At 56.4% G+C, this 128,853-nt stretch overlaps 2 protein-coding genes across 15 annotated transcripts; one reads left to right on the forward strand and one right to left on the reverse strand.

Moving 5' to 3' along the window:
• Positions 1 to 1,628: 1,628 nt before the first annotated feature.
• RAPGEF1 (Rap guanine nucleotide exchange factor 1) lies at positions 1,629 to 112,766 on the forward strand. 14 transcript variants are annotated; one of them, XM_058673001.1, is made up of 27 exons: positions 1,629 to 1,829; positions 62,509 to 62,648; positions 63,127 to 63,240; positions 66,876 to 67,054; positions 69,716 to 69,872; positions 77,353 to 77,441; positions 79,774 to 79,923; positions 80,313 to 80,433; positions 80,772 to 80,955; positions 82,431 to 82,916; positions 86,486 to 86,691; positions 88,542 to 88,697; positions 97,855 to 98,112; positions 98,681 to 98,773; positions 100,222 to 100,310; positions 103,703 to 103,814; positions 105,033 to 105,108; positions 107,045 to 107,129; positions 108,493 to 108,585; positions 109,132 to 109,317; positions 109,727 to 109,811; positions 109,922 to 110,016; positions 110,775 to 110,853; positions 110,931 to 111,032; positions 111,772 to 111,869; positions 112,145 to 112,273; positions 112,489 to 112,766. In XM_058673001.1, the coding sequence occupies exons 1-27, from the start codon at positions 1,769 to 1,771 to the stop codon at positions 112,637 to 112,639; spliced, it is 3,774 nt and encodes a 1,257-aa protein (XP_058528984.1). In that variant the 5' UTR covers positions 1,629 to 1,768; the 3' UTR covers positions 112,640 to 112,766. The 14 variants fall into 14 exon arrangements, with proteins under 14 accessions (XP_058528984.1, XP_058528989.1, XP_058528995.1 ...); XM_058673000.1 differs by lacking the exon at positions 1,629 to 1,829 and adding an exon at positions 23,597 to 23,762; XM_058673006.1 differs by lacking the exon at positions 63,127 to 63,240 and having other exon boundaries at positions 1,630 to 1,829.
• A 7,147-nt stretch (positions 112,767 to 119,913) lies between these two features.
• On the reverse strand, positions 119,914 to 124,792 carry PRRT1B (proline rich transmembrane protein 1B). The gene is made up of 4 exons (XM_058672603.1): positions 124,540 to 124,792; positions 121,424 to 121,923; positions 121,047 to 121,181; positions 119,914 to 120,084 (listed from the first exon to the last, which is right to left on the reverse strand). The coding sequence occupies exons 1-4, from the start codon at positions 124,547 to 124,549 to the stop codon at positions 119,935 to 119,937; spliced, it is 795 nt and encodes a 264-aa protein (XP_058528586.1). The 5' UTR covers positions 124,550 to 124,792; the 3' UTR covers positions 119,914 to 119,934.
• Between the last annotated feature and the right edge of the window lie 4,061 nt (positions 124,793 to 128,853).

The raw sequence follows: 128,853 nt of genomic DNA on the forward strand, positions 1-128,853 counted from the left end.
ACACAGGAACCTCCCGCCATGCCAGCCACTCCGTCCTGCTGCTTGCACTTGCCTCAAGTCCCGCCTCATCACCAGCCTCTTTCCTTCATTCATTGCTGGGGTGGGGGCGGGGGGAAAGGTTGGAAAACCAGCAGGGGGCTTCATTCTATCCCTCTGTGACCCATTTGGGCCGGGAACATTGAGGAGGAGGTAGGCTTCCCCCAAGTTGTGCAAAACACACCCCTTGTGTTACTCAAATGTGTTAATAATTAGTGCTGGCATTATGTGATTTAACTTTGATTTCTTGATCGGTGGCAAATTCTTTGGCGGGAAGAATCAATTGTGCTCACAGTACTGGGTGTGGCCCTCAGCGGTCCTTAGCTCCAGCAGCTCCCTTGAGCTTGACAGTTTTGGGGCTGGTGTCCCATATCGAACAACTGGATTGAATCTTGGCACCCAGTTCAACACTCAACAGAATGTGCCTGGGAAAGCAGAAGATGGTGGTCCAGGAACGTGGGTTCCCCACACCCATTTGGAGTTGCTGGACCCTGGCTTTGGCCTGAAATAGTCCCAGCTATTGCAGCCATTTGGGGAGTGAATCAGCAGATGGAAGATCTCTTTCTTCTTCTCTGTCTTTTTGCTTTTCAAGTAAAACAAATCCTTAAGATCTTCCGACTCCTAGTTCATTCCGCAAGTGCCCCAACAGTCAGGGCTGGTGCAGGCATGAGGAACTCCATGTAGGTCCCGCAAAGGGGTGGTCAGGACCCTAGAGCTTGAGCTATGTCATCTGTGGCCTCCTGGGGTGTATTAGCAAGCAGCTGGAAGTGGGGGTGGAACTGGCACCCTACGCCAGGCACTCCCTCACTGAAACCCTGTTCTTGGCTCTTCCTTGCTTAAATGAATTTTGATGAACTCATCACCATGCCAAAAAAAAAAAAGCCCAGAGCTGGGTCCCAGGGTCCCCACCTGGAGATTCGAGGCACAGGGTAGGGTGGCATTGCTGTGTTCGCAGTGGAACTGTGCTCAGGCCTGGAGACGGAGGCTGTGGGCTGCAGGGGGTGTGCACGTGGGGTCAGCCCCTTGGCTCCGGCTTTGAGCTCCGAGGGCTAGATTGGGGTTGTCCCCTGTTGTGAAGTCACTGAGCTGCTGCAAGGGCTGTGGGAATCACTCCCAGGCCCCGGAGTGGATGACCCAGGGAAGGAGGGTTGTGTGTCCCTGGGTGTGCATGGTGTTGGGGAGACACCAGGACAGGTTGCCAGCTGGCAAAAGATGCGGAGCCTGCTTTGTGTTGGCTTGGCAGGCTCTGGCATGCAGCCTCTGGCCCCCAGAGGAAGGGTGTGGGTGGCCAGCAAGGGCACATGTGGTTCCGAGGAGGAAGCATCCCAGACTCCGGGCAGTGCGAGGCCCTGATTGAGCCCCACGCCTTGGGGGTGTCAGCTCCGTGGGTCTGGCTGTGGAAGGCTCAGAACAGGCTCCCAGGGGAGCGGGCCCTGGCGTGGACACTCCGGGCCGGCAGGGGGCGCTGCGCGCGCGGGGCCGGCTCCGGGCCGGCAGGGGGCGCTGTGGCGGCGCGGCGGGCGCCGGCAGGGGGCGCTGTGCCCGCGGGCGGCTGGCTGGCTGGCTGGCTCGCGGGCCGGGCGGCGGCGGCGGGCGCGCAGGACGCGGCGGCGGGCGGGCTGGAGCGCGGTGGCCGAGCGCACGGGGCCGCGGCCGCGCGGAGCCCGCCATGCCGGCGCGGCGCTGAGGCGCGGCGAGCCAGGGCCGAGGCGAGCGGCCCGGCCGGGGCCCGATGAGCGGCGGCCTCGGCCTCCGGCGCAGCCCGGAAATGTCCGGCAAGCTCGAGAAAGCAGGTGAGGCGCGGGGCCGAGGCGGAGCCGGAGGAGCCGAGCGGGTCGGCCCAGGCCCCGGCCTCGCTGCGCGCCCGGCCCCGGCAGGGCCATCTTGAGCCGGGGCCTGGGCGCGCCGGGACGCCGAGCGGCCGGGGAGGCTCCACGCTGCCCGGGAACCTGGCGGTGGTGCTGGGGAGACGGCCCCAAAGCAAGCCCGGGGCTCCGGGGCCGGGCTGGATGGGAGGCGGGCGGTCCGCGAGCCCTGAAAAGGCGTCCTGGCTCGGGAGTCTCGGGTTGCACAAGTGGAAGCCCGGGCCGGAGATGTCGGGGTGCAGCCGGACCTCCCCCCTCTCCCGGCCCCGGGCTCGGGGTGCGATCCCTGCCGCGGCTCTTTGTGCGCCTCTGCGTTACCTGGGTGTTGCCCGCCCTGGGAATCGGGCCCCGGGCATAATGGAGCGGCGACACCTTGCAGGGTTGCCCCCCTCTCCGCCCCGCACCCTTGGAGCCCGAGGTGCCGGGTGGGTGCCTGCTCAGCTTGGCAGCCGGAGCTTGCTTGCGGGAGCCAGACTGGGAGGCGGCTGCGGAGCGGGGCGGGTGGGTCGATGGCGTTGATTTTTGGAAGCGGCTGCGGTGGCCCGGGCTGACCCGGCTCGGGCGGCTCTGCAGTGCACCCGGAAGGCAGCGTCGCTGGAGGCTTTGCCGTGTGTGTGTGTGTGTGTGTGTGTGTGTGTGTGTGTGTGTGTGTGTGCCTGCACTGTGTTGCCTGCTCCATCCTAGGGGCGCGGTGGTCCCGGTGTTTCAGGCCCAGAGGGGCTTAGGAGTTCTTGCAGCCCAGAGCCTGCTGCGTGGACCCCCTGGCTCCAGGACCTCGGGGCTGGCTTTCGGAGGGGGCTAATCCTCGGGCCTTTTCCTGGCTGCTGCCACCCCAGGGGATCCTGCACTCCAGAAATATGTGTGCACTGGGGGTGACGCTGGCGGTGAACCCGCAGGGCTGGTTGGCGCAGTAACACCACCAGCGGTTGTAAGAGTAGTGTATGTGCTATGTGCGTGTGTGTGCGCGCTAGGGCGTGTTATCAAAAGCTGGGAGATGGCAGGGAGGCAGAAGCGCAGCGCACAGCCTCTTGTGCCCCTAGCTGCTCTCCACAGCTCAAGCCTCCCACCCGGACATGGCCCTACCCCTGGCAGCATCCCCGGCCTCGGGCCCTTTGTGCGTTTCCATGCGGGAGTAGGTGTGAGCCCTCTGCCAGGAGGCTGCCTTGACCGGTGCAGACAGGAGCATGCCTGGGCTGCCAGGCTGCAAGAGTGGCCCTGCTGGGTAGACACAGGCAGAGAGGGCTCTGAGGGGGCAGTGTCTGGGTGAGGCTAGGGTGTCTTGGGTGGAGGAGACCACAGGGGACAGGATGGAGAGGAAGGGGCTGGGTGTGGCTGCTGAAGGGACCAGGGAGGGCAGGCGGGGTGGGAAGTGGCCGCAGCAGGACATTCTGAGGTTGGGAAAGCCAGTGTGGGTGCCTTGCTTGAAGTCAGGGGCATCCCAGCCAGGCCTCCTGCACCTGCTGAGGAAGTGGGGGCACTCCTGCGGCAGGGGCGCCCCTGCCTGGTGGCATCAGCTGCTGGCCACTGAACTCTCTTCCGACGGGATTTTCTATTCCGGTTTCCTTTGTCTTTCTTAGAATCTTTTATAGATTTTTAAAAAATATTCATGAATTTTCCTTTTTTTGAGATTTATTTATTTTTATTGGAAAGTCAGATATACATAGAGGAGAGACAGAGGAAGATCTTCCGTCCGATGATTCACTCCCCAAGTGGCCACAATGGCTGGAGCTGAGCCAATCCGAAGCCAGGAGCCAGAAGCTCTTCCGGGTCTCCCGCATGGGTGCAGGGTCCCAAGGCTTTGGACGGTCCTCGACTGCTTTCCCAGGCCACAGGCAGGGAGCTGGATGGGAAGTGGAGCTTCTGGGATTAGAACTGGCGCCCATATGGGATCCCGGGGTGTGCAAGGCGAGGACTTTAACCACTATGCTATCGCGCCGGGCCCAGAATCTTTTATAGATTTAGAATGCAAATGGAAGAGGCACAGAGAGACTGTCTGTTGGAAGACCCCACCCCAGGTGGCCACAGCAGGAGCAGGGAGCTTCATCTGGGTCTCCCTCCAGGCTGGCAGGAGCTCCAACGCTTGGGCCATCTTCTGCTGCTTTTCCCAGGGAGCTGGACCAGAAGTGGAACGGCTGGGACCATATGGGATGCCAGCTTCTCAGGTGGTGGCTTTATCCACACTACCACAAGGCTGGCCCTATGAGAGTTTTCCACAGACTTGTTAAGTCTGCAAAGGAGTGTTGGGGTCCAAGGAGGGCCTGGGGTGGACCACAGTGACTCCTCGTGGCGGGTGAGCGTGCCTGGGAGGCAGGGCCAGGCCCCCAGCCACCAGCTGGTGCTGGAGTTTTCTGATCCTGGAAGCTGTGGGTGCCGCTTGCACGTGTTTGTAATCGCCTCTCTGACAGGAGGTGGACTTTTCGGGGGGCTCTCTGGCTGCACAGGAAAGCTCCTTTATGCCCTCACACAGGTGCCCTAGTCCTGGTGGTTTGCCACCCCGCCTGGTGGGCGTGCCTGGCTGTGGTGGGTCCTGCCACTCAGATCAGGAGGACATTGTGGGCTGCTGGTGTCGACAGCAGCAGGCGGACAGCTCGCTGGTAGGGTTGCAGGCTACAGGCTCCGCGGGGTGAGGGTGCTCCCCGGGGAGGGGCTCCTTCCAGAACACTTCACCACCCCCCTGCCCGCCAGAGGGGCCTGCAGGGTCCCGTGGCCTCCTTGGGGACACGTGACTGTGGTGATGTTTCTGAAGTGATACGACGGAGTCTCACAGTTGGTGGAGAAGCAGGTGCAGGCTTGGGCCTGGTCTGTCGATGGATCATGTCTGAGCCCCCGCGTGTTCCTAAGGAAGAGGTGACGTGGTGGGGGTCATTCCCCACCTCTCCCACCGGCTGCCGTGGACACTGGTGTTTGAGTTGGCTGCCCCCAGGGTTGTTGGTTGTTGCTCTGGGCGGAGATGTCTGTGCCCCGTGCCGTCACTGTCTGAGCGCTGATGGAGCGGCTGTGTGGCCGGGTTCTGTGGGAGCTCAGGGGTGCTGGCCACGCGAAGGCGGCTGAGGAGACAAGAGGTCGGGCCGTGAGTGTGGGCTGGGGCGGTGAGTGTTCGCACGTACGTTCACGTGACAGGTGAGGTTGAGAGTGGTGTTGCTGGGCACAGCCAGAGGATAGGAGGGGCTTCAGTGGCCGTCAGATGGTCCCCTCCCAGGCCTTACCATCCAGCTGGGGAAGGTGACAACTTGACAACTCAGAAGAAAGCAACTTTTTTTTTTTTTTAAATTTTTAAAAATAGTTCTTTTCCCCTCCAAGCTCCCAGCAAACCACAGTCTTTCTAGAAGTTGGTCTTTCACTGAGCCCTCCGGCCAGGGTGCTAGCTCCCTGCGGCCTCTTCATGGACCTTTGCGGTTGTGGGGGCATGCTGGCACTCCCACCCAGCACTGCCCACAAGCAGAGCCCTGGGGGGAGTTCACACACAGTGAGTGGTCTTGGTCTTGTTCATGTGTGTGCGGTTCCTCTAGAATAGAAAGGAAATTGACGCTTGGGGGCCTAGTAGTAACTTCTTGTCATTTTGTATCTTAGAGTAAATAGTGTTGTTAGCTGCACCTTCACATTTTCTTTATGGCCAAAACATTCTTTTCTCTTGGCAGCTAGGGTATTCTGATCAACTTTAAACTCCAACTTAGTATGCCTCCTCCCCCCTTGGCCACCCCCTTGGGACTTATTGTGGTCAGATTGTTCTCGGTGAAGCCTGTGACCTTGGGACAAAGCCTGCCCGTTGCTCCTGCTGCCTTCTCCGACACTTGCTCGGGCACCTTGGGCTGGGCCCTGGGTACAGGGGTGGCATCCGCCTGACCCTGAGACGGCTACGGCTTCCAGGATACATTCACAGACCGCCAGTCCACCTGGTCCTCAGGGCTGGACAGGGACAGCCTCCCTGTCTGCACCTGATGGTGGCCAGGGCGCCGGCAAGTTGGGTAACTTGTACAAGATTGTAACCCCTGCACTTTGCGCCTCTGACTCCCCTGCACCCCTGTACCCCTGAGACCCTGCGCCCCTGCACCCCTGTGCCCTTGTCGGGTCTGTTCATTGGTAGCCATGTGGTCACTTTCTGTCTTCTGGTTGGCGCTTCCACGTCTTTTGGTGTCAGAGGGGAAAGCTGCTGGCTCAGTGGAGTCGCCCAGCTGAGTCCCCTGGTCACCCAGGTGCCCTGTGTGCGCCTCATGAATGCCATGCAGACATAAGGAGCTGAGACGTCATGTTGACACAGGCCTGAGCGGGTTTTTGTTTGTTTTCACCCTCAAAAATCACACACCCAACACAGCAACTGTCTGTTCCCTGGCCTCTGAGAGCAGCTGTTCGCAGAGGCCGCTTGAATGGGATTTTTTGCAGCCAGGAGACCCGATAGGGGCCTGTGAACATGAGTCACATATGAGCTCGCAGAAAAACCACTTCCCAAATTAGCCTGGACCTCAGATGGCCTCGCAGGCTGGGCTGCGTGTGCCACCTGCTGCCATAATAACATGACACATTGACAACACCGGGCCCTGCCACCGGCACAGGTGTCCTCTCACTGTCCCGCACTGGCACCCAGGGACGTAGCCCACAGGTGCTGGGTAGAGAGCTCTGTCCTGGGCGGCCGTCACCTCCAGCTCCTGGCTGTGTGGTGCTGTGTCCATGGCGACCTGGTGCTTTTTGGAGCCTTGTTTGCTGCATTGGTGCCAGGAAGGGGTGACGCTCCTGTTGCTTTATTACTTGCCTGTTTTCTAAGCAGCAGGTGCCCCCCCAACGCCGTCTCACCAGCAGTCCCCTAGGTAACTGCCAGCAGAGGCCCTGGCGGCTCGTCCTCGCCTTCCGCGGGCAGGGTGCGGCGCACTTCCTGGGGGCTCAGAGCCACCTCTGGCTTTGCGCTTCCTCTTCCTCCAAGGGTTAGTACATTCCAAGGAGAGGTCCCAGACAGGCACATGAGGGGAGGATACTGTTTATCTCATTCAGAAATCAAAGCTGCAGTTTCTTTTCAGCAAGTATGAAAAACAACAAATGGAATCTTCTGCAGTCGGTCGACTCCACGCTCCCTGTAGGAACGCTGCGGGCACTGTGCCTGGCACGCTGCGGGCACTGTGCCTGGCACGCAGGAGGTAATGGCTGTTCTAAAAGGAGTTTAGTCACCGTTCTTATGGAACTCACGTGGCTGTCCGTAGCCTCAGCCGGTTGTAAGTGGTCCGCGAGCCTTACGGGTGAACTGGTAGGAACTTGGAGACACTTGTGAGTTCTGTAGTCGGTGTTTGTAGCCCTCTGAAAACCAACGATGAGACCGAGGTTAGGTTCCTGGAGCGCTGTGCTGAGAGCTGTGGGACACGGGACTGTTGCCGCCACTGGGCCTGGCAGCAGCGCGCCTGAGCTGGCGTGTGCAGTCTGCGTGTGCGCAGTCTGCGTTCGGCCCATGCTGTTGCGCAGGAGCGAGGGACTATGGGCAACGCTCATGCTGCGTGGAGGCTTATAATTGTGCCTCACATTGACTAACCAAAGCACTTTGCCCAGCCTGGGCCCGCCAGGAATCCATGACGGAAGACCCCGTCCTGATCTTTTTTTCCCCTTCTGTTTGGCTTTTGAACGTTCTGACTGCCTTCCCTTCACTGACACCGAGCAGGGCATGCTCTGGGCACGGAGGGGTGCGTTGGCTGGGTGCGTTGGCTGTCTGCGTTCCCGGCCCCCCCTTCGGGTGTTGTCCCCTCCGAGAGCTGAGAAAATGAAGAGGCTTGTGGAGTGGGTTAGAAATTAGGCATCAGGTGGTTACAGTTCCTCTTCTCCCCCACCACTCTCCCTCAGGCTCTGGCTTAACACACACACACACACACACACACACACTCTCTCTCTCTCTCTCTCTCTCTCTCTCTCTCTCTCTCTGACCCAGGTCCTGGACTGCCACTTCCTAACCTGAAACACCTCACAGCGGCTCACCTTAGTCCCTCGGAGGCAATTGTGCCTGCCACAACCAGGGTGGGGCCAGACTGGAGCCAGGAGAGCAGAACTCCAGCTAGGCCCACCTGGGTGATGGGGCCCCAGATGCTGGACCCTCATGCCCTGCCCCCCAGGGTGCCCGCCTCACACCAGCACCCTGCTAGGGGAGCTGGCATCCCAAGTGCGCTAGGGGCCGTGTAACTTGCTGCACCACGGCCCGCCCCTGGCCAGCTCTGGATCCTAGAGGCCTTGGAGCACGGGCCAGGGCACGGTGCTTGCCAGGCTCATGCCAGGCACTCGCTTGATCACCTGTGAAAATTGAAGCTGGTGGGCCCGACAAGTTGGTGCGCAGCCAGAGCAGGAGTGCTCGAGAGCGGGGGTGGGGAGAGCTGTGACCAGAGAGAGGGCAGCTGAAGCCCCGTGGAGCGGACGGCCCCAGCTAGACGGGCAGCCCGACAGACGTGGCCCTTGCTGGGAACACTGGTGGCATTTATTTGCTGGTTGTGGGTCGTGCTGTGTGCCTGGTCTCCTTCAAGTGGCTGTGAGTAAATAGTGGATTGTGAATGAGTCGTGGAGCCGACTGCTCCTGACCCTGTTTCCAATGCTAGATACAAACGCAGTACCAGGCTGGGGCCTGTGCGTGTCACACATGTGGTCTCGCTTGACGCCTGGGCACAAGGGTCCAGTCACTGTCCCCAGTCCCCAGGGAGACAGTGCTGCTCTCTGAGGTCTGGGCTCGCCGAGATTCCTGCGGTCCCGGACCGAGCCGGGGCGAAGCTAGGACCACAGTCCCCATGCCTGCCTTGCTTCTCTTTGCTCCCATTGGTGCTGGTAACATCCTCTTTCTGCTGTGACTTGTGTTAAAAAGCGCCTCCACGTGTCCAGGGCCCAGGCCACTGCGAGGCCACCCAGGGGTGCGGGAGCTCCCCGGAGGCCGTGGTGGGGGAGGGGCACCAGGAGCCTTGCTCCAGGCTAGGTGAGCACATGCAGTCACACGTCACTTACGACTGGGGTGGAGAAAACTCATTTCAGAAATTCTGTCTTTGGTAGTTGGGAACTTGGGCGTGTTGAGGTTTCTTTTTTAAAAATGTTTTTATTTGAAAGGCAGAGTTGGAGAGAGTTATTCTACCCTTTGGCCCACTCCCTAATTGGCTGCAATGGCCCGAGCTGGGTGGATCTGAAGCCAGGAGCCAGGAGCTTGCTCTGGGTCGCCCATGTGGACGTAGGGTCCCAAGCTCTCGGACCATCCTCAGCTGCTCTCCCAGGCCATAAGCAGGGAGCTGGATAGGAAGTGGAGTAGCCAGGACTCGAACCAGGGTCCCTGTGATACTTCAGGCAGTGCTTCCTCCACCACACCGTGGACCAGCTCCTGATGTGTTGATTTTTTGTGTGTGTCTTAAGGATCATCTTATATATTTGAGGCAGGAAAGAACACAAACGAGTAAGAGCAAGCTTCCATTTATCCACTGGTTCCCTCTCAGACGCTGCCAGAGCCGGGGCTGAGCCAGCCACGCCAGGAGCCAGGGCCTTGCATCAGGCCTCCCACGTGGATGGCATGGACCCAGGGACACGAGCCATTGTGGCCAGGCTGTGCGTGAGCAGACACAGTGACACGAGGTGCCGGCGTCCCGGGTGGTCCCAAGCCAGGCACGGTGCTAGGTGTGTCTGGCTGTGCACAGGGTTGAATTCATCCTGTTCCTGTGGTGAGGGGCCTGGCCGGGTGTGCTCGTCTGGTAGCCGGGGGAAGGAGGCGGGGAGGGGGATGGTGACCGGCCACATGGCTCTTGCTGCCCTCCCACTCCGTCTCGGATGCACCACCCCTTATCATCGGGGTTCCCCTGGGGCTTTCCACACGCCCCGTGGGACTGGTACAGTAACCCCACATCTGCCTACAGATTTATGAAGCAGTTTCTGGTTTCTCAATCGTAAAAGCAGCCTAAAAAGCACATTTGCTAAGAAGACTGCATACATATTTGTTCCAGAGAAGCCTCTCGCAGATGGTGCGGAAGTGGGAAGTGGCCCTTGTGAGTTAGGGTAGTTCCACCCAGCCAGCCAGCCCCGCATCGCTGAGTGCCAAGCAGCCTGCCAGGATGGCGCGGGTGCTGGGCAGAAGCTGGCAGCCCGGCCTGGTGCCTGTGCCGCATGTCCTCAGTGGCAGGGGTGTGAGCTGGAAGTCAGGAGACCGCCTCCTGAACTCGGGCCTCACCCATGCCCTGGACCCATGGGTGCCTCTTGGAAGTCCCTGGTCCCTTCTGAACAGCGGCAGTCAGGATGAAGCAGGGACTGCCAGGGTGGGCCCAGGGTCCTCAAGTCGGGTGTGGGCTCCCAGGTGGAGGGCTGAGCAGGATCGTTGAGGGAGTGCCAAGCACGCTTTGGCAGCCTCTACATGGCAGGAATACTCAGCTCGTGTGCTTGCCAAAAACCCTTTTCTGCCTTAGAGTGACCATTTTGTGGGAAGTGTGACCATGCGGCAAGAAACGTTGAGGCCTCGCACTCCTGGAGGAAAGGAGGTCTTTGGCCACCGAGGGCTGTCCTTTGTCAGTCTGCTGCTCTCCGCCTGGGAGCAGGTCGGGTGTCAGGGGCCTTGGGATGTCCACAGGTAAGGCAGAGACCTGTGCAGAGGCCGTGTGCGGGACGAGCAGGTGCCGCTGGCCGACAGCCGCGGGACAGGCCCAGGGTGTGCAGGTGGACCAGGCAACGTCCTGATCTGGCGTCTCTTCAGTCTTCCAGAAGAACTGTGCCTGAGCTGACTGAGCCACCTGCGCATGGAGACCCACCCCGTGACATAGTGTCTGAGGCAACTTTGTCCCCAAAGACGCTGCTTTTCGGACAGTCTCTCCTTACCGGGTGCCTCTCGGGGTCAGCTCAGTCGTTGGCTCCGGGGGTAAAGCCGTCACTGTAAGCGTCACTTTGTTCAGACTGGGGTGGGCGTCTCGGCACAGAAGGTCAAGCCCCCTGGGGATGTCCATGTACTGTGTCAGAGTGACAGTGTCCTGGTACCCTGCTTCCCTCCCAGCTCTGTGCCAGTGAATCCTGCTGGACAGCAGGTGATGGTACGAGTGCTTGGGGCCCGGATGGGGCCTGACCCAGCCCTGCCTGGGCATTTGGGAAGTGGATGAGTTGGGAACTCTGTGTGTGAGAGTGTGTGTGTGTGTGTGTGTGTGTGTGCTCACGAGTGTCTGTCCTCTGTAGCTCTATCTTTCAAATAAATAAGTCAATTAAAAAAAATGCTACAAGCCGTGCAGGCAGGGTGACCTGTGGTCTCGTACCCTTCCTCTTCCGCTCTGATTACCGTTCATAGTTAAGATGAACCCAGACATGCCCGTGTGTTCGTAGCTGTCCTTAGCCCATGCTCTCCTGGGCTTCTGCCGGCCCAGCCGTGAGAGCAGGTGCGTGCAGTTCTGTTTCTCACTTCCCAGAGCAGGGAGCCCGAAGCCCAGGGAGCCCTTCTGCTTTACTTCCTCGGCAGGTCCTGGAGCTGCAGAACCACTCAGGCCGTTAGCATAGCCACCCTGGTTTGTGCCTGTGCCTCAGCTTGTAAGGAACGCCTCAGAGCGCGACTTCTGCAAGCATGCGAGCCTCAGCTTGTCGGGAACGCCTCAGAACGCGCGTCCCCAGGCTGCAGCGTGCTTTTCTGTGTGCCCTGGCCTCGCCATCGAGGATCTGAAATGGGCAGGGTGGCAGATGGGGTTTTTGTGTGCTGACACAGGAAATGGACTGGGGATGTGGCCTCCATTTTAGTCCTGTGTTACAGGGAACCCCAAGTTCCCCAGCCCCAGGTTAGCGGGCGAGACGCACCTGGCCCTGAGGAAGTCGTGTTGGCAAAGGCATCACCGGCAGGGTGAGTCACTGTGCCATCCACGCGTGGAGCTGTGGGTGATGGCCAAGGGTTGCACCTGGCACTGCCCAGGGCTGGCCCTGTGGATCGAGGACCTGGACCTGGAACAGAGGCTCCCCGGCTTCTTCGGACTGCAGGTCTGCTGGGGGTCTGATGTCCCCAGGTTCCTGCCAGCTGCGTGTGTCTGCCGCTGTGTGACAGGCGAGGACCTGCGGGCCCCCTGGGTCTTGGAGAGCCTGGCTGGAGTCCCCAGGGTCTCCAGGCCTGTTTGGCTTGGGAAGGGAAGCGACCGTGCTTTCATGGGGATTTTAGGAGGTGGTGCTTGGTGGCTGCTGGTGTCATGCTTTGTAGATGACATTCGGTCACATGACTGGGGAGGGGCGCAGATGCAGTCCCGTGAGGTGGACGTGCAGACAGCAACTCCACCACCTTGGGGGGAAACTCCTGCTCTTCCTGACAGCCGTGGAGGTGTTCCCCACCTCCACCAGCCCTCCTCTTCCAGATCATCGCAGTGAAGTAGTCAGCTGCGGGTCGGCTGCCTCTGAGAGTCACCAGGCTTTCGTCAGAGCCTGCTTCTTTTGTCGCGGAGTAGTAGTGCATTGTATAGCCATGGTAACGGTTTATCTGGATGAGAATCTGACCTTGGTTTCCTGGAAGTAGAATAACAACGACAACAACACAAAAATAGCAAATGCCAATCCTTAAAAAGGGGCAAGGGACGGAGAGGGACATTTCCTTGGAAGGATCGGTAGAAGGCCAGCAGCCACAGGAAACTGCTCCGTGTCACTGGGCCTTCATGGAGCGCCCACCCCTGGCCCATGGGCGGGGGCCTCCAGCCACACTGCAGCTGGCAGGGACTGCAGGAGGTGTGCAGGAGCCCTGGTGCCCTCACTCTTGCTGGCAGTGTGGAGCGGTGCAGCTGCTGTAGGACAGGGTGGCAGTGTCACACGCAACGTACTGAACGTAACATCCCCACCTGATCCAGCAGTGCATTTCTGGGTGTGTCGGCCAAAAAGAAGTGAAAGTGGCATGCCCGTGAACGTCGGTGCACCTGCGCTCCTAACAGTAAGATCTCAGTGCCCTGGAGTTAGAATCTGGCTGTCCCCCATGGCAGCCCTGGGCAGCAACTTGGGAGGATCCTTGAAGCAGCCAGCACAGTGGGAAATATTAACCTGCTCCTCAACCTTCAAAGGGATGAGGGGAGAGCCCTACCACCTGCTACAGGGCCCCTGAGCCCGGAGGATATTATGTCACCAAGAGCCAGTCTGTGGGATTCCCCGGGAGCCACCCCAAGGAGTCTGGCTGACCAAGGTAGAGGACGGGGCGGGGCTTGCCGGGCTGGGAGAAGAGAGCTGTGGAGTGTTCTTGCGGCGCTGGACAGAGCTGCAGTGGGCGAGGTGGGCCCGTTCTGGATGTGGGTGATTGCGGTAGCACCACAATGTCAATATGACTTCTCGCCGCTGAATGCTATGCCAAGAAATGGTTAGGGTGAGAGAATTGAAGCTATGTGCACTTGAACAGTTTTTAGCATTTCTATGGATACCAGCTATTGGTCAGCATTCTAGACAACCAAGAAACGATATCAAAGCCTTAAAGAGATGGTATGTGGCTGCTGCATTGCTAGGTAACCTGCTGATGGTAAAAATGATCTCTGCTTAATGCCCCACTTTTGAGCTGGGAGGAAGACTGGAGATGAGCCAGGAAGGCTCGCAGGACATCCTCTCCGGGCCTCTGTGGGTGCGCTGCCCCTATACAGCCTGTTGGGGCCGTAGGAAGCTGTTCAGCCAAGGTGATCCCAGAGATGGTTGTGTGACCCGGAGCTTTTCCTCGGGTGGGATCTTCCAGGGACCTCCTGAGGAGCTGCCCACGGCTGCCCGCTGCTGACCCCCAGCCCACTGCGCTTCCACCTGTGCCAAGGCTCCGCTGACGCCCATCCTGGGCCCTTACTGCCTGGTTCAGTCGAGCCTCTGGTGGGTATGGGACCCATAGTGCCCAGTGCAAGCTGGTGTGTCAGGCTCCCGCCCCACGGTTGGCACCTGATCTGATGGCACAGATGGCATTTGCTCCAGCTGCCTGTGACAGGATCCCAGGCCGTGAGCCACATTCTGGAGGGGGGAGGAGAGGAGATTGAGGCCCCTCTGGGCATGTGCTGGCTGGCAGCCCTGTTAGGTGCAGTGGTGTCTGTGTGGGAGATGGCGCACGGAGACGGCCCCAGGAGTGTCTCGGGCCCCACGTAGTATCAGTGTGTGTGATCCCAGCTATAACCAGTGAGTGTGGACTTGGGGCTTTTTTGTTTTGTTTCCTCTTTGATACTAAGACACTGACATTTCTCAAGAAATGAAAAGGAGAACCTACTAGGGTAAAGGCTAAGACAGCACCTTTATTTCAGAGTTTTAACTGCAAAAAAGAACGCGGCCACAAGTGGCTCAGGACAGGGTAGGTTCCACACGTGCCTGCTGCATGATCCTGGCTTCTGCAGTCATCACACAGCAAACTCACATCACTGGGCGGGGCGTCCCCCTCCCCCGCTGTCCGCATGGCCCTTGGCTGGTGGGCGTAGGCAGCCGTGGTGGTCTTGGCTGGAGGAACACAGCCTGCTGCACGCGCATGGGTCACGGTGACAAATGTCTGAGATGCCGAAAGTAAGTCGGGCTCCTGCCGGCCCAGCCCCCGCTGGGAGCAAGGCTCCGCCTCTGATGAAGGCTCGCCTCACACCTCTGTGCTTGGATGTTCCCCTCTGCCCTGGCCTCAGAGCTCATATCTGGACTGAGGAACATCCCTGGGCGGTCGCTTTGCTCCTGTGGTCTGACAGATGGGGTGGTGCTCCCTGTCCCCTCAGCAGTGTCCCAGTGTGGGTTGGTCACGGAGAACTCTTCCCCCAGTGGTGTTGGCAAGGGTCTGGTTTTGCTGTCAGGGACTGTTTCAGAAATGGGTCTAGTTCCAGTGCAGGTTCAAGCCCACGGAGTCCACAGCAGGGCCACGCCAATCTGGTTTTGGTTCCGTTTTCTCTGTGGCATGTGCTGGTTCTCACGATCCCATTCCTCAAGTTGTGGGGAAGTACAGTTTCAGAAGCAAATCACAGGGGCAGGAAGTTGGCCCCGCGGTGGCGGCGTGCTCAGGACACCTCCCTCCCTCTCCAGCGCCAGCGCTGAGGACGGCCAGGTCGCGGGGTTCCTGCACCTGCCTGCAGACCTCGGTTGAGATCATGGAACCTGGCACCAGCCTGGCCCTGCCCCAGCTAGTGCATGCTCTCTATTTCTCAACAAATACATTTAAACATCTTTTTTTTTTTCAGATTTTTTTTTTTTATTGGAAAGCCAGATATACAGAGAGGAGAGAAAAAGATCCATCCACTGGTTCACTTCCCAAGTGGCCGCAATGGCCACAGCTGAGCTGATCTGAAGCCAGGAATCTGGAGTTGCTTCCGGGTCTCCCACGCAGGTGCAGGGTACCAAGGCTTTGGGCCGTCCTCGACTTCTTTCCCAGGCCACAAGCAGGGAGCTGGATGGGAAGTAGAGCTGCCGGGATTAGAACCAGCACCCATATGGAATCCCGGTGTGTGCAAGGCGAGAACCTTAGCCATTAGGCTACCATGCCGGGCCCCACAGTCACTTCTAATAGCATAAACATGAGTAAACAACAAGAAAATTGCCATTTGACACGTCTGCCCTTGGTACAGGATGGGTGTGTGTGTTCAGGGTGTAAGACAGGCAGCAGTGGTCTAGTTAGCACTGATAAGAAGGTGGCCAGACAAAGTGTTCTGAAGCAAGCCCCTGATGAGTCTCACTTGTAATGCGTATTGGGTGATGTGTTAGTCATCATGATAAGGAAGGCATTGGCAAGTTAAGCTTTGGGAACTTGAAGATAATGGGACTGTGGAGTTTACATCCTGTTGAAAGCCACGCAGTCCGTCCCAGTGTGGAAGAGAGGTGGTGTTCTCACACTTCCGGTCTTCCGCGTGGGTCTCTTCCGGGTAGTAGTTGGGATGCCCCCAAGCTGCTCATCCCACACTGCCTTTCTGGGTGTTGAGCTCCCTAGGACTGAGTCTTTGATCTCGTTCTGGGCAGGCTGGTCCCGTGGCACTGAGCCCTCTAAACCGTGGTCCTCCCTGGCAGGCGTACACTGGCCGCACCTGCTTTCCCTGCAGCAGACTGCCAGCTGCCTGCCTGCCTGGTCCTCTCGGTGTTGTCTTGGTCGGCCTGGGCTCCCGGTGGCGGGTCGCAGAGAGGCTCGCGACATCCGGTGTTGCTTCTCCCAGCTCTGGCAGTGGCCTCCTGCCCTGGACTCACAGCATCCTCTCACAAGGGCACTAACGCGTTCAGGAGAGCCTCCCCGTCCCCTCCAGAGGCTCCGCCTCCAGAAGCCCTCCCTGGTTCAGCATGAATGGAAAAAAAAATTACCTGTTTATTAGAAAGGCAGAGTTACAGAGAGGCAGAGAGATCACCATCTGCTAGTTTATTCTCCATAGAGCCTCAGTGGCCAAGGCTGAGCCAGGCCAAAGCCAGGAGCCTAGAACTTCATCCAGGTCTCCCATGCGGGTGCAGGAACCCAGCTCCCTAGGCCATTCCCCCCTGATATCCCAGGCACACTAGCAGGCAGCTGCATATCTGGGAATTGATTTGTTGTCCGTGTCGGATGGTGGCACTGTGGACAGCAGGCGTACGTGCTATGCCACAGCAACTGGCTCCTCAGTGTGAACGTGGAGTGGAGCACAGCAGATCTCTTGGGGTCTCCAGCTTCTCCTCTACTCAGACTCCACAGGTCGCCTGCCCATCACAGTACAGAATTCCACTCTGACCCCTGCTGTTGGTCTTGGCTCATCTTGACTGCTCTCTGCTGACCCATAAGCCCCCTAGGGTTATCACTGGGTCAGTCCCGGCTCTGACCACCCTTAGCGCCTGCTCCGCGGAAGCCACTGCCTCCTCCCCTCCCTGAAGTGTTGGGCTCCCCCGTCTTCTCTGTCTCTGCTCTGGCCTCATTGACGACCGGTCTTCATTCAGCAGTCAAAGTGTAGACAGATTAAGTCGGCCGTGCTTAGAGCTGCCCACTGGCCTCCACCACGTGGGAGTCAAATGCCAAGTCTGTGCCGCAGCCTGTGGCACCTGTCTGCCCGGCCCCTCGCTCATTCTCCAGCCATGGCACCTGTCTGCCCGGCCCCTCGCTCATTCTCCAGCCATGGCACCTGTCTGCCCGGCCCCTCGCTCATTCTCCAGCCATGGCACCTGTCTGCTCGGCCCCTCGCTCATTCTCCAGCCATGGCACCTGTCTGCCTGGCCCCTCGCTCACTCCCCAGCCTCCTCTCCTTGCCGCAGCCTGTGGCACCTGTCTGCCCGGCCCCTCACTCATTCTCCAGCCATGGCACCTGTCTGCCCGGCCCCTCGCTCACTCCCCAGCCTCCTCTCCTTGCCGCAGCCTGTGGCACCTGTCTGCCCGGCCCCTCGCTCATTCTCCAGCCATGGCACCTGTCTGCCCGGCCCCTCGCTCACTCCCCAGCCTCCTCTCCTTGCCGCAGCCTGTGGCACCTGTCTGCCCGGCCCCTCACTCATTCTCCAGCCATGGCACCTGTCTGCCCGGCCCCTCGCTCACTCCCCAGCCTCCTCTCCTTGCCGCAGCCTGTGGCACCTGTCTGCCCGGCCCCTCACTCATTCTCCAGCCATGGCACCTGTCTGCCCGGCCCCTCGCTCATTCTCCAGCCATGGCACCTGTCTGCCCGGCCCCTCGCTCATTCTCCAGCCATGGCACCTGTCTGCCCGGCCCCTCGCTCATTCTCCAGCCATGGCACCTGTCTGCCCGGCCCCTCGCTCATTCTCCAGCCTGTGGCACCTGTCTGCCCGGCCCCTCGCTCATTCTCCAGCCTGTGGCACCTGTCTGCCCGGCCCCTCGCTCATTCTCCAGCCTGTGGCACCTGTCTGCCCGGCCCCTCGCTCATTCTCCAGCCATGGCACCTGTCTGCCCGGCCCCTCGCTCATTCTCCAGCCTGTGGCACCTGTCTGCCCGGCCCCTCGCTCATTCTCCAGCCATGGCACCTGTCTGCCCGGCCCCTCGCTCATTCTCCAGCCATGGCACCTGTCTGCCCGGCCCCTCACTCACTCCCCAGCCTCCTCTCCTTGCCGCAGCCTGTGGCACCTGTCTGCCCGGCCCCTCACTCATTCTCCAGCCATGGCACCTGTCTGCCCGGCCCCTCACTCACTCCCCAGCCTCCTCTCCTTGCCACAGCCTGTGGCACCTGGCCACGCAGCCCCTTGCTCGCTCCCCACCCCCCCGTCTCACCTGGGTTGCGACTCCCGCGCAGACACACAGAGTGCATCTCAAGGCTGCATGGTCGGATGTGGCTCAGCCTTTGCTTTGCTGGCTTTTTGTGGTGTTCCTCCTTACAGTAGGGAAGCTGCTTGTCAGCCACTGTTCCAGCAAAGCCCCAAATAGTGTTTGGGCCATCCTGGAAGCTCACTAATTTTTGTTAATGACTAGGAAGTACACGTTGGAGGTGGGCCAAGGCTCATTCCTGGAGGGGACTGTGCGTCATCACCGCTCGGGAGTGTTGCTTGATCTAATTGTGGAGGTGCACACCATGGTTGGTTCTTCCTCTTTCTGGGGAAGTGACAGGCGTGAAGGGCAGCAGGCAAAGGAGCCTGGGCACCGAGTGTGGGTGGGATGGGGCACTGGTGCGTCTGCGAGGGTGGGTGTTTCCTCTGTAGACACCCCCATCCACATGAGGCCGGGATGGGGGGACCCCTTTTTGCATGCCCACTGGGAGACAGCTAGACGTTCACCGGAAGGTTTCGTTTGAGTCGCGGGAGAGGAAGGCCATGAGAATTATGCCCAGGCCAGCAGACGTCATGCTCCTGGCACTGAGTCTTGGCGGGGAGTGGGAGGAGGGATGGGCGGGTAAGTTGATCCAGCCTCGCCGCAGGTGCCTGGGGCCTAGGCTTGCCTGGCAGGTGTCCGGCACGCACCAGGAGTGTAGGAAGTGGCCTGCACACACTCCTGAGTGTTCCAGATGCCAGGAAGAGAGTGGCATAGAAGTATTTCTGTTCACTCTGTAATGCCAGGGACTTTGTAGCACAAGGGGTTTGGGTTAGCTGGACTTAGTTGCTGGTCCAGTCATAACTTTGAACTGCAATGAGCAACTTCCTCAAAAGGATATGCCCGCGTGCCCCTCGCAGCCCTCTGTGGGGGCTATGGATGTGCAGGAAACCCAGTCGCCTCGAGTGGCTGGGCAGTGGCTCTTCAGAGTCCCGTCCCTGCCCAGCTTGGGGCAACCAAGGACTTGACCATTTCTTGCACGGGTCATTGCTGGGCCTGCCCGTGCAGAGGAACAAAGCGACCTTGTTTGAGATCCAGGGTCAGTGTTCAGTGGGGTTGGCGTTGCTGTTGACACTTGTGTTGCAGATGCAGCCGCTGGCTGGCTGGCTGGCAGTGGGAAATCCTTGCCTGTATGCCGTTGTGGGCTCTGGAACTTGCGGAACGTCTTCCCGGGGCCGCGCTTCAGTTCCCTACCACGTCAGGATGGGTTGGACTGCCTTGGCGCTCGTTGGCCTTCTCAAGCTCTTCAGAACTTTGCTGCAAGCCGTGGCAAAAGGAGCTCACTGGCTTAGCCAGCCCCTCAGGCACCCAGAAGCCAGGGAAACAGCCTGGATCATTTCTAAACAAATGTGTTTGGAAGGCAGAGAGAGAAGAAATTGATTGATTTTCCATCTGCTGGTTCACTCCCCAAATGGCTGCAGCAGAGTTGGGCCAGGCCACAGTCAGAAGCTGGGAGTTCCATCCAGGTCTTCAGCGAGGGCCCGAGCACTTGGGCTGTCTTCCACTGCTTTCCCAGGCATGGCAGCAGAGAGCTGGGTCAGAGGTGGAGTAGCTAAGGCTTAAACGGAGCTTGGGCCCGGCACGATAGTGTAGTGATTAAAGTCCTTGCCTTGAACGTGCCGGGATCCCATATTGGCGCCAGTTTTAATCCCTGCGGTTCTGCCTCCCAGTCAGTTCCCTACTTGTGGTCTGGGAAAGCAGTGGAGGACAGCCAAAAAGCCTTGGGACCCTGCACCCGCACGGGAGACCTGGAAGAAGCTCCCATGTCCTGGCTTCGGATTGGCTAAGCTCCGGCCATTATAGTTAGTTAGGGAGTGGAGCAGCAGACGAAAGATCTTCCTCTCTGTCTCTCCTCCTCTCTGTATATCTGCCTTTCCAATAAAAATAAAAAAAAAATTAAAAAAAAAAAAAGACTTAAACAGAACTCCTACGGGATGTTGATGTTGCCAGCAGCAGCCAAACTTGCAGTGCCTGGACCTTCCAGGGCTTTTGCCTGTGTTGCTCTCAGCCCTTCCACTTGGGCTGTTCCTGCTCGCTCTTCAACTCCGCTGAGCCCAGAGTGGGCTGGCTACCCCTGGGGCTGAACTTCCCTGCACTCCCTGGCACGTGGGCGAGCCTCTGGGTCTTCTCCTGCTCCTGGGAGCTACCAGGACCCCTCCAGTGGTGACATTCCTGAGCAGTCAGTGAGTGAGGCTGTCCTACCAGAGTCCCTGCCTTTCCGGTGGCACACCTCAACAGGACGCCTCTGCCTTCATGAGTTCCGCCAGGGCTGGGCCCAGAGAAGGTGCTCCCCGCATTTCTGGCGCAGTGCTCAGCCAGCCTGCCCTCCCTTGTTTATGTTCTGTGCCGGCCTGGGCCTCCCGCTTGGAGCATTCCCACAGTGCTTGGCGTTTCCTCGTATTGTTGTAGTTTTCTCCAGGAGGGAAGTGACCAGAGTCAGGCTTTCCTCCCAGCAGACCAGTTCCATACACAAAGCTCCTCGTCAGCTCCCGCGCACCCACCCGGCCCACCTCTTTCTGAGCCCCTGAGAGGTGAATGTGCCCTTCCCAGGCCCCCGCACGCCTTCGGTCCTGAGCCTGTTGAGCCTGTCTCAAATCTCCCTCACCAAGGGAGCTGGGCCCTCCAGCATCCCTCCTGAGCCCGCTCTGCATCAGGCAGCGAGCGCATGGTGGGACACAGCCTATGCAAAGTTTCAAGCATTAGCAGCCACAACATTATATCTGGCTTACACTGCTCTCCACAATCAGAATGTGCCTACACTACAAGCGTTTGACTCCCACCGAGGGGACCGGTGCTCTGCACTCTTCTTGGGTGGCCGGCGAGGTCGTGCCGCTTTGTCCTAGCACACAGGACCTGAAGCTGGGAGGTTACAGGCCATCACAGAACACAGCAGTGTAGCCCTTCCTTACTGAGGACTTGCCCATTTGCCAACACTTGGCAATACATCTGATTTGATTTGACCTCTAACTGCTCTGTGAAGTGGTGGCATCATTGTGTACATCTTACCTTTTGAAAAAATAAAATTAATCAAGGTTAAGTTTCTCTTGCAGTTGCCCTCCAGGAAGTTCCAGTGCACAGAGCTGTGCTCCAAAGTGAGCCCCTTCCCACTCTTCTCCTGCCTCCTTGGGTCCCAAGGAGTGGGGCTGAGGCTGGCTCCCTCACTGAACACGTAGACCTTGTGGAATGGGGAAGGGGCTTGTTGGAGATTACCTTGCAAGTGTGCTAGTGTCCTTGGGTCCTTCTGGGGTGTGTGTGGCTGTCTGTAGGCTGAATGGCAACACGTGGTCCAACCTGGTGTGACTGAGAGCAGCCCACACATCCATGGGGCCTGGGAACTGCACCGTCTGAGCTCTGCCGCGAGCCTGCTGGGGGAGCAGCTCACTTCTGCTTTGTCCCATCTGCCTGTGATGGGAACTAGCAAGGATCACCTGCCGGTTTTGGATTACAAGCACATTCACCTTGAGGGATGACTCGGAAAAGACACCTTTCTGAGCTGGCCGGCCATCCCACCCCCACCTCCTGTTGGGAGTCCTGACTTTAGGTGGCTACCTTCCTGAGAAGCTCTTGGACCTAGGCGCCCAGCTCAGTCTGAAAGCTTATTGTGCCTGTAAATTAGTGTTTGGAACTTGGGCTACATTTTCTCATGGGAACACTATTAGGGATGTGGGAGCCTTCAGCTAAGAAATAGCAGCGCCCAGCCAGGGCCAAACTGTGGCCTGTTGTCATGAAGCTCCCACCAGCAGGGGCCCTACAGACTAACGGGGGGAATAAAAGACTCCAGGGCTGGGGGACTCTGGCAAGGGCAGTGGGAGGATAGCAGTGCTGGGTCAGTTGATTTGTGAATGAGGAACTATGGGCAACCCATTCCGGAACCTGGTGACGCTGTGGGTATGGCATGATGGGTTCGAGAATGTGCGTGCGTGTCTGCCTACCTATTAATCACAGACGGTGTTAGGCACCCGTTGTGTACCAGGTGCTCTGTATTGGGCAGTACCTGTGAGAAACCTCTGCTAAGCTGTTTGCTGGTAGTTTAGGAAGTAAAGCTCTGCTTGTATGTAAGGCGGCAGTATCAACAGGTTCATGGTCAGCGCCTTGATCTGTCATGGTTCTGAAAATACAGTAAACTTGCTGTCTTATGGAGAAATGAGGTCACTTCTTATCTGACATTGAAAGTGTGCCTGAAAAAAATTGTTATGGTGCTTAGTTGGAAAAGAGAGAAGGGTCTTGCTGGTTTGAACTGGCTCTTTTTCCACCTGTTAGGGTTCGGAGGACTCCTGGTGTGGGAGGGGTTTGGCCCTTTGTGTTTTCCCAGTTTGTTGTTGCGGTTTGATTTGGGGCGGAGCTCTGGTTCCTGAGGGACACAACCTTAGTGCATTCAATGTGGAATGTCAGGCTGTGATTTTTTGTGAGAGGCTTTCCCTACTGGCAGATCGGATGTGAGGCTTACATCTTGCCGTGATGTGGACTTGGCTCCACTCCTCCGGCACACACAGGCCACATCATTCTTCCTCCTTCCCACTGGGTAGGGCTGTTCCCCCCGGCCCGTGCTCCCAGCGGTGCCTCTTAAACTCAGCCTTCTTGGTTCTGTGTGTCCTTCTCAGAATGTCGTCTTCAAGTGCTACTCCATTTCCGTGCTTGGCTTTGCCCAACTCTGTAGAAAAAATATATGTATACTTACTTGAAAATTGAATTAGTTCTTCTGGGTCTCCCATGTGGGTGCTAAGACCCAAGCACTTGAACCATCTGCTGCTGCTTTTCCTGGGCCATCAGCCCAGGGAGTTGGATAGGAAGTGGAGCAGCCAGGACTCTGCCCCATACAGGCTGTCCCACCACGCCAGCCCCACAGACATTCTTTTTGCTTGGTCTTCATTTCAGCCAAGGAGGTGGTGAATGACAGTTGCGTCCCTTAAACAGGCCACGATGCTTATTGGCCGAGCCAAGTGGCAGAGCCGCAGTGGGTTCTAAACGGGCTTGTCTGATCTCTCCCCAGGGACTGAAATAAAGGAAATCTTTTTTGTCAACCTCAACATTTTCTTGCGTTCTGCCCAAGAGCTTTTAATGGTTTCTTGACATTGTTTTCTTCCAGGAAATCCACGTTCAGAATTGAGACGGTGCAGCGCTTCCTGCTGCAGTGTGAGGCAGAAGGTGGGGGGCCGAGGGAGCGGGGCTGGCCCCAGAGCCTCTTCTTTGGAAACGGAGGCGTAACTTGCCTTTCGCTGTTTGCTTTGGTTCCCCCCTCAACAACGCAGTATCGACAAGATCAGCCTGTTTTACTCTGCCTCTGCTTGTGGCATGATGCGCACTGGGCTGGGAGTGGGACCCTTCGGTAGAAGGCGTGACCCAGGGCCTGTAGGAGCGTTTCCTGAGGCACGCCCAGCATCAGCTCCTAGGACTTCCAGCTTTTGCATGGCCCGACGCCCCACTCCTGTCCCAGGGAGACTGAAAGCGCTTGGAAATATCCACCATTCTTGGGGGCCCGCCTTGGCCGTGACTCGACTCACGGCAGGGCGGGACCTTGCCTTTCCTTCTAGTTTCCTCCCCAGGACTGAGGAGCATTGGAAAGGCCACAGGCAGAGGTCGCCGGGAGGAGAGTTCCTTCGGAATGTGTGAGAGATGAATGCCCCTGCAGGCCAGGGACTGTGTGTTCCTCCACAACTCAGCAGGGACCCTGGGGCTGCCGAGGGGCCTCTGCTGCTTTTGCTGTAGGATGGGCAATGCAATTGAAAAACAGAAGCCCCGGAAACGAAGCCCTCTGTGCCCCTGGAGACCAGGTAAGAGCGCCCTGGGCCTGGCTTCCCTGGAGAGCTGAGGAGCTCCTGTGGCCAGGAGCCTGGACCCTGCTGAGGCCCCTTCCCTGTCCTGCCACCACTCCCTGAGGCCATGCTACTGAGAAACCAGAGGATTGTCTGGTGGCTTGTCTGGGAATTCAAGACAGCTCAGGGGGGTTTACTCAGCAGAGCCTGCCTGTCGGCAGAAACAGACCGAGTCTTGTGATACATTTGATTGAATGTTATTGATAGCTTTAAGTCCATAGGCCCTTTCGTCTAGAGTTCAGAGGACCTTCCATAACAGAAGATCCTGTCCATCCTAGGCTGCCTCAGTTCAGGGCCGCTGCTGCTACTGTCAGCCCCCTGGTCTCTGGGGGCTGCTCTTGGTGGCAGTGTGGGGAGGAAGAAGCCGGTGGGGCTGCCGGAGGAGCCCGGCTGGGGCCTGAGGACCTTGCAGCAGTACCCTGGGCAGTCCGGGCCTTGGCAGCAGGCTCCTCCTGACCCGTACCAGCGGGTGGCCGCCATGTGTGTAAGGGTGTGTGAGGAGGAGGCGTTGATGGTACGGTGGCTGTCTTGAGGGTCTGGCTGTAGAGTTTATTTTTTTCTTTAGACCAGGATAAGTAAGCGAGATGTGGCTCGACCTCGTGTTCCAGCCCTTCTGACTTTCCCTGTCCTGTCGCCTCACGGTTAACTTGGTAAAAGGCTCTCCTTTGTGGTCAGATCTCAGTTTGAACAAAGCACCTATCAAAGATGTTATTGGGGAACAATCAGGAAATATGACCACGAACCCTGTGGTCAGTTCATGGGAGAGTGTATCTGTGAGAAAGACATTTGCATAGCAGAGTTCTGCTGTCTACAATGTACTCAAGTGGTGCAGCGCAGTAATAAAACTGAAGGGACCTACAGTAAACAAAATAGGATTTGGCTTAACAAGTGTTAAAATTCAAGTAATATGGAACGAAATGTTAGCAGCTCGGTGTCACCTGCCACAGTGGGACAGTTCTGAGTCCTTCGGGACGAAGCTGTCCCCTCTGAGTGCCCCGCCCCATGGCTGCTTCCTCCATGGACGCCTGGCAGGTTAGCATCTTTCGTCTAAGACAGGCTGCTTGTGTCATGGTTGCTTAACGCCTTACTTTTAGATCATCTGGGTCTCCTTAGAGAAATGTCAAATTTGTTATAGTTTTCATGGCGGGCAGCTGGGTATACAAACAAGATTGAAGGAAGACTTGATGCCGTGCTGTGTTGGTGAGTTCAGTCATTTAGTCAGGACAGGTGGGGGGAGTCCAGAGTGTCCCTCCGCAAGTCGGGGAAAGTTCAGCTGTCCAGTCTGCCTGTGCCCCTCAGCCCCAGCGGAGACCAAAACCCACCACTGCCACAATCACAAGGGCGTGGAGTCATTCCTCTGCTGCTTTTGTCTTTGTGTGTTGCACGTTGGAAGTCAGGACTCCCAGGCTCCGCCCTGGCCCTGAGCTCGGTGTGTTCCCCACCGCCCGCATGCAGCCCAGTTGTGCAATCCTGGCGGTGGAGTGCTGGCTCCAGGCTCCAGGCAGGGCGAGCAGGTGAGGGGGTCAGCCCTGGTGGCCGGTCACCCTCCTGGAGAAGAGGGAAGTCAAGCCCAGAATCCATTCTTGCAGGTGACTTTGAAGGAAACCACAGTCCACACTTTAGGTCATTGTTGAGGGGGGCAGTGTGAAGAGGCAGAAGCAAGAGCCCGCCCGCCTGCTGTCGCCTGGAGGACGTGCCTGCTGTCCCCTGGACGACGTGCCTGCTGTCAGAGCAGCTTCCTGACTGTTAGCTGCGAGGCAGCCACCTCACACTCTGTTACTGCCCTGGCTGGTAGCGTCTATAGGAAGAAATTGCCTTCAGGACCTGGGACACAAGCCAGTGTTGTTGTTGTTTTCAGTACTGGGTGCTTTCTGTGGTTGACAAATCTGAGTCATGTTTGTCGCAGCCCCCCACCAGATGGGCAATAGCACGAGGCAGCGTCTGCCAGCAGGAGCCTGCTGCGGCAGGGTGCTGTCTCAGGCTCGCTCCGTGACCGTGATGTTAGCTGCTCACCGCCCTTACCTAATGGCCCTCTCCAAAGGACTGCATCTTGGGTTGGTTCTTCCCTTCAAATCTTGGGGGGAGGGGTTGAAAGTTTATCTCTGTGCTCCCTGGTTTGTAAACCGCCTCGGTGCTGACGGCAAGACTTGTCGTTTTGTCCTCAGCACCGGTGCGGAGAGGCATTGGTGCCCTCTGAGTGCCCCGTGGCTCACCGCGTGCTGTGAGCTGTGTGTGCAGGCAGGTGCAGGCAGGTGCAGGCAGGGCAGAGCCTGGTGGTGCCCGGTGCATGGCGCATGTGCAGTTGAACAGTGGCTACCAAGCCCGGTGGTGCTGCGAGTGGGCGAGACTGGGAAACCTGTCTTCCTAGCTTATTTTGTCCAAAAATACAGCTTGAGTAGTGAAAGTAGGTACTCGTTTCTCTGTCGCACAGCCGTGCTAACTTGCAGAGTGGATTTCCCGGCCGTTGTGCGCCGTGCAGGAGATGGCTTTCAGAAGCCTTCCTCCCTCCCCTGCTCTCGCCCCAGAAAGAATCACTCACTCGGATGTTTGAGCAGACTTGGCATCTGGGGTTCAACGGAACTTCTCTGAAATGGACTTCACAATTCTGGCCTCCCAGAAAATAAGCTGGCCGGCTTTTCCTTTTCTTTTCACAAATAATTTGAGGGACTGATTTCAGTGTTTTTAGTGCCTTCTGGGACTCTAACATGGGAAGCAATCTCCTCGGGCATTAAACGTTGCAGTAGTAATTGCAAATTAAATTGTGATCTCCTTCAAAAATCCCAGCAGCTGGAGGCCCTACCAGCCTGGTAAATGATAATTTGCATGTTTGTACACAGCCAACGGAAGGTCCTCAGCTGAGAGCCCTTGGCGCAGGCCTGCCTGCTTGGGGCGGGAACTGTTGGGGGCAAGAGGCAGCCCTGGCCGCCCTGGAGCCCAACATTTGCATTGCTCCCACAGTGGCTCCTCCCTCCCAGGGGCCACTTTCAAAATCTCTGGTCCTGGCCAGCGGAGACGGTCAGACCTGCCTGTGCAAGCCAGGTGGTGAGGAAGCAAGTGGTGCAGCTGGGTACCCATGTGCCAGGGAGTTCAAATTGCTGCGCCTGTTTCAGGTCATGAATATTGATCCAGGGTGCACAAGGCTGGGTCAGTTATTTCACATTTTTCTAGGCCTGTCCCAGATCTTCAAATGAGGTCAGCAAGAGTGCTTGCTTCAGAGGGCTAGTGTGAGCGTTAAGAGGTGGTTCTGGTCGAGGGGTTGTTAGCCCTTAACGCACGGTAGGCATGGAGTGAGTTATAGCAGTTCTTGTCGTAGTGCGTGGCCTGGCAAAAAGGACTCTGTGTGTACAGGCTCCCTGGGCACGGGCCCCAGGCCTGGCTGGGCACGTGGAGCTTGGTGAGCTCCTTGACCGCCTTCCTTTTCCCGTGGGGGTGAGTCGGGGAGCAGCAGCACTCTGTCCCCAGGCAGGAAAGGTGGGTTCAGGTGAGCTCCCAGGGATTGGACCCGCCGTGAGTGAGGACCGGACCCACCAGGAGAGCCCACGGTCCCTCGCAGTGCACCAGCCCTGCAGACCTTCTGTCCTAGTGACGGCGTTAGTGGTTGGGGGAAGACTGCGCAGCTCGGCCGCCAGGGTGGAGTCCTGGTGCTGCCGCCTTCCAGCTGGCTGGCCCGGGCAAGCTTCCTGCCTGCTCCATGAGTAGCACCTGCCTCAGGGGGTGCGTGAGGAGGAGCCGTTGGCACAGGGAAAGTGCTTCCAACAGTGACTTGGGAGCCAGTGCTGACTGATTCTACCTTTAGGTCAAGAGAAGTTACATTTTATTTTCATTGGAATTGGCAAAATGAGAAGAAGGACGCGCACAGAGGGGGCTCTAAGGGGCGTGAGGGAGGGATCGGGTGGCAGCAGGGCTCCCTCCCCAAGCAGCCACACGGGCCTACACACACGCCCTGCCTGTGCAGGGCCGCTGCGGCCCCTTTAGTGTCCTGGCTCTGTGTGGTCTTCATTGCTGCTGTGATGTGGGACAGCCATCTTATTGATGTCCCATGCTGCTGGACGGTGTGCGTCTTTTCCCTCGTTGCATAGGTGAGCTTCCTTAGAGGCTGTGGGATTCTGCCAAGTGACTTCCTTAGGAGAGGACCCCGATCCAGAAATAGCCTTCAAGATCTTGCCATGTTTTCCAAAAGGGATGCACGTGTTGTTCCCTCCATGCCTGATGCCCGAATTCCCCAGTGAGTCATGCTCCCCTCAGCATTGAATATTACCATTTTGATATTGTTCCTCTTGTAAAAGTTAAATCACACTGATAATGCCTGAACGGTGAGTTATCTGATGGCATGGGGCCAGGGGGAGGTTGTGGGAAGTTCAAAGACCTTTATCAGTGCTGAGGATCTATGCCTATTGTAAAATTCTGATTTCCCACACTCCCTTGCTTTGGGACCCAGGCAGTGTGAGCCCAAAAAAGTGACAGCCCCACCCAACGCCCCACCCTGCCTGCTGGCCGCCTTTGTGCTGGGACACCAGCCCTTTTGTTATTAAAATTGACTCCTGTGCCAGGCTCAGAGGCCTAGCAGCTAAAAAGTCCTCGCCCTGCACTCTTAAGGATCCCATATGGGCACTGGTGGCTCCACTTCCCGTCCAGCTCCCTGCCTGTGGCCTGGGAATACAGTTGGATGGCCCCAAGCCTTGGGACCCTGCACCCACATGGGAGACCTGGAGGAGGCTTCTGGCTCCTAGGTTCGGATTGGCTCAACTCCGGCCATTATGGCCGCTTGGGGAGTGATTCAGCAAACGGAAGATCTTTCTCTCTGCTTTCCTGCTCTCTGTATATTTAACTTTCAAATAAAAATAAAATCTTTTTAAAAAATTGACTCCTGGGCCCTGCGCTATATCGTAATGGTTAAGGTCCTCGCCTTGAACGCCCCGGGATCACATATGGGCACCAGTTCTAATCCCAGCAGCTCCACTTCCCATTCAGCTCCCTGCCTGTGGCCTGGGAAAGCAGTCGAGGACAGCTCATAGCATTGGGACCCTGCACCCGCGTGGGAGACCTGGAAAGAAGTTCCTTGCTCCTGGCTTCAAATCAGCTCAACTGCAGCCATTACAGCCACTTGGGGAGTAGACCATCGGACAGATCTTCCCCTCTGTCTCTCCTCTCTGTATATCTGCCTTTCCAATAAAAATAAATAAATCTTTTTTAAAAAAATTGACTCCTGTTAAGCAGCTTATTGTGAAGGAGACTTGAATCCAAACATGGAGACTTAAGGGTGTCACAAAAGGAGTATATTGGCTCCAGACCACATTCACCTGTTCCTTGGTGAGGCTCAGTGCTAGCTTTTTTTTAATACAGAATTTTAGAAGATTTATTTTTTTTAAGATTTTTTTTAATTGTAAAGTCAGACATACAGAGAGGAGGAGAGACAGAGAGGAAGATCATCTGTCCCCTGGTTCACTCCCCAAGTGACCGTAACAGCCGGTGCTGTGCCGATCCGAAGCCAGGAGCCAGGAACTTCCTCCAGGTCTCCCACATGGGTGCAGGGTCCCAAAGCATTGGGCCGTCCTCGACTGCTTTCCCGGCCACAAGCAGGGAGCTGGATGGGAAGTGGGGCTGCCAGTGGGGCTCATTCAAGGCGAGGACTTTAGCCTCTAGGGCACGCCACCGGGCCCAATTTATTTATTTTTATCGGAAAGTTAGATTTACAGAGAGTAGAGACAAGAAGATCTTCCATTCGCTGGATCACTCTCCGAATAGCTGCAACAGCCAGAGCTGAGCCAATCCAAAGCTGGGAGCCAGGAGCTTCTTCCAGGTCTCCCACATGGGTGTAGGCCTTGGATTGTCTACTGCTTTCCCAGGCCACAAGCAGGGAGCTGGATGGGAAGTAGAACAACCGGACACAAAGTGGTGACCATCCGGGATCCCAGCACGTGCAAGGCGAGGACTTTAGCCGCCAGGCTACCACACTGGGCCCTTGGTCAACACTAGGTCTTGATGTAACCATAAATAAGGTTAGGGAAAGCACACTATAGAGGGAAGAGGGGATTTCGCCTGCCTTGGGAATCCTAGATAGCCTGAGCTGGAAGGGCAAACAGGCTCCTGAATGGATGCCCTTCTTTTCCCAGTGCGGAAGCTGAGGCTCAGCAGAGGGAGGTTACTTGTTTGATGTCCTGCAGCTGGTTTGTGACTTCAGGTCTGAATGTTGGGATGAGTGTCAAACAGCGACACCATCATAGCACATGCATGTTACACTATATTGTATGTATTTTATATTGGTACATTCTAGAATATCCATACATTGCATATACATCAGATTCGATATTAAGTCTCATACATGCGATATGTAATGCAGTTACAGCTGTGACAGTGTTGCAGTGGTCACATGTTCCATCTGTGCACCCTCATGTGATTCTCTGTGGAGGCTCTCTAAGCTTCAATGGGATGCTGTGCTAATAGGACATTGTGGTGTTCCTGTGTGCCCGTCACCCGTACTATAAGATCTGTACTCCTCACAGGCTCTGCTTGTGAGTGGCTAACAAGCAACTCAACTCTTCCATCAATTATTTTTTTATGATTATTATTATTATTTTTTAAAGATTTATTTATTTTATTACAAAGTCAGATATACAGAGAGGAGGAGAAACAGAGAGGAAGATCTTCCGTCCGATGATTCACTCCCCAAGTGAGCTGCAACGGGCCGGTGCGCGCCGATCCGATGCCGGGAACCAGGAACCTCTTCCGGGTACCAGGAACCTCTTCCGGGTCTCCCACGCGGGTGCAGTGTCCCAATGCATTGGGCCGTCCTCAACTGCTTTCCCAGGCCACAAGCAGGCAACTGGATGGGAAGTGGAGCTGCCGGGATTAGAACCGGTGCCCATATGGGATCCCGGCACGTTCAAGGTGAGGACTTTAGCCTCTAGGCCACGCCGCCGGGCCCTATGATTATTATTATGAAGTGAAAGAGAGAGAAGTAGAACATGGAAGCTGTAAGTATGAGATAATTTTTCTCATGAGACATGTTGGGTGCATGAGACATGTTTTGGGTGTAGGCAAGAAAAAGGAAGGAAATTTACTCTGTCATCAGATATCTCCAAATTTAGAACAATGTCTGTCCCTAGCCGTTGGCCTCAGCAGGACGTGTGGAGAACACATCGCCCCGTGTGGCTGTTTCTTTCCCAGCTATGTAGAGGGGTCACCATGATCCAAGCTGATAGCAATGACAGTGGCCAGTTCTTATCTAATTACTGGCTAAGTGACTTTGCATTGAATGTACTTGTTTTCAGGAGTCACTTGGCTGAAATGCCATGGCCACCGGTTCACATCACCCAGAAGGGTTTGCCTGGGAACGGTTCATCTGTGTTAGGGTTCAGTAAACATCTCAGATGGCCAGACGGAATGTTCTAGGCTTTACAGGGCCAAGAAACAAAGTCAAGAATATTGTTTAGACACTTACAACCATTTAAAGTAAATCATTTGAAACTGTGAGGGCAGCAGCCTTACAGACAGGTGACCACAGGGATGGGGTAATGGGTGGCTGCTGGCCAGCTGGGCGTGTCCTCAGTGGTCAGCTCTCCTCTGGAACCAGGTCACTGAGTCACAGAAGGTCATAGGTTCTTCTCATTTCCAGACCAGAAGAGTACTTGAATATCATCCTCCAGGTGCCTTACTTAGCAACAACAACAACAAAGTTTGAAAGATTGAGTGACAGAGAGGCAGGTTCAGTTACCCAGTGGCCACAACAGCTGGGGCTGGGCTGGGGTGGAGCCGGGCACCAAGAGTGCCCTCCGGGTCTCCCATGTGGTTGGCAGGGACTCAAGCACTCAGGCCATCTCCTGCTCCTGCAGTGCCAGCCTCACATACGGATGCCAGCTTGAGACCAATCCATCTCCCTGCAGCGGAAGATGGTCCAAGACCCTGGGCAGCCACATAGGAGACCCAGGTGAAGCTCCTGGTTCCTGGCTTCAGCTTGGCCCAGTCCTCGCCGTTGTAACTGTCTGGGAAGTGAACTGGCGGATGGAAGGCCCGCCTATGTCTCTTCTGCTCTCTGTAACTCTGCCTTTCAAGTAAAATAAATCATGAAGACAAGCAAAAGAGTCGGACAGGAAAAGGGAGAGCAGTGACTGGCTTGTTTGAGGAAGCCCCTGAAGCCAGTGTGGTTGGGGCAGAGTGGCTAGGGCACCTAGAAGGTGGCATCTATAAATGGAAGGGTGCCCACAGAACAGATGCAGGGCTGGTCAAGAGCCGAGTTCAAGAAGGCTGTCGGCATCTCCCAGCGGTGACCACCAGACTACTCGGCAGAGGCCTTCCTGAGAAGGTGTTTACAGGATGCTGGGTGAGTTTACCTGGGCAGTGGGTTACAGGATGCTGGGTGAGTTTACCTGGGCAGTGGGTTACAGGATGCTGGGTGAGTTTACCTGGGCAGTGGGTTACAGGATGCTGGGTGAGTTTACCTGGGCAGTGGGTTACAGGATGCTGGGTGAGTTTACCTGGGCAGTGGGTTACAGGATGCTGGGTGAGTTTACCTGGGCAGTGGGTTACAGGATGTTGGGTGAGTTTACCTGGGCAGTGGGTTACAGGATGCTGGGTGAGTTTACCTGGGCAGTGGGTTACAGGATGCTGGGTGAGTTTACCTGGGCAGTGGGGTACAGAAGAACAAAGTCAGGGCCCAGGGAGCCCATGGGTGGCAGGAGGGAGGTCGGACCCTGGCCGCCGCAGACAGGGCTCTGAGGAGAGCAACAAGCGGAGGCGCAGGGTTGGGGGGACAGGAGGAGGACTGAGATTTGACGGGGGCTCAGTAAGAGTGGCCGCTGGGGACCTTCCCAAGGAGTGCCAGCTGAGTGTCAGGGCACAGAAAGCATGAGCGGCGATTAGCCACAGGGTGGAGGGAGGGTGGCGTAGTGCCCCGGGGACTCCAGGTGGTGGCTGTGGAGGCGGAGCTGCAGCGGCCCGAGTGCTGCAGAGGACATCGCTGGCTCCCGCCCCTGCAGTTGGTACTTGAGGCTGGACCGCTGGGCATCTGGACTTGACCGGGCTTCCTCAGACGTTAGAGGGCTGGTGAGCCGGCCGGGGGTTACTCACCTGGCAGCTGGCAGGCTGCCCGGAGAGCAGCCAGCAGCCGGGACTCCTCTGTGGCCTCGGAGCCAACGGGCATCACCTCCACTTCATTGCATCGGGTTGAGGGAGTCCCAGGCCAGCCCTGCTCTTGTTGGAAAGTGTTAAGTCACTGCAGAAAGTTGGGGAGGCGGCTGCGAGCCTGCTGGCCGTTTTTGCAAGCAGTCTACCTGGCTCTCTTGGGAGCATTTGTTCCTCGCGAGAGTTCTGTGTGGTGGGTCATATTATCTTCATTTCCCAGGGAAGAAAACGGCCTCCGCGCTGGGCCCCAAAGCTTGATCTCTCTGTGTCGGAGTCCTTGCTTTGTCCCGTCTTCTTCCAAAACACCCTGGAGGGGCCTCCTCTCCCCCATGTCAGGCTTGGGAATAATGCTTCGGGAGGAGATGATTATGTCATAATTAGAATGGACTGAGAGATGATTATCTTGTTGTAGCTTGCATGTTTACCATGTGGGAGTTGGACAGCTCTATTTATTAGAATCTCACTGAGGTCACAGTGCAGCGTTGAACTAGGGCTTTTATTGAGACAACCATGTCTGCTCTCAGCGGATCCCTCAGCGTCCTCTGACCGTGCGTCCACCTGACCTTGGCCTTCTCCGAGGCGGAGAAGTCTGCATGCGTCCGTCCTCCCTGCCTTCTGACTTCCCGGCGCCCGCCTTCCTGCGTGCCTGCTGTGTTGGTCCTGGCCCGAGAGCACCCTGCCTGTAGCCAAGGTTAGCCCTCTGTGTCCTGGCCCACCTTGCTTCGCGCCTCATTGTCATCTGCCTCAGCCAATCAGGCCTCAAGTTTTTCTGGAGCAGAACCTGCCAATTGAGGAAGTCGAATCCACATCTCCCTGGCCGGAAGCACTTGCACTTGGCCCTGCCGCTGTCAGTAGCCCCGGGCTGTTCATCTCCCCACAGGCTCCTGAATCCCAGCCAAGTGCTGTGGGTCATGCGGGGAGAAGTCTGTGGCCACACTGTCCTGGGGCCTGACCTGTGCGCAGCCAGAGCCCTCTCCCTTCGTCCCTGCGGGGAGAAGCCCTGGAGACACGCAGCTGGTACTGTCTGCTCCACCTTTGCGGAGACACTGCACTGGACAGCTGCCTTGAGGGAGGGTGGGTCATCTCAGCACCCTCGCTTCTGCACGGAGCCTGGGAGCTTTGTCCCTTCTTGCAGCTGCTGGGATGGGGTTCTGCGAGCTGGGCTGCGGGAGGGCAGGCTGGGGAGAGCCTGGGAACCTGCGGATGGCATAAGGTCGTGCATGCAGTGAGAGTAACTAGTCCTGTTACTTATTTATCATAGAACCTTGGAGGCATGACTCGGTATCTATTCACCTCAAAGCTCTTATCAGTAAAACAGTGGCAGCTTGTAGACCTTCTAGAAAGCCGGTAGGAGGAATGAATGAGAGAAGCCAGGCAGTGTGGGCTTAGAGTTAGCTTGACAAACCTCAGCTGTGATTGTTATTATTCTTTAACTCTTGTTGTGCTTATTATAATCGGTATCTCAAGATGTTTTCTTACCTTTGTGGTAGCTCTGTGCCTGGCGGATACGTCCTTGTGTGTGTGTGTGTGTGTGTGTGTGTGTAGTCAGCAGGTACCTCCAAGGCCCAGTGCGTTGTTTTTCTGCCCGGGTTGAGGTGAGCCGCTCCTTTCTTAGTGGAAGCTGGTGGAACAGCATTCGCTGTGGTGGCCTGAGCACCTGTTGACTCAGGATCCTCCGGTCAGGGCTCGGTCAGGGCGGGGAACAGGGCGCAGAATCTAAACGCTGTGAAACCCGCCGAGTCATCAGGGCTGCGGGTTCCCTTCCCAGGTCATGTATGTTCTCTGTCAGGCACGCGGAGGCACTTCAAAGAGTTCTTGGAAAGTGGAGTTAAAAGGGAATGTGTGTTTTTCACAAATTTTTGAAGTGCTCCCCGTTTCATTGCTAAAACCCTTCAGAGGATAAACACTCCGTGTTGGCTCTGGTTCCAAACAGCCACGGTCTCTGAATATTCTGGCGTGAGTGTCTGAGGGGAGCAGCGGCCCACCTGCTGGTGCTGAGACTCAGTGTGGCCCCCCACCCTGGCGTCCGTCCACAGCAAGGGGCAGTGGGAGGCGTGCGTGAGACAGAGAGGCTCGTGTCCTTGTGCCTCCCTTGGGGCCCTTGCTGTGTGGGGACCAGACCCCTCTTCTGCTCTGCTGTGAGGAGGTGAGGAGGCCTGCAGCTAGGGACACGTGAGTGGCCGCTCCAGTTACAGCAAACCTTAGGTGACCACTGCCTGGGGGGAGCACTGAGGGGCACCCTGAGTCAGAAGCACCTGACTTGTGGGAGTGATTCTGCTTTAAGGTGATGGTAGACCCGTAGCCAGTGCAAAGCCACAGTGCAGAACTGTAGAGGATGTCGGACTGCCCACTAAGCTGCGTCTTCATTTTTTCCACAAAAATTTTATTGGACCTTGTGATGTGTGTTTGTGACAGAGTACTTGAGAGATCCAGTGTGTGCCTAGAAAAAACAAGAAGATGAAGGGCAGCGGAAAGGGGGTCTGCGGGCTGGGTTTGTCTGCAGATGTTGCTCACCGGGCTGAGGGCGGGGAGCTGGGATGGCTTCCCCAGGGTTGGGGAAGTTGAACCAGAAGCAGGTCGAGGGCCTGAGTGGGAGTCGGAGACGCCCCGGGCTGCTGCCTGTAAGGGCTGCACACCATCTGCTGGCACAGGAAACATGGGAGGAAACGTGTGTTTATTGGTGTATGTGTAAACAGTGGTTTGTGGTTCTTTTAGGAACTTTTTATTCTTTTATTAGCCACAAGAATCCAAACTGTTAGGTGTTTTGCAGATTCGGAATACCTGACTTCAGTACCTCCTAAATTTTTTTTAAAGATTTATTTATTTTTATTAGGCAGATTTATGGAGAACGAGAAAGTGATCTTCAATTAACTGGTTAATTCCTCAAAAAATGGCCAGAGCTGAGCCAATCTGAAGCCAGGAGCCAGGAGCGTGTTCTGAGTCTCCCACATGGATGCAGGGACCCCAGGACTTGGCTCATCCTCTGCTGCTTTCCCAGGGCATCAGCAGGGAACTGGATGGGAAGCGGTTCAGCAGCCGAGACACAAACTGGCACCCGTGTGCATGCTCGCCTATACCAAGAAGCTGAAATATTTTAACTTGTGGGATTTGAGGACTTTGGAAGGACGTGACTTGAGGGGACAGTGTTCAAGTCTGGAGAGGTGTCGCCGCTGCCTTCAGTGCACCTTGGGGTGGCTGTGCCAGGGAGGCAGCCGCGCATGCGCTCACCTTACAGAGCACCCAGACCCGGCTGCGACTTCTCTTAATTTGTGTGCAGGGACAGTTGGGCTCCCCTTAAGAATGTCCCTCCTCAGGAGTTCCCAGGAAGCCTCCATCCTGGAGTGACTGCCATGGTGACAGCTGTCACACCCGGTGTCCTCGTGTGGGTAAGGAGCACTTGCTCCAGGCACCCTTCAGGGGTTCTTGTCTAACTGAGGGGACATGGTGATGATGGAACTCAAGACTGGCAAGTTAATTTGTTTTTCAGCCCTGCAAGTGGAGGGGCCTGGCATGTGAGGCTTGGAGGGTGAGACGATGGGGTCTGTTGTGTGGCCTGGAGTGTTGGTCAGCTACGTGGAAGCTGCCGTCCGTGCACCAGCCTGGGGCCTAGGCAGGTGCCAGATGCTAAAGGGGTCACAGGAACTGGCTGGACCAAAGGGTCGGAATGTTGTCTGTCTCCTTTGCTTCTGCGTATTAAGAAAAGCCCTACAAATAGCTTGCTTTTGAGATTTTTTTTTTTTGAATTTGAAATATAAAGGAGACATGCTCACTGTAGAACAGGTTTGGTGGAAGAAGTAAAATAGACCCCCTATTCAGGTTACCCCTTGGCCACTCAGAATTCTAGATTGATTTAAAAAAAAAATATTTAGTTACAGAGTTAGGGAGAGAGAAAGCCAGGACGAGAGGAGAGGACCAAGGCGAGAAGAGAGCGCATTCCTCAAATGGCCACGGTGGCCAGGGCTGGCCAGACCGAAGCCAGGAGCCTGGGACTGCATCCGTGCCTCCTGTGCAGGCAGCAGGGGCCCAGGCACTCGAGCCCTCCTCTGCTGCCCTCCCAGGCGCATTAGCAGGTGGCTGGACCAGACGTGGAGTCACTGGGACCCTGACCAGCACTCATGGGACTGTTGCCACCGCAGGCAATGACTGACCTGCACCACCACACGTATCCCTGGATTGGCTTTTTGCGAGGGCAGTGAGAGTGCAGTGTGAAGTGCTTCCGTGAGCTGTGAGAGCAGCCAGAGCCGGAGCAGCCTGAGGCCGGGAGCTGCATCCCGGGCTTCTGCGAGGGGAGAAGGACTCAGGCACTCTGTCTGTCTTCAGGCGTTCCTTCTCGGATTTCCAGCATTGCTGAGAAAGGCTGGAAACCTGCAATGATTGGATTTGGCATAATGTTTAACATAATGGATACTATTCATAATTTTATCATTTTTGCATCGGTTTGTACCCCAACAAGTTTAAATGTTCAGCTTATTTTAGATGTTTCCCTTTTCCCAAATTCTGTTTATAGTCCAAGTAAATTACATTGCGACTATGTGAGTATGTTGAAGTATGCCTGCAGCTGAGGAAGCAGAGAATGGACGCCAAGCTTTTACAGTCACAAATATGTGTGAGAACCGTCTGGGTCTCAGGCGGATGGAGCAAGAAATGATGCAGCCAGGCCCTGGCTGCCGGTGGGGAGGAGGTCGGGAGCTCCACCTGCCAGGCACAGAGGAGTATCTTGGCAGAAGGCATTGTCCAGGCAGAGCAAGCCTGTTGTGGACCGTGTAGACAGCGTGTCTGTGTTGATCTGAGGCCGTTGTGACCACCCTGGGAGTGGATGTCCAGTGGTGTGGTGGACTTGCAGTTCGTACAGGCAGGGGGCTGAGTGCGTTTGGATCACACCCCTTAGACCAGTGAGGGTGTGTAGTCACAGTCATCGTCGGGAGCCCTGTTGGAGACCGTCCAAGCCAGTTGTCCTGTTAGCACTGGAACCAAGTGCTGTTCCTTCATAGCAGGACTCAAGACCACGGGGCAAATCCAGTCAAGCTGTGCCTGTCCTGTTGGAACACACCTACCTCCATTGGTAGGATCTGTGCTGCTTTCTCATTGAAAGAGCGGAGTTGACTGCAGGCCCCACAAAATTAAATATTGGGTCTCTTGCCCTTCAAAGGAGGAGTTTGCTCTCTTCTACCTTATAGCAAATAAAGGAATTTGTTTTACATATGGGCACTGTATTGTGAGAATTGTCAGCGTTAACCACCAGCGACCGATGGACAGGCATGAAGTCACTGAGGAAGCAGTCCTCACGTCTTCCTCCTCCCTCCCGCTGTCAGGTCAGCCCAGGGCACATGACGAAGTCTCCTCGGGCAAGCGTTGTGTCATCTGCTCTGGTGGCCAGGAGGGAGGACAGAGACAGTCCCAGTGTGCACAGGTCGTAGTGTCCTTGCCAAAGGCCGAGTTGATGCCCTAGTGACCCCAGAGGGAACAAGCGGGGAGAACCAGTGGTCGTTCTGACAGCCGAGGCCGGCCTGTTGCACCCAGAATTTGCGGAACGCTCCTGTCCCTTCTCCAGCCGAAGCCTGCTCTGTCGAGAAACGGCACTTGTTCGTGGCACTGTGGGGGTAGGGCTAGTTGTGTTAGCATTTCATTATCCATGTGATTGGGTAGCAGGTGACAGGCAGATTTCATGGTGGCCTCCATGGAGCCCACTCCCCTGGACTGTCCACGGGACTGTGACTGAGATGGTGGAGGCGATGGGAGGGGTTTCCCAGGGTTGGGCTGCGTGGCCAGCCTACTCTCTGGAGGCCGCCAGCCTTCCAGCCAGCAAGCAGCTGGTCCCCCCCTTCTGAGGCTGTGCAGAATAGGAAACCGTCACTACTACCACCCTCCAGGTTCCTCCACTGGCCTGAGAAACCCATGTGGAATTACATATGGATTAAGAAGGGTCAGCTGGTGGACTCTGATGTGACATCTCAAGCTGCAGAAAGACAAAGGGGTGGTCTGGGCTGGTGGGGCTGCCGGGGCTGCCGGGGCTGCTGGGGCTGGTGGCGACACAAGTTTGGGGACGGTAAAAAAGAGCAGTCCACTACTGCACAGACATTCCACCAACGCAGTTTTCCTTGGTCAAAAGCCATGACTTTCGGGCCTAGTGGCTAAGGTTCTCGCCTTGAACATGCTGGGATCCCATATGGGCACCTGTTCTAATCCCAGCAGCTCCACTTCCCATCCAGTTCCCTGCTTGTGGCCTGGGAAAGCAGTCGAGGACGGCCCAAAGCCTTGGGACCCTGCACCCGCGTGGGAGACCCGGAAGAAGCTCCTGGCTCCTGGCTTCAGATCAGCTCGGCTCTGGCCATTGCAGTCCTTTGGGGAGTGAACCAGTAGATGGAAGATCTTCCTCTCTGTCTCTCCTCCTCTCTGTATATCTGACTTTGCAATACAAATAAATAAATCTTAAAAAAAAAAAAAAAAAGCCGTGAATTTTTTTGTCCAAAGGACAGGTTTTCAGATCCACCCGTGTATCTGCAGCTTCCTACAAAAGCTGGCCAAGTGGCGCAGACAGGCCCCGTTCAGATCCTTCCCTAGGCACATGCTCTGCTGCACCTTGCAGGGGACCCAGCTAAGGTCTCCTGAGCGCCTGACCCCCAGAAGCTGTGGGTGAGAAACGGGTGTTGTTTTAAGCTGCTAAGGTTGGGGCTGTTTGCCATGCAGCAGTAGGAAAAAGGCAAGTTGAAGCAGTCTGTGCTGTTGGTCACAGATGCCTGTTTTAACACTGCAGCTCGCTCCCTGGGAACCTGCAGGTGGTCATTGCCCTTTAGAAGGTGTGCTTGGGCCAGTGTGAACATGCAGCAGGCTCCCACTTCAGACGCTAGGCATCCCATACTGGAGTCTTGGTTCAAATCTCGGCTACTCCACTTCTGATCCAGTGTCCCGGAAGGCAGCAGAAGATGGCCCAAGTATTTGGGTGCCTGCCCCCCATGTGGAATACCAGGTTCGAGTTCTTGGCTCCTGGCTTCGGGCTGGTCCTAACTGAATGTGGCTGCTTGGGAAGTGAACCAGCAAATGGGGTGGCTCTGACTCACTGCGTCACTCTGCCTTTCAAGTAAACAAACAAATCTTGTTTTAAGGAAGTTGAACTTAAGGCCAGTGTTGTAGTGTAGTAGGTCAAGACTCTGCCTGCTTGTCCGCACCCCATGCGACTGTTGGTTCTCGTCTCAGCTGTTCATTTTGCATCCAGCTCCCTGCTAATTTGCCTGGGAAAGCAGCAGAGGATGGCCCAAGACGATGGTCCCCTGTACCCACGTGGGAAACCTGTGAGAAGTTACAAGCTCTGGCGTCAGACCATCCAGCTCCAGCCGTTGTGGCCATTCGGAGAGTGAGCTGCCAGATGGAAGATCTCCTTCTCTCTTTGTCCTCTCTCCATAAATCTAACTTTCAAATAAAAATAAGTCGTTAAGAGAGAGGAAAATCGAGTTGACCCTAAACTGTTGGAGTCATTTCACAAAAATTAGAATATGAATGGTTACTTAAGATGAAAGTGTTGCATTATTGATTAATCGGTGATGAAGTTAATGTGGTTGGTCGATGTTGGTGGTTAAAAGGGAATTACTCAGGGAATATTTATTTATTTGAAAGTAAACAATGACAGAGAGGGAGGGACAAAAAGAGGGACCTTCCACCTGGTGCTTCCCTGTCCAGATGCACATGACAGCCATAATTAGGCCAAGCTGAATCCAGGGGCCAGGAACTCTGTCCGCGTCTTGCGTGTGTATAGCAGGAACTCAGAGGTTCAGGCCTCCTTCCTGCCTTCCCGGGAGCATTGGCAGGGAGTTGGTTCAGAAGTGGAGCAGCCAGGTCTAGAAGAGGTCACGGCCACGTGGGAAGCCAGTGCTCCCCCTTGGGAGAAGGTGCAGGAGACTGGTGCCAAGACAACAGGCCGACAGAACCGCCCTCCCCTCCACCACGGAGTGGGTCACTTGTGTGAAAAAAAAAGCCTCATTGTTAGGAAAATATCTACTCCCATTGACTCCTAGCAACAGACTGTGGTTCAGCCCGGCTCCACTCTGCTAATGAAGATGTCAGATTAATCGCCCATGCTTGTAGAGCTGCTGATGTGACGGAGCCAGGCTCTCAGGCTGCCTGGCAACCCCAGGATCGCAGGCCGAGAGGGACGCGCCCGTCTGATTTCCTTCCTGGTTTAAAAGCTCTGTCATGACACTGTAGCTGCGTCAGTTTACCCGCAGTGGAAGCATCCCTTCCACAGCCCCGGCAAGGCCCCCAGGGGATAGACAAGTTGTGTCTGGCGAGTCATGGCGAGGGTGCTTCCAGGGTCACAGCGGAGGCAGGGTGCCATCCCTGCCAGCCCACGTTGATCCACTGCGGGGCTGGGCAGGCCAGGGCCGGTGCTGCTCTCCTGAAGGCAGGCAGCTCTTCGAGACATGCTGTCCATCCTTCGCACGGCTGCTCCTGAGCCTCCGTCCACAAGTTCTGTGGGTGACCTTTCTCTGTGTGAGCCCCAGGCAGAGGAGTTCCCTGCAGCCCTTTGAGCGGCTTCTCCCGCAGGGCTGGTTCTTGGCCTGCCTGAGTTTTGGATGGGCCCTGCTTCTGCTGGCCTGGTTAACCACTGCCCTTTGAACCCTTCCCAGTTTCACTCATGCAGACAGGAAGGAGAGGTAAAACCAAACCTCCAGACCCCTCCAGTGTCGCCCTGGCTTCTGTAAGATGCTGAGCTGGGCAAGTTGCCTGGGTCCCAGCCACCCAGGGAGGTGGGCTGGGCAGCGGGGCTGGCCCCCTGACGGGGTACTGCTGGCGTGTTCTTTCTTTCCTTTTTTTTTTTTTTTTAAATTATTTTTATTGGAAATTCAGATGTACAGAGAGAAAGAGAGAAAGATCCTCCATCTGCTGGTTCACTCCCCAAGTGACCACAAAGGCCAGAGCTGAACTAATCCAAAGCCAGGAGCCTGGAGCCTCTTACGGATCTTTCACACAGGTGCAGGGTCCCAAGGCTTTGGGCCATCCTTGACTGCTTTCCCAGGCCACAAGCAGGAAGCTGGATGGGAAGTGGAGCTGCCGGGATTAGAACCAGTGCGCATATGGGATCCCGGCGTTGCATACAAGGCGAGAACCTTAGCCACTAGGCTATTGTGCTGGTCCCTAGCTATTGATTTTTTAATAGAGCACAGCTATTGAACGGTATTTATAGAACATGATCAATCTTGTAAAGCCAGTTAATGACTCAGTTTGCAGTTACTTGATATCCTCCTTCATATGCCTTCCAGAATGGCATCCTGGGAGAAGTTCCTTCTTCTGTTGAGTTCTGTCCTGTTTACTTTTACGTTTGCCTCTGGGGAACTCAGAGCTGTACTGCAGCCAATCTTGTGTTCTAAGCTTTTGATTCTGTTTGCTTTCAAACTGTTATATTTGTTATGCGTTGAGTGTTGCCTAAATAAACACCTCCCATCAGGGGAAGAGCTGCTCTGTGAGCGCATGGTGGCTCTGTGGTTTGCTTGGACCCTTCAGAGCAGGCGCAGCTGTGTGCACGCCACACTGCCCCTTGTGCCAGAAGTTCCTGGAACTAACCTACAGGAGCCTTCTGCCCTGCGCTCTGCCTTAGGACTCACGCTTTCAGGGGTCGCATCCCACGCATGGCTCTCAGAGAGGAGCCTGGAGCTCCAGGCGGACTGAGGCCGCGGGGTTGGCGCAGAGCAGGCCGAGGAGAGCAGCGGGCACCGTGCAGCAGCCGCACCTCAGGAGCCGAGCTGCATTTTCCTCTCTGCTCGGACCAAGGAGGAAAAGCTCCGGTAGATGTTTTTGTAGGAGCCTGGGGCCCAGGAGAGGAATCTAATTTTAGTTCTGTTTTCAACATGAGGGGAGGCTAGCCACATCCCTGCTCTCAGAGCACAGCCTTTGCATTTCCTGTGTACACCACCTAAAGCAAAGTGGACTGCTAAATGTCACTTGGTGTTTGCTGCTTTGTGCCTAGAATTACATGCAAGGCCTGCAAGCATCATGAGTCCCTAACATAGCTGCAGGGGAGAGAACTGTCATCCACACTACCCTTGCCTCTGGTCCCTTCTAGAATCTCTCCATTTCATTTTGTGTAATTTAATTGGCCAAAAAGGGTTTATTCCTTTCATCAGGAGCAAGGCCAGGGGTGTTTCATATGCTGGCACCTTGAGCCCGTCCACATGCACACGCCTGATTTTGGAGAATAAGGCAAGTTTTGGACAAAGATCCTGGCCCTGCACACATCCGGGTGGTGGAAATTGAGACTTGGGCCTGTCACAAGGCCCCCAGTGTCTCCCAGCTACGGGGTGGGGAAATAAAGCCAGTGACATGACAGGCAGGGAGAGGGCAGAGCACAAGGGTCTTTAGAGCAGGCGGGCTGGCGCGGCCAGGGCAGAGCAGAAGCACCTTAGAGGCAGAAGGCAGGACCCACTCCGAAATGCAAGGGGGTTTAGCAGCGCCCATGCGGGGTGCCGGTTCAGCAAGGCCGGAGATGAACCAGTTGAGCCATGGTGCTGACCCCAGGAATCTGCGTTTCTGCTCCGTTCCGAAGAAGAGAGAGGATTGGAGACTTCTGTTTCACCTGCTTAACAAAACTAGTTGGTGACTGAACCACACTAGAAGCCGGATCTTTCCCTCTTGGCACTCATTGGCAGGTGGCTGACACCCTCAGGACAGACAGCACTGTGCTTCCTCCTGAGTTGGTGCTCTGTGCCAGCATCTCTTGTGACCAGACAACGTCTGCCACTGACAGAGGAAGTGGTTTTGGGGAGAGCCGGGTGAAATCTTCCAATGGTTGGCAGTGGTGTGTCTGAAGTCCCTCGCCTGTCTTGGGACATGTTCATGCAGCCCATGTGGGTGTGGTTCGGCTGCCTCCCTGGGTGCCAGGCACCCCACAGGTGATGCCTGCCCAGCATGCAGGAGAGGGAGGGCACTGTTCGTCACAGTTCCAGATGGGCATGCTTCGAGCAGAAGCTGCTCTGCTTGGGCAGGAGATGGTTGTGGACACTGGCCCTCTATGACTCTCATTTCCCTTACAGTTGTCTTGTTGGCACTCGTCACTGTAGAGCCTCATTGTGTGCACAGAAAGCCCTGCTGCCAAAGATCAGCAAGAGGGTGGCACGCGGCAGCACAGGGCTCCACAGTCCCTGGTCTTGGGGAGGAGCTCTGCTCCAGCTGACCGGCCCTGCTGGGTGGCTGGGACTGCCAGTCACCTCCACGGCCACACTTACAAATTAATTTTCCAGTTTGGAGGGCCCTGACCCAAGGAGTGTGCAGCTCAGCGATGACACTGGACTTGGATTCCTGGTGCTGTGTGCATACATGCCCTGGGCTCTGCTGGGCCGGTTGTCAGCCCTGCCTCTCGTGTGGTCCTCACTTAGCCGCAGACCTGGGGTGGGAGGCTGGGTTTGCCTCTTCGACTGCCCCTGTGGAATCCCGGAACCTGCAGCATCACCTCTTTATCTCAAAGAAGAGGGTCCCCGTTGCCCCACCCCCACCCGTACTCCCCAGGGAAGAGGGAGAAGCCTCTGAAGTTGGCTGTGACTGAAGTCCGTTTCCTAGAACAGTGTAATTTGGGCTTACAAAATACAGTGCCCACTGATACTTTCCCCTCTGCGTCATCACTGAAACCGGTTTTGGCAGCTGCTGATGGGTTGTGATACGTAGAAAACATGAGGCATGGGGACAGCCTACACATCTATCCATCCACCCCCATAACTGGGGCCATTTCTGCAGGCACTCCCTGAGTTCTGTGACTCTAGGGTCCCGGCGCTGGCTTCACCCGCCCCCAGATCCCACACTGCCTGTTGGACGCAGCTCAGGTTTCTTTCACAAGCTTTTGCTTCCTCTCTCGTGTCTTCGGCATTCGATTCCTTCTGCTGGGATGGCTGTGCTCCTCCTGGGTGCCTGTGCTTGTTCAGGGGCCACCTGCAGGCAGGACCTGCATTCCTGCTCAGCCTGCACAGGGCAGCAGCTGGAAGGGGATGTGGCCCAGCCGCACCCTTTGAGTGGGCGGGCCCAGGGCCTACTCTGTGAGTGGGCACATGCTTTCCAATCAGTGGATGAGAAGACTGGGCTCCTGGCTGGGCTCTGATCTCGACCTTGTCTGTCTGCAGTGGGCGGGTGGCGGGCCTCAGAGGGTCACAGCAAGACATGATCCCGGAGAGCAGATCTGCCATCCCAGAACCAGGACAGCTGTGTGAGGGACTTGGCCCTGTGAAATGCCTGAGCGGCCTGCTCTGAGGAGCTCTGTGAAGCAGATGAATTTGGAAGACAGGTTGCCCCCTGGGGTGGTGTGGCTTTGGGGAGAGTTCTGAATGGGTGGTAAGTTTGGGAGTGGGGTTGAATATTATTTGGCTGAGTCTGTAAGAACTAGGAATGGGAATGACTGTTTTATTCTAAAATCACCTCATTGCGAGGCCGTTTGGGTTCCCAATCATGGACCAGAGTGTGAATGGGAGGCCTTGCTGGTTTCAGGAAAGCCCATTCCTTGCTTTTTGGCTCAACTTTGGCAGTTCTAGGTGTCTGAAATGTGTGCTCTTCCTCAGCCCCTTCTGGCGTGTGTCTCAGTGGGGACCAGCGCGTGTAATACTGGCATCTCATATAGGCTCCGGCCAAGTCCCAGCTGCTCCGCTGCCCATGCATTCCTTACTAACATGCATGGGATAGCAGAGCAGGTTAGTCCAAATGCCTGGTCCCCTGCACCGTGTGGAGTGCCCAGAAGGCCTGGCTGCGGAGCAGCCCAGCTCCAGCTGTTGAGGTCCTGTAGGGAGTGAACCAGCAGATGGAAAATCTCTCTCTCTCTCTCTCCTTAAATCTGCCTTCCAAATAAATAAATCATTGAAAACAGGAAAACAAAGTGTCTTGGTTCCACCCGTAGCACCCATGTTGAGGAGCCTCGTGCTGGCATGACTCTGGTCTCTCCCAGGCCAGGTCCTGGCGCGGGGGCCGGGGGTCTTTGATGTGCTGCTGCAGTAAGGGAGCCAGCTCGGTCTTGGACTTTTCCAGAAGGGTGTGATTGACTTTTACAAGCTGTTTGACCACAAAGTCTTTTCTTCTGCTCTTGTGGTGACTTGCTTCTCCAGGCATCAAAGTTGGGAGCGTGTCTAATAAACAGCCAGTTGGCTGGACCAGACTTGACAGGGGAGCTGGAGGTTGGGAAGGGATGCGGGTGGCCTGGCCAGGCCCGCCGCCCTGTGTGTGTGTCGGGGGTGGGAGGCAGCAGGGAGGCCGGCTTGTCTGAAGTTAATGCTGCCTCGGGACGCAGCGGACGTGAGCTCTCCTTGGCCCTGGAATCGTGTTCAACCTCATTGAGTCAGTCCTTAGGGGGCTTAGCGTTTCTCCCACTATAAAACCAGGAGACGGTGGGACACACAACTGGTTTCACACCCGGTCTGTTCCTTAGTCCTCAGCCTCTGTCTTTCTGGCTCAAGTGAAGATGGTCTTTCTTGGAGAACCATTGCTGGGTACCGCTGGACGCTTTCTGTGTGGGAGGTGGTCCTGCTACCATCCACTCCTTGAAGAGACCCTGGTCTCACTGGGTGCTTGGTGCCTTGTAGCTGTCTGCCCGATGGGTTTAACTAGAAGGGAAGCACGCTGAATTTCAGGGAAATTCTGCCTCTAAAGCTTCCCCTCGGAATTGTGAGGGTTCTGGCAGTCCCTGCTAGGCTGTTGGGCGTCTGGGGCTCGAACTGGGAGAGTGAGGGAACAGGTGGGCCTCGCCATCATCCCTGGGGTGTCTCTCTTCTGGTCTCTATGCTCAGCTCGCTGTGTCCCAGTTGCCTTGTGAGGAGAGGCGGCTGTGGGAAGTGAGTTACTGCTTCCCTCGCCATGAGAGGAAGCTGACTGGGCTGGCCTCGCCTAGGTGGCCTGGCTCCCAGGCTGGTTCCTTCTGACCCCAGCACTTTGCAAAAGGGCACCTGAGGATTGATGGGGTCTCTGAACGACTGAAGGCAGACCTTCTGCAGTGCCTCCCCACGATAGCTGGCCGGGCCTTCTCTGCTGGGGTGATGCCCCTTTCAGAGCGTTGTCACTCCAGCTCCTCCTCTTGTCACCCTGCAGATGAATAAGTGACTTGTGCTCAGTGAGCAATGAGAATGTGTAGTTTTCCTCTGGAAGTCCAGAGGGCGGCCTGGCAAATAATGCTTTCTCAGGGTCGCTGAGCAGGGCTCCGTGGAAAAGAGGAGAGATGGTGGTTGTCCACTGTGCCGCCCCCCGCGAGCACCACGTGCCCGCTTGCCGTGGCTTGCCAGGGGGACAGGCTGGCTCTGCGTGGTTCACAGCACCTGTTAGGCTGCAGGCACCCTAGTGTGAGATCGAAGGAGCAGTGCAACATGTCTGTTTGGCCAACATCCTTCCCATCTCCTGAGACTTGGTTTCCTCTTCTGTCACCTTCCTGGTGTTCACCACACATGGCAGGGCTGATTGAACCACTTAATGGTCCCAACACAGGAAGCCTGGCTGTCCAGGGATGACCGTTTACAAGGGGAGTCTGGGGAGGGCGCGTTGTGTGGGTTCACTGCTCCAGAGCTCTGGCAGGCAGGGGCGGGCCTCGGAAGTCCGTGCCGTGACACTACGGCGGTTTCCTCTCTTTAAAGTCTGCTCAGTGGTGGTGTTCACTCCAGGGAGAAGTCCACCTCTCAACCTGTTGGAGGTGGCAGGTGTCTTCTCGGCACCAGGACAGTGCTCAGGGATCTTGCAGGGAGGGCAGACACTCCCACCTTACAAACAAGAGAAATGAGGCTCCACGGGGCTCTCATACTCGGCGTCAGAGCCACGGGGACATGCCCGGGGACACACTCATAGACTGTCCAGAGGTGTGGAGATCATTGTCGCTCCTTTCACGCACACACTGTAGCAGTAGCATGTGACAGTAGGACCAGTGCCTATGTTGTGGTCCCCACCTCCAGAGATCGGGTTACATCGCTGGGAAGCTCCGCAGTCAGAAACTTCTTGTGGTTAAATGGGCAAAGGCTGCACCACCTCCACTCTGCCTTCTGCCCCTGGGGCCTGGGCTGCACCCTTTCTCCAGCCCCCCATCTGACACTCCTTGTCCTGTACCGGAGCGACATCACACAGCTCCTTGTGTGGGACAGCCGATGCTGCAGAGCTGCTGCCCCCAGGGCCTCAGCACCTAAACCCGGAAGCAGTTCAGTCCAGCCTAGCCCCCCCCCCCTGCGCAGGCTCTGCAGAGGTCTCCCGTGTTCGCTGTCCAGCAGCAGTTAGCTTGGTGCATGGAGTCAAGAATAACACGTGGACTTACAGACTGATCTATTAACACGTCAGGCTTTAAGGACTGAGGGGCGTACGAGGGAGGAGGGTTTGAGGCATTTACATCTCAACAGCAAGAGGGAGTCTCCTGCCTTGGTCGGCTAGTTCCTGTGTCCCTGCCTTGGGAGGAAGCACCTCTCTTTGTATATGAGTCAGTCATTCTCATTCAAATGATATACAACCAACTGCTCTCACACAAATGGCATCCAATCAGCTGTTCTCATGCAAACGATGCCCCATGGCTGTCCTCCCACCCCCCAGGAGCCAGGGTCCTGATTCTGGCCCAGCACCGTGGGTGACGCCCCGCACTGTCCAGCCCAGTAATACCAGCAGTGAGACATGCTGGAAGTATCGGGTCCACACCGGACTAGGATGAAAGAAAAGGGGGGCAGCTTTTATAGTAATTACATCCTGAAAGGATAATGTTTGCTCTCAGCTGAGCCAATTGATATTCTCCAACTACATCATTTTTCTCCTACATAGTACTGACCAGGGCGTCTGCCATCCCCTAGGGACTGGGAAGAGGAGGGTGGGAGGTACTGGTTTTATCATCTGCTTCCCGGAAGTGACTGGAGCATTCTGTTAACCCAAGTAGCCCAGACCAGAGCACCCCACCAAAGGAAGTTCCCGGTGAGTCATCCACAATTCGTGTGTTGGAGTGACGTGAAAAACCAAGCAGGCTGTCCCAGCACATCTCCAGGACGTTGAGTGCCCTGCTGTTAGTTGCTACATTGAAGTTTTGTTTGTGTGTTTGGTAAGAAGCTATTATTGAAGTTAGTTATTGATTGATTGATTCACTTGAAAGGCAGACCTACAGAGAGAAGGAGAGATCTTTCATCTTCCCCAAATGGCTGCGTTGGCCAGGGCTGAGCCTGCCTGGCTGACACCAGGAACCTGGAACTCTGTCCTGCTCTTCCCATCTTCTGTTTCCCAGGCACTTTTAACAGGGAGCTGGATTGGAAGTGGAGCAAACAGGACTCAAACTGGCACCCATAGGAAATGCCAGCATTGCAGACAGCAGCTTAACACCCTGTGCCACAAGGAAGGCACCAGATCCTTCGCTCCACCATGTATCCCTTATCACGCTGAGTGCCAGATTCCAGAACGAACAAGCCTTGAATCCTCGTTGGAATTTCAAGGGACTAGTAAATTGAGCCTTTTTTTTTCTCCCCAGAATTCTGAACATTAAAAGCCATTGTAGATGGCGGCCACAGTGTCATTTGTGTTTTCTGATGGCGCTTAAAGAATGGCGCTTCCTGAGAGCCAGCTGAGTTTGCCAATATCAAATCCCAGACAAACTTTGCCTACCCCGTCATAACTGCATTGCCGGTGGAGGGCTTTCCCCCAAAGGTACGTGTGTGAGTGAGGGCTGGGGCACTGAGGTTGAGGGAAGCACACAGCAGGGCGGCGCTGTTGGGCAGCAGGAGTGGGCGATGCCCTCCCCAGAATCCCATTGCTGTCGCAGGCAGGCACGGAGCGAGGGAGACGCAGAGCCAACCTGGGCCAGGTATTGAGGTCATGCGTCTGCAGGGCTCTCAGAAAGTCTGTGGGAAATGCGTGTTTTGAAACAACTGTTCATGGCTTTACAAGTTATTTACAGCCGAACAAACTTAGATACTCTTAGTGGAGAGCTGGCAGGCAGTGCCGAGGGCTGCTTGGGATCTGCAGGAAAGAGCAGTGGGAACTCTGGCCTGGTTACAGAAGGTGAGCTTTCCTGTTTGCCAAGACCTAGTGAAAGCAGGATGAGGAAGACGTTTTAGGAATTCAGGTGTGGAGCTGCCTGTTAGCCATCCAGGAAGGTCATGAACAGCTGTGTGCAGGAATCCGCTCAGGTGCCAAGTGCCTGGGCCTCCTGGGGGCTGCACCTGTGCCCCGGTCTCTGCCACGTCTGTGTCCGTGCGTCCCTCTCCAATCACGGTGTGTCTCCTTAACTCCGACTCATCTGCCTACCTTCCACGTTCAGAAGGAAGATGAGGAAGTGCGGGTGGGCAAGTTGCTTCAAATCTACAGAGACAAGCAAGGGGGGCGTCAGCCAGAATGTTTTCACTTTTGAAATCTGTGTTTTACACATGAAAAAAAGTCCCTGGAATTGACTATTAGAAACAAGTAAGCCTCGGTGTGTATCAGGTGGTGCTAGAACCCACACTGAAAGATGGACTCAAGCTTCTTGGGTGCAGCACTCCGGCTGTGAGCTCCTCATCGCGCTCCTGCAAGGATGCAGGCAGCCAAGGAAACCTTGAGCTCTGCCTTACAGCTTTGTTCATGGAGCTGTTCTGAAGCTGCTGTGTGGCTCTTGTAGGGGGAAGCCAATGAGTAGGTAGGTATTTGGGTGTTGGGAGTCACAGTTCTTGCTAGCATGGAAGGGTATGGAGCCGTGGGCAAAGCAAGAACCCACTGGGATTGAGTTGCAGTGGGAAGTAGCAGTGTGCAGTCACAATTTAAAAATACAAATATGCAGTCAGAGGTCACTTAGTGACCGGCATGTGTTCTGAGAAGTGTTGGGCAATTTTGTCATTGTGCAAACATCATGGAATATATGTACACAGTGTAGGAGGACTGCAGTGTCACCAGGCAGTGTGACCTGAGGCTGTGTGTGCATCTGCTGCTGACTGGACCATGTCTGTGTCTCCTTGCTGTGCTCCCTGAAAGGACACACGCAGGGACGATCTAGCGGGGGAGCACACCTAATGCCCTGGTCTTGGACTCCCCAGTGCCATTCCCCATCAAGAAGTGCCAGGGCCCATTAAGAAACGGGTAGGGAAAGTACAGGATGATTCTGGGAAATTGATCACAGTTTCAGGGACCAGCATTGTGGCATAATGAGGGGTTCATGGGTGCTGGTTCAAGTCCCAGCCGCCCCCCTTACGATATAACTCCCTGCTAGTACACTTGGGAAAGCAATGGAGGATGGCCCAGGAGGCTGGGCCCTTGTACCCACTTCAGGAGACAGGAATGTGGCTCCTGGCTCTGGAATGGCTTGGCTCTGGCCAGTGTAACCGTTTGGGGATTTGGGAAGTAAACCAGTGGATGGAGGATTCCCTCTCTCTCTCACTTTACCTTTCAAATAGTTTTTTTTTTTTTTAAGAAAGAAATGTTTTAAAAATGATGGAGATACATCAATAATATAATAACTAATTTGAAAGGGTTTCCTGTACATTTGAATATCCAAAGGAACGATAAAATGAGAAGCCAGGTCCTCAAAGATACCAGAGCAATCTGGGACAGGGAAAACGCTAGCCACCAGGTGTAGCAGAGTAAGAGAAGGACGTTGGAGATGGTGGGTTAGTTGCAAGGACAAAGCCGGGAGGCATCACCTCAGCCAAACGAGCAGATTCATACTGATGAGTGACAAGCCACACTGGCCCTGTTCTTGGCAGATCTCTTCTGCCTGGGTCTAAGGTCAGGGCACAGATAAATTCCTGTTCGGGCGCTTCCCACCCCACACACCCTATTGGCATGCACTCTGCAAGTGTTGGTAACATCTCAAAGACATTCAAGAGACTTGACAACCAAATGAAACATATAATTCTTGGCTGGACTTCTGGGTCTCTCTCCTGTTCTTAGGGGAAAAAAACATCAGTATTTAAGAGCTGTAGTGTTATAGTGTTTGCAGCCTTCCCTTGGTTTGAGAAAAACAAAAACAAATGGATCGCCGAGAGGGAAGAGGAGGGGAGACCGATGTGGCAGCTCCGACAGCTGGTGAATCCAGGTGAAAGGTTGTGGGTTTTTGTTTCACAGAATTCTTTCAAAGTTTCTGTAGCTTTGAATTTTTCTCAAAATGAGATGCTGGGAGGGAGTAGAAAATAAAAGGAAGTAAGTTCTGCAAAGAATCTTGCCATGTCTCTGAAGGAGTTTTGCCATTTAGGGAAGCAGAGAAATGTGGGAGTATCTGGGGCAGGATGTGGGGTTATGAGAATTTGGGCTCTAACGTAAGGGACAAATCCACCACAAGTCAGCACCACAGTGCAAAGCAGCAGTGGGCACGAGGTGAGATTGCTGGGGAAATGGGTATCTTGGGCTGGGAGAGGGAGATGTCACTGCAGGTGCAGGAGGGAGGGGGCACTGCAGGTGGAGTGTGTCTGTGGGGGTACTCACTGAAGGTGGAGTGCTTCTGTGGGGTACTCACTGCAGCTGGGGGTACTCACTGCAGGTGCAGGAGGGAGGAGGCACTGCAGGTGGAGTGTGTCTGTGGGGGTACTCACCGAAGGTGGAGTGCTTCTGTGGGGTACTCACTGCAGCTGGGGGTACTCACTGCAGGTGCAGGAGGGTGGAGGTGCTGCAGGTGGAGTGTGTGGGGAGTACTCACTGAAGGTGGAGTGCTTCTGTGGGGTACTCACTGCAGGTAGAGTTCTGTGTTGATGTTGGGGTGCTCTTTGTGCCTACTCCCTCGCACTCCCCAGCAGTTCCCAACCCTCCCGCAGCCTAACCACTCTCCTGCCTTCCATAATAACAGATGAATGTTACCTGTGCTTATGTTTACCTAAGTGCAGTCATTCAGAATATGCTTTGTGTGTGGCTCTTTCTCCATCGGTGAGTTTGCTCTGTCCTGTGTGTTTCTGCACATTATCCATTCTCATGAAATGTAGGATTTGCTTTGGAAAGAGCCACGGTTGACCTGTTCTGCCATCCCCTGACATTGGAGTATTGCACCTTTAAGCAGCACGGTGGCAGCGGCTGGCTGGCTATCACCAGCAGTGTGCAGCCCCGGCTCCTCCTTGCAAGCCTTGGGGTCTCTTGTTTTCTCGTTGTAACCCTTCAGGGGTGTATTTATGAGTGTCTTTTTTATGGTTTTAATTTACTGTTTTCTGGTGACAGATGGAGTTGAATACTCCTCATATACTTAGTCATTCAGCTATCATGCTGAATGTCTAAGTTTCAATCTGTTTGTAATCCTGACCAGTGATAAAATTAAGCGAAAGGGTGGTTCTGTTGGATTGGAACGCCATTCAAGGCGAGTCTGACAGCTACAGATGGTAGGGTCTGTGGCCCAGCCCCTTGCTCACCTCACCTCTTGGGTTGGCAGCCCTGGCTTGCCCTGCAGCTGTCCCCACTGGTCATGTCCACTGGCCATGTCCAGTGCTTGTCCTCTGTGGCCCAGCAGGAGGCCTGCACCCTGTCTACGCCTGGGTTGGGTTTCCCAGCTGCAGCTTCCTGCTGCTGCACAGTCCCCAGGAGATGACGCAAGTGATTGATTCTCTGCCACTTAGGTGGGAGGCTTGGATTGAGTTTCAAGGCTTCAGGCCCTGGCCACTGTAGGCATCTGGGGTGTGAACAGTGGATGGGGGCTCGCTTGTTCTCTGCCCGCCCCCTCTTCCTCTCTCTCCCTTTGCCTTCATTCTTGCCACTGAAATAGTTAAAATTTAAAATAAGTGAATCTTAAAGATTCCATGTAGGAGTTTGTCACCTGCGTGCCCACAGAGCGTACACAAGAGTGCATGGCCGTGGCCTTGTTTAAGGAGCGAGGGGTGACTGACAGCCTCAACAGCAGGTTCTCATGACTTGCAAAAAAAATTTGCAGCCAATGGAGCTTATCTTTTATTTTCAGTTTATGTGAATTTTTGAAGATCCCCCACCCCACCCCCAGTTTGTTCTAAGAAGACTTGAGTCAAACATTGTATTTACGAAGGAAAATACCCTCAGAGTGTTGCTAAGTTCAAAAAAAAAAAGAAAAATTCAGCTCTTCCGGTTGTGAAGCTAGTACTTTTATTTTCTGTGTGATCTGTGTATGTGTGTGTTCACCCCCCCCTTTTTTTTAAAGTGTTTTGGCCTTTTAATGGGATTGTTTTACCTTTATTTTTTAAAAAAAAAAACAAAAAAAACAAAAAAAACCCCAACGGTATGACGAAGCTCTCCATAGACTTCAGAACAAGCAGATAATATAAACATTTCTTTTCATGGCACAAGAGCCTTTAGTGTTGCGCAAGTTCAAATACTGTTTTCCCTCTATTTTGACATGAATAGCTCTGTATTAAGTAAGACAGAGGCTCTTTTAACGTGGAGATTCTTAAAAAAAATGCAACATCAGGTTGCTTTTGGCTCTGCTAGCTGGGCTGTTTTTAGCGTCTGCCTTATGAGGTGTTGGCAGAGGCCTAGCAATGCGATCAGATAAAGGCAGTGGCTGGCTACTGTGCGTCAGGCGTGTGCTGTGCGTCAGGCGTGTGCTGTGCGTCGGGCCCCTGGCTCTGCTCTCCTCACACAGGCTCACCAGCACTCCTCTCGCAGCCTCTGCCCCCAAGGAGCAGGCTCTGAGCGTCTGAGCGGTGGCTGGCTGGCAAGTTCTTCCGCTGTCCTGCTCACACGTGCCTGTGTTGGATGACTCTCCCCAGGCTTGCGCTCAAGGCCAGCACACTGTAGGCCATGAGAAACGGACGGCCATATTGTTTCACAGGAGCACCTGCTGTCCTTTTGGCGCCTCTTCAAAGTGTCGTCCACCATGACCTTGGCTTTGTGCACTGGGCATTTCCAGACTCGCCCAACCCAGGACAAAGCTAAGCCCTTTCAGAAACTGCTGCTAAGTTGGGATCCCAGCTGTTCCTGCAAGGGACATCTGAAAGAAGGCCAGCCAGCCTCAACATTTGTCCTCCAGGCCGGGATCTCTGTGGGCTGGGCTGACTGCACGGCAGGTTGAAATATGAGAGTGAGATACGGGCATGTGGTGGGGGCTCTGCCTGGTGCCACATTGGGACATGACTCTGTAACGGGGTTCTGAGCTCTGGCCTGTCCCCTCTCACTCAGAGAACGATATTTATCTTCATCGAACAGCCAGATCTGTGGCCTCGGGGCGGCCTGAGAAGCGGCTGCATTTGACAGGGAGTGTGAGTGCCATAGAAGAGCTGGTGAGTAGCGGAGTCCGTCCCCGGGGTGACAGCCTCTGAGCAGCCATCCACGAACTCTCTCAAGTGGCTTCCACAGATTGGCTGGGCCACGGTACTCCAGCATATGGCACTTGTACTTGAAGCGGGTTCTTGTTCCCTTGGCTTAGCCATGGCCATATGGAAGGTTCTGTGTGAGTTGGAACGGTTGTCTCCTAACCTTCCTATAGGGTGTAAAAAGGCAGAGAATCATTTGGCAATATCTGTAAGATTGAACACGGTACAGGGTGACCATCCCTCATTGAAAATCCTGGAGCCAAAGCGTTTCCGAGCCTGCGTTTTGGAATATTTGCGAATACACAGTGAATATCTTGGGAGCTGATACCCAATTCTAAATGGGAAATTGAACTTTGTCTCAAATGCAGCTTATGCTCATAGCTCGAATGTCGTACAGTATTTTGATCACGCAGTCTGCATTTCGTGTTGTTCTCCCGTGTGGCCTCATGTTGGCCCTCAGAGCGGTTCCGATCTCGGATGTTTTTGGGTTGGGGCTTCACCTCCTGAACAGACCCTACAACCCAGCACTGCTACTCAGAGAGTTCGTGTCTATGTTCCAGAAGACATGTGTGAGACCCTGCTCTGTAGTACTGCAAATGAGAGCAGAACTGCAAATGAGCCAGTGTTTACTGCCGGGAGCAAGGAGGGACAACGCTAGTGTTAGGGAGTGTGTGGGATTCCACAGCCCTGAGGCACGCCCTGGCGTGGTTATGTGTCACACCTACCGCTGAGTCAGGCAGCATTGTCATGTATGTAAGGTTCACTTGCAACACGGGACAACTGTGGCTCCCATCAACTTTGCCAGAGCACGTGGCGGCCTCAGGGGAATCGGCAGTTCTGCTGCTAGGGCTGCACTGCCCGGCTGGGTGGCCACCAGCCACATGCAGATGCTTGGTGGCCTCAGTGGTTGGTGTGTTGGCATGCAGACCATTTCCACTTGCAGAAGGTTCGGTATGAGGGGCCCGGGTGGTGGCATAGCTGTAAGGCTCGCCTGTGGCACTGACATTTCACTTAAGCACCGACGTGAGTCCCAGCAGCTCCTCCTGCTAAGGCACGTGGGCAAGCGTGGAAGGTGGCTCAGTGCCTGGACCTCTGCAGCCATAGGGAGACCTGGAACAAGCTCCAGGCTCCTGGCTTCGGATTGGCCCAGCTCCAGCCATTGCAGTCATTTGGGGAGTGAACTGGCAGATGGAAAATATTCTCTCTCTCCCTCTCCCTCTCTTCTATGCCTCTCTGTAACTTGCCTTAAAAAAAGAAAGTTCTGTTGGACAGCTCTAATGGGGGGCGTGTGGATATGATTCCCATCTCCTTGCATTGTTTCTTTACTGATAATTTTATGGGGTTTTTTCTAAGATTTGTTTACTTTTATTGGAAAGGCAGATATACAGAGAGGAGGAGAGACAGAGAGCAAGATCTTCCATCCGATGGTTCACTCCCCAAGCGGCCGCAACGGCTGGAGCTGAGCCAATCCGAAGCCAGGAGCCAGGAGCTCTTCCGGGCCTCCCACATGGGTGCAGGGTCCCAAGGCTTTGGGCCGTCCTCGACTGCTTTCCCAGGCCACAGGCAGGGAGCTGGATGGGAAGCAGGGCAGCCAGGACACAAACCAGCGCCCACATGGGATCCTGGCGCGTGCAAGGCAAGGACGTTAACCACTATGCTATCACGCCGGGCCCTAATTTTATGTTTTTTTTTAAACAAAAGTTTGTAGCAACCCTGCATCAAGCAAATCACCATTTTCCAACATTTCAGATTATCACTAGCATTTTTGGTTTTTGAAATTTAAAGTATGCATACATTTTGAAGGACGTAGTGGTGTGGCTCCCCTGCTGAACTTCAGTACAATGTGAACAGTGGTTACATACACTGGGAGCCAAATGATTCAAGTTATTTGCTTCATTGCAACATTCCCTTCATTGCAGCAGGCTGGAACCAGGCCCGCAATACCGCCACAGTATGCTTGCCATGTATGTATGCCGTCTTTTAAGATGTTTGGTTTTTAATTCCAGTACTACAAAGTCTACAAGAAGACACACTTGTAAAATGTGAAGTGTAACTTCCTAAGTCTAAGCGGACGGGACCAGAGAGTGGTTGGCAAAGCTAGCTGGAACAGCGGCAGTGGGAGGAGCAGCTCTTGGCATTGCCCCCACTCAGAAAATTGTGTGCATGCGTGCCTGCCCTCAGCTGTGGGCAAAGGGGCCCCGACAGGCAGGCTTCCTGTGGCCACCACTGCCTGCTCCCTTCCAGCTCCAAGCCTCGTGTTGCTCACCCATTGTTTCCAGAAAGACGACAAACAAACAAGCTCCGATCCAAATCCCCTAGTTAGCGCCTTGCTTCCCAGAGCCAGGACTCTGTGCTCTGGCTCATCCGTCACTTCTTGTACTAGAGCTGGCTGCTGTGTGACTGCGAAGTACCCTGAGGACAGAGGTTTATTGGGAGGCATCTCGCAGCCCTTAAATGCTGGCCTGAATCCCAGGCGCTCCCCTCACCGACTCAGACTAGAACTGTGGGCTGGGGCTGGCCGAGCAGAGATGGGGAGATAATCTACATCCTGAGGTAAGCATACTAGTCCCTGGGTCACGACCGGGGCTGGCCTCCTGTGCTTGCAGGAGCCCCGATGACTTTCTGGTGACCACCACACCACCTCACTCACCTGTTGAGTTCCACTGTGGTCTGAATGGCAGAGCCAGCTCTGGCCAGCTCCTCGGCCAGCTAATGGTGCAGACAGTGGACGCCGACTCACGTAGCCTGTGGCTCTGACTGTCTCTGGCCACCCAAGGAACCACGTGGACCCTCCTGTGTGTGGCTGCCTGTCTTTCCCTGCCCTCGGCTTCCTTGGCACAGCAGAAGCTTTGTGGCATAGTCGATCGCTCTAACGTTGCATCCTGCTCAAGACCTGGGCCTGTACATGTCTCATAGGGGCTCCTAGGACCAGTGTTAGAGGGTGGGACAAGGGCAGCACCCAGGTCAGTACAGAAGGAGCATCTGAGCCAAAGAGCGGGGTCGACAGCCAGGCCTAGGGCCGAATTGACACTCCTAGTTCAGTGCTAATGGTAGAGGAGAGTGGGGCCATGCGAGGTCCTGCCTCGTTCAGGATGTTAAATTGGAAGATTAATGCTGAAGGATAACCCGGCCAACATCTGTGAGCAGTTGGGAAACAAGATTTTGGTCTACCTTACTATCCATCTAGTTGTATAGTTAGGTTAGTTCCTTGTCCTGAGAGGTACCCTATGCCAGGCACTCCGCTACGTACAGAAGCTTATTGCAGTGTCCACAGGCAGGGTCTCGTTGGACTGTCACAACCACTGCCACAGAAATGCAGGGCCCAGCACAGTAGCCTAGTGGCTAAAGCCCTCGCTGTGCACGCGTCAGGATCCCATATGGGTGTTGGTTCGTGTCCCGGCTGCTCTGCTTCCCATCCAGCTCCCTGCCTGTGGCCTGGGAAAGCAGTCGAGGACGGCCCAAAGCCTTGGGATCCTTACCCATGTGGGAGACCCAAAGGAATCTCCTGGCTCCCGGCTTCAGATCAACACAGCTCTGGCCATTGCAGCCACTTGGGGAGTAGACCATTGGACGGAAGATCTTTCTCTCTGTCTCTGCTCCTCTCTGTATATCTGCCTTTCCAATAAAAATAAATAAATCTATGGTCTGGGGACCGGCTCCTGTGTCGCTGCACCTGCTGGCGGTGGGCACAGCCCCAATACCAGGCAGCCTCTCCATCCAATGTACAGCCTAATAGAATCTGGCCTCTTTCCTAGTGGGATGAGGTCATCCAGTTATACTGAGATACTAAGAATTTCCATCTTGAAATACAGGTGTATAACTGTTTAAAAGTATTTGTCAAACATAAGTTGGAGCCAAAACAAAAATTACATTTGAAGACACAGAATCCTCACTCCTGCGCCATTTGATTTAATGCTTGCGTTCAGTGGTTGGTCAGGAGGGGTCTAGGAAGATGATGCTAGGTTATGGTTGAGAAGCCAATGTGAGGAAACAAATGCCTGCCTCTTTTTCCCTCTTTGTGATAAGATTTGCAGTTTTCCTTTGAGGGAAATATCCCTTCCCTTTGAAGAACTCGAGTAGAACATGCTGTGTTCCTTCCAGAGTTTTACACGTGTTAAAAGATTTTTAGAGACTGGATTAATACTCAAATGATTGTATATTTGGCAATATTCAGAGACGTTGATAACAGGTTCATTATACAAGCAATTGATTTAGAATCCAGAGCATTATTCTGCAGCGGAAGATGAGAGCTTGTTTCTGGCCTTGTCAAGACAAGTAAATTTCCATATTCTTACTCCTTTCATATTCAAAGTCAGAGAAAAGTTTTGTTTGTGTGATGTGTAAGTTTCCAGCTGCATGAGAAAGTATTTCTTGTGACTTCTGATAGCACTTCCTAACCAAGTACTCAAATGGAACCACTAGGTATGATTTGGAAAGAATGATGACTTCATAAAACGTGTGTTCTTTATTTTATTCTTGCTACTCTGAGTTTTATAAACCATGTACTCATAATTTTGATTAAAAAAAAAGTGAATCTTTTTAAAAGTAGTCTTGGAACAGCCATTTGACTGGCAGTTAGGATGCCTGCCCTGAGACAGTATTGTTGTGCGTCTGGTTAGGCGTTCCACGTCACAGCACCTGGCAGAGCCCCGGCTACTCTGCTTCCAACTCAACTTTCTATCAGCACACCTGGAATGCTCAGACAGTATTCCAGTCCTTGAGTTCCTGCTGTCTGCATCGGAGACCTGGATGGAATCCCTGGCTCTGGCTTGGCCTGGCCTCACCATGACTGTCATGGGTGTCTGATCTGGAAGCCAGCCGATGAACAGTCTCTCTGTGTCTATGTCAAAGATCTATTTATTTATTTTTATTTGACAGACTTACAAAGAGACAAAGAGATCTTACATCCACTGGTTCACTGCCCAAATGGCTACAACAGCCAGAGCAGGACCAGTCCAGCTTCTTCCAGGTCTCCTGTGTGTATGCACAGGCCCAACAACTTAGGCCGTCTTCCACTGCTTTTCCATGCCACAAGCAGGGAGCCGGATTGAAAGTGGAGCAGTCAGGGCTTGAACTGGCACCCATAAAAGATGCCAGTATTGTAGATAGAGGATTAACCCGTTACACCATAGCACTGGCCCCTGTGGTGCCATTTTTTAAAAGAATTTGTTTGTTTATTTGAAGGAGTTACAAAGAGGGAGGTAGGGATAGAAAGAGAGCTTCCATCCACTGATTACTCCACAAATGACCACATTGATCTGGGGCTGGGCCAGGTCAAAGACAGGCACCCAGGCCCGGCGGCGTGGCCTAGCAGCTAAAGTCCTCGCCTTGAAAGCCCCGGGATCCCATATGGGCGCCGGTTCTAATCCCGGCAGCTCCACTTCCCATCCAGCTCCCTGCTTGTGGCCTGGGAAAGCAGTTGAGGACGGCCCAAAGCCTTGGGACACTGCACTCGCGTGGGAGACCCGGAAGAGGTTCGAGGTTCCAGGTTCCCTGCTTCGGATCTGCGCTCATCGGCCCGTTGTGGCTCACTTGGGGAGTGAAATATCGGACGGAAGATCTTCCTCTGTCTCTCCTCCTCTCTGTATATCTGGCTGTAATAAAATGAATAAATCTTTAAAAAAAAAAAAAAAAAAGACAGGCACCCAAGGGGGATGCAGGGGCCCACGCACAGCAGGCACCCAAGGTGGATGCAGGGGCCCACGCACTTGGATCATCTTTTTCTGCTTCCCCAGGCACATTAGCAGGCAGCCAGATCTGAAGTGGAGCAGCCAGGACTTGAACTCACACGCATGGGAAGCTGGTGTTGCAGATCTCAACCTAACTTGCTGTACCACATGAGCCCTTCGGGCCATTTTTTGAAAAAACAATTCTTTCCCTTCGCTGACTAGTCTGGGCACCCGCTGGCGGTCGGTTGCCCATGAATACGTGGGTTTATTTCTGGACTCAGCTCTTCTCATCCGTTGATTTCTGTGTCTCTGTGTGTGAGTACCACTCCGTCTTCACTACTGTGGCTTCAGCATTGAGAAGTGTGAGTTCTCCAACATGGTATGCCATTCTTAAAGATGTTTTAATTCTGGTCTGTTATATTTCCTACTGATGTTAAGATTTTACTGTCAATTTCTGCAAAAACTGCCCACGAAGCTTACTAGTAAGGGTTACACTGAATCAGTAGATGAGTTTGGTGGGGATTGTCATCTTAATAGTGTTAAGCATTTTGATTCTTGAACATAGAATATTCTTTGCTCTAATTACATCACCCCCCTAATTTCTTTTATGAATATTTAGTTGTTTAACAGAGTGTCTTACATTTATTTTGTTAAAATCATGCCTAAATATTATTTGTGATGATATTGTAAATGGAAGCCTTTTCAAATTCTGGAATGGCCGTTGTTACTGTATAGAAATGCAGTTGGTTTTGGGGTGGTTTGCAGCTTTTCGGTCTTATATTGTGTGACCTCACTGAATTTGTTAATACTGATGGTTTCTAGTGGATTGTTTGGGATTTTCTGTATACAGGGTCATATTATCTACAAATAACTTCCCTTTTATTTCTCTTTCTTGCCTAATTGCCCCCAAAGAACCTCCATTTCCAAAGCAAATCAAGTGGGAGAAGTGAGAAGAAGTACTCTGGTCTTGCCCCTGAGCCTAGGGGAACAGGTTCAGCCACCCTGACCCAGAGTATTTCTAAGCATCCTGCCTTTAGCTCACTCTCAGCTTCCTCTCACTCGCTGCTGCTCCTTCGGCCGGAGAACAGCAGGTCGATTGAAAAGGGCTTCCTTTCCAGTTCTTCAATAGCAGAGTTTATGGTTCCACTTGGCTTCTCTGTTCTCAGCCATTTTCCTTGGCCATTGGTGAGGTCATGGTACAAACTCTGTCAGGACACGGGGAAATATTTGCAAATTCTTTTTCTGTACCCGTTTTCACTGCCCATGAATTCCACAGTCCTGAATAACCTAACCTAGGTAGAAGTTGTGAAAATCAAAACACATGGGCCTAGCGTGATAGCTCAGTAAGCTAAATTCTTGCCTTGCATGCCAGGATCCCATATCGTATCCTGGCTCCTCCACTTCCCATCCAGCTCCCAGCGTGTGACCTGGGAAAGCAGCGGGGCATGGCTCAGGTCCTTAGGACCGTGCACCCATATGGGAGACTGGAAAGGAGCTTCTGGCTCCTGGCTTCAGGTTGGCTCAGCTCCAGTCTCTGCAGCCAGTTAGGGAGTGAACCACTGAGTGAAAGATCTTTCTGTCTCTCCTCTCTTTAAATCTGACTTTGCAATAAAAATAAGTAAATCTTTCTTAAAAATTGGAACATAAGCAGAGGTGTGTGAATGGATCCTTCTTTTCTTTCCTTTTGTCAGGGAAGAGACTGTTCTGGGGTCACTGTCCTTCCCGCAAAAGGCGCACAGGCCTCGCCGTCCTCCCGGCATGCCCTCTAACTGTCAGTACCCTCTGTGTTTGCAGACTCTCAGCGTTCTCACCTCTCTTCCTTCACAATGAAGCTCAAGGACAAATTCCACTCGCCCAAAATCAAGAGGACCCCGTCCAAGAAGGGAAAGCCAGCCGAGGTGTCTGTGAAGGTTGTGGACAAGCCCGTGAGCAAAGTAAGCTGGCTCCCCGGGCGCTCCTCCCAGCCTCACCTGCTCGCAGCAGGATGAGCTGGGGCTGCGTCTGAGTGCATGGTCGCAGCGGGGTGTGAGGTGCGAGCAGGTTGGCTGGGGTGTGCCTCGTGTGTTCGCCAGGGTCAGGCTCAGAAGGCCAGCGCAGTTCACGTAAGACACCTCCCTCATCAGCACACTGTGATCAGCCGGAAGCTGCCTCCCACCCCAGAGGTCCCCACGTTGCCCTGGCACACATGCACAGAGAAGTGTGTGACTTCCAGATGTCCATCATTTGGCCATAGGACCCGGGGGGTGAGATGTGACAACCCTGGGGAGCCCACCAGCAACTCCCCCCAGCACTAGTGACCTTCGTAGGGCCAGGCCACCGCATCTGTTGAGACAGCTGTTTTCGTTCATCCCTCCCCTCAGCCTAAAATGGCCATGTGAAGCTCTGTAGGAATCCAGGTTTCCTCTCTTCCAGGAGGCAACAGACAGATTTCTACCAGAGGGCTACCCTAGCCCCTTGGATCTGGAGCAGCAGGCAGTAGAATTTATGTCCACCAGTGCTGTGGCTTCCAGGTCTCAAAGGCAGAAGGTCAGTGTGATGTGAAGAACAGTTGGGTTTGCCTTGCCTTCTACTGCAGAACCCTGGGCCATGGTTTTGGGGATGGAAAAAAACTGTTGCTATATCACTGTGTCCAGCTGGGTGGTGACTGGGGCACCATCAGGCAGGCAGCAGACCAAGGGGCCTTGCGTCACAGGGAGAGTTTATCCCAGCACCGTGGTGCCCGGGCGGACGACTGGGCCCCTTTCTGGGTGGTCCGGTGGGTCCCTGGGGAGCGGGTGTCTCCCCCGCCCAGCAGCAGCTGTCCTGCCCTTGAATTGCTCCGCTGCTTTGATGACGTTTAGACATGGATGGCCACTGTGGTGCCCCCTTACTGCGACAGCCAGCTCGTGACTCCCTTTGTGGCCAGCACTGAGCAAGCTGCTTCTTGGCTCCCTGCTTGGTGCTTTTGTTGCGTGTGCTCTCACTTCGTCTTTCTAGCACTGCTGACAGGTGGAAATGTTTCTGGAAAGGACCCTGCCGTGTCTGTAGAGGTGGCCTGAGCATTTCGCCAGAGTCACGTCAGCAAGATTGATGGCAGTCTGCCTGACACCAAACTGTCCTAACAGGTCTCGCAATGCTGCTGCTTCTTTTCACTGTCTTAGAAATCTAAGTATCAGTCACAACACATCACTTCCCGTAAGGTCAGGTCAGAGCAGAGGCAAGCACTCAGTCTGCCACACCGATCTACATTCCAGGTCAGAGATGAGAAATTAGAGAAGATTTGATCTGTGCCAGTCATGGAGGTCGCTTAAATAGCTGGCAGAACCAGACTGTCCGTGTGTCCTCTCACTGGGTCGGTGAGGCGAGCATGAGGGGACACCTGAGACTCTCCCTGGAGTTCAGGGAGCTCTGCTAGCAGAAGTGCCCAGCCGCCCGGTTCGAGGGTGTTCCAAGAGAAGGCGTGGAAGAAAATGCAGGCACTTTCTGGGGTGCCTGCAGGTGCCGGGGAGCATTCGACAATGTGTGGAGGCACTGCTGATTATCACGGCAAAGGAGGCTCGAGCAGCTGCCGTGGTGGGCATCCTGAGAAACCCGCTCCGTGCCAAGGAACCTGGGTGTCATCTTCCCCGACCCCAAAGACTGTGAGGCCCCGCTGTGGTCACTGCACCTTGCCAAGGTTGAATTGTTGTGCTGGAGGCTAAGTCGTGAGCTGTGTGGCCATGTCAGCACAGCCTGTTGCTCTGCCGGTGAGGCAGATGCGGAGCCTTGCAGCGGGCCTGTCATCTGCCGCTGTCGCCCTGTCCCTGCCAGGAGAGCGTTTGCGTACATGTTCTCAGTTTGCGGCAGCTTGTGTCTGTGGAGTCCATGGAAGACTGAAGCACGAGGAGAGGGGGCGCAGGGCCGGACCACCCCCGCAGGCCTTGTCCTGGCTGCTTCCCACCTGCTGTCTTGCGTCCTCCTCTCCGTGATGCGGGACAGCACTGCTCCCCGACTCTACAGATCTCAGCTTCCTCCTGTGTTGGGCTCCACTCAGGTACTTTAGTGGTCTCACGTCTTCCTAGGAAATATCTAAAAACTCAGTAAATTCTGGAATGAACTGATAAATTCGGTCTGGAGCTCTTTAAGAAGCAGTAGAGGGCGATCAGACCGCCTCCCAGGATGACAGTCCCGCTACAATGACCCTGAGTGCTCTCCAGAAAGGGCCCCGAGGGCCTGGACCCTCCGATTGGCTTCTGAAAGGCTTTCCCTTTCAAGGACGAAGGATGAAGTGGACGCAGAGCGAGGCCCTGCCTGAGAGCTGGCTGTGGCAGTGTTGTGGGCCTCTGACGCTGCCTGCCCTCTGCTGGGCTCGGCTCCTGATGGGGCCTCCCTGTCGGACCCTCAAGAAAGGAACCATGACAGATTTTCTAAATCTAATGTCCAGGTTACAGTTTTTAATTTAATGATGGGCTGAACCCCAGGCTGTACACCAGGAGCTCTGTGGTGTGGGAAGGAGACTGGAGTTAAAGAGGAAAGAGCAGGGTTGTGGAGCAGGCAAGGCCGCAGGCTGGGCAGCTGGAGCACCAAGGCCACAGGGCTGGCAGCGCTGGGTTACGGTTGGCGCTGTCCCTGTGGCTGTGTTTTGCAAGAAGCAGCAGCTTAACAGTGGAAGGACCAGGCTCTTAAATGACTAACGTGATTTTTCTACAGTGACAGTTTCCCGTTCTTCACCCTGACACGCCTTGCCCCTTTCGAAGGCTTGCTACTCCTTTTTCTCTTTGAAACCTGCGGATATATTTTCTTGACATTTCTGTCTGCTCTGCAAGTTTCCTTTTTGCTGTCTGTGCTGGCGTCATGTGCCACTTCTCACCGACCTGACGTGGCTTTAGCCATTGTCTCTGTCCACAAGCCCTGTGAATCCCGATTCCTCAGGTCCAAGAAACAGGGAGCTCTAATGCAAGAGGGTGTGGAGAAGCGAGCTCCCGCCTCCAGGAGACAGACAGTAAATGAACATGTAGGCAGGGAAGGAGAAGGATGAGCCCTGAGCCAGAGAAGGGGCCGGATGTGCCCTGCAATCTGCGGTGCCATTCGGGGAGCACCGGGTAGCCTGGCCGAAGTTGGATTTCCTTAGCAATTGAATCAGTTTCTATATATTCTTTTGATACTCACATGGAATAAAAACCTCTGCTACTGTACTTTTTTTTTTATTTATTTAAAATGACATTCCCCATCATTTCAGGAGAAAGGAGCCATTGTTAACAATTACTTTTTTATTAGAATTGCCTTTTTTGTGTATTTGCCGATTATTGAAGTGTCCGGGAGCCGTCTTCTAGCCATCAGTTGTTTCAGGTTCTCGGAGCCTGAGGGAGCCTACAAGTGGCACTTTGCCTCACATATACACACTTGCTAATCCACGCTGCTAGACATGCAGCTGACCCTGCTTGAGTCCGTTCCCCAGCTCTGGATGTGTTCTGCAGGTTTCTCTGGCTTGACCTTCCCCTGCCCACCAGCCAGGACCTAGGTCTGTGAAGTTAGGAACAGTTGAGGAGACAGGAAATGAAGAGGTTGTGTGCAGCAGCTGGCTGGGCCCGACACCTGCATGCTGAGGAGGAGGGTCAGTCGGCCATGTGGGCACTGGCAGGTACAGGCCCTAAGCAGAGCGCCCGGGTCTGTGGGATCAGCGTACAGCAGAGAGGAGACAGTGGCCATCTGCTGCGCTTCTTCTGCCTTCCGCCTCCACCCAGCATCCTTCCCTCTAATCCTGAGACAGGCTGCCATGCAGGAGTCTTGGCCACGGGGCTGACCCATCGTGTCCTGGGCAGCCTTCACAGCCCCTCAGAGCTTTGAGAGAAAGGCCGGGGGCTTCCAATTGCTGAGATGTGGCCACTGCTTCTGCAGAGCATCAGAAAGCCAGTCCTGCCCATGCTGCTGCTCGTGGTGCGGTCTCGGTGTGGTTCAGGACGGAGGCGAGGCGATTACAGCCCTGCAGGGTCTGGGAAGGGGGTCTGGGAGTGCCCCTCCTTGATGTCGGCCTTGCACCTTCACACCCAGCCTCTGGGCCCCAGCTGCTGTCCTCAGGAAAATAATCTGGTGAGGTTTTGGCAACATCAATCTCAAACTAGGTCACAGGAAACCGTATATGTATATATACATACACCTCTCTAATTTCTCTCCTCCCTGCTGTGCGTAACACTTCCTCACAGAACCTGAGCTGGCTGGAAGAGAAGGAGAAGGAGGTGGTCAGTGCCCTGCGCTACTTTAAGACCATTGTGGACAAAATGGCCATTGACAAGAAAGTCCTGGAGATGCTTCCGGGCTCGGCCAGCAAGGTGCTGGAGGCCATCTTACCCTTGGTGCAGAGTGACCCCCGCATTCAGCACAGGTGAGTCTCAGGGCAGCAGAGGACCCCGGCACGTCTGGGCGTGGGCGCCCTTGAGACACATGGGGTGGGTAACTCTGCAGCCACCCCAAGTCTTGATGCCATCCTAAGGCCAAGGTCATTATCACTCCTCACTGAGATGAAACTTACACGTCCGCAGGCATGGAGCCACAGTGGGATCTGTGGTCACTTCTCTGATTTGGGCACATTTCTGCCAGGACCCTGGTCATCCAACGCCTAAGCACTGTTTACTGTGACATCCCGACTTGTCAGGACCTAGCTTACCAGGGCTCTCAGTCCCAGACAATGAGATGAAAAGAAATAGGAAAGAACCCTGCTGGAGGACGGGCTGGTGAGAAAGCAGAAGTTCCGCAATGGTGGGGTTTGTTCCAGGGAGCCTCCGCTGAGTAATGCTTTTAGTGTTGAAGTATATTATTCTCTTAAAAGTTAAGGGGCAGCCTGTCCCTGTATCAAGTTTTAAAAGAAAAACAGCCTTAAATTTACCTGGAGCAAAAGCCTCTGGAAGGACTGGCAGGTGCCTTGTTTTTCCGCCATGGTACCTCTTCAGGAGAAGTGCACCTGTTTCGATTCCCTGAGATAGCGTGGCCTTTGTTCAGCACCTTGAGGCTAAGCGTTCATGAATGGCTTGGCAGTGAAGTTCAGGGTTGCCTTCCAGGAGGTCAAGCCAACTGTGTCTTTTTCAGCCACAAGACTCTGCTCCAGGGCATCCGTCTGGAGTTTAGGCTGAGCCCGTGAAATGGTTAGAAGCTCACTAGCCCCAGGGCGGAGGGCTAAGCAGACTCCTTTGAGCAAACCTGCCTGAGGTGCCACAGATGTGTGGACCACTTTGAATTAAATGTTCCCATGAACCTGTTCTCCTGTGCTTGGGAGCAGGAGAGAGTCAAACCTGCTTGAGAAAATCCCCCCCCCCCCATGTGACGCTGTGCTGATCTTACAACACAGTGGCCTTTGGGGAAGGCAGGAAGAGTGGCAGCGCCAGGACACCGACAAGAGGGGGTGGTGGGAGAAGAGGTCAGGTCACACACACCCGTGCTTAGTCTGTCTGGGAGAGTCGAGGCTAGAGCCAGCTCAGCTGACCCCCGTGGCCAGCAGCACATTGCCACCAAAGCTGTGGCTTGCCGGAGAGTTGGCCAGCAATGCTGCCTGCATGGTTGCAGGCTCTGGGCGAGCTCTGAGCAAGCCACAGGGTAACAATGGGGCAGGAGGTACTTAGAGCTGACAGAACCATTTCCTGGAGGAGAAAAACGAAGTACCTGGAATAGCCATGAGGAACAAATATTTTTGTCAGGTACTCCTCTGGCTAATATTATTTGAAGGAATTTCCTTCTGAAGTTCTGTCAGCATGGCGGTGCTGTTTTGCTTGGTGTCCCTGGAGGGACTGGAACCCTGAAATCCTTGCCCTGTGTTTTTGTCAGCTTCCGTACGTTGTCTGCGTCCTCTCTCCGTGCAGCATTGGCACCCTCCCCGGGGACGGCCTGGCCTCAGCTCAGCAGTCCCCGGTGTGCAAGAGCTGCAGGATCTTCACAGGTGGCAGGCCTGAGCCCAGAAAAGAGGCGTCGACAGGGCCCCAGACACAGCTCTGTTGTGTGGGGGGCCCCATCCCCTGCTTCCTCAAATCTCAATGCCTTGACCCCAGAAGGCTCCCCACCCCGCCTGGGAGAATGCCTCATGGGCCCGGATTTTGCCTTTGGAAAGCATTGTAATCTTGCCTTACAATACTATGTAGTTTCCTAACAATTTTATCTTTGGCTTCTGTCTGCCTCTTCCTCCCCGCCCCAAAAGTGGATGAAGGGGCAGCAGATAGATTTTCTACATTTTTGTGTTTCCTCTGTTACAAAGCATAATGCTTGAAATTGAAACCTAATGCTTTTTGGAATTCCTAGGGAAATGTATTCTGCATTGATTAAAAGTGTGGCAGGAGCAGCCATGCTTCCTTCGGCTGCCCCTCTGGTCACCGAGGCAGCCCCAGGCACTTGGCGTTTGGTGGGTGTGTCGGTATCCCAGCGTCCTTAGAAGCTAACACCTCACCTCCGCTTCCCCCACCCCTGCTGTCATAGGCAGCCCGCCTCTGGTGGCTTATCTTGAAATCACGTCATCACAGCATCTCCCTGAAGCCCTGGCCACGGTTCCAGTGCAGAGGGTGATGAAGCCGAGCCCCTGTTAAGAGCAGCTCTCATAAGCTGCAATCTGTTTTGAGCTCATGACCATCCCCATGAAGGATCCTGCCTATGAAAGTGCCACAACCCCATTGGTTGTCTGGGAGACATCAAAAAATGAGTTTTAGTCTGATTCAAAATAAGAAATGCGTAATCCTTGCCCCAGCCCAGTGATTAGCCCATTGGAGGGGGGAAATGGGACATTCCTTGAGAGAAATTATCAGAACCTCGTGGAGGGACGTGAAGTTTGGGAAGGCTCGTTAACTGCTGTGATGGAATTTTTACATAAACATTTTTAACAAATCAGCATATAATGTTCCACAGTATCTTTGTTGGACACTTTATTGGAAGAAAACTTGTATTAAAAAGAGGCATGGTTTTACAAAAATAGGGATTGAAAAACTGCTCCTGTGCTCAGTAGATATCTTTGATTTAATAATAACAATAATAATAGCCCTTCTCTTAATAACCGTTCTCTTCCCTCTAGCTCAGCCCTCTCCTCTTGCTACAGCCGAGTGTACCAGAGTCTCGCCAATCTCATCCGTTGGTCTGACCAAGTGATGCTGGAGGGTGTGAATTCGGAAGACAAAGAGATGGTGACGACTGTGAAAGGGGTCATCAAGGCTGTGCTGGACGGAGTGAAGGTACTGGGCACGGATTCCTCAAGTCTGGCCAGGACCTTAAGGCAGCCCGCCGGCCACGCTGTATTACAATGAACATTTTGGTGCACTCGGGCGTCACTCTGGAGTGCTTGTCTGGAGAGTCAGAGAGCTGCCAGAAGCAGTCAGCTCCTCTGAGCATGTGTTAAGGCTTCAGTGGGTCTGGCCCGGCTCAGCCCCGACAGGGCCTGCCTGCCAGCCAGGACACAGTGCAGGTGATACTGTCTGCACTGCTAGCAAAGCTTCCAGCGTGCCATCGCTCCTTTGTCCTGAGCTAGGAACTTGAGATTCCTGGCAGAAAGGCCAGGTTGATATGAGAAGAAATCAAACTGCCGTGGCCTGTGTCTTTGCTGTCCCGAGAAGTCAGAAACCACAGGCTAGGAAATGACGAGTCGTAGTGAGGGTGGGAAGTCGAGACCACAGAAGGTCTGGGACCTGAAGGGTGAGTCCTGGCGGATGAGGAGCACTGAATCAGATGAGGCCCCGGGGTCAGGACTGGGGCTGTGGGCCGCGGGAGGGCACATCATGCCATGGGTAATAAGGATCGGCCTGGAGACCTAGCTGCGTTAGAGTCCCAAGTTCCCCATTTACTAGTTTCTGAACTCCAGCAGTTATCCCAGCTGCTCTGTGCGCTAGGTGGGACCTCAGCAGCGTGTAGGGCAGAGCTGAAGGACAGTAGCATGGCTGGCCCGGTGCCTGCACACCCTGAGCCCCTGGGCCCCAGCCCCCGTCTGTTACTAAGTTACTAAGTGTACAGACCCTGAAGCACTGGCCCCAGTCAACACTCCTTCCCCTGAAGTGGGCTCTTGGATTCCTAAAGCCGGCTCACACTCTGGAGAGTAGAACACGGACTCCAACAGGTCTAAATGAGAGAAGACTGAGCAAGCATTGCTTAGCATTACAGCGTGTTCTGGAATGAATACTCTTGGGCCTCCCACGCCCACAGCAGTGCAGTGGGAGCGGATGTCCCTGCTAGCGATGCGAGATGGTTCAGAGGGCGTCTGAGTGGATGACATCATCCTCCGCTAGCTCCCATGCGCTCATCATTCCAGAACCTCACTCGGTCCAAAAGGCCCAGCTTTGGCCAGTGAGACGTGAGGGCGTCACCCGCAGCAGCCCATTCTGTGCTCTGGGCAGCTCCCTGTGGTCAGGAGGGCAGAGCAGCACCTGTTCACCCTCCGTCAACAGTCATATGGTTCTGCCTCCCCCACTCAGGCTGGTCCTGTCTGGACTGCTGGAAATTATTGAAAATTAATTTTTAGGTGACATTATTAACGTTTCTGCCTACCAAATTGATTCCTGTGAGATATTCAAGGCGAATTAGAATAGCCAAAGCAGAGGAGATGGACTTGCTGTGCATAAAGCTCTGATAGTCCCAAGCAGATCTCCTCTGTGCGTTCCCCGGAAGCACATTGAGCAGGGCATGTGCATGCCTGGCAGAAAATTGCTTCTTGTTTTTCAAAGTGATGGGGAGGTGTGGGAGGAGAGAGAGAAAAAGAATGAAACTATTTAAACCCAAAACTATTTGAGCCAGAACAAAGATTCTCTCGATAAGGAAGTCTGCTTTAATTTATTCATGAAGCGTTTAATGAGACCCTTCTCTGGGTCAGGGGTTGTGTTAGATGGAGGCATTGGTTGGTGGGCAAAGCCAGCACCAGCCGTAGCCTTTGGAGCCTGCACGAAGGCCTCAGAGAGACCAGCAGCACCACGGCAAAGCGCTGCAGAGGAGAGCTGGGGCGTGGTGTACCCAGCCTGTAGGGACAGCCGGCCTTCTTAGGGCACTCAGACATGTGCCCCAGGAAGAGCCCGGCCAGTGCCTGAGGGGAGGGCAGCAGGCAGACTGTGGCCAACTGGAAGCTGAGGCGGTGCAGACCTCATCGCTCACATTGCCTGGATGGTTTTCATATGTCAGCCCTACCTGATGGTCTTGACACTGCTCGTACAGCCCTAAAGGTAGGACAGGTGTGGCAGCTGAGGCCCAGGCAGACTGTGGGTAGACCCAGGAAGATGACGACCTGCCTCCAGGCCTGCCGGGCCCCTCCACCCTGTGCCCTGGTGTCACCCTCCCCGCCTCCCCCAAGGTCAGCCACGTGGTTCTCTGGCCTCCAGCCCCCTCCTGGTCCCCGTCAGCCCTGGGATACCTTATAAGCTCATGTCCTGGTGAGAGAGAGCACAGCTTGGCTGTGCAGGCATGCTGTCATCCACTTGGAGAAGTGTTGGCACGTTCCTTCAGACTGACTCACCATCTTTCAAGTAACTCATTCAGTGGTTGCAGATTTTTATTTTTTTGAAGGATTGGAAGGGTAGTATTATTTAACAGCCCCTATAAGCAGTGTACCTGCGGGCAAGCCACTCTCAAGATGCTGCTGCTGCTGCTGCTGAATGAGGACAAAGTGAGGTCATGTGTATAAAATACCTGGTCAGGGCCGAGCGTCCAGGTAAGCACAGGGCCGGGAGTGCTTGCGGCAGCAGTGGTGAGTTCCAGAACAGCTCACGCTGGCCAAGCCTTGACGGTGACAATGGCTCCTTTTCAGCAGCAATCGGGCTGCTCTCCTCGGGGGTCTCTGGCTCAGGGAGGACAGTGACTGTCCTCAGACAGGGCGGGAAACAGCCTCACTTTCTGTTTCTCTGGGAACCACTCCCAGCCCAAGACCTGGCTGTTGAGGGGTCAGGGACGCCCCAGTTTGACCCTTTGGAGCCCGTGTTCCACGCCCCCACTTGGCGGTTTGGATTTCATTGCTATTGGTACATGTTCACTCCTCACACCTGCGGCCGCTTTGCCTGCTTACATGCCTTCTAGCAGTGCCAAAGCTTCCTTGTACATCTGCCATATTCATCCAAGCTGCTTTCCCTACCGCCAGCTGCACACACCCACTCACACACACACACACCCACTCACACACAGCCACTCAACTCACACACCCTCACACACACAGCCACACTCTCACACACCCACTCACACACCCACTCACATATACTTACACACACTCACACACCCACTCACACTCACGCCCACTCACACCCACTCGCATACACTCACACACACCCACTCACACTCACACACTCACACACACACACAGAACAAGTTTTTTATCATTAAACAGAAAGCCTGGATCAGGTAAGGCACCCGCATACGCTCTGGCAGTCCCTGGCCTGGTACTTGGATCTGGCCTCCTGCCAGCAGAGACCTTGGCAGCCAGCAGGTAACGTGACTTACTAGGAGAGGCAGAGAGGCAAAGCTGCCATCCACCAGGTTACTTCCCCGGTGCCCATCTTGGCCAGGACTGAAGCCAGAAGCCAAGATGGCAGAACCCAGTTAATAGAACAGTGACTGCTACCTCCCAGGGTTTGTGTCAGAAGGCAGGAGTCAGGAGCTAGAACCAGACATCAAACCCAGGTAATCCAATGTGGGATGTAGGCATTTTAACCACCTAACCGAACCCTTCTTTCTACAGAGAAATCCCTTTTTGCCTACGTAAGAGAACGTCCCAGTAGGGTGGGGCACCTTTGATTGCACTGTGCAGTTTCAGTCCCAGCCACCACCCACCCCACCTGCTGACTTATGTCCTGTGTACTTCATGACCAGACTGTATCCAGGGTGTCTATAGAACTCAGAAGAACTAACGATAGAGGGGGAGCTTTGCATTGCCCTTGCATGGGAGCCCACAGCCCACCTCCCATGACGTTGTGTCCCTAGGGACTTCATGGTCCACATCTTAGCACACTGCCACTGCCTGTAGTCACAACACAGGCTGCTCTTGCCCAGCCAGGACGTGGCCTCTGTCCCAGGCTTGGGGCTGCAGCTCAGCATCAGGGACAGAGTGGCAAGAGGGACGGCACCGGCCTTCCTTGTGGAGCACCAGAGCTGTACTGTAACTTGCCCTTTAAGCCCTCTGTCACTGTGATCATTCAGGATTTATAAAACGAGCATAGAAATAAAGCTCACAGATTCTTGAAGATAACTTCTGAATACCATTTTTGGTGTTTGAAAATGTATTTTCAGCATTCTGGTTGCTGGTCAAGTTTAGAGTCAGTGGCTATAGACCTAGTCAGAAAGCCCTAGGATCCCACTCAGAAATGCCACATTTAGTAGGAGATTCTGGGCTCCCACCACTTTGCAAATGGTCACCTGCCAGTGAGATTGGAGTGCAAACACAGTAGCCAGGCATGTGCACATTTTAAAGGCTCTCCTGTGTCAGACAGCGAAAGTTGAGATGAAAGGCCTCTGTGTGGGCAGGAAGGTGGTAAGTAGCCGAGCCACCACCCGTTTTGCACATCCAGTCCTGGCTCAGGCCAGCCGGCTGACAGAGGGAAGGTTGTCTTCGGATCCAGGCGGCTCACTTGCACATGTGTGCCTGTCATGCCGACATTCTTGTGCCATCATTCACTAGTTGCAGTCACAGCTGCCCTTCCAGAAGGATGACAATCTAATTATAACCGCTCATGCATCAACGAAGACTTGGTAGAATGTTTGCCTACATTATTAGGTGCCCGCAAGCAGACTTGCGTCCTCTAGCCCCATTTGTAAGGCAGAGGAGCCTGAAAGTAGGGCTTCTGGGTGCTGGGGTCTGGCCTTGGTCCTTTCAGGGTGAGCTGCCTCTGCTACCTTCCTCCAGGCAGTGGGGGGCGGGGGAGCCCTCCACACGTAACTGCATCTCCCGGTGAGAGAGATCTCATCACACCATCTTGTCCTGATGGTGACCAGCTGCTGGGTAGCCATTTCTTCAACATGACATTCTAAACTTTAATTAATTAATTTATTTTTTTTATTTGAAAGACACCGAGATTGCCCATCTGCTAATCTCCCTCCCCAAATCCTACAACAACAAGGGCTGGGCCAGACAGGAGCCAGGAGGCCATCCAGGCCTCCTATGTGAGTGGCAGGCTCCCAAGCACCCGGGCCATCAGCTGCTGTCTCCCAGACCCCTTAGCAGAAAGCTGGATCGGAGCCACAGCAGCCTGGGGTTCAGTCCCAGGCACCCCAGCGTGGACTTCTGGCATCTTACGTAGCAGTTTCCCCAGCTACACCACAACATCTCGCCTCACGCATATACCTTTTCCTTTAGGAGTGGTTCTGTTTAATTATTTCAGAACTAATATTTATTTTCAAAATTTTCAAAAATACAAAAAAAAATGACGTATTTCATAGCCCAATTTTTTCCTGTTATGTGTACTCTCAATTTGATTTTGTTTCCAAAACATGTGATATACTTGTATGCCAACACACTTTCTGTGGCTTCTCCTATGTATATGTTGTAGATAGGGTCTTCTCCGCTGTATCACATATTCTTACTGTGACTTGTTTGCAGTCGCAAAATGCTCTATTGTTTGAGTCTATAGTTACTCGTTGTGGACTATTGAATAGTCTTACCTGTTTTGCATAATGCTGTGATGATCATTTTTTGTGGCTTAAGGTTTGAAAGCCTCTGTTTATTTGAGAGGCCTAGAGACGGAGGAAGAATTTTGGCCTGCTTCTTTACATCTCTTTTCCCACAACAGCCAAGACTGGACTGACCAGAAACTAGAGTCGGAGAACCCGAATCTGGTCTCCTCCACAAATGGCAGGAGCCCAATTCCATGGAGCAGCACTGCTGCCTCCTGGGGTGTGCGTTGGCAGGGAGCTGGAGCTGGGAGCCAGATCCTAGACCCTGTGGTGTGGGGTGCAGGCATGGCAACACCGAGTGCAACAGCAGCCCTGGTGCGGCTGCTGTTTGGATACATATCCAAGCAGCTTCTGCTGGGCAGAGTTCTCACAGTGCAGACACTGAAGGTGTTGGTCTTGTACACTGACATCCTTGACCTCCAGCCTGGGCTTCTGTGGGTCCCTCCTAGAATGAACGACCTCTCATTTTTCATCTCTGAGTTTCTCTCTTGGGATGCTTGTAGCTTCCAGTCTTGTAAAGAACCCTTGCTCTGGGCAGGATGTTAATGTTTTGTCTTCCTTGCTGGTGGGCTGCAGTTGTTATGTGTGGGTCTGGAGAGGCTTTGGGGTCTCCAGCTGGGGAGATGTTGTTATGTGTGGGTCTGGAGAGGCTTTGGGGTCTCCAGCTGGGGAGATGTTCCTGTGTTCCCCACTTGCTTCCTGCAGCTGCACACCTAGAGGGTCCTGCGGGAAGCCTGAAGCCTCTCCTGAAGTGCTGGCAGGTGCAGCCCGTGTGTCTGTCACGTGAATGGAACATCCCTCCAGGGCACACTCCATGGTGGAGAGGGATGTACATGGGTGGCTGTTCATGCTGGGCAGAAGATGGACAAGATGGGCAGGCCTTTTGAGACACAAAGCCACTGGGTGGTTGCCAAGGGTTGGGAGGGAGAGGGGTGTACCAATGCACACAGAGTTTGTGAGGTGATGAAGAGGCCTGAAATTATGTTGATGATTGTAAAGTTATGAATAGACTAAAAACTGTTAAATTGTACACTTCAAATAGGTCCATTTTACAGCAGGGAATTATATGTCCATAAAGTTGTGTAGAGACAAATGGACACAAACGTGTACAAATCGTATGATTCCATTATGCTGATCTCAAAAACAGACAAGAGTAACCCCGGATGATAGAAGTAATTAATGTTATGGTGCAGAGTACCAGTCCGAGTCCAGCTGCCCGCTCCTGACCCAGCTTCCTGCTAACAGCATCCCTGTGGAGGCAGTGGCTAGTGACCCAAGTGCTTGTCTCGCACAGGGGAGACTCGGGTGGAGTTCTTGGATCCTGGTTTCAGCCTGCCCAGGCCTGGCTGTTGTCACCATTTGAGAAGTGAGCCCACAGATAGAATGCTGTCACTCTGCCTTCCAAATAAATGAATAAATCTTAAAAAAAAAAGAAAAAGTGGTTGGAGAGGAACAGTATTTTTTTAGCATTGCTTACACAAGTTGATGTAGTTGTCAAGATTTTTCAAACTGGGGGAAATACATGCTAACTGGGGAGGAAAACAGGAAGGACCCCGGCCTCTTCCCTGTGGTTATGATTTGAAAAATGCCTTTTTTTCTATTATAATATTCTAAAATTAGTCCTCTCTTAGGTGTTGTGCTCACGGGTCGCCCGGGGCCAGCTTGTACTGGGAAGAAGCCACCCAGAGCTGCAGACTGGGGCTTTGGGCATTGTCGTGCACGGAACGTACCGGCTTTAGAGAACCGAAAATGTCATCCTTTCCCCACAAACAGGAAGCCTGGTCTCCCGAGGACTTGGCATGTGTGGGTGACTTGGTCATCTTGAGACAGTGGGTTCGCCATTTCCCCTGTCAAGAGGAAGTTCCTTCATGCTTTTGAAACTCAATGTCGTGCTGCAAAGATATTTCTGGAGGGCGTGGTGCGTTTGGGGAAGCTGTGCAGCTGGCTTCAGGCTAGCCATGCTTGCAGTCTCGGTGCAGGAACAGTCTGCCCCCACACGTGAGCGCAGACAGCCGACCACCTTCTAGCGAAAGCCCGGCGGGGCGTGCTTGGGCTCATGCTCTTTGTCTCGTGTCGGTGCAGGAGCTGGTCAGGCTGACTGTGGAGAAGCAGGGGCGGCCGTCTCCAACAAGCCCAGTGAAGCCCAGTTCCCCAGCCGGCAAGCCTGATGGGTGAGTGCTGACAAACTCGCCGTGGCCACATTCGAGGTAGAGCCAGCTTTGGCAGAAGGCGGGAGCCAGGCGGGCAGGCCGCTGAGGTCTCATGTGTCTCAGTGCTGAGTTCTGAACGTGCACCGGTTGGTTTAAAGTCTGAGTGTCTCACACAAGCTCTGCAGTATCGCCTCACCCATCTCAAGTTTGACATCCCACGTGGCCTTTCTAAGTATTGTGTGTGTCCCACGTGGGAGACCGGAGAGTGAGCCAGCAGACGGAAGATGACAAGCCCTTTTCTGCCTTGTCGTGTGTGTGTGTGTGTGTGTGTGTGTGTGTGTGTGTGTGACTAACTTTCAAAATAAATAATTAAATAAAAATAGAGAAATAGTCGTGGCTTGTGTCGGTGAGTGAGTGGCACACACCCATGACCTTTCTGAGCAGCCTCACCGAGAGCCTGGATTTCTGGATTTGGTACATTTGACTTGAACACTGTGGAAGCTTTTTTTTTTTTTAATTTATGTATTGACTTGAAAGCCAGAAATCTTCCTTCTGTGGGTTTGCTCACCAAATCACAGCAGCCAGGGCTGGATCAGGCTGAAGCTAGGAGCCCAGAGCTGCATCTGGGGCTCCCAGATGGGTAGCAAGGGCCCAAGTCCTCTGGCTGTATTCCGCTGTCTTCCATGGCACATTGCTGGAGAGCTGGACCGTAGGCAGAGCACTTGGGACTTTGGTGCGGGATGCCAGCATGGCATGCTGCGGCTTAGCTCACTGTTTCACAGTGCTGGACCCACTTTGATCCTTTTTTCTAAAGGCTTATTTATTTATCTGAAAGACAGAATTAGAGCCCGGTGCGGTGGCCTAGTGGATCCCATATGGCACCGGTTCTAATTCTGGCAGCTCTACTTCCCATCCAGCTTCCCTGCTTGTGGCTGGGACCCCGCACCCGTGTGGGAGACCTAGAGGAAGTTCCTGGCTCCTGGCTTCGGACCGACGCAGCACCAGCCATTGCAGCCACTTGGGGAGTGAATCATCAGACGGAAGATCTTCCTCTCTGTCTCTCCTCCTCTCTGTATATCTGACTTTGCAATAAAAATAAAAGTAAAATCTTAAAAAAAAAAAAAAAAGAATTAGAGAGACAGACAGCCAGACAGATTTTCTATCCACTGGTTCACTCCCCAAATGGCAGCAACAGCAGCTGAGCCAGCCTAAAGCCAGGAGCCAATTCTGGACCTCCCACGTGGATGGAAGGACCCAGGCATTTGGGTCTTCTCCCACTGCTTTCCTGGCTAATTAGCAGGGTGCCAAGTCAGAAAGGGAGCAGCCAGGATTTGAACCGTCACCCAAATGCAGCTGCTCGCAGTGCCGGAGCCAGGCTTTGCTCTTCCCACGCAGTACTGGCCTTCACATCTGCTCTCGTAATGTTTATTTTTATCAAGAGCGTACACCTGGGGCAACATGGAACATTTTAAAGCCTTGTATCATTTCTGCTACAAATCCCTGGTAAAAAATATGGAATGCTAATTTGGAGCATTTAGGGGAACCTTTAAATCGTCCAGTGTAAGAATTCCTCTTCCATGGCCCAGTGCCATGGCTCAGTTGACTAATCCTCCCCCTACAAGCACTAGGATCTCTTATGGACACTGGTTCATGTTCCAGCTGCTCCAGTTTCCCTCCGGCTCCCTGCTTGTGGCCTGGGAAAGCAGTAGAGGACAGCCCAAGTCCATTGAACCCTGCACCCACATGGGAGACCTGGAAGAGGCTCCTGGCTCCTGGCTTCAGATTGGCTCAGTGCAGCTGTTGAGGCCACTTGGGGAGTGAGCCAGTGGATAGAAGATCTTTCTGTCTCTCTGTGAATATCTGCTTTTCCAATAAAGATGAATAAATCTTTTAAAAGAATTGCTTTTCAGACAAGGAGCTGTAGCAGAGGCTGGAAGTGATGCTAGGCCCCTGTGCTTGGCAGTGACAAACCTGTGAGACTGGGGCCTGCACTGTGGCCCTGAAGCCTCATAGCCAAGTGCCGGTTTGAGTCCCGCTAACCCTGTGGGAGATGGGAAACTAGGATGGAGTTCTGGGCTTCTGGCTCTGACCTGGACAACTCCAACCATCATAGCAATTTAAAAAGTGAACCGTCAAATGAAGGACATACATACGCATATCTTTTGCTCTGCCTCACAGAAACAGCAGCAACCATAAATTTAAAAAATAAAAAAAGACGTGAAATCCCTCCGCCAGGCTCCTACTCTTTGCCCCTCGCACGGCTCCCTTAGCTGATCCAGTTCTCGCTGTCCGAGAGGCTGTGCGCTCTGCTCCCTCGGACCCCCGTAACGCCGAGTCCTCTCCCGTTCTGCAGCCAAGCCGAGCTCCCCCTGACGGCCCGAGAACTGGAGAGTCTCAACAAGGCAAGTGGGGGGCCGCAGTCAGCTGAGCTGCTCCCAGACTCCATGGACGAAGAGGCCGCGCCCCCCAAACCCCCCTTACCAGGCATTCGGGTGGTTGACAGGTAAGTCTTGCTTCGTGGCTAGCGCCCTCGGGAGGTGGCCTAACGTGAGGGACGACGGATGGAGTGGGCAGAACTCAGTCTCTGGCTGCCTGCCTCTCAGGAGAGGATTTCTGAGGGCGCCCTGGGCCCTGCCCGAGCCCCTGCTGTGCCCTCCTATCACTTGTGATGGATCAGGAGAAGGGAGGGTGGTGTGACTTTCGCCCTCCTGATATTCAGGCTTTGTTTTGGTTGGGACACGAGTGGGACAGGACAGGTTTTGCTTTGGTTGGGACAGGAGCGGGACAGGGGAACAGGAGGGTTGGGCTGGGAAGAGCCTGAGCTCCCTAACCGGCTGGCGGCTGAGCGCTCTTGTCTGCCTGCTGGGCTTCACCTGGGCCTGTCTGTTTCAGTCCACCAGCACTGCCTCCCAAGAAAAGACAGTCGGCTCCCTCCCCAACCCGCGTGGCCGTGGTCGCCCCCATGAGTCGAGCTACCAGCGGCTCCAGTTTGCCTGTTGGAATCAATAGGCAGGTAATTCGGCCCAGTTCCCATGGGAGAGGCCCCGTGGGTGTGGGATCAGAAGTGTATCTCCTAAAGCTGAAGGGAACAGTGTTTTAGAGATCTTCAGGAAGAGGGGGATGGCATCCCCCTTGGCGTTCTTCTCTCGGATGTGCTGGGGGTTCCCTGTGGAGCAGGGTGTGTGGCCGTGCCCAGGCCCTGGGGCCTCCCCAGCTACACACTCCTGCCAGCCTCCTGTCTGATGCAGCAGTGCCCCCGAGCCCGGCTGGGCCCTCCGGGGACGACCTCGTCGCCGGTCTCTGCCTCCTCGCCTCCCAAGTGACAGGCTCATTTTGCTTTTCCCACACAAGGATTTCGATGTTGACTGTTACGCACAGAGGCGGCTCTCCGGAGGCAGCCACTCGTACGGGGGCGAGTCGCCCCGTCTCTCCCCCTGCAGCAGCATGGGCAAGCTCAGCAAATCGGATGAGCAGCTCTCATCTCTGGACAGGGACAGCGGGCAGTGCTCCCGGAACACAAGCTGTGAAACACTAGGTGGGTGCGGGGGGAGAGGGGAACAGCATCCGCCACTTAGGTGGGATGACGGGAAGCCACACCATGAGATGCTCAGCGTCCATGTGTTCTGGACTCTGCCAGGACCAAGAGCTGTCTGCGCACAGAGCTTTAAGGGAAGGGGCAGCCCCCTGGGTCGGGGCTGGGAGTGTGCCCTGGGGGCTACGCAGAGCCTAGGCAGGGCATTAAACTGTGCATGTCAAGTGAAAAAGCAAGCTAGTCTCACTTGCAATGCTGTATCGTAAGAGCCTAATGAGCTTTGAAGCAAGATTTCTGTCTGCAGGACTGGGAGGGACCTTAAACTGCAAGCACCGTAATTAGCATGGCTGGGATCAGATAAGCTGGTACACTGCTTTGGGGGGATAATCCAAGTGCTATTAAAAATCACAATATGTTGACAACTAGGAAAAAAAACCCAAGACCATTGACATGGTACTTACTCATTTGGGTTTCAAAATGAGAGGAGGTTGGATTCTAGGGTGAGAGAGAGATTTATGAAAATATATCAGAATAGAAAAATTATGGGATTGTAAGTAATTTTTATTTTCTTGATAAAGTTTACCATCTTTCTGTTGTAGCCCTGTATTCTTATGGGAGATGCTTTTGTTGTTCAGGGGTTTTGTTTTGGTTTGTGTTTTCTTTGCTTTTTGTGGTTTTTTTTTTTTTTAAGGATTTATTTATCTTGGAAAGGCAGATACACAAATCTTCCATCCACTGGTTCACTCCCCAAGTAGCCACAATGACCGGATCTGAGCCGATCCAAAGCCAGGAGCCCGGAGCCTCCTCTGGGTCTCCCACGTGGGTGCAGGGTTCCAAGGCTTTGGGCCATGCTCGACTGCTTTCCCAGGCCACAGGCAGGGAGCTGGATGGAAAGCAGGGCCGCCAGGACACAAACTGGTGCCCATATGGGATCCCAGCACATGTAAGGCAAGGATTTAGCTACCAGGCTACTGTGCCAGACTCTCTTATTTAATTTTTATTTTATTTGAACAGTAGGGAGAGACAGAGGCAGATATCCTATTCATTGGTTCTCTCCCCACATGCCAGCATCAGCTGAGAGCCAGGCCAGGAGCTCAGGATCCTGTGCAGGTCTCCCACGTGGGTGGCAGGGCCCAAGCTGTCCCGTGCTGCCTGCCGGCACATACAGTGTCAGAAAACTGAAGTGGAGCCGGGGCGCAAGCCCGGACCCCTGGTGCGGGGTGAGGACTGGCCTCGCAGCCTTGGCCATTGTGCCTGCCCACCCGCTCTTTTTCTAAATTAGAAATTAGGGAGGAAGGTTCAGTGAGTAATACAGCATACAGCTGTGTCCCCATCTGTTTCACTTGTTAAGCAGACAGAAGAACAAAGATGATCAGAGAAAGCAGGAGCCCGTGTGGATGGGAGGGAGCTGCCTGCCCACGCCCGTGCGCAGGTGGGCGGGTGCCCTCTGCTGACATGTGTTCTCCCGTGGGCCGCAGATCATTACGACCCTGACTATGAATTCCTCCAGCAAGACCTCTCGAACGCAGACCAGATACCTCAGCAGGTGGCCTGTAACCTTAGCCCACTGCCGGAGTCCTTCGGGGAGTCGGGATCTTCGTTTCTTGGCCGTCCTTTCCAGCTGTCGCTCAGCAGCTGTCCCCAGCCTGAGGGCCAGCAGACGGACACGCCGCCCGCTCTGCCCGAGAAGAAGCGGCGGAGCGCGTCCTCCCAGACCACGGACAGCTCGGGCTGCAGGGTGTCCTACGAGCGGCACCCCTCACAGTACGACAACCTCTCGGAGGACGACCTGCAGAACCCGGCCGCCGGCCAGCCCGTGCCCTACACGCCCTTCGCTGCTATCCTCCCCTTCACGCAAGGGGCTCCCTCGGCTCCTGTTGAATTTGTGGGTGATTTCACTGCTCCCGAATCTACGAGTGACCCAGAAAAGCCACCGCCTCTACCAGAGAAGAAAAACAAACACAGTAAGCCTTTCTGGGGCTGACACAGCCAGTGTGCGCGTAACCTAACGTAGTGGGTGCTGTCTGTAAGCCTTGGCTGGAAGCCGAGTCGGTGGCCTCATTTCAGAGCAGGCAGCAGCACAGGTGTGTGGGCGGCTCGGGCCTCCACGGAGCTCAAGGGCGTCTCCCTTCATGTGACAGTTGCTTGGCCTGCTTGGTCTGCACACACATGGCCGTGAGGGGATGATGTGGGAGAAGACAGGCCAGCCCTGCAGTGTCGCCTGTGGGAACAGGGTTGGGGGGACATCTGCATGGACAGTCTGCTGAGCCAGGTGTCCACCATCCATGTGTGAGCCCGGGCACAGTGCCATCTCTCACAGGCTGACTCCTGGCAGGAGGAGTGAGGCCGTGGGAAGGGTCTTTGGATCAGGTTTTGGGCAGAGTTGAGGTGCTGGGTGTTCTGTTCGGATCGTCTTTGGCCAGTTCCATGGCCATCTAACTGCTTCGTAAAATCCTTCAGGGCACTCCCCGCCTGCCGCACATGGCAGAGCTGCCAGGCTCCGCCCCCTCCTCAGCCTACTTCACTAACAGAACAGCATCCCATTGGGATACTTGTGTGGGCTCATCAGTCCCACATCCCCTCAGCCCCTGGCCCCAGTGAGGCGTCCAGCAGAGAGCCCATGTGAGCTAGACACTGAGTTTGTCCCAAGTCCCACCTAAAGCATTTCCCAACCCAGCTGGAGCTGGCTCTGCCTTTGAGCAGGGAAGAGCCTGCTTGGTTGGACCCGGCAGGACCATCCCAGAGGCCAGCGAGGTAGTCCAGGGGTGGCACCTCCTTGGAGAGCTGGGCCTGCAGTGAAGGGGGAGCCACTTCTGTGGGATTAATTCTGTCATCCCCATCTGGCTTGGCGACTAGATCATTAGAAGCCAGGGTCGCGCACATGGCCGTGCCTCTCCGTGCCTGCAGGGTCGTGAGCGGCGCTCACTCCACCTGGCTGGGAACTGCGAGCTGTTCTCTTCTGAAGGGTAGGGCGGGGTGGTAGGACTTCAGCAGCTACTCCACCCCAGGCCTGCAGGAGAGGGGCAGGGAGGAGGACCCTCATTGCTTGTGACCGATCTCAACTCTCAGGTGGCTGAAAATATTTCTGTTCATTGAGGCCTCCGTCGGAGGCTAACCCCCGATCATCAGGGTCTGCAGCCCTTGTGCCCACCAAATTTTAACACTAGGCTGAGCTGCAGATGTGACACACCCTGTCATGATCCTCACAGCCCCCAGGCAGCGCCCGATTACAGCTGCAAAAACCAGGGCTCCCGGCAACTGGCTGCGGTGGGGCTGCCAGCTCGAGGCAGTGCTGTGTGGGCTTCTGCCAGCAGAGGAGGGACAGTGGGCTCTCCCTGCAGACCCCTTCTGGTTTCTGGTGGTGCTGCATTTGCAGGGTTGAAACCCAGTCCAGAGCCCACGGGTGCCTCTGTGGACGGTCCCTGGGGGAGTTCCAGAGTGTGGTGACCCCAAAGTTGCATTGAGTGAAAGAACAGGATGATCAACGTCCCCTCTGTTTGGCTGATGCTGGACAGTCTGTCCGCGCCGTGTCCTGACATCACGCGTATCCTCACCTTCAGGTGGTCTCCTGTCACCAGGTTCTCTGGCTCCAGGAACTTCCTGTGCTACTTGAGATTCCTGATGAGGGTCTGTCCCCACCCTGCCTCAGTGTCCCACCCCCCAGGGCCCACCAGAGCCTTCCTAGCCTCCGGCCTCAGAGCTGCCTCTGCTGGTCAGTTTGGCAGCACGCCAGAGCTGCTGAAAGCCTGGTGCTGAGCCCCTCTCACCGCCCAGGGCTTCACCCTCAGGAGCTCGTGGGACCTGAAGGTCACGGGGTGACTGACATGCCAGGTTGTGCTGCTGGGCCCAGACATTCCTTTGGAACTTGGTGCAGTGGGGACAGCCGGTGACACTTGGCTCAGTAGCAGCAGCCAGTCTTAGTGGGGAAAGTGTCTTTTGCTCCTGCGCGCTCTAGCCAAGTTCCACTCAGGCTGGCTGGGCCTAATCAGAACTTCTCGTTCTTTAAATGAAGAAGGTGACTCGGACACCCTCCTGTAGAGAAGGACATTAGAAAGCTGTAGTGGAAAGAGCACATTTCCTGCATTTGTGGCCCAAAAATGAGGTGCAGGGAAGTGGCTGCCTCAATGTCACATCATTGGCAGCTGTCCCTACCCAGGTGTCAAGGGCACAGGCCGTGTCTTCCTCCTGGCATTGGCCCCTGTGTGTACACGGGTCCTTAGGAAGCTGGCCTTGGCCTCAGCTCTTACAGACTCGGAGAGGTACCTGCCGGGATGAGGTGGGACCCGGCTCCTCTCCTCTCTAGCGGGTGGCGTTCCAGCCCTTGCCCAGGTGAGGGAGGCCTGAGGTCCCCACCGCCACGAGGGATGGGCGCAGGCACTGTCGGACTGGAGGCCTCTCCTTGCTTCTCCTCCCCCTCCCTGGGACAGTCAGATCTTTGCAGCCAAGAAGGCCTGGTCTTGGTTCCTGTTGTTTCCTGCTCAGCAAGTGGATGGTTTCCATGACACACCCCACAGATCCTCCTAGCTGAGCACATCACAGGGGCACGTGGTGCAGTCATCCTGCTGGTATCTCCAGGCACCTGCCGTGTGCCAGACACTGATAATACAGCCCAGATGAGGCCAAATCCTGGAGCCCCCGCCCTGGAGGAGGGCAGTAACCCCCGATGCATACGCCTGTTCTCAGCCAGCACACACCTCCACAGCAGTCCCCCACCTGCTGGGCTTTCCTCTGGGTGCTCTCGGTGATCCCGAAGCCGTTCGTTCTGCAGTCACTCAGCTCCAGGCACACCTGGCTAGAACCCCTTGTTCATTGCCCCAGCATTCCCCCAGCAAGTTGGCCACTGAGGCATTGGAGGTATGACCCATACAAACCTGAGCCCACCTCAGGCTTTCGTGTCTCCCATACGCTGTGCCCTGACTGTCGTATGACTCTGGCACCCAACCCAAGTCACGTCACTGTCCCACACCATCTCTGAGGAGGGTGTGGCCCACAAGGCAGAGCGCTGTGCTGTCCACTCCCTGGTCAGTGCCAAGGCATGGACCAGGTGCTGAGCGAAGTCTGCGTGAGTTCCTGGTGGATGGGGAACGGGTGCCCGCGAGGAACCTGCAAGCTGGATTAGCAAGGGGCAGAAGAGTGAGAGCCTCGGGAGGCAGGAGGTGCAGGTCCGACTGGCCAGCTCTGCCAAGTCCCACGGACGGGCAGGAAACCTCCGAGGATGGCCAGGGGCCCCAGGGTGCTTTATTTAAACAGTGGAATTTCCTTTTTGGAGTAGTTTAGGATTCACCGCATGACTGCGTGGAAAGTACAGTGATTTCCCATAGCCTGTGCTCCTCCTTCGGCACAGCCACCACCGCTGTCAGGCCCTGCACGCTCCAGGGCGAAGCTGGGTATCTGACAGCGGATGCGTCTGCAACATCGCCCGAGGGTCCCCTCTGGGGTCAGGACCCCCGGAAGGACTGTCGCTCCCCGCCCCACATGCGGGCAGCCCGGGCCGGGTGGCAGGGCAGGATGCGAGGTGCCCTCTGTCCCACAGTGCTGGCCTACATGCAGCTGCTGGAGGACTACTCGGAGCCGCAACCCTCGGTGTTCTACCAGACGCCGCAGAACGAGCACATCTACCAGCAGAAGAACAAGCTGCTCATGGAGGTGTACGGCTTCAGCGACTCCTTCAGCACGGGCAGTGACTCGCTGCAGGAGCTGGCCCCACCGCCCGCCCTGCCCCCCAAGCAGCGGCAGCTGGTAAGCAGCCCCACCCTACGGCCTTGGCCCTGCCGCTGTACCAGGGCCTCAAACCCACCAGGCCTAGGGACTGGAAGGGTCCTTCGGGGGTGTGGCCTGTGGCAGGAGTCGGGAGTGGGTGGCAGCCGTTGCGTCTCCACGTGGGTGCTTTGCTTTCTTCCTGTCACCTGACGGGGGCTCCGGGGCTTTTCCTGGCCGAGCAGCGTCTGCAGCCGGGACAGGCTTGCCCTCTGTCTGCTCTGGCTGCGATGTAGACCTCCGCAAAAGCAGGGACTCCATTAAGACACAGGGCGTGGTCTGTGGGCACCATCTGGGGACTTGGGCTTCCTCCACAATAGGCCTAAGTGTGTAGAGTGAACGACATCATGGCCCTGGCCAGGGATGGCCCCGTGAAAACAGGCTCCACTGAAGCAGCGTGCCTTTAAACAGAACCTCTTTGTGTTTTGGCCAGGACAGCCCCCTCCTCGAAGCTCACCTCCTGTGTGGATGGCTCTGAGTGCGGGTGGAGCACTCAGTGGTGACACAGGACTCAGGCTGTCCTGCCACAGGCAACCTGCAAGGCTGCGGGAACTGGCATGGCCCACGCCTTCACGGCTTCTCCTCTTTGCCTCCCATTGGCAAAGCTGGTGGGCTCCCCTCCAACCATGCTCACCAGAACACCACAGTGATGTTTCAGAGCTGCACCTGTTCTAGCCTGCTGGCCCATGTGGTAGCTTTCTAACAAGCAAAGAGCCAGGCCTGGCAGCTGGCAGCTACCACAGAAGCCCCTGTGACACCTCGCATCTCTACCTGGGGCCCAGACAGCCCTGGGCCTGTGCCGTCTCAGGTGCAGCCAGCTTGTGCCGAGCAGGTGGGCAGTTATGTCCCCTCCGCGGAAGCAGCCTGTGGGATACGGGCGCTTGCTGCATGCAGAACCTGCTCCCCCCATACCCTGCCCATTCCTCCAGCTCTGGGGGTGACTCCATTGCTTTGAAAATGTTTCGGAAAGGGATTTTCCTGGAAATGTCAGTGCCTGACCTAGGGGACCCTAAGCCTAAAGTGTTTCATTTGGTTAAACCGTCGCTGAACCAAATTTCATGGAGAGATTTGTCCTTGGCCGCCCACTGGCTGGCCTTGGCCATCTTCTTACCGTGGAGTCCAGGAGCCTCTGAGCCTCTGGGAAGCATGTGGGCGCCAGCCTGTAGCAGACAGGGCAGGGCTGTGGTCAGCCCCTTCTCAGCACCTGCCTCCCCGGGGCCCACGGGAGCCTCCCGGAGGCTCTGCACGACCTCCCCAGAGCTCCGGCAGCCCCACTGCAGGGCAGTGTAGCCAAGGCAGGGCACCAGGGCAGGGAGGTAGAGGAGGCTGGGGCTGTCTGTGTCCTACATACCACACGGAGGGCGGGAGGCATGGCTGCCAGCGCCCTTCGCAGGCCTTCTCACGTGGGTCTGCCCCACCCTCCACAGGGTCTGCTTCTCAGGAGGGAACCTGAGGGGCAGAGATCTTTAAGGCCAAGTAGGAGGTCAGTGTCCAGACTCCAGCGGAGCCAGAGTGAGCACTTGGGTCTGCTCCCCGTGGACGGGGAGCTCCGAGCCAGGGGAGCCCAGGCCACCTGTCCCCCATGTGCCATGCTTTGCGTGCAGAGTCACCTTTAGAATCTGCCAGAAGGAAGCAAAGGAGAGGGTCCCCTGTTGTTCAGAAAGCCCTTGGGATGTGCTTTGGATCTTTGAACTGAGCCAGTAGGCCACCCCCACCCCCGCCGAGTCCCTGGAAGGACTAGGCACAGCCTCTTCTGTCTGCTGACATGTGCCTGACCGCTCTGCCTCTCTCCCTCCTCCCTGCCTTCTCCCTCTCGCCCCTCTGCCCAGCAGGCCTCCTGTGCTGCTTCTTCCTTCTCCTCTGTCTCCTACTGTATCCAGCAAACTAAAGTGGCCTTCACCCCCGAGGACAGCAGTGCCACCCAGGGCCTCAGTGTGTCGGTCTCTAACTCCTTTCTCAGCCGGCACGGCAGCTTGCCCGTGCCCTCGGTGAGTTCAAACAAGTGGGCCACTCATCGGTTTGCAGGCTGTGCTTCCCGGACACGTGCGCTGCCTGTCACGGCCCTGTCCTCGTGCAGTGACCTACACGTGACGGGAAAGGATGCCGACAGTTGGCCCCCTGGGCCTAAGAAATGTTGTTTGGCAGGGCTGGAGTGGGGAATGCAAGTGGCCATCTTGGGACCCTCCGACTCTGGCCTAAGGTGTAGAGATGGCTTGATGACCTAGCCTTTTTGTTCTGAGCCCACCTTGGGTCTTCGATGAGCTCGCCAAGTGTTCCTGGTCTGCTGAGGGCAGTCCACATGCTGGACACAAGGCTAAGGAGACCCGGCTTCACCGGGGCACAAGACCTGCTTTTGGAGGACTCTGCCAGTTAGCTTCTGCTATGTTACAGGTCACCTCCACGCTCAGTGACTTGAGATGGTCTTGTTGGGGACACAGGTTGGTAGGGTGGTCGTGCTGCTCTGCCTCAGGGTGACTAATGTGGACTGGGCTCCCGGGCACCTCCGGGACCCTCAGACAGTTGGTCTGATCTGACTACAGTGCATGCGGATGGTCACCTCCGCCAGGCTAGCCCGGGCGTGCGTGCAGGACAGCTGACAGGGGTCCAGGGGCACAGTGGGAGCTGGGCAAGCAATGTACAACCCCCTGGGCTCTAGAGTGGCACAGTGTCCCTTCCGCTGCAGCCACTCGGTCGCCTTGCCAAGGCCAGCTGGACCAGGGAATGGGAAGGTGGACGGCAGCTGCTGGTGGGAGTCATTGCTGAGACATTGCACAGGGGCACAGCTGCCTGAGGGGCAGACTGGCTGCTGCTGTGTTACGGAGGCACAGCCTTCTCACAGCACTGACACCTGCCCCTTGCGATCTAAGCAAAGGGGACCTCAAATGCAACTAAGTTTGGGTCTCCCTTGAAAGCAGGGTCACCTGCCGCCTCTGTTGTGCGTAGCAAGGATTGAATGAAGTCACGAAGTGGCTGAGCAGTGCCCGGGCGCCTCTCCTGTGGGCCTTGCTGTGCGTTCTTCCCTGGGCACCGAGAAGGCTGAACTCCCGCGTCCCTCCCGCCCTGGCAGGCTCCTCCCCAGGGACTGCAGAGCACCACTCTAGTCCTGGCACTTGCCTGTCCTTCCCCCACCTCCCCAAGAAGAGGAGCCATGAGACACACCGCGGGTTTCCAGAGTCCTTTTTCGGCAGTGAGAGGTTCGAGGTTGGGAAAGAGCTGGACTGTTTGTCCCAGAACCAAACAAAATGTGAGGGGCCCTTGAATTCTGTTGTTGTTTTCCTGCCGCGCGTGAGGGAGCGAAGGGACAGGCTCCCCACAGGCGCCCTGTCCGGGAAGGTGCCTTCAAGGCCAGGAGTGGCCCTCTCATATTGAAACCCTGGGAAGTGGGTTAGTGGTAGACCCGTGGACTCTTCAGGTATTCCCTGGCTGAATCCCAGTGAGCCCAGACCCGGACCCTTGGGTTAGCCCAGCTCTCCACGCTGTTGGCCTGTGCTGTCAGTCCAGCCTGACGTTGGAAGGCCACTTGACTATAGCAGTTCTCCAGCCTCGTGTTTCTTGTCCCGGTGTCCACTGCCCATTACTCTACTGAAAGACTCGCTCTCAGAACCCTCTTGGCCAGGGTACCCTGTGAGCAGTAATCCTGTGTTGGAGGTTTGAAATTGGAGTGCATGCTGAGGAGACGTCCTCATCCACTCCTCCCAGGATTCCAGGGCAGTGGGATTCAGCAGTGCCAGGGATGGGAGGGGCCTGGTGGGAACGCCCACAGCAGGTGGGACAGTAGAACAAGCTCGGGCGTGGCTCGTGGGGCTGGAGCAGAAGCCCAGCCACTCCCTTTTCTGGGGGATAAAGGACAGGAAAGCCAGAGAGGTTCCAGGCAGAGGCACCTGCTACAGAGTGGACGCCAGTAAGCTGAGCATCCTCTCTGGAAGGTCATGCCCAGTGTGAGTAGCCGGAGTTTGAGGTTATGGGAGAGAGTACAGCTCTGGACCTCTACTATGGGAAAACACAGCAGCCCCTCAGCCCACACTCCACCCGGTCCCTGAGTCTGCCCTCTTGGCACAGCCCCTAGGGTTCTCGGCACTACCTGTGATTTGGTCCCCAGCCAGCACCTGTCAGGGGCAGCAGCCCTTCTCCTCATGGCCTTCAGACCTGTCTGCAGACTCCAGTGGCGGAAAGATACACAGACTTCCCGCGCCCCGCCCCGCCCCCCACCTGTGCCATAATCCCAGGAGACTGGAAGTGGAGCCAAGATGATTGTCCAGCATGACCTGAGGTCTCAGGAGCATTGCCTCCCACCTGACAAGAGGTGGCACTGGGGAGTATGAGTGAGGGGAGAGGAGGAGGGGCCGACACAGGTACCTGTGGCCTCACCTTTCTTCCCCAAAACAGCAGTGCTGCCAGCACCTTGCCACTCTGCCCCGTGGCCTTCTGGGCCCCTGCCTGCTCTCGCGGTGGCCCAGCCCTCAGCTGGAACTCTCCTGCTGTGACTGTCAGAGCTTGATCCATATTCACCTTGCCCTTGCTCAGAATGTCAGTGAGCACGGCTCACTAGCCATGAGGGAGCGCCTTGCCCTGCAGGGGCTGCGGTGCCTGCGGTGCCCCCTCCCCAGCTGCCCCACCGCGAGGCGTTTCCATCCCCCAGAGGTCGGCCTTGATGCTGGAAATCACCTGCAGTGTCTCGTTGCCTTCTTGGCTTCCAGAACAGATCTGGAAAAGTAAAACTGATGCCAGGTCCACGAAGAGGCACGTTGGCATGCCTGCAATAGCTGTCACTTGTTTTGTTTTGTCTTTTTAATTTATTTATTTTTATTGGAAAGTCAGATACACAAAGAGGAAGAGAGACAGAAAGGATCTTCCGTCCACTGGTTCGCTCCCCAAGTGGCTGCAACGGCCAGTGCTGAATTTTATTTTTAAATCTTCATGGTAACAAGGTTCGCATGTGTCACCCTGCAGCCCTGGGCGGGGTCGGTATGTGTCTAAGTCTCAGGTTAGCACATCATGCTTGCACACTTGACGACAGCGAGTGATAACTCGCCCTGCATGTCTGAGCCAGTGGCGTCTGCCGCTTTCTCGCCCAGCCCTTCAGTGACACCCTGCTACGTCACTGCAAACTGCGGCCGCCCCATCATGGGCTGTCTAGCTCACGGAGACTGTGCAGCAGCTGGTGTTCCGACCAGGCAGGCACTCCTCCCTCCAGGCATGCTATCCACGCGGACTCCAGGCCTTGCCCGATGCCTGCCTCCCTTGCCACGAAGCAGCCAGGGCCGCCCCCGCGAAGCATGGCAGGCTTCCCACACCAGCCCTGCCCACGGGGCATTCTTGTCACCCCACCCCACCCCACCACCACCAGCAACCTCCCAGCTACGGGCCTTTCCTAGAACTCAGCCGTCAGCCATCACAGAGACCGTGGCCCAGCAGCTAAGCTGAAGGCCAGGCAGGAGGGGAGGGAGAGGAGGAAAGGCTGCTGGCACAGGCAGGGGCATCTTGCCAGGCAGGAGGGGAAGGACACTGCATCCCTGACTGCTGTCCCCATCTCTTCCAGCTGTCACCCCGTCCGCACTGCTTGGAGCTCAGTCACACTGAAGGTCTGTGGAAACCCTGGTGGCTCTAGGGGCCTGTCCCCTGAAGCCTGGCCTCCCAGGTGTCCTGCTGGCATCAGGAATGCCCCCTTTCCAGGGGCACAAGCACGGGGATAGCCTGGCATGCAGGGTCCTAACTGTGCTCCACGGGCCCCAGCAGGAAGGCAGCTCTCTGCCACCCGATACAGGCAGGCATACCACGTCCTTCCATCCTGTCCTGCCAACCCCCTCTCGTCTCCAGCCGTGCTCTCGTGGAAGTGGTTCTTCCATCTGCTCACTGCCTAAGCAAGAAATAGAGTGTTATCTCTTCACCCCTAGCCCTGTCACATTGGCCTGCTGACACTACGCAAGTCGCATCCTTGCCCTGGGTCTCTTGCCTCACCACTGCCACCTTACTCTGCATCCCAGCATCTGACCTTGTCCCCTCCTAACTGGCCTTCCAGCCTTGGTGGTCGGATTACCACCCTCTCCCTCTCCCTCTCCCCTGCAGCCCCACGTTAGCATTCCCCATGACCAGGACGGCCCTTGCCAGCCACGTCCCCCCACCAGCCACGGTCAGAGCCACTTGCACAGGCTCCTTGCCACTAGGACAGGCCCTCGCTTCTCTCTCCTGCCCCAGCCTTCCTGTACTTATCCCCAGCATACACACAGCCCTTCTTGCCTGCCCTGCTGCCGTGTCTGTAATTTTTTGCATTTCCCCAGATGGGGTGGGGGTAGGGCTTTGGTGTCCTGGTGGTCTGTGTGCATCTGAGCACCACCAAGTGACAGGTGCTTTGTGACCTGATGTGGGCTTCCCCAAGAAGCAAGGCAGACTTTGAGGTCTCGTCCCACTACTGCAGGCGTCTCTTTTCCCTGACTCCCGACTTTCTGGCAGCATCCTGGTGCCGTTGGGTCCTGGCTGTGGGCAGTGCCCAGGTTTCCTTGTCTCTGCTCACCCAGGATGCTGTCTGTGGGCCCGTGATGCCCAGTTTTGCTGTTTTGGTGCATTTATCTTGGTTTTCCCACTCCCACCCCCACCCCCCCAAAACCCCAGGCTGCCTCCCAGGTGTGGAATCTAGACTAATGCCCCCCTGTGCTCTGTCAGGTCTTAGGGTAGGGGAGAAGCTCCCTTCCCTGGTTTCTGCATCAAGTGTGGTGTAGTTACACAGCCCGCTCTGCAGGAGTGTTTCCGTCTGAGCCAGAGAGCCAAGCAGGTGGAGGTGGCTGTGACCCCAGGACCCTGCTGGGACTTCCAGTGTTGGAGCTTTCTTCCAAAGCAGCCACTGCTCCCACACATCCATTCCTGCCCGTGCCTCTAGACTGCCATCTGTGTTCTGACCCCCAGCTTGGCATTCCCACTGCTCAGACAAGCTCCAGTCACGGGGACTTCATGAAGCACTGTGCCACAGGTGCGCTCTGGCTCCCGCATCAGGCTGTTCCGGTACCAAAGGACGCTCCCCACCCCCGCCACCATTCCACACAGTGACTGCTTGCGCACACTGCCTACCAGGACCCCTACAGTCTGCAGCAGCATCTTGCATCCCCGTCTGGAGGCCAGGCCAGAGAAGCCAGGCTGCCCGCCCCTGGGCTGAAGCCTCTTGACACTGGAGTGTTGGGTTGCCTTCCATGTGTCGTTTATCGGCAAATACATGTTGAGTGGCTCAGCTCGATGAGCTGGACGTAGAGCGGTGGGCACGTAGCCTTCATGTTCTGACATGTCACACTGCAGTTGCAGGCTCTGACCAGAGCAGTGAGAATAAATATGAATTAGGGCTCCTGCCATACAGTTCAGATGCGCACTAGCTAAAAACAGCCCTGTCAGATTGCTGGAGCGGGCTGGGAACCATCTGTTCCTCTGTGTACAATCCTGCTCTCCAGAGTTGATGCTGTTAAAATCAATGCTAACTGAATACATGTTGCATCCTAAGATTCTAATGAGCCATGAAGCCATTTGCCAAAATGTATACCCCATCAGAAGGAACTTAATTTTGGATACTCGGTCACCTCAGGTCTTTCGTTTGCTTTGCATTCTTTGTTCTTTGAATTTCTTATTGATTTTTTTTTTTTTTAGAGTTATTTATTTTATTGGAAAGGCAGATGTACAGAGGGGAGGAGAGACAGAGAGGAAGATCTTCAGTCCGATGATTCACTCCCCAAATGGCCACAACGGCCGGTGCTGCACTGATCCGAAGCTGGGAGCCAGGAGCTTCTTTCCGGGTCTCCCACATGGGTATAGGGTCCCAAGGCTTTGGGCCGTCCTCGACTTCTTTTCCAGTCCACAGCAGGGAATTGGATGGGAAGTGGAGCTGCTGGGATTAAAACCGGCGCCCATATGGGATGCTGGCGCATTCAAGGCGAGGACCTTAACCTATACGCTCTCGCACTGCGCCCTCCTATTGGTTCTTAAGATGAACCCTGGAGAGTAGGTTATTCCAGGAAGGGGAGCCCCACTTGGTTAAGATGAATGCCACGAGATGGCGCACGAGGAAGCCCGTCCTCTCCGGTGGCAGAGAAACAGCCCGTGGTAAGGCCCAGGTGTGGGTGCTGTGGCATTGGACTCAGAATTCCCTCCAAGGCTTGGAAACGCAAATGCTTGCAGGATTCTGTGACCGTGGAACACAGGACACCAAGGAGGAGAGATGCCTGAGGGCACAGCGTAGACCCCCACATCAGTGGCTTCTATAAACCAGAGAGCTGACTGGGGCCCAGGAGGAGAGGTGCTGGCCGACGACCAGGGAAAGAGAGGTGCCATCAGAGCAGAGAGGAGAACCCTTGTTCTTGTCCCAGGTGTGGTCATAGCACCTGTCCGTCGAGTCAAAGAGTTTGGCCTCCCAGAGACTTCTCCTAGACACCTGGGCAGGGCCCAAGAGCCTGACTTTCCAAAAAAAGGTGACGTGGGCCTTGCCTTGCCATACCACAGTCCCCTGTTCAGGACCGAGTGTGTCAGACATGGGGACAGCCCTGTCACGCACTGCTGGCACTGAGCTAGGTTCCCGTGGTGCCCCATGAGGCAGGAAGCCCGTGCTAACCTGGAAGAGTGGCTGCCTTGGGTGAGCCTGCTCACAACCAAGAGAGGAAATGTGAACCCTGCAGACCAGCGGGGCGTGCCATCTGGCTGAAAGTCTGGCCTGGGCCAGGATGATGCAGGCGTGTCCTCTGACCAGCCGGCCTTCTTCCCAAACCCTTCACCACCCAGGGAGTCTGTCCTGGAGCATGGTCACATTGCACTGTCATGGGCAGAGCTGAAAGTTGCCCAGCACTTGGAGTTCTTGTCGAGCTCCCGCGGCTTGTGGCACCAGCCCACAGCTACCAACACACTGGTCACTCGTCAGAGGAACTCAGTGGGGCAGCTTCGGGTGGCACGTCAGGCTATGGAGGAGAACAGGTACCTGACCAGTGTCGAGTGGCTTTGTCCTGTAACAGGCCATACGGGGGCACCAGCCCCTCCTGAGGTCTGTCCCGTGTTTCCAAAGAGCTGATCGTAGGTTCCGGCACGTTCCTGCTCTGTGCTGGAACGCCGCGGCCTGTTGTTTGGCCGGGTTGCTTCACCATTCCAAGGATGCTGGAGCACTTCCGGGAAGGAGGGCTGGAATAGGTTAGACCGCCTGCTCCCCGAGCCTCTGTCCTCTTCAGATCCTCACTAGGTAGGACTTGGATGAATCGGTTCACCTGGCTTCCGTCAGAGGGCCAGACATGCCTGCTTCTAGCTGCTCACTAGCTCTGCTCTGGGGTCTGGCACCTCCAGAGCTTGTGCAGAAATGGGTGGGCCTCAGACAGGAAACCCTTCTTGTTCTACAACCGTCAGCCCAGTCTCACCCTGGCTGTAAATCAAATGCCGAGGCACGGCAGCAGGCAGAACAGCCGCCCAGCAGAAGTAAAGCCAAATCCCGAAATCAACCCCAGGTTGGGCCCCGGAGGCGCTGTGTAGCTCGCCTCACTGTCACAGTGTCGGTGAGGGACCAGGCCTTGCTGGGTGTGGCTTCATGCTGAGTCCCTGCGCAGCGCTTGGCACCTGCACTGCCCTTGAAGCACGGGGAGGGGCGGTCTTCAGGGTGACTTGGCCCCTGCCCTGGCATGACTGCCTGGCCTAAATACCAGAGTGGGGACCCCAGCCATGTTGTCTTTATCCTTCTCCTTCCCTCCATGGCCTAGACCCAGGCAGTGAGCGAGGACTCCCTGTCCCCCCATCGGCACTCGGCTGAGCTTTGGGAAGGAGCATGGAACAGTTCTGAGATGCAGGGACAGAGGTGGCCTCACCACAGGGAGCATGTCCTCTGAGGGGAAGGGCAGGTCCCAGGATTGTCCTTGACCGTTGCTGGGAGGACCTGAAGGAAAGCTATAAGCCTGGGGCACTGGGCCTCGGCCGGAAAGAGGGCCCTGGACGGAGCTTGGCCTGTGCGGTGCTCAGCATCTATGCTGGTGGCCAGAACAGTGATTAACAGCCATGGTCGCAGGCCGGCCTCGGGTGAGTCAGTGGGGAGTCAAGCATGTGAGACGTGGGCGCCCAGGACAGGCGTGCAGGGCTGATACATGTCCCAAGTGGCTGCCACAGACTAAGCTGAGCCAATCCAAAGCCAGGAGTCAGGAGCCTCTTCCAGGTCTCCTACGTGGGTACAGGGTCCCAAGGCTTTGGGCCATCCTTGACTACCTTCCCAGGCCACAGGCAGGGAGCTGGATGGGTAGTGGGCTGGCGAGGATTAGAACCTGCACCCATATGGGATCCTGGCGCATGCAAGGTGAGAACTTTAGCCTCTAGGCTACCATGCCGAGCCTCGTTTTCCTTTTTCTAAAACTCTTGTCCACTGCAAGGAACACGAGGAGGCTGTTCGGATGTCCTTGATGGGAGCCCTGAACGGCTGGTGACACCCCGCCCCCGCAGCTCACCTAGGCCAGCCTTGGAGGGCCCAGTGGCCAGAGCTCAGCCCTGGGAGTTGTTCAGTGGGCCTTGGTCATCACTCCCATGCGTGGTGTGAGACTGCTCTCGGGAGAGCCCGGCAGAGTGCTGCTGGAGGTGCTATCAAACACTGGCTTGAAAGGAACGTTGGCTCGTGGGAATGTTTCGGATGGCACGGTCCTGCCTAGCATACTAAGGCTTGTGCCGTTGTCTTCCAAGAGGTTGTGAGGTGGATACAACATCAGGACTGCCGTGTTTGGTTCTGAAGGGATAAAGCCAGAGATCCATGCAGAATTTTCAGAAGGAGTAAATGGTGCTGGGTGTGGCCCTGAGGTTCCGTTGTGTGGTTGTCCCTGCTGCCACAGCAGAGCAGGTGGGCGGGCGGCAGGGTCCTGCATGCACCCGCCGGCCTCCTGGGACCCCCTGGGACCCCCTGGGAGCCATTCCCTGGTTCCTGCTCTGTGCTTCACCACTCTCCAGCCTCCAACCTGCCCCCTCCAGGAAGCAGGGCCAGTGTGGGGAGACTCCTGGGGTCAAGCAGCCTGAGGGGTGAGGGTGGCCCGATGGGCTGTCCTATGCTGGACTCACTGTGAACAGCCTGTCGCTGCCCCACCACTGCTGACCTAACCACTTTTTCTCTTGTCTGTTTTCTTCCCATATTCTTGTATGTGTCTGTCTGCCGCTTTGACTCTGCAGTATAAGTCCGTGTTTAGGTCCTACTCCCAGGACTTCGCGCCTCACCACCAAGCTCCCACTCCGCCTTTCCCTCCGCCTACCTCTTCTTCCTCTCCGCATTTCCCACCTGTCCACCAGTCTCAGAGCTCGGACTTAGCGGTGCCCGCCGTGGCTAGTGCACCTGCCTGCACCGTGAACGGGCCTCTCTCGTCTTCCCAGGAGAGCAGCTTCCGTGGGGACACTGGCTGCCTTCCTTCTGAAACCTCTTTCACTGACTCGGTGAGAACTCGACCTGGGCTACCTGGTTCTGGAACACGGTACCACTCTGCTCAGGGGACACGATCTGCCTGTGAGCAGTGGTCAGGGCCGGGACTGGCGTGTCCCCAGAACAGCATGGTCGGCTTGACACTGGGATAAGGCCCAGGTTAGAACCTAAGCCATGCATTCAGAGTTCTGGCCAGCCAGGATAGTGGCTGCTGGAAGGTGGCGTAAGAGGGACAGCCTCCAGGCAGTGGCCTGTTCCAGGCCTGTGGACTTCAGGCAGCTGGGGAGCCCTCCCTCGCATGCTCCTCAGCCCTGCTGGGGCTACCTTTCCAGGACAGCTTGCCCAGCGAATGCCCTTGATACCCTGCGGAAGATATAGCAGGAAACCTGGGTCCCTTATCCTCCCAGGCAGGATGTGGCCAAAGCAACTTTGTCCTTTGGCCCTGGGGAGTCACTTCCCAAAGAGGCCAGCACAGCGCTCCCGTCTCTACCTTGTAAAAGGAGCGTCGTGGTCAGGTCCAGTGCCAAGGACTGGCAGCAGGGCCCGGCCCATGTGTCTTTCCTCTCATCCTGTCTCCCTCAGAGTGAACATGCCAGTGAGGAAGCTGGTGAGGGTGAATATGTCAATCTCTGTTCCTCTGGCCAGAACAGCGAGGAACTGGCTCCTTCTCGAGGAGTAAGTAGCCTCGGGTGGCCTCGTGCATGTGGCCGGGCCTGGGCCCCTGCTGTCCCCAGGCTGCGTCCCTGCACCTGCTTCTGTCCTGCTGAGCCCTGTGCCTGGCCACCAGTAGGAGCCTGCTCAGCCCTTGCTCCCGCCGCTGCCATGTGCTTAGAATCCGGCCCAGTGGGTTTTTCAGGAACCTCCAGCAGTAGCCTGGTGTGGGTCTTGGCCACTCACCAGGGACTCTCCAAGCGATTTCTTCCTATCCCATCTTCAAGAGCAAGCTCTCTTCCTTGGGTGAAGAATGCTTCTTCCCACGCAACCCTTTCAGCCCCTTCCCACCTCTCCTTAGCATGCTCCCTCTGCCCACCTGGTCACTTCAAGGAGGCAGGGGCATCTGCAGGTGAGCCATGCTGGCTGGTGCACGCCCCCCTCGTGTGGCCGTCCCCCACCTCCCCAGAGGCCCTAGGTAAAGCAGGCAGCTTCCAGGCCTTGCTCCAACAAGACACAAGAAGACTAAGTTTCAGAAACAACTCCATGAGCCTGAGTGGGACAGCCCCTGAGGACGAGGATCTCCCCAGGGGCCCCCGCCTAGGCCAGGCTCAGCCCTTAAGGAACATGGCTGCTGCCACCAGAATTGTCCTGCATGGGCAATGTGCAGTTTGGGCTGCCCGCACCAGCCCACACGAGGTAGGAGTGAGCCACGGAACGAAGGAGTCTTCCCTCCCATGTGTGCCAAGCTGGCATCTCCACTGCGCCCATCCCCTTGGGTGGCTTGTGCCCCGGACGGCACCTCACTGAGCCTGTGCATGGTGAAGCCCATCCCCCTGCCTGGCCCTGGCACTGCCCTGCTACCGGTGACCACTTACAGCGCTTTCTTTGCCGGGGGGCACTCTCCGTGATGATGGTCCAACTGTTATCCCCACCTCGGTGCTCCATCGTGGCCCCGAAGGCAGGCCGGGAAGCAATGTGAAAGGCTGCCTTGTGAGCACAGTGGACCCAGAGCTGGGAGGAAATGAGCCTGTAGGCAGCAGCAGAGTCCCCCTCGGGTCTTGCGGGGGAGGCCAGTGTCATGGCCCAGTGCTCAGTCACGCTGGTGTGAACTTGAACATTAAGAAAGGTTTTGCCACTTGACAGCCCACAAGGTGTTAAGGGCAGTTGACCAGCCTGGCCTGTGGTCTTGGATCGGGCATGAGGAGAACTCTGCCAGGCCCTCAGCCCACAGAACGGCTGCTGCATAACCCCCGCTCTTCCTGGGGTGGCGCAGGAGGCTGACAGGTGTGTCGATGAGTGGCATCTTTCAGTCGAGAGGCAGGAGGACTGTTTCCATAAATGCCCCTGTCCATCACTAACTGCCCCCCTCTTGCCTCACTCTGTAGGCACCTGCAGGTGGGAAAGCGGGGAAGACGGACTGGCCCAGCTGAAGTACCTGTACAAAACCCAATACTCACTTCTCTTGGCAGGAGTCACCAGCTGGGAAAGATGCCCATGCCAGGGATCTTTCAGCGGCCAGCGGCACAGCCGGGACAGACAGCAGAGATGGCAGTGAGAGGTAAGAGGTGGACACCGGGACCCCTTGGAGAGCCCGGCCAGCTGACGGGCCCACAGGGGCTCTCACTTTGTTTCTGTTGGGCAGAATCAGACCTGCCTAGGGTCCAAATGTAGCAAGCATGGAAAGCCGCATCAGAAACTACCGTTAAGCCTGGCCCTATTGCATCCACCTCACCCATGCAAGTCCTGCACATTCGCTCGTAAATCCCAGGCCTGCATCCTGGGCCTTCATCTCTGCAAGTCCGAGTACAGCAGGGAATGTAAGATGCCCTGACCTCTGCCACCCTCCGACTCATTCCGGTGGACATTTGTAGACACACTGTGTTGCTGAGCCACTGCAAGGCCAGTTACCCGTTTGTAACAAACACCTGAGCACTCCTCTCCCAAGAATCAGAGTTCCTGATTACAGCACGTGAGCAAAGTAGCAGTGGCTCCTGCCATCCGAGAGGTGCCACTTGTCCCCGTCTCCTAACGCTTCCCCGAGCCTTGCAACCCAACACAGTCAAGAGACGCGAGCCGCATTTGGTGGAAGGCTGCTTCATCCCTCTTCTACTTTTAAAGATTAATTTTATTATTTTTATTGCAAAGTCAGATATACAGAGAGGAAGAAAGAGAGGAAGATCTTCTGTCTGTTGATTCACTCCCCAAGCAGCGGCAGTGGCCAAAGCTGAGCCAATTCAAAGCCAGGAGCCTCTTCCGGGTCTCCCACGCGAGTGCAGGGTCCCAAGGCTTTGGGCCGTCCTCAACCACTTTCCCAGGCCACAAGCAGGGAGCTGGATGGGAAGTGGAGCTGCCGGGATTAGAACCGGTGCCCATATGGGATCCCGGTGCATTCAAGGCAAGGACTTTAGCTGCTAGGCTACCACACCCGGCTCTCTGCTTCATCTCTTATATTGCCCTGTTGTAGCGGGCTCCAACTTGCCCAGGCTCTACAACAAACATACCCTTTCCTGGGACACACTTATAGAATGGAAGGCCAGGGTTCTGCCGATGGGCACCCACTGGCACTCAGCCTTGACCTTGCCCACACACAGTGCCCCCACATCCACACCTCATTCAGGTCACAGTTGAGCTGCTTCTGAGGTCTGGAGTGATGTCAGCAGGGCTGAGGCCAGGCCTTGTCCAGTAACAGACACAGTGACCCCAAGCCCGGAGACAGCTGCCTCTCGACCTTTGCACTTGTCTGCATTCAATCTGTTCAGCTCCTCTCCCAGGCCAAGGCTTCCCGAAGCTAAGTTAGGAGCGGTTGGGTGGGTTCTCATGGCCAGTGTCTCATGGATTCTGTCATCAGCTCCACCAGATCAGATGGGGGCGACAGGGTGTCGGCACTGGGGTGCAGTGGCCACACCTGAGATTCCAGTATCCTGTGGGTCCCGGCACTCCATATCCCACCCGGCTCCCTGATGATGTGCCTGGGAGGCAGCAGGTGAACCAGGTGCTCAGGCCCCTGCCACCCACGTGGGAGACCAGGAAGAAGTTCCAGACTCCTGGCTTTGACGGGCCTAGCCCTGCCAGTTAGGGCCATTTGGGGGGGAGCAAATCAGCTGATGGGAGACCTCTCCTCTCCCTCTAATTCTGCCTTTTTAAAGAGTGGAAGGGGGCCCAGCGCCATGGCCTAGCGGCTAAAGTCCTCAACTTGCATGCACCGGAATCCCATATGGGCACCGGTTCTAATCCCGGCAGCTCCATTTCCCATCCAGCTCTCTGCTTGTGAACTGGGAAAGCAGTCGAGGACGGCCCAAAGCCTTGGGACCCTGCACCCATGTGGGAGACCTGGAAGAGGCTCCTGGCTCCTGGCTTTGGATCGGCACAGCACCGGCTATTGTGCTCACTTGGGGAGTGAATCATCAGACTGAAGATCTTCCTCTCTGTCTCTCCTCCTCTCTGTATATCTGACTTTGCAATAAAAATGAATAAATCTTTAAAAAAAGGAGTGGAAGGGTGAGCATGGGTTAGACAGGCTGGCCAGTGACAGGCATGTTGCACAGCAACCCCTCTCAAGGTGACTTCACTGGCTGTTCCTTGGCCCACCCATGTTCTTACTGAAGTACACTTGCTTTATTTAAGATTTTTATTCAGGGGGATGGTGCCATGGCTTGGCAAGCTACTATTCCACCCTGTGATGATGGCATCCCGTAAGGGCACCAGTTCATGTCCCCACTACTACATTTCCCATCCAGCTCCCTGCTTGTGGCCTGGGAAAGCAGTCGAGGACGGCCCAAAGCCTTGGGACCCTGCACCCACATGGGAGACCCAGAGGAGGCTTCTGGCTCCCAGCTTTGGATCAGCTCAACTCTGGCCATTGCAGTCATCTTTCTCTCTGTGAATCTGTCTTTCCAATCAAAATAAATAAATCTCTTTTTATTGGAAAGTCAGATCAGATTTATGGAGAGACAAGAAGGAAGGTCTTCCCTCTGCTGGTTCACTCCCCAAGTGGCTGTTAACTCAGCCTGGGCATCGCAGCAGGGCCAGCTGGCCTTGGCTCCTGGCCAGGCTGAAGCCAGCAGCCTCATCCGGATTTCTCACGTGGGTCCAGGGTCCCAAGCACCCGAGCCAAGCTCCCTGCTTGCCCCTGGCATGTTGGCAGGGAACTAGGTGAGTGGTGGAGCAGGGGAACTTGAGCGGGCGCCCTCAGGCTGTACCACAGGCCGGCCCTGCAGTACACATTTGTGTCTCGGATGCCTTGGGCTAAAACAGGACTTGTGCCCACAAGCTATGGGGACAATTGTCAGAGCAGGCCGGGCACGTGGGCAGCAGCCCAGAGGAAGGTCAGCTCCTGAAGATGCAGCTCGAATATCATGAGCCGACGAGCTGCACTTGAGCACCCTGTGCCCTCCGGGGGTGCCTCTCCCTTCTCCCATCCCTTGGGCATAGCTCCCATGTGTGCAACGCGGCTCAGCCTGCCAGTCCCCCAGCCCGGGCCCCTGCCTGTGCTCCTTGGGCGCCCCGCCCCTCCCCCACCACACCTCAGTGACAGCCGCTTCAAAGTCTGTCTGCCACCCTGCCAACAGCCCGTGAACCTTGGGGCTGGGCAGAGGGTCCCCAGCAGAGCCCCGATGTCCTCAGGAGCAGGGCCAGCATCCCCCCATCTCGCCTCGATGCTAACTGCACTTGGATGAAGACTGGCTGGGACCTGCACTTGGGCAGATGGCTCAACTGGTCCCCGAGTCCCAGCTCAGCCCAGGCGTCCAGCGAGCAGGCACCATCCAGCCCGCAGTGCTATCCCAGCTCTGCCCACTGCACAGGCCTGACACGCCACTGTGAGCCGGGCTGGGCTTGTTTAGGGGCGCTGTGCTGGTGCCCATCACAGTCAGCCCTGCCTCTGCCTCACCTCTGGACAGCTGGAGCCCAGGGAACGTTGATGCTTGCAACACAAACTGCATCTCCCTCCAGGACCCCCAAGTCCCCAGACGCCCTGGAGATGGCTTCATCCGAGGAGGAAGTAGACGAGCTGTCCCTCATCGACCACAATGAAATCATGGCCCGGCTGACTCTGAAGCAGGAGGTGAGGGCTCCTCTCTGCCCTCGGCATCTGGACCCACAAAGCGAGACAAGGGGGTGGGGTGCGGGGCATGGGCACCCCAGGCTGAGGGCTCCCCGGGGAATGAAGCCCACCTGTGTCCTGTACCCTTCTCCGCTGCTCGTGGAAAGTGACAAGCACGGTCACCAGGGCATCCGCAGAGCCAGGGTGACAGGCAGAGAGCCCGCGTGCAGGGCAAGCGCGGGGCGTCTCACCACGGAAACAGCCACACTTCAGCCTGGGCCTGAGCTCACATACTGATCAGGGTGCTGGGGCTGGCCACTGTGGCCACCCCTGTCCTGGGCCCGAGCTCACATACTGATCAGGGTGCTGGGGCTGGCCACTGTGACCACCCCTGTCCTGGGCCCGAGCTCACATACTGATCAGGGTGCTGGGGCTGGCCACTGTGGCCACCCCTGTCCTGGGCCCCAGCCTGTCAGAGAGGGAGTGGGGCTGAGCGCGCTTCTGCCGTGCCGTTCTGACAGAGCCAAGGACCAGGTCGAAGTGACCCTGTTCCCCACCTTGCCACGTGACCAAGCTTCCAGGCTAAGGGTTGCGAAGGCAGGTACTGCCCCCACAGCCTGCTCTGGCCAGGCCCAGCAGGAGCAGGGTGGGGGAGGCTCTGCAGGCAGAGGGGACCCTTGCCGTAGATCTCTGTCACAGATTCAGGCCCCATGCGCAACTGTGTCATCCCAGCGGGAGACGCAGGCCAGATCCGGCCCTGGCACCACGGGACAGAGAGGGCTCCAGAGCGAGCAGCGGGCCCCAGGACACTCAACCTGGGCATCACTCCAGGGCCCTGGCTCCTGGCCAGGCGGTTAGCCTGTAGCCTCCAGGATAGGGGCTGGCAGTCATTGAACACTGTGACACTTGCCACTCCTCTCACAGGACAGCCTGTGACATCATAGCCAGTGACCTTTGAGGCAGAGCTGAACCTGGGGCGGGTTTCTGTGGTTCCAGGGACACAGATGTGATGCCCGCACCAGCGTCCTGCCTCCCCTCCTACTCTGCCTCTGGGTCAGTGAGCAGGACAGTGGATGGCACCAACCCTGGTTGTATTCTCACCTGTGCTCTGGGCAGCTCCCAGCAGGACAGAGAACACACCTGGCGGGGGCAGCATGACGGCCAGCCTGGGCCGAGGGGTACATGGGGAGGGGGCGTGGTCTCCCTGCCTCATGCCCACCTCTGCTGCTCTCACCACAGGGGGACGACGGACCAGACGTCCGTGGAGGATCAGGGGACATCTTACTGGTCCATGCCACAGAAACAGACAGGAAAGGTACGGAGCCCCGTGTGGTTCGTAAGGGGGCCTGGGCTGTTGGGTGGGAGCAGAGGAACTCCCGGGGAGACGCAGTTAGAGCTGGATGAGGACCCCACTCAGGATCAACGCTTCCCTGGGAATTCCTAGCTGGGTTCAAGGGTCACAGCTAACAAACATTCTGTAATAACAGAGCAGTTCATGTGTCGGGATGGGTAAGCAACCACCTGCGTGTGGTCCTCATGTGCCTGACCAACGCCATCACCTGGTGACACTCACCGGGTAAGAGCCTGCCTGGGCACCCTGCCTCTCCCTGGTGCTGACTGCACTGCCCTCCAGGGCAGCTATGGCTGGAGCCCCTACGGAAGGCGGAGGCAGGGAGCATGTGGGGCAAGGTGCCCGCGCAGCATCCAAAACTGGTTCCTTGGGCTGGTAGTGGCTTCCTCCCCCGTGTGGGTCCCAGAGCCCAGACATGCCTGGGGACAAACAGGCAGGGGCACTTCGTCATCGCAAGACTGCTCCCTCAGGCTCTTGATCCGAGTGCCCACTAGAGATGGTGGGGTTGGTGCCCTGGCATGCCTGCATCATGAGGGGGACGCCTGTGACACCAGCATCCCATGTGGGCACTGATTCCAGTCCCAGCTGCTCCACTCTGATCTGCTTCTGGGGAAGCAGCAGCAGAAGGCCCAAGTTCCGGGCTCCTGGCTTGGCCTGCTCTCTCCTGACGCCGTGGACAATCAGGAGAGATTCCAACTGCCTTTCAAATACATCTTTCAATCTCCCCTCGGAGTGGTGAGGCATTCCTGGACAGCCGTGTGAGCCCTGGAAGGGGTGGCCCCTGTTCACCATGCTGACACAGCATATGAAGGGGGCCCTGCCACCAGCACTCTGGGGCCTGAGCCCTTCCCCACTGCGCCAGGGCAGGCACAGCCTCCTGGGGGCGTACCTCATCTCCAAAGGGAGGTGGCCGTAGCCCCTGGCCCTGTGGGCATGACGCTGTCCTCACCCAGGAGCCCAGGACACTTCTCAAGGCCACCGCGGCCTCTGGCAGTGATGGCACACACACTTGTGCCCCAGCAGTAGGCACTGTGTAGCACTGCTCCCGCCCCTGCTTCCTTGCCCAGCTCTAAACTTGACCCCTGGGTGGGGCTGTGGATCCACAAGCCAGGATGGGTGCCAGGTAGTTAGACCTGCCCCAGACAGTCCCAGGAGCAGAGTGGCTTCAGGGCTGTAGCACAGAATGAGGTGGGGTGCTTCTGTGCCAAGTGGGAGATCAGGGGCCTTGGAAGCTGAGTTCCCATAGTGCGTGTGCCCAGCCCATGGCAAGCAGCCTGGAGCAGGCTCAGCAGCTGCCCAGCTCCGGGACCCACGTGGGGGCCAGGTGGGGGTGAGGCCCAGATCAGTGGGAGTTGTTGGGGTTCCAGAGCCCCAGCAGCCCTGCCAGCCTATCTTCATGCTCTGTTGCTGGAGCTGAGCGCTCCAGGTGACCTTTCCAACCTGGCTCCAGGGTGTGCTCACTGTCCCCTCTTGCAGTGTGCCAGGCTGTCTTCTCCAGCTTTTCCTTGGGGCTCAACATACGAGAACCCCCAAAACTCTGACGCCACCATCCCGAAGTGCCTGCCCTGTGCGTTAGCTGGCAGGCCCTGCTGGCACATGTGAATTCGTCCCTCTGCCCTGTGACCACTGAGCCCTACAGCAGTGCTAGTGCGGGGCCCACACGTGCCCCCTCGCAGGACATGCTACTGGCTGCCCCCTCGCCGGGGCACGCATCTAACCGATGGGAGCCCTCTGCCCAGGCAGGGCCGTCCGCAGCAGAATGCAGCTGCTTCTCCTGACCCTGCTGCACCCTCCTCCGAGAGGCAGGCAGCGAGGACGGGGGACCCTGGGTGACCCTGGGACGTCCCCCACCCCCAGCCGAGTCCTACATGGCTCACAGCCCCCGCCGCTCTCCCCACAGACCTGGTGCTGTACTGCGAGGCCTTCCTGACCACCTACCGGACCTTCATCACCCCCGAGGAGCTCATCAAGAAGCTGCAGTACAGATACCCTTCCCACTGCCTGCCCGCCCACCCCTCGGGCAGGGGCTCGGGGAGGGAGGACGGGACCCAGGGACAGGGTGAGCACCATGGCTCTGGGCTCTGCCCCTCCTTTTCCTCCTCTGCACGGTGGGATGCCACGATGGGCCCAGCGCAGTAGTGCTACCCAGGGCAGTTGTGGTCCCAGGAAGGAGGGGGCAGGAGTCTGGGCTGCACAGTCACACGTGCAGCGTCCAGGCCGGCCTCAGGGCGTTGGTGGTGGTGAGTACCAAGCAGGCAGGACTTGAGGGAAGCAGGCCCTGGTGACTTCAAGGCAGCTGACCCATTAGTGAACAGCCTCACCCACAGGCGGCCTTGGCTCCTGTCCCCCCTGACCCATGGACAGGCCACTTCCTGCAGTAGTTGTCACAAAAGATCCTGGGGTCTTGGAGGGGCCTGTTTAGGTTGCCTCCTCCTTCCATCCAGGCCTGCCTGTCCTGCCAGGCTCACCTGGAGCCCTCAGCCTCCGTCCAGCCCCGTGGCCTGTGACTGCCATCTGCTGGACAGCTGTTCTCCTTTGGGGCAGAAGTCCCAAGCCTTCTCCGGTCCCCCAGCCCTGGTCTGTCTGGACACAGGGACATGTCCAACCTGTACTCACACACTCTGTCGTCCAGAGCCCCAGATGGCAGGCCTGGCCGGCGCTCGCACACTCATGTGGACGGCAGCCTGGTCAGGACAGTGTTCATTTGCCACAACACTTCCACTCGTAATGCATGGGCAGCTAACTGCTGTATCACGTGGCACTGTTACATCACTTCCTGTCCTATAGCTGGGCGAGCGATAAAACAGCCGGTGGTCTAACCGAGCCGTGTGGCTGCCCTCCTGCCCGTGCCTGGATTCTCAACCCCCACCCTGCTGGGCCATGGAACCATTACAGCATTGAGATCCCAGGCTGGCTGGGGAACCCCTGTGCCAGGAGCCCAGTGGACTGTCACCCTGGAGAGAGGCAGGGAGGAGTCAGTGGGACACGTTGGAGCCCTAGAGCCACACCTGCTTCAGCCACAAGCACAGGATGCCCCAGGGCTTGAGGGGCAGCGGTGGTGGGCTGCTCGGACCAGGCACAGCCTGGCATTAGAGGCGAGTGGCCAGGCAGCATCCAAACCAGAGCTGGGTGCAGATCACCCGCTGGCCCCTCTGCCTCCTGGAGCCCTGCGGCTCTGAGGGCATATCTGGCATGGAGCCACTGTCCTCTACCTGCTGGGAACAACAGGCCCAACCCAGCTCTGCCCCTGTGCACCTGGCCCAGAAGCCAACACGCCCCGGGCTGGTCAGTCCTCCCGCTCAGTCACACACCCCTGCTGCAGCGTCACTGCCTTAACCCACACTCCACGTACGAGAAGTTCTCTCCCTTCGCTGACACCTTCAAGAAGCGCGTGAGCAAGAACACGTTCTTCGTGCTGGTGCGTGTGGTGGACGAGCTCTGGTGAGTCCTCAGGCTGTGTCCCGGGCTCCTCGGGCAGGGTGACAGCTTGGCGGGACTCAGGGCAGGTCAGGCCTTCCTGCCAAGAGACCACTGCCCCACCCTGGCTTGGTCCCTCTCACACTCTCAGCCCCCACAAGCTAGGCCTTACTCAAGGGGGCGTCTCTCGCACGGGGGCCATCTCCACCCCTGTGGCGTTGAGGCCAAGTGCAGCGCGGGGCTCGTCAGCGCTTCTCAGTTGCCTGTCGTGGGCACTGGCGTTGGACCAGTGCAGCTGTCTTTCCTGGGAAGGGGGGACCCAGGGAGCAAACACACTGGTCCTGCCTCTGTGTGTTGGGGAGAAGGCCTCGGGCAGTGGCTGGACAGCAAGGGGAGGGGTCCCCCAGTGCAAGAAGCTGCGCTCCACTCATTGCTGAGCTCCCCCCCGGTGGGCCTTGTGGGAGGGTGCCCATGCACAGCACCTGGCGCTGATGGACACATAGGCAGCCACACCGGGACTTCCTTCACTCTTGGCTGCTGCCCTTGACCCTGTGCCCCTTGGCCCCTCAGCCTGGTGGAGCTGACAGAAGAGATCCTGAAGCTCCTCATGGAGCTGGTCTTCCGCCTCGTGTGCAGCGGGGAGCTCAGCCTGGCCCGCGTGCTCCGAAAGAACATTCTAGACAAGGTGGACCAGAAGAAGCTGCTGAGATGTGCCAACTCCGACCAGCCGCTGGCCGCCAGGGGAGTCGCGGCCAGGTGATGAGCCAGCCCCATCTGTCACGGATCCCGCCTTGTCTGCCCTCAGGGCATCTGAGAGCTTTGCATGTCGCGGCACCAGTGAGGCAGTTGTCCTTGTCCAGCTGTCCTGTGCCACCCCAAATGTCCCCAAGGGTCTGTGGGAGACCCCAGTGTGGGCCTGGCAGAGGCCCCTGCTTCCAGAAATGTGTGGCTGTAATAGCTTGGCCTGCATTCACACAGCACTGTCCCTGCTCCCACTGGCCATCTAGAGCGAGGGTCAGGCCGGGTCCCCAGGATGCCTGAGCCCTGGAAGCCTGGTGCTGGGAGCTGTGGACATCAGCAGACAGCAGCTCTGCAGCTCTGCAGCTCTGTGTCCCTGGCCCCAGGTCTATCCCCTAAGCTGCCTCTTCGGGCCTCTGTTTTCCAGGCCAGGGACCCTGCATGACTTCCACAGCCATGAGATCGCCGAGCAGCTAACGCTGTTGGATGCTGAGCTCTTTTATAAAATAGAGGTACGGCCCTGCCCCAGGGAGTCACTGCTGGCACCCCTGGCTCCCAAGGAGTCGCTGCTGGCGCCCCCCTGCTCCCAGGAAGGCCCCTTCTGATTTCTGGCCTCTCACAGATTCCTGAGGTTTTGCTTTGGGCCAAAGAGCAGAATGAGGAGAAGAGCCCCAACCTGACGCAGTTCACGGAGCACTTCAATAACATGTCCTACTGGTATGGTCGCCACACCAGGCTGGGCTGCTCCCTCGTGGGTATGGGTGAGGAGATGGGGCTGCCTGCTCCCGGCATGAGCTCGGGGTAGGTGGAGCCAGCTGTCTTCCCAGCTCCTGTAGATCCCCCCGGGTGTCCGTGAGTCAGCAGAGATAGGCTCCATTAATAATGTCTTTATTGGGTGTGGGAGTCCAGGCATGCCCTCAGTCCCTGTGTGCTCAGGCTGCTAGCCTGGGCAGCAGTGAACACATCTGGTCTCCCGCTTCTTAGAGCCCCATGGCTACCTCCAACTCCTGCCTTGTGCTAAGCGCGGGATGTCCCAGAGTGCCTTGTGGGGCCGGACTGGGCCAAGCTACAGGTGGGGCCCCTCCACGTGGCCATGGCCCCATGAGACCATAGGCAGCCAAGGCCAGCTTGCGTGCCCACTGCCCACATGGCACATACAGGCTCAGTCTGGCTTTGTCCTGGGCTGTCACTGAGATCCCAAAGGTTCCTTGCCCCATTAATCCCCTTAGTGCCAGCTGCACTCTAAGGAACTTTCCCGGTCCCCACCATGCTTGGGGTAATGCCTGTCAGAGGCAGCTCCACAGGGCCCCACTAAGCCTTCAGGAGCAAGTCTAAGCCCCCTGGCACAGGATGAGCCCGGACCCTTGAGCTCCTGGAGCAGTGCCAGGGGCTCGCAGCTGGGCAGCCGCTGCACATGCGTGTCCCTGTGAGCATGCCCTGGGCTCAGTCCTGGCTATGTCTCCCGGCTCCCACAGGGTCCGGTCCATCATTATGCTGCAGGAGAAGGCCCAGGACCGGGAACGGCTACTCTTGAAGTTCATCAAGATCATGAAGGTAAGAGTGACCCAGAGACCTGGGCAGCCCACCCACACACCTGGCACCTGCCCTCATGGCCCTTCCTCCCTCGGCAGCACTTACGGAAGCTCAACAACTTCAACTCCTACCTGGCCATCCTGTCCGCGCTGGACTCGGCCCCCATCCGCCGATTAGAGTGGCAGAAGCAGACTTCGGAGGTGAGCGTCACCACGCACACAGGGATCTGGCTGTGCCCAGCCTGCCTGGGGCCTCCATCGTGGCCTGGCCCCTGCAGTCTCCCGTTCACCCCTGTGTCCCCGAGCGCTGCCCTGATCCCTCTTGGATGGAGTCTGCAAAGTCTGCAGGTGCTAAAGGCAGGGGAAGGGGGACCCGAGGTGCCCAGGACAAAGTACAGACCTACACAGTGGGGTGTCCCAGGCACTTGGCACATCACAGGCAGCAGTGTGGCCTCAGGCCATCTGCACCCTGGAGAAAGGTCGGATCTAGACAGCGAGGGCCCGGGGGCTGGGGAAGAGCTGAACCCTTGTCCCTTGGAGTGGGGCCGAGCTTCAGCTGGGCTGCCCGGCACACATCAAAGGGCAGTCACAGAACAGTGTCTGCGCACAAGTGGGTAACCTGCACCAGGGTCCCCAAGAACACAGAAAGTGCCAAGGAGGCAGGGAAGGCTGCTTGGAGAAGGTGCCCGCCAGTAGTGAAGGGCTGCCAGCCCCAAGCTGGGAGGGGGTGGGTCCAGCTGCCATGGGAGTGGGAACAGGAGCCATGTGTGACTATGCGCACACATGTGCCTCAGCCCGGGCGACAGCACCAGGGGCAGGGCTCAGGTCGGACGTGGTTACAACAGATTGGGGACAATCAAGCAGCGCAAAGGGCTAGGCTGTCCCTACTACATCCGGCCGTCTGGCCATGGCTGACCACACCCTGCCCTGCCCCACCCAGGGTCTAGCCGAGTACTGCACGCTGATCGACAGCTCGTCCTCCTTCCGAGCCTACCGGGCCGCCCTCTCAGAGGTGGAGCCTCCCTGCATCCCCTACCTGTGAGTAGCAGCCTTCCTCCAGAGCCCTGGGCTGGGTGCATGGGGGTGCAGCCCGGGGTGCCCTCACCCCTGCACTCACACTGGGCCACGCCACCCCATCCTTCCCCACTGCCAGGCTTCCATGCCTGCACACAGAGGGTCCACCTGTCCAGTCACTGTGTGAGCCTGGCAGGCCCGCATGATGGGGCATTCCTGGCACCTGGCCTGAGTGGTTCTCTGGGTCCTTGCGAGTTGGGGTGCCATCTGCACAGCAGCCCCTGTGCCCCCATGCGCAGGGGGCTGATCCTGCAGGACCTGACCTTCGTCCACCTGGGGAACCCCGACCACATCGACGGGAAGGTGAACTTCTCCAAGCGCTGGCAGCAGTTCAACATCCTGGATAGCATGCGCTGCTTCCAGCAGGCGTGAGTCCTCCAGCAGGCGGGCGTCGGCGGGGCGGGCCCAGCTCCAAGTGCAGCACCAGCCTCAGGCTCCCGTCCTCAAACCCCAGAGCCCCCACCCCTGCAGACAGCGCGCTGCACAAGGTGCCCCCCCGACACAGGCCGGGTGGTAGGTGGGCTCCCCGAGAAGGCGGCAGTGGCCAGTTCCCCATCCCCACTGCCTGCCTTCCCCACCCCAGGCATTACGACATCCGCAGAAATGATGACATCATCAACTTCTTCAACGACTTCAGTGACCACCTGGCCGAGGAGGCCCTTTGGGAACTGTCCCTGAAAATTAAGCCCAGAAACCTCACGAGACGGAAGACAGACCGGGAGGAGAAGACCTAGCGGCCCCCCAGGCCTGGGGACCGCCCGCACTGCACTGCCGGGCGTCGGGGCCAGGGGCCCAGGTGACCTCGGCTCCGTGGGCCACTCCTCCCCGATGAGCAGAGTGAAGTGGAGACAGCCAGTCTGCGGGGCCCAGCACTGACCAGGACCCGCCAGCTCGTGACCGAATTGTTTTTGCTTTCACGTCTGTGAGCAGGCCAGGGAATGGCCAGTTCCCCTCCCCCAAGCTCCCAAGCCTGAGGACCCTGCTGGGAACAGGACGGCTGCGTGGGCAGAGCAGGCAGGAGGGCTGGCAGGCGAGGTCTCAGCAACACGGGGCCAGCCCTCCCACCTGCCTACTGGCACTCCCTGCCGCTTTCCTGCTGGGGATCTGGAGGGAGAGCCCCAAGTCCTCCCACAGGTGGCCCTGTCCTTCCATGCCAGGCCAGCTCATCCGGGGCCTGGGGACGCCTGCAGCCCTTCCTTCGCACTTGCTGTGTGCCTTAAACACCACCTCCCACCCTCCCAGGCCCTCGCCGGGTCCCTCGGTGCTTCCCGGGAGGCCCCGGCATCCCTGAGCAGGCTGACGCAAGGCTGGGACAAGGCCAGGTTACAGAGGCCCCAGAGCAGGTGTCTCCCTGCGTCCTCACTGCTCAGGTTGACAATCCAGGCCCACGGGCGAGGCTCGCAGGAGCCTGCATTGCCCAGGTCAAGTCACAGGGGTGAAGGTGGGGCAGTGGGCAGGCCGCGGTCAGCCTGCACAAACCAAGAGCAACCCGTGTCTGGTCACCACGTGGATGCGTCCAGCCAACCATGTCACTTTGAGTACTTCCTGGGTCTTCAAGCCGCTATTTTTACACAAGAGTGCAGGGGCCGTGTCCCCTGACATGTGTTTGTTCTGTACATAGAGGGGAGAAGGCTGGCGGGCAGTGGGGCAACCCCCTTCCTGCCACACCCTGCCACCTGTCACTTTATTATTTAAAGCGTGTGTGTGGAGCTGCTGGCGTGTGAGCTGTTGTGTGTGGGCATGGATTTTCCATTTCCTCCCTTCGTCCTTTCATTTCAGGCCCGCCCTCTCGCCGCTCGCCCTCCCCCAGCCCACAGATGCTGCCGTGCAGGTGGGACCCTAGGCACAGTGGGCAGACATGGGCTCTCCCTGCTGCAGCCCCAGGCAGCACGGGTGCCCTGAGCAGCCCGCAAGGACTCCTGCAGGACTGCGGCAAGGGACAGCGTGTGGTTTAACTTATTGGCCCAGGGGCCTCCCGCACAGGTGCGGCCTGTGCTGTGGGGTGGGCGGAGCTGCCCCGTCTCCCAGTGTTGTACCATAAACCCTGCAGCTAAGCTGTCTGATGGTAGCGTCTTCCTGCAGACATTTCAGACCTGTAACTTTTATATGAAATGAAATAAACCGCACCGACAGCTGTCCACAGCACCTGCTGCTCTGCACGCCATCCGCGACACCCACACTGCCAGCCCTGCCAGGGTCTGGCTCTGGGAGCTCCTTTCCAGAACTCTCCCCCGGGTCTCATGCCCAGCACCATCCAGTGTGAAGAGCTGCCTCTGTGCCGGAAGTGGTCACAGCTCAAGGCCCTGCGCCCACCCACACGACCTCCACCTTGGAATCCCGTGGAAAGGCTGTGCCTAGAGCCCCGGAGCTCATGGGTGGCCTGCAGCTGGCCTTGAAATGTGCCATGTCCGTCTCACCTGTCCGAGGCAGGAGCAGCACCTGTTCCTCTCCAGCCCTGGCCACGGCTCTGCCACATGTGCCTCAGTTTCTCCACTGCCCGCCGTCTTCCAATTTGATCAACAAATACCCCAGGTCCCCCCACTCTCCCACACCAGCCAGGTGGGCACCTCTAGGCTAGGCCCCCGGCAGGCCTGGGATCTATAGACGTGACCAGGGACAGTCCCTTGGTGGGGAGGGTGTGGCCAGGAGGGGCAGTGAGCTGCTTGCCATTGGGATGTGCCAACTACAGAGACAGGGGACCCCAGTGTGCAGTCACATCTGGGGGCACGTTACACAGGACTGGACAAGGCAGGGCTTGCGATGACTCCTGACAGGCGGCCTAAGTGGGTGCTTTCCACTGGCTGCCCACCTCCCCCAGCTACCGCGAGTTATCGGCTCCCAAGCAGACACCTAGCAAGTCAAAGGGGGCCAGATCTCTGCAGACCTTTCCCCTTGGGCACCTCTCTGAGGAACACCTTCACAGGGAAACCACGGCAAAGCCAGAGCATCCTGGACCCGGGAGAACCTGGCGGGTGTGTCAGCAGGGCCCTTAAGCGACCAGACTGCCCCCCCAACCCCACCCCCGAGAAAAGGGGACAGCCACCCTTAACTCACCCTGGGACACCCAGCCCAGGCGTGGCTGGTGCAGGGTGACAGTGGCTCAGTGTCCTCTATGAGTGGACACAGACCAGCCGCGCTGCAAAGCCAGGGTGGCCAGGCCCTTCCCCAACAGCCACCATTCACCCTGCACACGACCTCGCCACACCACGCGTCTGGTCTAGTCCCTTCTGCGCCACCTCCACTCTCCTTCTGGAATCCCAGGTGACACCCCTGCTCCCAACGCCTGAGCCGGCAGGTTTCCTGCATTTGTGGCCTGCCCCGTCCTGAACACGCGTTAACCAATTGAAAGAAACCACCCTACGCTCACCCTCATAATCTCAGAACAGCCTTTGCTGAAGTACACCAGAGGCCAGTGCTGTGGTGTAGGTAGTTAAGCCTCTGCCTGCGGCACTGACATCCCACACAGGTGCCAGTTCAAGTCTCAGCTGCTCCATTTCTAATCCAGTTCTCTGTTACCATGCCTGGGAGCAGAAGCAGGGAATAACCCAAGTGCTGGAACCCCTGCATCCACATGGAAGACCCTTGGGCCGGGCTCAGGCCTGGCCATTGCAGCCATTTGGGTAGTAAACCATAAGGTGCAAGATTCTCCATCTTCCTCTGTGTAACTTGGCTTTTCAAATCATCCTAAAAGGGGGAAGGGTCTGGCACAATAGTCTAGTGGTTGGGTCCTTACCTTGTATGCATCAGGATCCCACATGGGTGCCAGTTGTGTCCCTGTAGCGCCAATTCCCATCCAGCTCCACCTGTCCCTGGAAAAGCAGTGGAGGACGGTCCAAGGCCTTGGGACCTGCACCCGCGTGGGCACTTGGCTCCTGATCAGTGCAGCACTGGCCATTGCTGCCATTTGGGGGCCACTGGCTTCGGATCGACGCAGCACCGGCCGTTGCGGTCATTGGGGAGTGAATCATCGGACGGAAGATCTTCCTCTGTCTCTCCTCCTCTCTGTATATCTGACTTTGTAATATAAATCTTCAAAAAAAATTAAGTAAACCTAAGGAAAAGAAAGCGGCTTTATCTTAACTAGTTTATCTTAATAAATGGGATGTTTCTTCTAAGATGTTGGAGAGCAAGCTTGCTTCCACAGCAGAGTAGGCCACTGCCAGCTGTCCAGCTGGGTGCCACGCCCAGCACCTCAGGCCTGGCCAGGAGTCACTGGAGGAGGTGGGGACCCTGTGAGGCTGACCTACAGAGGTGATCCCGGCTCCCAGGGTGGAGCTCTCCACAGGAGCAGCTAAGACGGAGCAGCGCTTGGGGTACAGGGGATAATCCAGGGCTGGTGTGCGCAGTAGGTTACACCACCAACGGTTCAAATCCCAGCTTCTCCACTTGTGACCCAACTCCCTGCTGATGCAACTGGCAAAGCGGAGAGGATGGGCCGAGTGCTTGGGGTCCCTGCACCTACACGGGACCTGGATGGAGTCCCAGGCTCCTGGCTTGCGCTGTTCCAGCCATTTCGGGAGTAAACCAGCAGATGAAAGACCACTCTCTCTGTAAGTTTGCCTTTTAAATATATATACATATATTAAAGATTTGTTTATTCTTATTGCAAAGTCAGATATACAGAGAGGAGGAGAGACAGAGAGGAAGATCTTCCGTCCGATGATTCACTCTCCAAGTGACTGCCACGGCCAGTACTGTGCCGATCCAAAGCTGGAAACCTGGAACCTCTTCCAGGTCTGCCACGCAGGTGCAGGGTCCCAAATCTTTGGGCCATCCTCAACTGCTTTCCCAGGCCACAAGCAGGGAGCTGGATGGGAAGTGGAGCTGCTGGGATTAGAACCTGCGCCCATATGGGATCCCGGCGTGTTCAAGGTGAGGACTTTCGCCACTAGGCCACGCCGCCGGCCCAGATTTTTTTTTAATGTATGTATTTTTTATTGGACAGATATACAGAGAGAACGAAAGACAGATCTTCCTTCTACTGGTTCACTTCCCAATTGGCCGCAATGGCCGAAGTTGAGCCAATCCAAAGCTAGGAACCAGGAGTCTTCGGGGTCTCCCACACGGGTGCAGACCACAAACAGGGAGCTGGATGGGAAGCAGGGCTACGGGGACACTAGCCGGCACCCATATCGGATCCTGGCACATGCAAGTCGAGACTTGACCTCTAGGTTACAGTACCAAGCCCTGCCTTTTACATAATTTTAACAGGATCCAGTGCGATGGCCTAGCAGCTAAAGTCCTTGCCTTGAACGCCCCGGGATCCCATATGGGCACCAGTTCTTAACCCAGCAGCTCCACTTTCCATCCAGCTCCCTGCTTGTGGCCTGGGAAAGCAATAGAGGACGGCCTAAAGTCTTGGGTTTCTGTACCCGTGTGGGAGAGCTGGAGGAAGTTCCTGGCTCCTGGCTTCAGACTGGCTCAGCTCCAACCATTGCGGCCGCTTAGGGAGTGAATCATCGGACGGAAGATCTTCCTTTCTTTCTCTCCTCCTCTCTGTATATCTGACTTTGCAATAAAAATAAATAAATCTTAAAAAATAATTTTAACAAGCAGCAGCAGCAGTCACATCAGGTGTCCTGTGCATCGCCCCAAGTGGCCCACAGGGGGCGCCCCATCCCCAAGGACAGGGTGCAACATCCCCACACAATTGATACTCCTGAACAACTAGAACAGTGCATGGACACACGTTCCCGGGGGGTGAACCACACGCCGTGCATGGGTAAGCAGGCCGGGGCATCAGGGCACAGGTCCCTGATCCTGCTAGCGGAAACTGTCCGTGGCGCTCACCCTACACACAGGCAGCCGACTCGACGTTGTCTGGGAGGGTCTGGGGTGCGGGGCAAGGGATGGGAAGCAGTGTTAAGAGCGGATCCTTTGTCTAGCTCTGTCCATTCCCTAAAATCACCAAACCTCTGGCATTTTGTGAACCTGAACTTCCCCTCCGTAAGCTGTGTGAGGACAGGTTCCCAAACCCTGGGGGCTGCTCACCTGCAGCTCCCCGCTGCTGCGCTCCAGGCACTATGGCCTGCAGATCCTTCACTTCCTAGAGCCGGCAGGGGAGCGCCCTGGGCCACACCCGCTGGAGCTACCTTGCGGGGCCAAGGGGGTCCTGTTTTGGGACCCTCCTTCTCCCTCTGGCCAGGCTCCCCAGGCAGGGAGGGGGTATAGACAGCTCCAGGGTGGGCTTGAGGCATGGGGACCTGGGGAGCGCTGCAGAGCTCCCCGGAACGAGCAAGTGCACTGAGCAGATGCAGGCTGCTTCTGAGGCTCCAGACAAAAGGGCTGAAAAGAGTGGCCGGGGCAGGTGGGGGAAGCTGTCACCTGTCTGAGCCCCAAAACAGTGGTTGGGCCTGCTACCCTGCGGGGGAGGCCTGGGGCTGCAGTTTGGGTGGGGGTCACAGCTAACATGGTGAGCCAGTGTGCAGGAACCCAGCTTCCAGAACAGGCAGCCGGGCAGTGTCTGAAAATTGACAGCTGTGCTAAGGTGAAGGTGCAGGCGCTATGGCACAGTGCATGAAGCCGCCACCTGCAGTGCCTGCATGTTAAAGGGGGTGCGATTTGAGTCCCAGCTGCTCCACTTCCCATCCAACTTCCTGCTAATACGCCTGGGAGGGTAGTTCAAGCCTCTGGGCCCTGCACCCACTGGGGAGACCCAGAGGCGCCACGCTCCTGGCTTTGGGTCAGTTCAGCTCGTCATTTGGGAATGAGCCAGCGGATGAAGAACTCTGTCCTTCAAGCAAAGAAGTAATGAAACACAGAAAAGAAGTAATGAAACACAGAGCGGTGAGAAGCACTTCTCCACCCCCACAGCCACCCCAGGCACCGGAAGCTGGCCATGGCAAGGACAAAAATGACAAGCGAGTCCCACTTAGCAAACATCAACAAGATCAGGGCACAAAGGACAAGAAGCCATACACAATGGGTTTATTTCAGGGACAAAACAGATCTCAACACTCGACGGTCGAAACGCGTCACCCCTGGCTGGCTTCTCACTGGACCCGAGTCACAGTCCAGGAGCCAGGGAGTGAAAGTCAGTCAGCCAACCCGGAACAGATACCTACTTCCTGAATGTAAAAAAAAACCCAGCTGGAAGACATTCTCCTCCTGTCCCACAGCCTTTCAAAGAAAATATTTTCTAAAATAGCAAGAAACTGATTGTAACAAAATCCAAAATAAGCAACTGCCATGTGATACTAACGGCACAAGTGCCATGTTTCTAATCGGAAAACTGAAAACTCCATCAGGAAAAACTGATACATAAGCCACTGTGTTTATGGGAATAGCCCACCAGTTAGTCCCCAAGTGGAAGGCAGCACCAGCCAGCCTCCCAAGCTCTGTGTGTGTGTGTGTGTGTGAACTGACCACAGGTTCTAAAACTTGCTACGTTCACAACCTAAGATTTTCACCCTTCAAGACGATGGCAGAGTTAATCAACCCGATGCCCTCCCCAGGCTCACGGCAGCACAGACAAGGGCCCAGAGGAAAGCAGGTGGCAGGTGCCCGTGCAGGAAGTGGCCCGCCGGGTTTCTCTGTCCAGAGCCAGCAGCCTAGTGCTTCCGGGGCTTCGCAGCAGGGGGCGTTCCCTGGCCATCCACAAGAAACACAGCCCATCTCACGGCCTTGGAACACACAAGTTGTCCTCATCCAGCAATGACTTCACGAGTGACAGGGGAAGCTGCCCCGAGAGGCGGCTCCGTAGTGACAATGCCAGGAGAGGCGCTCAGGATCCTCCCAGCACACGCCCCCTATGAGCCCCTGGGAGCCAACAGGCCCCACTGACTGATACGGACAGGAGCCGCTGCAATGGGCCAGGGTCCTTCTGCACACTCGACCCGGCAGCCCCGAGGACACTGGGGAGCAGGCACCCACGGGACTAGGCATACAAGGATGCCACAGTCCCATGGCAGGTGCAGAGGGGGCCACTGGGGCCACTGCAGAGCCCGCCCTCTTCCGGAATCCTCAGCCCTCTCCAGGCAGCTATGAGCTGCCAGGCAGCATGAGGCCCACAGTGTGGGTGTGGCCAGGCTCAGGGCAAGTAGAGGGCCACCACCACGTAGATGACCCAGCTGACGGACACGAAAACCCCAAACAGCAGGCTGAAGAGCACCAGCGCACGAGCCTTCCGCGACGCCTCCTCGGCCTGGCTCAGGTCACCCCGGCTCAGGGCGGCACGGGTCTGCAGCGGACGAGATGGCGGGTGGGGAGGTCACCAGTCGCGTGGGGTCCCAGCCCTGCCCAACACCCCAGCCTCAGCTCCTACAACCCTGAGGGCACCCCTGAACCTGGGGTCACTGGGGCCCCTCTTGGCAGCTCGAGAGGTTAAATGAACTGCTCAGCTCCTGGCAGAGCCAAAACCCACAGGCAGAGCAGCCTGTAGGGCCTGCCAGAGCTTCCTGGGGAGCTGCGGGCTCCCACAGCCATGCCCTGCTGGCAGCCCGGGGCCAGCGGGTCAGCCCTGAACATGACAGACACTTGCCCCTTCCACCTGCATTGGTACAGCGTCAGCAGCTGCCCAGTGCTACCCTGGGCTAAGAGAGTGCTCAGGCAGGCAAAGGATAAAGATGGGTGGGTGGATGCGTGATGGATGGGTGGACAGGAGGGTGGTCAGTGGATGGATGGATGCATAGGTAGCGCTGGGTGATGGGCAGAGGCCAGAGAGATGGGCTGTGGTTGGCTGGCAGGATAGAGAAACCTTGCCTGAGTAGATGGAGGTGAATGGATGGATAAAGAGAAGGACGGGCTGGCCCTCGACCAACACAAGTGCCCACCGTGGACCGTGGCGCTTGTGCCAGCCACACTTCACTGGGATGTTCTCACCAGAAGTCAGAGCTGGGACCAACGGCCCAGGGGGGAGAGGAGGGCAGAGGAACCCACCCTACCCCCATACCCACAGATCAACACCCCCCCCACACACACACCCCATCCACACGTACATACTCCCCACACATCCTCCAAACCCACCACCACCCACATCCTCTCATCCAGCCCACACACACCCCTACCCTCCCCAACACACACAGCAGGGGTGCCGACCTCCCATGCCTGGGGTTAGGGAGGGGAGGCGCTTTCCACTTGGGTCATCAGTGGCTGCATGGGGGAGGGGCTGTGCCCAGGACGGCCTGCCAGCCGCCTTCCTACCTCGTAGGAGTACACGATGGCGATGCAGCCAGTGAGCAGGCAGCAGAAGAGGGTCACGAGCACCGACTCCATCATGTAGTCCTTGGGCACCGGCCGGTGCTCCACCGCCGTGGGGGCAGCCACTGGGCCACCGTACTGCGGGCAGGCCGTGAGGTCAGGGGCGGGCTGGACAGGGCAAGGACCCACCGCTCAAGGTCACTGCCAGGCCTCCCTCCCGTACCCTCGACAGGGCCCAACCTTGGCAAGCTGAAGGCCCAAGCACCCTACTGCACCTGCTGGGAAGACACTGCCCATTGGCCCACCCCGCCCAGGCTGCTGTGGCGTCTCCCTCTGCCGGCTCCATGACCAAACCCGGAGACTCCAGGACCGGCACTCACCACGGGGAAGGAGTAGGTGGCAGTGGCTGTGGCAGGCTGCGGGAAGAGTGGGGACGGTGCGGGCGCACCTGGATAGAGCGCAGCAGGCGGCGGCGGGTACAGGGCAGCGGGCGAGGGTGTGGGCTGCAGGAGCACCGGCACTTGAGGGTAGGGCGGGTACAGCAGGTGCACAGCCTTGGGGTCAGGCGGCGCGTAGGGTGGGGGCTCGCCCACGAAGCCGATGTGCGGGGCCCCACCAGCCGCTGCCTTAGGCCCAGGTCTGGCCTCGACGCTGGCGGTCGCAGGGTCGGCTGCAGGAGTCTCCCGGGCCGGCTCACTGCCCTCCTCCACGGCCGCTGCCCCCTCCTCGTGCGGGCCTGCTCCATCCTCGTCTAGGAGCTGCGGGCGGCGCGGCAGCTGCGGGAGCGCGGGGTGCTCAGGGCTCCTGGGTTCCACAGGGCGCTCTGGGCTCCCGGGGTCATCTGGGACGGTGGAGGGGCCGCCCCCTTTGGTGTCCGGACCTGGAAAGAAATGGCAGTATGTGGGTCCCGGTCGCTCTTGAGGGAGACTCAGCCACAGGAGAACCAGGAAGGAAAACCTCACAGGGGCAGGAGCTGAAGGTTGTGCGGTGACTAGTTGGCCCAGTCGTCCCCAGCTCAGCAGAACCAACTGAATCCTGCGGCCTCTCCCAGCAGGGGAGATGGGAAACTAAGAGGGCTGACTCCCACTGCAACCCAGGACACCAGCAGGGGCCAGGGTGGCAGGCCAAGGACACACACAGCAGCGCGTCACAGCGGCCAGGACACGAGACGCTGGTGCTCATGGGAAAAGACGCCAACCCCGAGATGTCCAGATGTGGCATCCCTCCCCCAAAGCAGCCATGACTGGGTTCAGGAAGTGAACACATTTGGGGTCGGTGTCATGGCATAGCCACTTAGGCTGCCACCTGTAATTCTGCACCTCTGATCCAGCTCCCTGCTAAAGCCAGCGAGAAGCAGCGGAAGAAGGCCCAAGTCCTTGGGACCCTGCGCCCACACAGGAGACCTGAAAGAAGCTCCTGGCTCCTGGCTTCAGCTCATCCTTGGCAACGGAAGGCATTTGTGGAGGGAACCATCAGATGAAAGAGCTCTCTCTAATACATACAGAAACATACACACACACACACACACACACAAAGTGACAGCCAATAAAAAGTTCCTAAGAAAGAAAGAAAGAGAGAAAAAGCAAGCAAGCGAGCAGGGGGCCCTGTGTGGTACCCTAGCGGCTAAAGTCCTCGCCTTGCACATGCCAGGATCCCATATGGGCGCTGGTTCATATCCCAGCTGCTCCACTTCCCATCCAGCTCCCTGCTTGTGGCCTGGGAAAGCAGTCGAGGATGGCCCAAAGCCTTGGGACCCTGCACCCATGTGGGAGACCCGGAAGAAGCTCCTGGCTTCAGATGGGCTCAGCTCTGGCTATTGCGGCCACCTGGGGAGTCAAATCAGCAGACAGAAGATCTTCCTCTCTGTCTCTCCTCTCTGTAAATCTGCCTTTCCAATTACAATACTAAATTAATCTTTTTTTTTAAAGATTTATTTTATTTTTATTACAAAGTCAGATATACTGACAGGAGGAGAGATAGAGAGGAAATGGAGCTGCTGGGATTAGAACCAGCGGCCATATGGGATCAAGGCGAGGACCTTAGCCACCAGGCCACGCCGCCAAGCCCCTAAATTAATCTTTAAACAGTCAATGACAAACCCACAGAAAAGCCACCAAAGAGAAGGGACCAGGAGCCATCATTACAGACGCCACAGACCCCCAGGGCCAGAAACCGTGTGGACAGCCTGGGGCCAGAGAGCTGCAGCACACGCACACTCCACAGGAGTGGCAGCCCCCAGTCTCCCCGTCAGCAACATCCCTCCACGGCCGTGTATCTGCTCCACGCCAGGCTTCCTCTGCAATCAATTCTAACCTAGACAGGCAGTTTTCAAAATCTAAGACCCCAGCAGGACTATGGCGGCATAGTTAGTTAAGCTTCACCTGCAGTGTTAGCACCCCTTATGGCCACTGGTTCAATCCCAGCTGCTCCACTCCCAGTCCCTGCTAATATGCCTGGGAAAAGCAGAAGATGCCCAGTGCTTGGACCACTGCACCCACACGGGAGACCCGGGTGGCACTCTGGGCTCCTGGCTTTGTCCTGGCCCAGCCCTGGCTGCTGCGTGGCCATTTGGGAAAGTGAACCAGCGGATGAAAGAGCTGTGCCTCTTGGCTCTGAAACAACAACAAAAACCAACTGTGGGAAATGGAATTGCAAGATGTTTGTCTGGGGCCAAAGTTCCACATCGAGGCATCACTGCTCAGTGTTCTGACACTGGGGCCACCTTTTCCAGCCCAGCCCTGCCTGCCTCTGCAGGGCAGCAGCGCTGGCCTTTCGGGCCCTGCCTTAGGGCCGCCGACCGCCACCATGACCCGCGGCTTCCAGGGCTAACTGGGCCAGCCAGCACCTGTCCCCGTTATCAAAACAAAAACCGCAGCAGCCTGAGGTCTCGCCAGGGCGAATACCAGAGGAGTGCACCTCCGCCAGGGAGTAAACAGGCCCGGGGCAGGGCTGCGGGCCACCCGGAGGCCCGGCATGGTGAGGGGGTGCCCGCGACACCCGGGCAGGGGTCGTCCAAGCCGGCCCGGCCGCCCCTTCGTCCCATCCCGGCTGGAGCTGGCTGACGGGCCGGGACACCCCATTCGACTCCTCGGGGCTCCGGGCCGGGAAGGGGCTTGGAGGGGTCGGCGTGGGGGCCTGGCTTCCCCGACGGACGGCTCGGCGCGGAGCCTCCCGCCATGTCAGGCGCAGACGCCCCGCGGGTGTGTGGTGCGGGGTCCTGTCCCCGACCCCGCGGGTGTGGGCTGTGGGCTGTGGGGTGCTCTCCCCGACCCCGCGAGCGGCTGAGGGGACCTGGCCCAGCCGTGAACAAAGCGCACGGAAGCGGCTGCCCGCCCGAAGCCTTCTCCCCCGGGCCTCGCCGCTCCCGCCACCGTGCCTTGCAGCCCCGACTCCCCGCGGCGGCCTCGGGGGTCCCCAGCTCGGGGCAGGGGGTTCTGCGGCGCGGGGCCCCACCCGCCCGTCCCCGCGCCCCCCGCGCCCCCCGCGCCGCGCTCACCTGGCTGCATGGCGCGCGGTGGCCGGCCGGCGCCTCCCGTCGGGCCCGGCTGCGCAGCGCGGCCGGCTCGGGTTTCTTGGCCCGGCCTGGCCGGTTAATAATTGACCGCTGTTTGCCCGCGAGCTGCCCTGTTCCGCGCCTCGTGCCGGGACGGGCTGGCCGGGGAGCTGCGGGGCCAGCGCGGGAAGCAGGCCGGGCCTCCGGGGCAAGGGCGGCTTCCGGCGCCCTGAAGGGGTGAGGGGTGGAGCACGACCCTCCTGCGGCCGGAGCACCTGCACCCTGGGGAGCGGGGGGCGTGGCGTCCTTCCTTCTGACCTTTTCCTGCAAGAGAAGCCAGAAATACTCAGCTGAAACTTCCCAGGAGCTCCTGGAGGAATTGACACGTGTCTGGCGTTTAAGACTCCGGAGTCCTACTCGTTGGAGACCCGTGGGTTCGAATCCCACCTCCAGCTGCTAACTCCCAACTTCCTACCAGTGCAGACCCTGGAAGTTTTCAGTCCCTGCCACCCACGCGCGCCAGCTGCATCCCCCACAGCCACAGGGGTGTGAGAGCACACACGCCCTTCAAAAACAAGAGCCGTGCATGTTGGGCTGTTCTGTTTCCTGGCGTGTACACAGTTGGGGAACTCCACTGACCTGGGAAAGCAGGTGGCCTTCCCCAGCTCACAGTCCTTCAGACTGGTGGCTGTACTGGGGATGGGAGAGGTGGGGCCCCCAGGGACCAAGCGGGAAGAGGGACACCTGCTGATTCCAGGCCGCCTGTGACTGCCCTGGGGACACGCTTGGTGCAGCACTGGGATAGGGGACCCAGGGCTGCAGGGTCACTTGGTACGTCTTTTTTTCTTTTTTTAAGATTTATTTATTTTTATTGCAAAGTCAGAAATACAGAGAGGAGGAGAGACAGAGAGGAAGATCTTCCATCTGATGATTCACTCCCCAAGTGACCGCAATGGCCGGTGCTGCGCCGATCCGAAGCCAGGAGCAAGGAACCTCCTCCAGGTCTCCCACGTGGGTGCAGGGTCCCAAGGCTTTGGGCCATCCTCGATGCTTTCCCAGGCCACAAGCAGGGAGCTGGATGGGAAATGGGGCTGCCAGGATTAGAACCAGTGTCCAGGGGCCCGGCGTGATAGCGTAGTGGTTAAAGTCCTCGCCTTGCACATGCTGGGATCCCATATGGTTCCTGGCTCTGTTCTGGCTCCCCACTCCCCCACCCTTCCAACCCAGCCCCACATGGGAGAGCCGCACAGAGCCCTGTGTCTGCCTTCAGCCTGGCCCGGTTCTGGACATCTGGAGTCTCTGTGGGGAGTGACCCCGGGGTGGGAGAGCTTTCTGTAACTCTGCCTTTCACATAAACTCAGGGGTCTTAGGAGAAAAAAGTCAATGTGTGGGAAAGGCAAATGGGACCATGATACATTGGCACAGGCCAAGAGGAGACAGCAACAGAGGGGGGCGGGGGTTGCAGGTGGGGGGCACCGGCCGAGGCTGCAGGATGTCTTCACGGAGAGTCACAGGAAAGAAGGATTTTCATGCAGACACACCCTAGTGTGTGCAAGGTATGATTTAGGAAAGAAGGAAAGAACTCCCGTGTGAGCGACTGAGGAGGTTCCGAGGGGGCAAAGGCCGGAGGACGCGGGGGGCCCAGCGTCCTTTTCTGCACCGTCTCCAGGAGGGCTTCACGAATCACCCCAAGAGCAGAAAGAAAAACCTTGGTCAAGGTGGGCAGTAACTACTACCTCCTGGCCCCAAACCAAAGATGAGACCCACAGCTCCCTTCCCCCTTCCCGAAGATAACCCCAGGCGCCCCGGGACGGCGAGCAAGGTGGGCCAGTCGGCTTGCTACCGATTGAGATGTTGCTTCTGTCCATTTGTTTGGAAATAGGGACAACCCCTGTTTTACATTTTAAAGGGACCCTGAGCCTACTCTTAACTGTTCCTCTGATTCCCACACAGGTGGGGGACCCAGGGCTGACTTGGCGCCCGTAGGTGGTGTCCCGGAGACTGATGTCCTTGGTGGCTGGGAACGTTGGGCCGAGAGCTGTATCACCTGTTTCAAGTAAGACTTGGCGGGCACGGAACGGCACCGTCCAGGAAGCTCAAGTTCTAGTCACAGCAAGCGTTACTTTTAATTGAGTACTTTCTGTGCTGCGGTTTATTTCCAACTTGTAAAGATTTAGTTAATTTGTTTGAAAGTCGGATTTAGACCTAGATCTCCCATCCGGCGCCCATATGTGATCCCAGCGCACGCAAGGCAAGGACGTTAGCCGCTAGGCTACCGCACCCGGCCCAAGGCGAGGAATTTAGCTGCTAACCTACCGCCCTGCGCCCAGTATTTAGCTTTTTAGAGACTGATTTTTCACTTTTATGGTAGGAAGGCTGGTGGTTATGTTGGGGGATATTTTGTAATGAGTCAGAAGGGATAAGAGGCAGGTAGGGACCCCGGTCATGGTAAAGTTACCTTTTAAAATGTAAAATCCTGTTTCTCCCCACCTCCCAGCTTTCCAGGAGCACAGTCCCCCACCCCCCTTGGCACAGAACACGGGGACAGGAGTCCCGTCCTTCCCCACTCAGAGCCCCCTCCTGCCACCAGGGCAGGAGACCTCTGAGTCCCTTTTGCAATTGTTATGTCCCTATGAAAATTCTTTTGCGTGAGACAAGGTTGCTGCTATGTTTCAAAGTCCCCATAACAATTTTACCTGTTTTTGGAGTTTGATGGAGTGTTGCTGGGAGGGGAGGCACGCGGGTTAACGGTTTGACTTGTCCTTTACTTCTTCAGATTGATTAGCGGAGGACCCCGGAGGCGAGGGCGACGGCAGAGGGTCTGCCCGTGTCCTGACCCCATGGCACAGTTCTCTGAGCCTTGCAGGGCCCTGAGCAGTGGCTGCAGGGCAGCTCCCTCTGCTGCGGCTCCCACATGTATGGGAGGATTCGCGTTTATAGCCTCGACAGCTGCCAGGGTGGCGCTGTGTCACACATGCCCAAGTCCCACCAAAGCACACAGCTTATCAGCCCACAGCTCCCTGGGCCTCCCTAAGTACCACCCCCAATTCATGACTGAACGAGAATACCTTAACAGCCACGGTTGTTTTCCTGCAGGATGGCATCCTGCCGGGGTCTCCACTTGGGCCGGTGCCTGACCTCACTGTGCTAAGGATTTTACACTAAAAAAAGAAAGAAAGAAAGAAAAAGAAAAGGTGAAGGTGGGCCTGGCAGCTACAGTCCTCGCCTTGAACGCCCCGGGATCCCGTATGGGCGCCGGTTCTAATCCCGGCAGCTCCACTTCCCATCCAGCTCCCTGCTTGTGGCCTGGGAAAGCATTCAAGGACGGCCCAGAGCCTTGGGACCCTGCACCCGTGTGGGAGACCCGGAAGAGCTCCTGGCTCTGGTTTTGGATCAGCTCAGCTCCTACCCTTGCTTGGGGAGTGAATCATCGGACGGAAGATCTTCCTCTCCGTCTCTCCTCCTCTCTCTGTATCTGACTGTGCAGTAAAAATAAATAAATCTTTAAAAAACTAAAAGATTGATTATATATATATATATATACACAAAAAAAAGCCCCCGAAGCAGCTCCTGGTTTTGGCCTGTCGCATCCCCCGCTGCTACAGCCATCTGGGGAGTGAACCAGCAGTTGGAAGATATCTTTTTCACTATGTCTTTCAAATAAATATATGTATTTTAAAGATTTATTTATTTTTATTGGAAAATCAGATATACGCAGAGGAGGAGAGACAGAGAGGAAGATCTTCCGTCAGATGGTTGACTCCCCAAGTGACCACAATGGCCAGTGCTATGCCAATCCGAAGCCAGGAGCCAGGAACTTCTTCCGGGTCTCCCACGCGGGTGCAGGGTCCCAAAGCTTTGGGCCATCCTCGATGCTTTCCCAGGCCACAAGCAGGGAGCTGGATGGGAAGTGGGGCAGTTGGGATGTGAACTGGTGCCCGTATGTGCCCCCGGTGCTTGTAAGATGAGGGCTTATCCATGGAGCCATTCTACCACGCCCTCAAATAAACAAATACATATTTTTTAAAAACCAAAAGACAAGAGAGGGCCCAGTACCGTAGCCTAGTGGCTGAATTCCTTGCCTTATACGTGCTGGGATCCTGTATGGGCCAGCACCATGGAGAAAACTGCGGTCTTCCTTGCATGATTTTATTTGAAACAAATATTTACTTATTTACTTGAAAAGCAGGGTGAGGGACAGAGCGAGAGGGAGCTCGCCCATGCCCAGATGGCCAGAACAGCCAGGCCGGCCAGGGCCTGAAGGCTCTCCGGGGCTCCCAGGCGGGTGCAGGGGCCATCTTGTGCCACTTTCCCGGG

Source organism: Ochotona princeps, chromosome 14 (genome assembly GCF_030435755.1).
Source record: "Ochotona princeps isolate mOchPri1 chromosome 14, mOchPri1.hap1, whole genome shotgun sequence".
NCBI lineage: Eukaryota > Metazoa > Chordata > Mammalia > Lagomorpha > Ochotonidae > Ochotona > Ochotona princeps.

What these genes read in the sequence shown, in the direction of transcription:
- RAPGEF1 (XM_058673000.1), top strand. Translation starts at nt 23,609, where the DNA reads ATGCCCCTGCAGGCCAGGGACTGTGTGTTCCTCCACAACTCAGCAGGG. An exon ending in AAACCTCTTTCACTGACTCG is followed by an intron (nt 98,113 to 98,680) that starts GTGAGAACTCGA and finishes TGTCTCCCTCAG; the next exon opens with AGTGAACATGCCAGTGAGGA. An exon ending in AACTGGCTCCTTCTCGAGGA is followed by an intron (nt 98,774 to 100,221) that starts GTAAGTAGCCTC and finishes TTCTCTTGGCAG; the next exon opens with GAGTCACCAGCTGGGAAAGA.
- PRRT1B (XM_058672603.1), bottom strand. An exon ending in CCACCTACTCCTTCCCCGTG is followed by an intron (nt 121,182 to 121,423) that starts GTGAGTGCCGGT and finishes GCCTGCCCGCAG; the next exon opens with TACGGTGGCCCAGTGGCTGC. An exon ending in CCATCGTGTACTCCTACGAG is followed by an intron (nt 120,085 to 121,046) that starts GTAGGAAGGCGG and finishes CGTCCGCTGCAG; the next exon opens with ACCCGTGCCGCCCTGAGCCG.